Below are 101,395 nucleotides of genomic sequence, written 5' to 3'. Positions count from 1 at the left end.
ACCACCGACCGCCAGATTTACGAGGGATGTTTTTTTTCTATATTGGAGAAGGAGGCGCTTTTCAGTCTGAATGTAGCATTAAGTCATGTTTTTGGAACTGTGGGAGGGAGCTGGACCTGGACAAAACTGACACGGCAATGGAGGAATTTGGCAAGAATGAGGTATAAAATAGGAAAAAATAAGTCTTTTTTGGAAGAAAAAAAAAGGTTAGTCATGGATAAAGTTGAGATATAAAGATAACATAAGAAAAAATAAGGAAGTAAAAATAGTGGCAGCATGAAAACTGCACCTAAGATTCAAACCTCAAATCTTAGAATGGCAACGCAAGCATATTAACCACTACGCCACCGGGCTTTCCTGATTCTGCGTCAGTGTGTCAAAAATGCTGCGGTGCATGCATCATAACACTTGAAAAAAAAAAAAAAAAAACATTTAGAAAATATTTTCAGACACAATTTACTGTACAAAATGTTTTTTTATAGTTTTCACAAAATACATTTAGAAAGCTCCATTTTAAATAAAATTAAATTGAAATATTTAAAGAGACAGTGTGTCGACATTTTTATCTCCATTTGCCCAGACGTAAACCCCGTATGTGTCCATGTTCTACATACACACCGACATAAAAATAAAATAGAACAAAAGTAAAAGAGCATGACAGATGATGTGAGAAAAAAAAAAAAACCCTCCCATGGTCTTCAATTATAAATAAGGACCGCGGGGCTCCCGCGCAGTCGTACAAACTCGAAGCCGATGTCGTCGATCCCGTGACGTGTTTACAAAATGTTGCAACACAAGACTAATATCTTGAAAAAAAAAAAACATTGTGTACTAGATGAAATACAAAGGCTTTGGTCTGTTTTACAATCAACAATGATTAAATCTGATATGTACTTGTAAACAACTGCCAAACACTTAAGTTTAAAACTTTGTCAAGCAATGTTTAATCATAATTATAGGAATTAAATATTTCTAGTTGCACACATTTTTTTTGACCATAGGACACTATATTACAACTATAGCTAAGAGACAAATTGTACCTGACCCTAAAGAAATGTACTTTATGATGCATGGAACATTTATAGAATATTCTTGGTGGGGGAGGGAGGAGGGGGGGGTTATAAATGAAATCAACTTTTATTGGAGATTTTTTTTTTCTCTCTCTCGCTTGAAGGAAGACAAGTACTTTACATTTGGACAAGAAACAAAAAGAAATGAGAGCAAAGACGCAGTCTACCATTTACAGACTACAGGCTTCCACATCGGTCCTCGCGGGATGCGGCGGAGGTCCCAGTTGGATTGTTTTAGATAGCCATCTGTGTGTGCGTGCGTGTTTGCGCGTGTGTGCGTGTTTGCGTGTGTGTGTGTGTGCGTGTGTATTTGACTGCAGCCTCTTCCTCGTGGGGACAATAAATAGTTTTTCAAAGAGTCTTCCCTCCATTCATGATATGCAACAGCGTCCATGCACAGAGCGTCTGGATATAAGCACATTAAAAGATAGTCATGGCAGAGTGTCGACAACATGGTTTCCTAGTAGTCCATCTATCAGCACTTGATCGTTCATATTCACATACAAATGGCCATTTACTAACACACCAGAAAGAAAAACAATGACTGGAAATTGTAAAAAAAAAAAAAAAAAAAAAAATTGAAGGTTTTTTTTTTTTGTTCCATAAAAATGTAACACCGGGCACTTTTACAGAGGTCCATTTGTCTTTTTTAATCCTGTCCCCGTTTGAATGTGCCCGGAGCTACTAAGCAAGTCCTCGTCCTCCTCCTTTGCTGTGTATACTGAATGTGAGTGTGTGGAGTGGGTGTATGAGGAGGTCCGCGTTGGAGCTCACAAGGTGAAGTAGCTCTTCTCTCTACTGTAGTCTAGACCAGTACTGAGACATGTCAGGCTCGCTCCCTGGGACTTGCACTGGGACAGACACTCCAGGAGAGATGAGTCCTACACACAAAGACACATGTGAGTCAGTTAAAATAAAATTTAAAAAAAGGATACAAACTTCATGCAATGTATTGTATGTATAAATGTGAAGAAGAAGTGAATTATTTTCTTTTTTCTCTACAATAATATGTTCTATGTGCTCCCACGAACCAAAATCCTGTATTTTGATTCATTCCTGGAAACTGAATTGAGCAGAAAAATCCCCCGCTTTTTTATCCATCTAAGGGGGCGGCCATTTTGGCCACTTGCTGTCAACTGAAAATGACATCAGAACTTGCGAACATCACATGACCAAACCCAGCAAACGGGTAAGCCGTGAAGGTTGCAACTTGAACCCTTTGGCACTATGATGTCATTTCCACTCATCGTCTGAGATGGATAAAAACCCGTCAATTTTTCCGCTTAATCTATATTCCACAAATGCAATATTGATCAGAATACCGTGTTCACATTACTCAGGGCGTATAAAACATATTATTACCAACAACATTTTGGACTTGACTCCCCCTTTAATAAAATTCATTAAAATCCCACCAAGAAGTGACACATGACTGATTTTGGATGCTATGCTCCGGATGAGGTGAACTATTGTACAGACTCGTACGCGTTGGCTGAAATATTAACTAAAAGTCATCTAACCCAATTCTCTCCGTTTGCCAATTCATTTCAATAGATTGATTTGAAAACCGGAAGAATTTAAAAACTGTTCTGAATGATCTTAACATGTTGACTCAGAAAGTAGTCGGTTGTTTAAAAAGTGAGGCAGAACAATAAAAAGAAAAATCAAAACATTTGGAACCGACAAATCACGTTTGTTATCATTCCACTGCACAAACAGCACTCGACATCCTGGAGGCCACACCCCCGCATGGTCTGCATTCCTTCACGTGCTCTACCACCAAAGTGACAAGTGTCTATTTTCGATTATGATCCAACTCACAGGTGACCCTAATGAGGATAAGCGCTACAGAAAATGGCTGGATGGATCTTCAAAATTCCGCGGCCTAACTTTCCCATGAAAAATGTGCATGTGGTGGTTTACATGCATGTTAGGGTTAGTCAATATTCAACATAGGTGTGAATGTCTGTTTGGCAATTGCCTGGCAAGCAGTCCAGGTTGTGCTCTACCTCTTGCCCAAAGTCAGCTGGCGTTATCCTTGCGGCGCCAAGCAAACAGGTGAGCGAGCAGGCGCCGTAAAAGTGGAAGCCGCAACGCGCTGGCATTTAAACAACGAGTACAAGCGCCGATGAATCACGTTAATTAGCAATTTAGCACAGAGGAAATGTGCTTCTGCGCCATTAAGTGCTCACGTCTATAAGTAGTATATATATGACTGCGTGTGGCGGCACCCCCTTAATGGACCGGAACTAAACTATGGGCTCAATCCAAAGGCAAATGAAATACACATGATGTAGTAGCGCCTAATTAGGGACGGTGGCAGATGACTGGCGCGCCGCCACGACGACTGCTTCATTCCCCCCGCCCCGCCCCCGAGCATGCTGGGTAAACAATGAACTGTCTGCCTACCTGTTGAGGTGGTACCAGAAGCGGTCATTGATTGGCTGTTCATATGTGCCTGCATATGCGGGGGCGTGTATGTTTCGTAGCTGCGCCCGTTCACAGGCGGACTGGTAGGCAGCATGCAGGAATAGGAGGAGGTCTGGCTGGGCTATAAGTGGACGGAAGGGGGGAGAATGTGGACATTAGCTCAGAAGTCGGGTCCGATTGCACTCGATTGGCGGACCCGTGAGCACGCACTTGCGCCAGCGAGGTTTATTTCCACTTACTTGCATAGGTAGATTGTTGGCCATGGTGAAGCTGGGCATTGGGGGCAGGGCGCTGTAGGTGTTGGTGAGGGCTGAGTCGGCTCGGCCCAACATGGACCCCGAGGTGAACGACACTGGAGATGACACGAGAGAGTAAAAACACTTTAGAACAGGGATGGCCAGTTGGCGGCATGCGGCCCGTGACGTGCACTCATTTTGGAAAATCAAAAGGTTTAATGTAGTGGAGACATTCTAAGTTGTAATAACAGTGTTCACCACTAGATGGCAGACATCATTCAAGAATGCTACAAAATCAAGACAGGTATGACAAAATCTGGGGCAAAACTACGGGTTTGTTTTTACAAGAACCACTTGAGTCCTCCGTGAAACAGACTGATAATCTTTGTGTGTGCTTTTTTTTTTTTTTTTTTTTTTCAAAAACAAGATGTCTGCTTTTACTTTGCAAAACAGTGATCAACATTTTTGCCGATTTTCTGACAAATGTTACAGACCAAACCAGAAACTCAATCATCAATATCTGGTTGTTCATTTTCTGCACTTTTAATATGAAACAATGTCCTGTTTTTGCATAAAGGAATGGATATTAAGACATATTTTAAATATGATTAATTGACACATCAATCGATTATTAAAAGAATTGTTACTTGCAGTCCTAAATATTATACAAGTTAGGATTACAAGGTGCATTTGTGCCTTAAAGTTATGACGAGTGTTTTCTCGCTTTTACGTTGTAATATCAAACAGCGGTGGGCTTATTTGTACACGTGTATGAAAATAATATGAAACTACTTGATTCCATTTTCGAGACCTTGAAGTTACATCCGGGGGGCACTTTTGGGCGTAACTCATGTAGGATGCAACTCATTACACTGACATCTTTAAAGTGAAGACTCAAGTGTTTTATTTCTTTTACGCTTTCATATTAACGGTGGCTGTTTACTCTTGAATGACACTCAAGAATGTTTAAGTCAGATTTGTGCAAGGCGCATCTGCGACACAACGCATTACTCCGTCGTAATTAAAGTGGAACCGAGTGTTTTATTGCGTTGTATGAAGCCATATTACCAGTGGTTAACTTTTTTTTTTTTTTTTTTTTAAACCAAAGTGAAGCAGGCGGTGGTGCACATACCAGGTGTAGTGGGCTGCGGGATGGCCTGATACACGCTGGTGCTGAAGCTGCTGCTGATGGGAATGTGACTGGAGGAGTTGCTGGCCTGTCGACGCTGGTTGCGAAGCTTCTCCTCCCGCCTCCACTTTGCTCTCCTGTTGGAGAACCACACCTGCGAGGGCAATGTGGACTCTTAGTTAGCGTGCCATGTTCCAGCAGCAAGGAAAAAAAAAAACTCTGGATGCTCACTTGTATTCTCGCTTCCGGGAGGTCGATTTTGGCCGCTAGTCTCTCTCGTGCGAAAACGTCTGGATAATGAGTTCTTTCAAATTCTGCAATATAGACGTCGCGTATGAGCACAAACATGGTTCATATTGTAATATTACACAAAGAGCTGAAGAGACCGCTGCAAAATTATTAGTGTCTTGGATTCTGCTATATAGGTTCATATTTGAAAACAATATTTTGTTTTGTTTTCTTCTACAAGGTACAGACAATATAACTACCAAGTTGTATATAGAAATATTGTTATTTAGACAGATACTAGCACACCAAGTCGTACACAAAATAATCGCTGCATAAGTACAGTTCAGTTGTATTTAACTTTTTAGTGCAATAGATTTGCATTTGATCTTGTTTCTCAACTTTTATTCTGGTGTGGTTATTACTTAACATTTATGTGAAATGCATTGAATTTAAATAATTATTTAAGTTATTTGCAGTGTCAATGTTCAAATTATGAATAATGTTAGAGTCGCTTGAATATTTTTAAATGCACTTTTTCCACTATTATTTTTTTTATGAACACTTAGGCCTACTGCACTACTGTATTTTAAAGTTGGTCCTGATGGTGGCTCTAGGACATTTTTTGTTATTTGGTGTAATTTTATTTTAGAATATCTGATCCAAGAACATTTATTTTCAGAAAATTAACAAGTTGAAATAACAAAAAATGTTTTTTTTGTCTATATAAATGTAAATTTATTGTGTTGTATTTTTCTTTCTTTTTTTTTTTTTTTTATAAAAAAATCTAAATCCAACCTTCCAAAGATAGCAATGCTAAATTTGTCTTGACTTTGTCTTAGATTTCATTTCGTGTTCACTGTATTGTGGTTGCACTGCATCCAACTGGGGTCCGTGTCTAAGATTTGCTAACCACCAAAATAAGTCAAATATCTTTTGTCAGCGCATGCACGTTGTAATGATTGCAGCGTGTTGAGTGTGTGACGCTGCAGGCACCTTTCTCCAGCGCCTCGATCTGCTCCTGCGTGAAGGAGGTGCGGTTTCTCTGCAGCTTCCTCTTGAGCTGCAGGCGCATCTGAGTCTCCTCCGAGTCCTCGCCGTTGGAGCTGATGGAGTTTGTGTTTTCTCCGACGCCGTCTTGCGGCTGGCAGCCGTCTGCGATTAGGACGGAGAGAAGCACATCGTTAGACTTAAAGCACAATATCAATCTTTTTGTTTTGAAATACAAATGTGCTTGTCAAAAATTGTGTGTGTGTTTTTGGTGTCTTCATATCTAAAGATTCTCAGTCGTCCAGGTTGTGGTTAAATAGCAGCAACTGGACTCTTGTTAGTTGAATTTGTTGTTTTGGGTTTTTTTTTTTGCTTTTCTAGTTTTTCCAAAACATTCAAAAAGGAATTTGATAATGAAACAGATTGAAGTAACTGGATTTTTTTAAATATCACATCAGACTGGTTTAGTTTAAAAAGTCACTTAAATATTTATTAAAATTACAGTGGAATATTTGAGGTTGATAACGCCTAAGGTCTTTTTTTTTCCAAACCACACAAAAAAATCTGCGTTTGAACAGACATGCAAATTTTGCAAAAACTGAAAGAAAAAAAATCAATATTTGAAGGCAACAAACTTTGATACATTATTAAATTGGGCAGTTCAACAAAATATTTCCAGCTTTGCTGTTGTGAAAATTGGCTTCCCCGCATTTCACAACAAAGACGTTTGCTGAACTAATTGTTCCGAGTATTGTCCCCGAATTTAAAGATGTAACTAAAACCAACTCAGGAAATTGTTTTGGAGCAAAGTGCTTCCTTGCTTTGCGGTGCCAACTAACATTTTATTCCATAAATCTCACTAATGTATAGTTTAAAGTAGTTTAATCTCCTTTTTAGGCCTCCAAAATATATGTTGCTTTGCCGTTATGGCTCTCACTAAAATGTGGTTCAGCGAGCATAAAAAATTCCTCTGTCTGTGTTTTCCTTTTGCTTTGGCTATTTTGGGGGCGATACCACATGACTGAAAATAAGCACAAGAAGAATATATTGCAAGTTGCTTTATAAGTTAAATTAGATTTTTTTACATTTGTTAACTTATATTTACACTTGCAAAAGGAGGACTGTAGATATAATGTGATGTACAAAGATGAGTTCTTCCACATTGGTCATTTGGTCATTAACGTTATGACTTGTGGCCTTTAATATAATCAAGTCAACTGGTGACAATTTGGACTCGAGCAAAACCACCTTGGCAGGCAGCGCATCAACGTCATAGTGGATCTTGTCAGATCTTTCACTGTAATGTTTATTAAATATTGTGGGAACACGAACAGGCTTGGGAAGTTCAACTTATCTCTGACACAATGCTGCGTGTTGTCAAAAGCGTGAAGAGAAATGTGTCAAGACGAGGCCGGCCTCTTTTCAAAGACATGTTTAAAAAAAAAAACACTCATACACGCACACGCACACACACGTACACACCCTTCACCCGCACCCACACGCTCAATGGTGGTTCCCATATGGGCGTCGGTATATCCATTGAGGTGACCACCAACTTTATTTTGAATAGCAGAGGAGGCTTTTCAGGCCGATACAATAGCTTGAGGAGTAAAGGGAAACCATTAAACTGTGGACACAGGCAGGGACGAGCAGCCAGTCCGCGGTGGGTGTAATATATGTGCGCTTCGAGGGGGCGGATGACAAAAGGATCCTCTCCCACTGGAGCTGCGCAGGCCGCAGTCTTTTTGCCATTGTGTCCGAGGGGAGAGCTTTGAGTCCAGTGTGTTAACCCTTAGCCACTAGCATCATTAATCACGTCCACGCCACTCAGGATTTCTGTCCTCAATTGGAAACAAATGAGTGAGGCGAGAGCATGCAAGCCCTCCCTTGCACTCACCCCTCCAAACAACCCCAAAATAAGGCCAATCTATTCACCACCACGAGGAGGGCAAGGCGACCCCCCCCCCCCCCACACACACACACACACATCCGCGACCCACCCGAAAAAAAAGCCTTATCGACTCATGTCTGTCCACTTGTTGGACATCATTATCACGTCGAGAAAGTGAGTGGACAAACGTTCCTGCACATCAAATCAAATGAGAGACACAAGTAGCTTACATTCGCCAACTCGTCAATACTGTGTATGGGGATAAAGGGGGGAGTGTGCAGCTATTATCCGTGGGCCAGACCCAGTGACAATGTTAGATGGGATTTGTTTTCTTTGCTTAAAAAAAGCGTCGGGAAATAAACGCATTCTTTAATATCGCGACGTCCCAGTCAGTGAGGCGGAAAAGCAGCAGCGCAAAAAAAGAAGGCGGGAAAAAAGAGGGAATAAAGATATAGCGAAGCAATTGCGGAACCTTTCAGCCGCTGGGGCCAGATCAAAACACGCTTGAGAGACAGCTTAAAAGTGAAACGGAAAGTGACAGACGAAATCCTATAGACGAGATTTAAAGCCGTGCAAAAGGCAACACGTGACGATTGTCCTATTTGGACTGAAATGTCCTATGGATACTTGTAGCCCTTGTATTATTATTATTATTATTATTATTATTATTATTATTATTATTATTATTATTATTATTATTATTATTATTATTATTATTATTATTATTATTATTATTATTATTATTATTGTGTTGTCGTTGTAGTTATTGTTTTTGTTATTGTTTTGTTTGTAGTTTATCAAATGTATTAATATTATTGTAGGCCTACGTAATACTAGCAGTGGGATTTACTGATTTTTTTGTGGGTATGTGTGCTTATTGTTCTTTTTTAACGACAGCAATAATACTTTTTTAGTGGAAGGCCTCCAGGTCTTAAAACTGTTGGTTCAAATTGGGCCAAAACAATTGGAGTGTATGCAGTGTTATTTTATTTGAAATATTGTTGTTATTATTATTATTATTATTATTATTATTATTATTATTATTATTGACAGGAGTTATGTGTTTTAATATTGCTACATTTTATAATTACTTTACGAATTTTCCTCTGCATTAGACACATTGATTCCAATTAAAGTGGGACTGCCGTGCTCGAAGGCACTTCGGGTATAGGAGGGGGGAACAACTCATTCATGACGTCATCCTTTTTGTCGGAACGAGGACTCAACAGGAGACGCTTTGGTCACAGGTCGTATTTTAGTAGTATTTTGTAGAGGAGCTTTTCAAAAGACCACTACTCTTATTATTATTATTATTGTTATTGAAATGAGTTTTCAATAACAAATACAAGAATTGGATTAAAATGTTGAAATTGTGGTAAACTGTTATATTAACGTCAAGCGTTTATAAACATCATCATCATATATATGCAATTTAAAATAGTAATAATAATGATAATGATGATAATGAATGGTGCTTAATATGATCGTTTCCGCTTTAATGCTTGTTAATGGCCCGCACCACGTGTCCGAATGACGCTCAAACAATTAGGCAAATGAATATTTACTGCGCCTCACTTGCGCCACTTCCGCTTTTGGGCGAGCTAAATCTTTAGAAGCAATTTATTTGCTTTGCAATTGAAGGCCCTGCCGTCGGCCTTGGCTTCTTTCGCGCCTCCGCGCTCGTCACAAAAAGAGAGCGAGGTAGACAGATAGAGAGAAAGTAGACAAAGGCCCCCGCTAATGAGCAATTACACGTTGCGTGGAGGAGTTTTTCCCATCAGCCGTCATTGCGTGTGGACGGAAACATTCCTTTGTGCACGCACACCTCGCCTCTGTCACGCACGTCCACGCCGGGGACAGTGGAGGCATTGAGGCCGCGTACGCACGCTCGGGCCTAATTGTTTGGAACCGGAAGCAGAGAAATATAATTCACCGATTTGGGAGGGGGGTGCTCACCTTGATTGGGCTGGCCCGGCACCGATGTTCCGGGGTACCAGCCGGGCCGGGTCCCCCAACTTCCTGTCTGACCGTTGAGCATCCTCAGCTTGTCATACATGCCATCTGCGCCCATCTGTTGCTTCTCACTCGCCAGGTTGCGTAGGACTCGGTTTATCGATGACACCTGAGGGGGGGGGGGCAACAAGGTGCGGATGAGAAGAGAACGTGCGCGTAAAGTGTGCCCAAAGATGCGCGCGCCGTAGAGGCGAAGACTAATTATTGGCTGACGCGTGCGCAATTTGCATTGAGCCTTAATACGAGTGAATGGTTGGATGCTCATTGCGCGCACAAACACAACAAAAGTCATCAGATGGAGCTAATGAAATCATGCAAGCAATTTATGCTTGTGTGCGTGACCGTGTGTGTGCGTGTGTGAGAGTGTGTGCGTGGTGTGTGGGTGTGGGGTACGCGTGAGTGTGTGAGTGTGCGTGTGTCAGTGTGCGTGGGGGTGCGTGTGTGCGTGTGTGTGTGTATGTGTGTGTGTGCTTACACTGGGTATGTTGTCGTTGGTACAGATGCCCTCCGATAAAAGCCGGTCGCGGATCTCCCACGCGAAGATGGACGGACACTCCCGCTTGTACTGCGCGATCTTGGCGACCACTTCCGGCGTGGCGACCCGGGGCTTGCTGCCGCCGATGGCCCGCGGTCTTATGGAGCCCGTCTCATAGTAGCGGCCCAGGATTTTGCTCACGCAGCCGTTGGACACCTGGATGGAGATCAAAAGACACAATTCACATCCATTATTTAGGACTATCCGGGGAATGTCTTGTGATGGCGTTCAAGTCATTATCACCTTTTCACTGTCCACCACTTGGACTTCATCATGGGTCTATAAACACAGAAAATATGCCTTGAATGGTACATTAGGCATTTTCTACAATAAATCTTTTTTTTTAGCAGGCATTTCTTTTTTGCTTAATCTTCTTCTCCTTTCTCCAGTGTCCAAAGAATAGCATAAGGCTCGCGTGTACGCACTGCCTGCGTACAAGCTGCTTTGAGGCTAAAACAAAAATTTTTTCAAAATGAAATCAAATAAAACGAATTAAATAGGAGCGAGTTGCCCACCTGTAGTATCCGGGAGATGTCGCAGGGTCGAGCTCCGCTGTGGGCGAGTTCTACGATTTTCTGCCTGGTGGAATCCGGCAGCGGTCTGCCGTTGACGAACACGCCACCAAGCTGGTTGACGCCGCTGTGACCTGCGTGAGCACACCAGAGGCCAATCACATTTTTTATAAACACCGAGCGTGGAGAACGACAAACACAAATCGGGTTATTTTTGCACACAAAAGCTTGAAAATTATGATGCACTAACAGTGTATATAGTGCGCGATTCTGCCCTAAAAACATGCACATGTTGCCTTTCAAACAGCACAGCAGCCGCTCAGCATTATAACATCGGCACCGTTATCCACCCCTGACACCAAAATGGAAATATCGGCTGTCGTGTAAAAGGCACGAGTCCAAAACCATGCAAAAGTATTTAAAAAAAAAAAAAGTCGTATTGCGGATGAAATGTCTCTTTGTAAAGGATGTGGAAATAGTTGGGAGCCCCGCAAACCTGAAGCCGAAAGGGAGCGTGGACTCCCGCGAGTGGCCGCCCCACGCTCCGTGTCCGCGCCTGCTGCCTTCTTTCCCCTGCGCTGCCTGCCGCTACATTGACTCGTGGAGCCAGGGCTCCTTAGCAATAAATAAGCTCCAAATATAGACGAGGGGGGGAAGCAAATATGATGAGCCTGGCTGACATTTGTCTTGAAAATAAAGCTCGCCGCACGTCAAGTTTGAGCTTAATTTCTGGGAATGGGCGGAAGTCGCCTCGGATCATGCACGGGAGGCTAATTGAAAAGATCAGTTGGAGCACTTTGTGGCAGCCACGTCACTTTGTGACACGACTCCCGCGCTGCGAAATCGCATCGTCACGACAAATAGTAGCATGATAAAAACGACCCTTTCTGTCTGCATTTGGATATCGCTCAGACCCAATTGGACGCTACTCGTTTACCCTCCGAGGGGAGACTTTGCTTTTAAGGTGGCCTGAGGGTGGGGGGCTGCGCGCGGTCACACAAACGAGGGCGCGCCTGGATTCTTAACATATTAAAAGTGACATGTAGTGTTTTTTTTCTCCCCCCCCCCTCTCTCTCCCTCATCTCCTCCTCCCTCTGCTCTTCGCATCCCTGTTTGTATTTGACAACAAATGCACACTGCAGCCATGTTTGTGCGCTTCTTGATAGGATCAAAAGAGGGCCTACATCCCCTTTTGGCCGCTTCGTGTAATAATCTCCCATCATGCGTGGATGTGATTGATGCTAAATCCACTATCATCCCTCTTGCTCATTGCTAATTCCAGGATTAAGCGGAATTAATAGACTTGTTAGGGGCCGCGTTACGGCGCCTTCAAAAAATGTCATATTTCACATAAATCACCCCAAGAAAAACACTCCGGATCGATAAAAGCTGTCACGTACACGTCTTAATCAGGGCTCAATTCCCTCAAGTGCCCGCTGGCGCTGATTACGCGCCTTGTAGTCTATTGCGGCAAAGCATATGGTGTCATTTTGGACGCTCCCCGCCATGTTCACCCAGGAGTTATTAGGCACAAAAGACGAGCGAGGCCCTCCGCGACCTCTGGACAACCCGTGGGCCCGTGGAAGACCCCCCTCGCGGCAGACATCACGCGCCAAAGCCATTTAGGTCCGTGCGTAAAAGAGCGGATCATTACGCATATAGGCTCCACTTCTTTTTCTGCCCCCGCCGCCCGTCACATCCAAACCATTTTGCGCACACATTACAGCACAGACACGAGTGCATATGGAGGATGTAATGTAATAAAGTTATTGCACACACCTTCATCACAGATGTCATACACCTCTTGTCCAGCAGCAAGAGAGAAAACGTTCATGTTTAACCTTTTTTGCTTGTTGTTTGTCACCAGGAATTAGACAGCATTCAACGCACAAGAGCCCGACTTCAATAAAGCGCAACTTCCGGTCTAGCCACGTGTGTGTGTGTGTGTGTTGTGCGTGTGTGTTGGAAATGATGCGCTCATTTGCATAAAGACATGAACTCAGAACTCATGTTTCATGCAAGCATAGCCGCAGACAACTTTAACGCTAATGCAGGCGCCTGTGCAATTATTTCATAGCAACTCAAGCAGAAGGAAAATAGCCCACCCCCACTTTCTCCATCTTGTTCAATAACTTTTATTGCAAAAAAAGAGAGACGATAATAATAACAAGCATGGCTGTCAAATAAGTGACAATACAACACCCTAATGTCAGTCATGCAAATGGAGACCTGCAATACACTTTCTCCTCCTCCTTTTTATTTATTTATTTATTTTTTTCTTTACTTATGCACAATAATAGGGCGTAATGTCAGGGTGGGTTACTTCCGTCATGCAAATACTCGCAATTAAAACAGCAAATAAAGAATTCCAAAACAACACTTACTGTTTTGCATCATTGAAGCTACGCCAGACTCCCACGTGGCTTGATTGTGGTACTCTAAGCGTCACGGGGAAGATCATAAAAACGGGTTAGTATCACATTTAACAAAAAGCAAATAAAAAAAACAATATTTTTAAATACATTTTTTTCATCTCCTTCCTTGTTTTTTTTTTATTGTTTCTAGAAATTATTTAGTGCAATTTAGCAGCCTCGTTTGTGTTGCATGTTTGTATTTTTGTATATTAAACTTGCCTGGAAACAGAGTTGACTGTCCACTGTATTACAATTTAGTCAATCATCTGCCGTTTTCACTACTTAATGCCTCCCTATAGGACAGAGCAAAACAAGACATTAGCACAGCCAACGCTATACTGATGTACTAAGTTCTCCCTCATTTCATTCAAAGTGTCAAACTCCCTTTTCACCCCCGGCCACACCTTCACTTGCGAACGCTCGCATTTCCCCTGAATTGAATTCCGTGTCAAAATGTTCACCAACTCGTCGTTTTTAAAGCAGACGTCAATGATATTCAAATATAAAAATGTCGTATACAAATGATTTGGAAAATGTTTTGACACCATTTGATTCTAATAGTTTTTCTCACTAAATAATGCACATTATTCTCAGGCTGTGACGGGCCGGATTTGGCCCAAAGGCCTTAAGTTTGACACCCCTTGGGCTTGTATTTATGTATGTGTTTTATTTGCTTTCTAACTGCATTCCACCCTTTAAGTGTGCAGTGACAGTGCTAGAAAATAAAGCGCCCAGGCTCGGGTTGGGGGGGGTATCCAGTCATCAACAATGCAGCCCCTCACAGGCTCCCTCAAACCGGGGGCGACAGCTCGGCCTGGGCCGCTACAAACACGCACAGCTTCCCAACTAAACACACCAACAAGTTCACATTAATACAAAGAGCCGGAGGCACGCATCCCACCCCCTTCGGGACCATTCACACACGCACATTCTCTCACACACATGCGCCCGTGACCCCGGTGCAACCGCAGTGTGAATGCTGTTTTTGTTTAGTGCTTTTTTTAAAATTGAAAATAGTAGAAACTGAATTATTTCTCGCGGTTCAATATTTGGTGGTGCTTGTTTGGTGGCGGTTGTAAAGCGCGTCCAGAGACACAAGAGCGCAGTGGGGCGCTCAATTGGGAAAAGACAAATGCATTAGAAAAAAAGCTTTTCATTTTGGGAGGGGGCAGATAAGGAAAAAAAGTGGGGGGGCAGTGGGAGAAGTTTTTTTCTTCATACAGAGTAGTGTTGTGGTCGCGAATAAAATGGCCTCATAGCAGGCCGGGTGCACTTGCTCGGTCATTAATCACATCGGAAATTCCATCACATACTAGCACGCTGAAAACAACGCGAAATACGACCAAAGTAGGTCAGAATTAATCTAAAATGTTTTCAAATTATATCGAAGTAAAAAGCTCAATTTAGGTGACCGTGCAATATAAGGAGCTTTGAAGCTTGCATGGCGCATGTGGTTAATCATTTATTTAAGGTCGAAAGCTCAAACGTTGGTGTTGCCGAGGTTAACTATACCATCTAATCTGCATTTCTTTTGCAGCGATAATCCGGAAAAACAATGTCTTAATTCAATATGCTTATATTCACAAACACCCGTACACGCACACACACGGAAAGTGCATGTTTGCAGGCCTCATTTATTTTTATTTAGTTTTTTTTCTCCTGCAAGTGCCTTCAAGTTGTAAAGTGTGATAGATTTTACACGCAGGTGCCTTCTTTTTATTGTAAAAAAAAAAAACAATTAATTGAATTTTACTACCCTTTTGATATTGTTTTATTTGTTATTGTAAATTACAGTGGTTATTCGTCTTTTTTATTTAGGAGAAACGCAGAATAAAGGAAAGCGAATTAGTCTTAAAGAAATTACTTTTGTTTTTTGGGGACGACAGTGATTTAACTACTATTTTAAAATTGCTGTAGACAGACGTGGTTGCTCTGCCGAAGTGACGATTTTTGTTGTAAGTGTTCATTAAAATCGTCATAAAATTTGAATTTATAATTTAATCGGAAATGAAGTTATCAAATAAGACATTTTGAGAGAATTTAGTTGTTGTTGTTGTTGTTGTTGTTTTTAATTAGTCTAAAAGGGGGCCGCTGCTGACCATTTTTTTTCTGCAAGAAGCCTCTTGGCTGAGTGGTCGGCATGAATCAATCTGACGCCTTTTCTCAACGGGTCATTGCGCCCAATTCTCCACGATGATCACTGGCCTGGCCCAACGTGGCTTTTTTACTCCCTTCTAAATACGGCAAAATGGAGCATGTCGAATAGGTTAAAAAAAAAAGTTAGAGGCGTATCGGCTGCGCCAGAAAACACTCGAAAAGTTAATCTAGAAACTAAATTACGATTCAATTTTAATAAAAAGAAATACAAACATCCATTTAGGATTGAGTATAGAGGAAAAAAATATTTTTTTTAACTCACCTTTTTGGGGCATCCTGTCGCTGTCAAATCCAAACTATGCAGCCTGTTTGTCCACGGCCCACACAGAGAAAGAAAAAAATAAGGGGGGGGGAAACACCCACGATGATGACCGGGCTTCTCTCGTGGAAGTGAAGGAGAGAGGGGTCGGGTGAAAAAAAAAATTAGTTTCCAAAAGGGTGCTGGAGAGGAGAAGGAGACGGAGGGGATATCCCTGCGAAGGAGACAGAGATTGACAGTGAACTCAGATGTCAGAACGCAGCGAGTTTGGCGTGGATGTGCGCTGGCGTGGGAGAGAGCGAATGAGAGAGTGGGCAAGAGAGAGAGTGGGGAAGCGAGGGAGAGAGAGAGAGAGAGAGAGACAAGGGAGGGGAGGGGGGAATCGTGGAGGAAGCAGGAGGAGGAGGTGCGGCGTACGAGAAAGAATGAACACACCTATGCTGATTGGAGAAGGGAGAACAAGTGTATTAATGTATGTGCTCCTTTCCTCCTGCTCCGCCGCTCTTCACTGGCCCATTAGCGCGACCCGACCTCTGTCATCATCAACCCCCCCCGCGCACCTTCACCCCCACCACCCCTCACACATAAACATCAACCCTCCCCACCACTACCCCCACGCCCGCGCCACGGCCAAAAGCGGGAAACTGGGCCGAGTCACAGCGAGAGAAAGGGGGTGGGTGGGGCGGTGTTCTGCCCCCCTTCCCTTACCCCCTCCCCAAAACCCTTCTAATCAGGCCCGTGCATGCAAATGGGACGATGCGTTCACTTGCTGAATATTGGAAAGGGGAAAAAAAGGAAGTGGGACACTGCTCAAGCATTACTACAGAGTCAGTTGGGTCCACGTCGTGTGTGCACGTGTATGGAAGGGGGGTGAGGGGTCTCGGCCACAGAAGTGCACTCCACAAGTCTACAATACAAATTGAAAGATCAAGGAATTACGTCGTCATTCTGTCCAGGAAAGTAAAACAATTGTGAATAATTATTCAATGAAGATTATGAGGAAGAGTATTGATCTGCTGAAATAGAATCAAGTTGGGATTAACCACGAACAATGTTGAACGAATTACTTCTATAAACACCAACGCAATTTTTTTTAAAGATTATTCGTCCCACAGTTCTTTTGTAAAATAAAAAAAAGTGTATTAAAATAATACACACACGCGCGCGCATTTCGCTTATTCTCTCTCTCTCTCTGTATGTTTATATATATATATATATATATATATATTTAAGATTTGTAACTGTATTGTATAAATATTCTACAGAACTCATCACTCTAAGTATACTAAAGTGACATATGGAGCAAGTGACAGCCAGTCAGGGGAATTTAATGCCTTGCTCAAGAGTTACACTCTGACTCTTCCTGGTGCATATACTCCATACCGCCTGTTGATATGAAGACTGAAAACTGAAACCTATTAAAGTGAAGGAAGGGTTATGCTATCTATTTATATTTTATTTATCATGCATTTAACCCAAATGGGTCTTGAGCATGTAATATAATGCTATGTAAATTATTATCCATCATTGAAGTGAGAAATGCTATCATTTTTGACGGTTGAGTTTTTTTACGTGCTCTATAAGGACACTTTCATGTCCACTCTAAAAAAATAAAGGTGCTTCAGAAATGATATGTGGTGTTCTTATGATGAGATTTTAGGATATTCAAGACCCATTTGGTCCTAATGGTTAGAGAACCACAAGGACTAGGTGCTATCGTACCCCAAATCGGTTGCCCTAATTGTAGAAGTCAACGAAACAAGCCATTTTTGTTGAAATTTTAACTCTATAATATATAATATATTGATTCCTTAACCGGCTACCAAAGAGTCACACTTACCACATGTAACGTCCAAAAGTTACCATTAAAAAAAACAAGCAAAAAAAGAAGAAAATGAAAAAAAAAAGGAATGTCGTTTGTCTGATCTGGCTTTAAAAGTCACATCTTGGAATGTGTTGCATTTTTAAGATTCCTTTCCAGCGCAAAAAAATGCATTCAATGCATGTATATCCACCACGTGCTTTTGTTGACTCTTTTGGGTATCACCCCCCACCCCAACCCCCGCCCCCTAAACACCCACCCACCCAGCCACCTCCTCCTCCTCCCCTCCTGTCAACAAGCGGACCCGTGCGTAAAGAGTGCAGCCTTTAGGCAAGCTCGGCTGCGTTTTATGGACACATTTGCGCGGCAAAGGCCGACGTCACTCCGGCGGCCTGACGGGCAGCAAATAGCACGCGTAAATAAAAGTGGAGCAAATGAGTGTGTAGCCATGGCCACACGCTCCCCGATAATAAAACGGCGCTGGTTGAATGGCAGTCTTATTAGGGCACACCTCATCGCACCCCAAAAGCAACCCCTCTGCGCCCAAAATGGCGGAGGGGGGAACCCTAAAAGGAAGAGTAGCATGCAGCAAAGAGGGGGTGCGCAAAAGGGCAAAGCATGCAGGAGGGGGAAGGAAGAAAATGTTCCTTTTGGGAAGGGGAGGGTGGGATGCCATGATGAAATGAAGTCATGGAGGCCTACACTTGACTTTCTTTGACATGTGAAAAAGTGGGAGAAGTCAGATCTCATCAATAAAACACTTTGGAAGTGAAAGAGGGCTCCCTAACAACCATCACATTCCGGACTGCAGGGCCTTCAATGAGGAGACAAACGACCATGAGAGGGAGAGGGAGAGAGAGAGAGAGGGAGAGAGAGAGAGATCGAGAGAGGGGGGGGAGGGAGAGGAGAGAGAGAGAGAGAGAGAGAGAGAGAGAGGGAGGGAGAGAGAGAGAGAGAGAGAGAGAGAGAGGGAGGGAGAGAGAGAGAGGGAGAGAGAGAGAGAGAGAGAGAGAGAGGGAGAGAGAGAGAGGGAGAGAGAGAGAGAGCGGGTTTTGCTTGAATGGGGGCCCTCAGTGGGCCGGCGAGATAATGAGCTGAGAGGAGCGGCTCCAAACTGTCACTGTGAGTGTCCCGCAGCGAGGAACAACACTTTGGCCAATTCCCCTTCATCAAACAAGCCGTAAACTAAACGAGCACATTCATGGTGCTTCTTTCCTTTTGCTGCCTTCTTTCGACTCACTCGGACTGGTGGCTCAAGACTAGGCCCATGCAGCACCTCCCTGCCGACCCCCGACTCCAACACACACACATTAATTCTGTAAATCTGTGCACACAATGATCTTCATCTCCACTGACTTCTTCCCATACTGTAATGTATTAAATCAGGATTGGGGACCTTCAAAAGAAAAAAAAGCAAAACAAAAAATAAAATTCCCTGAGGGCCTTGCTAAATATTGTAAACATAATGCAGTGACTGAACACACCCTGATGAGCATATTTACCCATGGGATTCTCACTCCTTGTTTAAAAAAAAATGTTCAATGCTATAGCCTTAAATGGCCAATGATTATTTTCTTTTTGGTGTAGAGATAAATAAAACCACCACATAATCCACATTTAGAACTAGAGCTGTGTTCAAAATTGTTTTTTCCTCCAACAACTTGAATGCTGGGAAATTGTAATAGCATTGTCACGAAAAGATTCGGTTAAAACAATGCAAGTTTTCTAGGCATTTGACTGGATTTGAAACGGATGGCTTGTTGGACTGCAGGTTTCATATCGAGCAGCCCTTTGGGAACGACGGCTCGCGGGCCATATCCTGGCCCGATGTGCAATTGTAAATACAATTGAAATTGCAAAGAAATTCCAATAATAATAATAATAATAATAATAATAATAACAATAACAATAATAATAATAATAATAATTATTATTATTATTATTATTATTATTATTATTATTATTGTTATTATCGTTATAATAATAATAATAATAATAATAATAATAACAATAATAATAATAATAATAATAAATTAATGGTTTATTGCTAAATAGGTTTTCAAAAATGTATTCTAACTCCTGAAGGAAATTTTAAAAATTAGGTGGTCTAAAGAGGAACATAGACTAAAACAGATCAATAAAAAAAAAATACCTGCTGATATAAGTAAATAAAAAAATCCGGAAAACATATTTGGTTAAAATGTTACTGTATTTTGTCAATAATAATACACGTAATGAGAGGTGATTCTAATAACTGGAATTTCATCATAATAATCTTAAAAGTAATACCGTGGCTCTGCATTCATATAATCGGTTTCAAGTATTTGTTATCATGTTTAGATGATCTGAATATTAGAAACGTCCCTTACTACTACAATAGAGCAAACCGTTACCAATCAAAAGTGAACATTAAAGATTATGCGAAAGAATCACACGAGCTGGTACGTGTGCACCTAATAAAGACGCTTCCATTGTATTTCATCTTCTGATGTCAAGACTCATCCACAAACAATAATAGTCTGCCTTCGCAGTGCGAAGTGTGATTGCGGCTCAGTGGTCACAAGGCTGCAGCTGTCAAAAACTCAGTCGTCTATTAACCTTCCTCCCTGACAAAGGCACACACAATCCCACATGAGTGTGTCAAGTAGTTTTCTTTGGAAACAATACCTCATGTTATTGATTTCTCCTGGTTAAGCTGTAAATCCTCCCCACTGGCTAATTCCTTGTCTCCTCTCTCTCTCTCTCCCTGCAGAGACCTTGCATGCCAATAGGGCCTCCGCCTGTTTAGCACAGTGTGAGCATAATATTTCCTACATGTACCGAGGTAAATTGGTGGGCAGTAAATGGAGAGGTGAGGGGAGTGGGGGGGGGGTCTTGTATGGTCTGATGTTGGGAAAGCAATTAGCCCAATTCGGATTAGCAGCAACTAATGTCAGGCCTTGAAAAGAAAAGCCTAATCTGGGCGCTATTTCCCCCCACGGGCAATGTGCTTTTTGTGACCCCATCTGGAAACTTTTTCAATTAAAAAAAAAAAAAAAAAAAAAAAAAAAAAACGAAAAAAAAAACATACGCAAAAAGAAAGAAGAAAAAAATGGTTGGGAGAGTCGTTTACATGATATTAACCAATCTCAACTGGGGTTGTTTGAACACTTTACAAGGTTGATTGAAACTTCAAAATGTAAAAATCGAATTTATTTAGAATATCATAATCGAAACTGAAGCGTGAAACGACAATTTTATTTTTTTAATTTAAATAAATCGTTTTTTAATTCAAGATCCACCGGAAAGTGCGAGAGGAGCCTTGAAGAGGAACTACAAACAACGTTTTACCAATATTTTATTTTCAACTTAATATATCAAAATAGATGTGTAATATATTATTACAATTGTACAGTTATTATGGCTATTAATAATATGACATTTGCTGATTCTGAGGCAGGTAATTGATAAGATGGACACGTTTCATTCAGTTAAGGTGTTTTATTTTTATGTATTCCTTTATATACATTATGATTATAGTATTATGAATATTATTATTAGTACTAATGAATTAATAAATACATGATTAAATTCAACACAGTCAACTTCGGAAATGTCTATTTAAATGTGTGTGTTTGCGCCAATGACCTGTCAATCATTGCATTGTTATTTGTGAATTCTATGGAGCTTTCATGAGGACATCTGCTCGTTAACAAAGACTAATTAGGTTGGAGCAACAATATTACAAACCAAATCACCTGCTATTTGTTGGACGATTTGAGGAAGATTTTCCGTTCGGGGAGTTAGTTTGTTGGCGAGGATGAATAACACCAGACATCAACTTTATTATTATTATCATTATTATTATTATTATTATTATTATTATTATTATTATTATTATTATTATTATTATTATTATTATAGAAAATAACATTGTGTGTCCACGTTTAGAAGCCCTCTCCTGGCAAAAGGCAGGCGGACAAATGTTGTCACAGCACCGGCCCGCCACGCGTGACAGGAGCAAACGTTGAAGTAACCTGACAAAGTCTCACCCTCTTACACACTACTGCAGGCTGGACATGCTTGCAGCCACTCGGAGACCAGGATGACTAATGAAGACCTACTGGAGTGCTGCTGAGTTTTGCTCTGGTGCATGTGTCTTTTGAGAAGCACAAGTTGAATGTATTTTATTGACGTTGCCAGGTTATAGCGACAAGTTGACGAGCGCATCATTGCAAGGAGCGATATGCGTCTAATTCCTATATTTTGTGACGCATAAACGACACCAAAACGGCAATCAGTAACTTTGTGTGAAGAGTATCACAAATTAGTGATGGAGAGAGAACTTTGAAAACAACAACAACAACCGCTTGAAGTTGAAGGGTGAAGGTAAGATTAAACTCACCGAATGACAAGCAGCAGATGTGTCTGGGCAGTATCCAGTCCGTGTAAAATCGCTTCTTCTTTTTTGCACTCTCCCGAGTTGTTTCACGCGTGGACCTCCGATAGACCAACGAGCTTAGGGTTTAGATCCGTGGCGAGTGGAAATGTCAATGAGAGAGTGGCGAGGTTGGAGGGGAAAAAGTGTGCTTGTGAGCAGCAACTTTCTCGTCAGCATCAGGCCGAGCTCTCCTGTGATTGGCTACGGTGGCAGCCATACGTCACAGCTCGTCCGGGACGCACAGCGCGTAGAATGGGGAAGTGCTCCACAGAAGTGCGAGGCCCGAGGGAGGAACCTGCACGAATCACTCTGCTGGAACAAGTTGGTGTCCGGTTTGTGACTTCAAATGTTTACGTCTCGAAATGGCAACGAAGACATGAATTTTAACATATATTTGAAAGACCGCATCATCAGATATCAGAGCAAATAGTGTAGACGCTATAAATAGGGGTGCATGTGCATATTTTAAAAGAAATCGGGTTAGGGATTGACAATTGATCATTTCGATAGATTTTGTCAGAAACTATCGGGACACGGATTCGAAAAGTCAAATTGCTAAGACATTTTTAATAATAATAATAATAATAATAATAATAATAATAATAATAATAATAATAATAATAATAATAAATAGGCCCTCCGCACGATTGCTGTTTTTATTCTTATTTCCATCTATCACATTGTAAAGCTAAAAATATATTTTAAAAAAACGAATCCGGTAAAGTAGACGGATGGATAGATAGATAGATAGATAGATAGATAGATAGATAGATAGATAGATAGATAGATAGATAGATAGCGAAAAAGACAAAATGTCTCCTTATTCTATCAATCAAACACATTGCGGCTGTCAAGTCATCATGAACGTGTATTACAGGAGAACGGGTGTGTTGTTTCTTCTTTTTGGTGTGCAGCTCCATAAAACGGTCCTGTAATAGGGCCCTGGCTTTTAGCGAGGAAGGCTAAAAGCCTGGCAAGCTTATTTCACAAGCTGACGTGTTTTGTGTCAATTTGAACAAGGTGGCGTGTAAATGGACAACCGTGACGACCGTCCGTCTCCCAGGAAGAGGGCACACACCGGGGGCGGCGTGCAGACAGGTACGGGCAGCTCAGGTCTGGTCTGGCTGCTCCATCATTATTTGCAGGCACGTCCATTAGGAGCGGCGGTACCGTGCAACGCAGCAGGGTGCTCGACATGCGCGCTGGAAACCGCACGGGTCGCTCCCCCCCGCCCTATGCTTATCAGGCTGTCAATAAACAGAGACTGGCTGCAGCGGTGGAAGCCAGGTGCTGCCTTTCCCTGCACCCCCATCCCACCCCCCTCGCCCGCTCTCCATGAGCTGATCAGGCGTGAACGCAAATCTGTCCTCTGCCATTCTCCCTCGGCCGTCACCACGCTGCACACCACCACCCCTCCCTAAAAGCACGCGTGTACTCATTGTTTTATGGGAAACGGGCCTTTAGGGTTACTATTTTACAGCTATAGCACATGTTCATCCACGTCTCCACGGTGACCAATAACACGCGCGTGTACGAGGGAGGCCTTTGGACTGTGCGTGTTGCCGTTATTGATCAGCGTACGTGGCAGATCAACTTTGAAACTAATGACGTCATGGTGGACGCTGCCAGGCTGCTTGTCTTAACCAGTGATACAGTGCACTCTAGTTACATTGTTGTTGATGTTGTTTTCAAAATGCTTACTGATGCCTTGTCGGACGAGTTTGATTACCGTAGAAAAAGCGTAAAAAAAAAACTCATATTGACGATGGCAGGTTTTGGCATTAGTGGCCCGGGACCACACTCTTGAGTGGCCGTGAAAATGTGTTGCAGTTTCACTCCAAGTCAGATAGTGTCGCTGTGGCTGGTATGACTCTGCAGGATGGAGTTTCCTTTGCATTTTCTGGCCAATCCCAGTCACTGTTTTAACTTTGCCGAACAACGAACGGAGTGATATCGATAACAATGGCGATCGTGCCTGCTAGAAGAAAGGAACCTAGCTGATTGGATAAGTAATTTAATTGTATTGTGATATCGATCAAGAAAGCTAGCTTGCTTTGCAGCACCAGCAACGAGCTGGGAATACTCTCTTCTGTGCTGACAAATAATTTTGTGTTGAGGGACCATGTGACTAAACAGACCAATCATGAGAGAGCAGCAACAATTTCTGACGTGTTGCCATTGTGCTGCAAACACGTGTCAGCACGTTGATGCAATACAGCCGTTGATGTTGTCTACTCGAGAGTATAAAGAAACCTTTATGCGCATTCGAGGAAGATCGGAACTCAAATTTATCGCACTCGGATTGTCCCATTTTCGACCTCAAAGCGTTTGAGGCTAATGTAAACAACAAAGATGGCTGGTTTTGATAAATTGTTTGTTGTTATGGTTCATCTCAAAAATATTTCGACCTCCAACAAACCTTTATGATTTCCTTAATTTATGTAAAAGAATATCTTGACTTCTTATAATTTCATTCATTTCACCAAATAACTTCGTGCAGGGAGATAATGGCAGAGCTCCAGTACAGATCACATTGTGTTAGTGAAGTTACTTCAAATAACCAAATGAATGCAAAAGTATATAAAGAACGCTTTGTTAATGTTTTAAATTTTATCCTAAAATTATCTTACTTTAAATAGAATTCTAGAATGTGCAATTCTAGTTAAGGTGATCTGTTTTCAGACAAACTTTAACATTTTATTTGCTGATGTTTCGTCGTACTTGTCGAGCTGTGTTTATCCGGTGGCTGAGCTGGCTTCGCTCACAGCTTCTGACCGCAGATGTTTACGATCCGTTTATCCAGCTCGACTCTCAATACCTGAACGGCAAATTTGAATAACGTTATGAGTTTCTGAACCGAATGTTGTTGAAAATGCCATTTGTTTATTAACGTCTCTTCGAAACGTGTTTTTCCGCAATATGGATGCTGATATGACTGTGTTATTTATTTATTTTTATTTTTTTTTATGATTATTTTAGAAAAACGTGCGAAGCACTGAAGCTGCAAAATGTGCCACCCCCCCCCCCCCCCCCCCCCCGTGTCCATGACCTTACCCAGGGGAAAATTTGACATCGGTGACTTATCTGCCATACTCAAGTTATGTTTCGATGTTTGTTTCAATGTTATGTCACCCTGACCACCTCACGCAAAACGTTTTGGCTATGCCCTTGATCTCACTGGTTACCACCAGGAGTGTTTTGCTTGTTTTTTGGCATTTTTTGTGATGCTGACAAATAAGCGCCAGTGATGATAAGTAGACGTGAAACTTTTCCTGGCCACAATGGGAAAAAATAAATGTCAAGTGTCATAAGCCTATTTAACCAGATGCACTAATTAGACACACATCACTTATTAATTCTAGCGATAAGCAATTGACTGTTCTTCCTCCATTACTTTCTGTCAGTTGATTCAAAAGTTGAACATCTTGAAAAAATATTTAGTTTCATTTGCAGTGGTGACAAATCTGCTCTCTTATAGTTAAGAATGTCAAAATCCCACTTGCCTGTAAAGTTCAAGTTTTTGCCAATTCCACCATGAAAAAAAAATCTTAAATCTCAGGGAAATTGTATTTAAATTAGAACAACTCAGAAGTCATTGCGTTGTGTTGAACTTTAGCGGTTCAACTGAACACTGCCAACTATAGCAAGATATGAACATAATTAACGGGTCATACATTTAATTGCATTTAATTGCTGTTTTTACATCAGACTATAACATGTATTATCTTTTATTTTGAAGGCCCGTAGCTGTTGCTTACTCCTAAAAAAATAACAGGCATAGAGTGTAATACGCTCCACTAATATATTCAATTTAAGACAGTGTCCAGGGTGTGTATAGCCTAATTACCTCTTGCACACGCAAATTCACACACGCGCGCGCGCACACACACACACACGCACACACACACGCACGCACGCGCACACACACACACACACACACCCACACACACACCCACACACACCCACACACACAAGTACACAATGTCTCCCCCCGTGTGTGAAATGTTTTAATAAGCCCCTCCACGCTCTGCAGTGTGCGGTTTGATTTGTTTTCCCTCCCCGCTCCCGCGGCCCTGGATGGAGACATTAGCCGAATTCCCCCGGGGTGATTGGATGCAATTTGTCCGGAGTAGACAGCCACGTCCTGGATGTTAGGAATTCACTTTGGCTCAACGTGACAAGGCTGACTTCGATCTACGATTGCATCTGAAAGTGCAGCGAGCGGAAAGATGCCATGCCATTAAGTGTCGCCCCCACCTCCTCGTTTCTTTTCCAAAATAACAAGATCGCCTCATTTTATTCACAATATATGCATGACTATTCCAATAGGCGACACCTCTGATGCGCACGAGCTCAAACCGCAAATCCATGACCCTTTAAATTAGATTAATTAAAGAATGGCTGATCTGGGTTTAAAAAAAAAACATGATTGACACCTGCCACGTATGCTTGCATTTGATTGTGATTCCCCTCCCCTCTTTCTCGTTTTTCCCCTGTGCGCATTTGCCACTCTCGGTGGCCACGAGTGGCTGAAGAAGTCAGTGTCCGTGTCGCGCCGGGAGTTGACAGGGGAAAATGGGAGCTAACGAGCTTGTCAGATGTCCTGACAAGACAAATGGGAGCTCGTCACTCACCGCGCTTTAATAACGTTTAATGGAAGCGTATTGAGCCTTTCAAAAAATAAAAGTGTTACACACACCGCGGTCTGCTTAATTACGCACGGCGAGCTAAATTGTGCGTCAGCTAAAGGGCGTTGGCCTGTGCCCAGCATAGTCACACATGAGCCTATCAATACAAATGCACTTATTATACTCACATCCAACCTTCATTTGGACAGCAAATAAGATTAACACCTCGGTTTTTAATCAAATCCCTCGTACAGGCCTGTTGAAGACTCAAAATTTGTCAAAGAAAAATATAATTCGGTTAAAACTTTATTTTATCGCTCTCGTAATTATGACTTTACATTTTCACACATGCATCTTAAAGCAAACTTGGCAGTGAAGAAATGAACTCATTCAAGTAGATGGAATTAAACTGTGCAGTTATACTTTGTGCTATATTATTTCGAATTTGATGTGTTTTACTCCCTGTTAAATAATTTAAACACGTGGCACTCGAACTTTAATTAAACTAAACGACACTTCGTTAAAAACAGCAGCTGTACAATCAAATGACGCACATATACGGAAGAGGTGCAACAGAGCTATTTCTATAGTCGCAAGAAAAAAAACATTACAAATATAATTCAGTCGTTTTACAGATGGCCAACCGCAATCATAAAATATCGTGCATTTATTTCAAATTCCTCTGCCATTCCAAATTAAGCATCGTCTTTGAAAAGGCAAAATGTTAGATAGTTAATCTCATTAGGATTCTGCAGGTATACCTAATGTCTGACCCTTTCTCTCTTTTTTTGCCACGCGTAAGACACCTGTCAGAAGCTTGGAGCTCGGTCTGCACGCAGGGGCTTCCCCCTATTACTCGAGCTGGATGACTTTAGTGAATAAAGCTGAGGTTGTTCATTCTTGTGTGTAATTCATGGTGTGCGATATAGCCAACACACGGTATGGTAGTTGTGGTCCCGATGCGCTATCCCCCGGGCACACGTTACACGATGCTGGGTTGAAACCATACTTAAATCAAATTGCAAAAGGAAATATGAATATGGATGCTGCAGTGACTACCAACTAATAGATGTTGCACACTATGATGGACATTATGATTAAATAAAAGACATGTTGGTTCAATTCCACACGATTCAACAAGCACAGCGAGTGACAGGTGACCAGATGGCATTTGTAAAGATCTCAGTCTACAGCCACCCCCTCCACTTCTCCCTGATTGGAGGGGGCGTGAAAATAGACATCACCCCACTAATGTGTGTTACCTGCACACTCTTGCGCACTTTTCTATGACCGAAGCACCTGCTAAGGAGGATCACCTCTCGGGAAAGCGGACAGGTGATTGTACCATCCGCCGAGACAGACATTTTCGTGCGTAATGCTCGAAAAAAACCTCTACCGTCAGTGAGAAAATGTGAAGTGTTTATATGTCAGCTACGAGGCAAGTTATGTGTAAAAAAAAAAAGTTTTGGTGATTATAGAACGGACCCAGACAGACTTTCTTCAGCGCAAAACTATGGGTAAAGGCGATGAATACTGTCTGCGAGGACAGACATTTTGGGCATGGACCGTTTAAAAACCACAATGAGCATGTATACGCGTGTCCATGTCATGTAAAAGTTAAACAATTCTCGCAGCAAAAAAAAAAAGGCATTTGTGTGACGTTCCTTCAGACCAGTGCGGCAAGCTATATTATTTTCGTGCGTAAAACTACAAACAAGTGCAAATGATTAGGCGCAGGCGGTCTTTAAAAGAATGTGACAACGTGAGCGCACATCTGTGTGATACGTATAAATGGATGCAGCGCCGCTACACGCGCAGGAGAGAAAAAACGGGGCGGCGCAAAAGCAACACACTAAATCAGGCAATAACGACGACAAACCGTGTGGAAAATGGACGCACGGAGTGCAGCAAGAAATCACTCCTTGCTCCCGCCTTCTCTCGCTTCTTTCCCCTCTGCCTCCCGTTGGCTGACAAAGACAACGGTGAAGTAAATATCTTGAGGATAATTGAACTGATTGTTAGTTGCAAGTTTCTATGTCTTGAATATAAAAGGCGTGTGCGCAACCGCGCATTCACGGTGTCTCCCAGTCCTATTTGGCCACATTCGTATTCATAATGTGCCCGATCCAAACTCGCCAAGATGTATTTCTGCATGATATGCGTCACGATGCATTATTTCTTTGCGCGTCAGCTTGTTGTGTCTGGAAAATTAAAATGAAATCTGCAGACAGCGGTTCCGACACTATAGTCGTTAAACGTGACATAAGTTTGACCTCTTTAAAAAACAATGATCTCAAGGGAAATGGGTGGGTGGTGGTGGAGAGGGGGGCTGAAATCTCTCAAAAATATTTGTTTGACAACATCATGGAGCACCAATGTGCACCCCGAGCTTATTACGGAGGACTTCTCTTGAGAAACATTTCCGGGTCATTGCGTCACTATTGATCTGCACCCCCGCTGTGCACGCACCCAGCCTATACAGTGTAAAGCCTATAGTGAGTGCACACAGACTGTATATACTTCTAAATCTAATCACAAACGAACCTTAATTAGACAAGCAATTGCCGTCGTAATTAACAGCCTCCCTTTTACGCTGCGCTTTGATATGGCGCACACAGGCAGGCAGCATCAGCGGATAAAGTCTTTATTATGATTGCTGGAAACCCATCTGGTAATAGTCTTGCCCGGGACCTCCTCCCCCCTAATCAAGGTTTTAATTAAAGACGGTTGAGGGCCACGGAGAACATGGAGGCCAGTAATTAAGACTAACATTGGAGCCAACAGATGCAAAGCTTCTGTCCTGCATGTGCTGGAATAGAACAGAAAGCCCCTTATTGCACACACCGAGGCGTTTATTCATATGGGAATATTCAATCAGTACGCTGTGATTTTTTTGGCAATAATTATTACAAGGACATATCCAAAATAAGACAGCCATAATGGGGAGGCTAATTCTTATATTAGGGCAACCGTGAATTTTTCTTTTTTTTTTTGGGGGGGGGGGGGCAGAGGAGTCGTAAGAAAGTCAAAAAGTTGGAATTGTGTCATATATATATATATATATATATATATATATATATATATATATATATATATATATATATATATAGATAAAGTCATGATATACAAGAAAAAGTCATGCAATGTTACAAAAAATTTAGTTTTATTTTATCTCGTACAGAGTTCTAATGTTAAAGAATTATGTTTACGGTTGAAATCTAGCATCTTTGTGACTTTTTTCCCTTGGCAGAATTTGCGAAAGTTAAAATATTAACACTTTATTCTCATATTTCAAATAAACGAATAAAATGAAATTTTGTTGTAACATCATAATTCTAACTGTTTTGTATTGTTATTTTATTCACATATTTCAATTATCCTCGTTAATTTCGACTTTTGTCTTGTTAAAATTACAATTTAATCGATGTAACGCTGCGACTTCTAACTCATAAAATCTGAACAAAAAAGTCAGTGAGTTATAATTCATCAAAGTTGTTAAATCTGTATTATATGACAACTATATCCCCTTAGGACCCGTTTTTGTGAAATTGCAACTTTCATATTCACGTGCTATTTCCACTTTATTCTTGTTGTTGTAGGACTTCATTCTCTTGCAATTTCATACCAACTTTTACTTTTGAGTGTGACCCAAAATCCTCTTCAGTAAATTCCAGACATTGCCGAGGTGCCAGGTTCAAGTTCATGACTTAACCTTTCATTTCTAATCGCAAGCGAGTGTGAGGGAGTGGATCCATGTATTTTAGATGTTTGTTTTCATATTTCTCTGATGTGTATTGATCTGGGGACAGCTGTTGGGGGGGTTGTCGCATGAAAGGGTCCCGGTCATCCTGTATTAGTGTAATTCCTGCGCACTGGTCCGACATGAGGCCCCCATAAAGACATCGTCTGACTATTGTGGGAGAAAAGTTGCATGTATACCTTTATCTGGTGAAACGCTTGCTGGATGTTAGAATTGTGGCATAGTTGAGCATTACACAAATTGGAACAAACGCATAGTTTGCCCATAGTTGAGGACGTACAGATCAGGATGACATAAAACAGGATTTGAATGGGGTTTTTTTTTTCACAGATGCTGCAAAAATGAAAATGACATTGCAGCACAATGCAAGAAAACTATGCAGTGTAACGCCATGAAAAACATTGGCCACTACCAAATGCTTTGTAACATTTTGAAAGATTTTCTTCAGATGGTTGAGCAGATGGGGGGACGTTTAAGCCAGAAACCCCCGCAAAGTTCCCTTCCTGCCTCAGCCACCAAGGAGGTTGCACTTTGGCTTCTTAACCTCGGCACAACATCATAAAAAGATCCACCAAAAATATTCACGATATGTCACAGACAATCTTATTGTGTTTAAGATCATAGTTTGGAAGCTCGTGTGTAATTAATTAGTATGTTGTTAAAAGAAGAAAAATGAATTCATGTATAGTTCTTTACTTTTAGTTTGCTAAATCATCTCAGCCATCAGGGAGAGAAGCAATTGTTCACCCCAAAGACACTGCGCGCCACGGTTGCCACCTATGGAGCTTTTCTGCCCCCTAGCGGCCAATTGTATATCTCCAAAGTTATGGACGTGGAAAGAAAAATGGCTTTGCATTGTACATTATGACTAACGGAGAACCCGCTGCCTGGCGTTAAATTACGACATTGACTATATTGTTAGGATGAATGTTTTTATTGGGTCAGTTACACGTTTTTTCCTACATGGAACTACAATTCAAATTTGATAAGCGCACTGGAAACTAGGAAATGTAAAAAAAAAAAAACACTATATCAGAAACAGTCCCCTGAACAAAAAAAATATATTCCCCACACCAGGTATACAAGTGCATTGTCAGTTAAATGTTTTATAGATATAAAATAGATTAGATCGTGTTTAATTAACAACCAGCGCATTAGCTGCCCCAACACAAACTACATGCTTCAGAAATGTATCTTACACAACATTTACGTAACATGCTTATATTAATGGGAGGTGTGGTGTCAATGGTGAAAAGAATGACTGAGTTTATGTTGCAGGCAGAATTTATTCAAAGTTTTTATAGCGCTCTTTCAGCTGTACACTTAGAGCATAAACGTGAATGTGTGCTGTATATCATACATATTGTCTGAACAGCCTTCACCTTTCTGTACTTTGGGTGAATTCTAATCATTTTGAGGTAAACAAGAACCTCACAGAACTCTTGAAAGCTCCACTTGTGTCTGGTTTTTATCCACCGGCGAGCCACATGAATCACGACTCTCATCATCCATTGAATGATAAAATCATTTTGGAATACATTTATGCAAAATCACTATTAATAATACATGACTGCTGACTTTGTGTGTGGGGGTATGAAAAAAAAATCACTCTCAAAGTTGTCTGTTAATTACACAGACGTTTGGATTGGATTTAAACACTTACACACAGTATAATTTTTATAATTGAACTGATTCTGAGGTTGGCTCCAATTCTCTCAAAATTATTTTTCTCTTATTACTTGTATCCATTTGCTTAATAATAAGATGAGGCTGACTAGTTTCCCGCCTTACAGGGGGCACTGTCCTTCAAATGGTTCTGCTCGTGGTTCCGCTGGTACACTGGGGGAATCCGGCCATTAACTGTAATGTTAAAAGAATGAGTCTTAATTTTCCATCTGGTTGCATGGGGAGAAATGTCACACGGGCTGCACTGAAATTATTGTTTTAATTATTACGGGAGCAAAGTGACGGGTGATGAATATGGTATAATTTAGCAGCCTTAGCTCTGTGTGTAGATTTGAGGAATTACAATATAATAGGATAAAATGGTCAACTCAAAGTAAAATTAAATACATTCCTTCAAAATAGCCTTTAAATGTCCTGCAGATCACCCTTTGCAGTATTTTGTATCGTAATGTTACCCTTGCTCACCCCTTTGACTGACATTTACTTGTCAATTTCTGCCATTAAGTGCAGCCTTCAAGTGCAGTGTTTTTACCTACACCTAAGATAGCGACAGACCGAGACAATTTAACAGGCAATTTAACTGACCGTGTGTTAGTGAAGCTGTCTGAGTCCTGCTCTCTGCCAGTGCACCATGGCATGATGGATGTAGGCAGTCTGGGCTACGTGAAAAGACACACAAGAAACACTCACAAATGCTATTGAGCGTATGAGAGAGATACACAGCGATACACAGACACGCTGGCCTGCCATATTTCCCCAATACGAACGCATATGGGCCCATCAACAGCCAAACCCCTTTTCCATTAAGTCAACATCTTGCGCTGGCGGTTGGAACAGAGCGGGGCTGGAGTCAGGTCGTCCAAATCCGTCAGTAAGAGGAGGCAGAGGCGTTTGTCATCCTCCTCTCTGGGCACCATCCTCCTGGAAGAGGGAAGGGGCGACAGAGGGTGGTGCAGCCATGTAGCATCTGGCCCTGCTAGCTCCAGCTGCAGTGTGAGAGGGGGGACAGGAGCCGCGTGGCAGCCCATGGGAGACACTCACTCGGCAGCCAAAACCGCCTCTGCACCCTGTCTACGCGATGGAGGGCGGCAGAATCGCATCAGACGGTACACAGAACCAATGCGAGGGGCCTTGTGATCATTTAACTCTGACCTTAAGTTATTCTGAAGCAAGGCTCAAAATAAGAATTTTGGAACGTAGTTTGCAAGGCAAAATGATCATTTTGCGCTTCATCAAAACACACAGAATAGCAAAACTGAGATTCAACCACGGTGGCAAAAAGTTTTGCTTGGGTTGATGCACGCGCGGCTCTCACGACACCGACTGCGGGTAGTCGGAGGGGAAGACACGAGTAGCTACCGTACTTTTGTCGCAGTAGCGTTCCTAATTTTACTATGCCACATGCAGCAGCACAAGCAAAGACAGACACGCTGTGTGATGAAATTAATGTAAACGTGGCATTCTGATTAAAATTGCATTCGTCAAATATGAGTGAAGCAGCAAAATCCACCCGTTTTGAGCTATCTCAGGGGGGCGGCCATTTTGTCACCTAGCAACAAAAAGACATCAGAGTTGCTCAGTGTTCAGGTAATGACCAATCAGGGCTCATTTGTGTTCTGAAACGGAGTCATGATTGGTTGTTATCTGACCCTGAGCAACTTTGATGTCATTTTCAGTCGGATGGATTTAAACTGAACCGGAAACAAATCACTGTATGCTATGCCCTTCGTCAGTGGCCTGCAAGGTTAAAAATATATTAGTATAAAATATTTATAATTTCAGTATGATTATTTGTTTGTTTTCAAATTAGAGTCTTGATTTTCACTTTTGATGTATGCTCAATAAAAGTTCTCAGAGTTACATTACACGAGATCTTTATTTTTTAATCAATGTAACTTTGCTTGCGAACAAAAAAATACAATTTTCCACTATACACAATGTGAACTCAATCAACAAAAACTGTTGATTAAATTCGAACAAAAATCTTCACCATATTGTCATATTTTAATTACTTGCTAAAATTATTGCAAAAAAAAGCTAAATAAAATAAAAATTGCCCCACAAAATTAGAAAATTGCTCCTCAAATGAAGTCACTGATGCATAAAAATGCACTTCCATGAAAACAAATTATTTCAAGCCTTGTTGTGAAGTGTGTGCCACCTCATGCCTCACGTTGTGCCTCAAATTTGATTTACAAGAAATCACCACAGCTGAAGAAAAACAACCAATAGGAGACAGATGGTGTGATTGATGAGGCACCGATCACCGTTTTGAGCTGCATTCCTCAAGAAGAAATCCCACTCAATAGATAAACAACTGAGGCAATATGACAAATTATTTGCGACGTCTACAATAAGTGCAAATGGCTCCAAACCAAGAGTGAGATGCTCGACATGAACCGGAGCATAGAAAATGGTGTAAGCAAAGGATTGAAGTCCAGTGGGCTGCAGTGTTTGAAGCAGAAGGATGACCCACAGTGATGACACAACGAGGCCTGCAGACAGAATCTAGCATCAGAACACAAATGTTGAAAAGCCAGCAGCGGACGTTTAGCACCAGACTCCGTAGCCTCGGATGGCAGCTTGTCACAGAATCTAAGCCTGATTCAGAGCCTGGGGTTGGTACGGCGCTTAGTATTAGCACTTAATGTCCTAGCACGTCCGAGGGCTTGTTTTGAGGCAGTTCCACTGATTGAAAGAAGAGATCAAATTGGATGTTTTGAGGGGAGAGATGAGAAGTTCACAGAGGGCCAACACATGCGTTGTTCCTACTGTGAAGTGTGACCTTTATGGAGGGAAGATCTTAGGGGCTGAGGAGCCCCTTGCTCACTCATTTGTCCTCTGGGATTAATTAACCTCATTCTCCCAATCGGCCTCTGGGATTTGCATTTCAGATCGGATGCGGTCCTGCGGGGGGGGGGGCTTCATGCTCTTCCACTCTGATCACATCCAGGTGTAAGCTTTTAAACGCATATTTGCCATTACGTTTTGCAGAATGCTGACCAGGACATCTTGATCGAGAGGAGGGTGCTATTATGTAATGTGCCATTCTTTAAAAAAAAATAAAAAAAATAATTGATGAAAAATTACAAGAGTGGTCCTTACCTTTTCTCCGGGTGGAATTCTGTGACACGGACCTTTGTGAGGACATTATTATGGTTAGTCGGACAAGCAGGTGAAATTAACGACACGGACCACAAGCATCTGTTTGATGTCAGTAATAATGTGTCAAGGGGGACTGCCGTGCACCATTGTCAGGTTCGGCTATAGATGCACGTGCTTACAATGTGCTAAATGTCATATTCCCAAAAGATACCGCGCAAATTCACCGTTCTTTCCGAAAAGCGGAACATTAATGTCAATCACGGCGGCGGAACGCCGGAGGCTGCCAGCTCACACGACAGGCGCCGGTCCCTGAAGTCTCGTCACGGTCGTCCCCAGACGGGCCACGGCGACAGCTCCAGCTAATCTTCTTTTCATAGTCTTCATTACGACCTGCCAGGACATAAATTGACAGTAAATGGCCACGTTTATTAACACGGCACTAAAACAGCATCCTTAACTGCTCGGGCCCCTCGTGCAAATGTTAGCGTAATACACTGACCAGGGGAATCAATTAAGAGGACGCATAAAACGATGCCCACACACACAAACACGGACCACTTGACAAACGGGGGCCTCACAATGACAATTCCACCTTAATACACCTCCTCAAACATTATGTCTGCTGTTGATGAGCTCTTTTGAAGACCCATTCAGACAGACACTCGCTCGCCACATATTTGCAGCGTGAGTAACGACGGCGAGGGCCACGCTTCACGGAGCACTGCGTCGACACACACGTCTCCAGTCTGAGGCTTGGCGCGGACTTTGCCATATAACACAGTAATTACTAGATCAAATCTTCTCAAATTGAGCCAACGCTGTTCTGTGATCCCTCCTATACTAATCAGCACGCCGAGGTATGGCCACGCGACTATAAATTGCTGACTTAATTAAAACCAGGACCCCTCTGTCATCTAATTACAGGGAGAAAAGGTTATTGCTTCAATGCAATTTTCCAAATATGATTCCCTCACAGTTATTAAAGGCCTGGGTGTCATTTATTGTTTTAGATTTTTCAATATGGAAATGGCCCCAGTGACAGACGTAATGACTCGGGGAAAACGCTTCATCTCGATAGCGGCCTGGCACGGCCATTTGTCTGAGATAAGTGGAGCGAACAGGAACCGGGGGAAATGTCACAGGAGGCATCCCATGATTGCCTCCACTTTACAGTTGTCATTAAACAGAGCAAAGGTTTCCTTTCTCCTCCGTGGCAGCACTGAGAAGTTTATTAATCTATCCAGAATAGTGTGGGTGGTGAGTTATTAGATCTATGAAAAGTCAGAATGGTGGGGAGGGGGGCAAATGGTGGCGGGGTCATTGTGTGATGAGAGACATATATTTGCTGTTATGGTTCAGTCAAATAAACATTCTTTGGCTGACCCCCAAACCTGCAAAAACAGAATGCATCCAAAGAACACACTGCCAATTTGTAGAGGAAAAAGAATGTTGTAAAGAATATACAAATGATCAGTACAGTGGCTAAACAAAATAGAGTTGTTGCCAATAAGATGTTCACAAATAAAGGCTCAGAAAGCGCAGTGAAATGTCTGATTTGGATGCCGTGGCGTGATTTTTTACAGTTTGGAATCAGATCAAAAGTTGTGACTCAAAACTCACAAATTGTTTGCATTAGCATACTTTCACAAATTACAAATTTTAAAAAAGGGTCCAATCAACAACGGCCGCAGGTCGATTTTAGTCCAGCTCACAAATTGGCCACGTGCTTGTGATGAACCTACTTGCGAAATGGTCAAATGACAAAAATCGGAACAGGGTCGAGGGACGACATTTTTTATGAAGAAGGCCGGAGGGACGGGGACTGAGCAGCAAAAAAGGGTCACGTGCCCAGCTCTGCTACTTTAGCATAATTGGCACTCGCTTGATGTAAAAATAATTTGGACTGTCTAAGATTTAAACAAATGAAGCTTATAATTCAAATTTGAAGGCAGCAATCGTGACAAATGTGGCTTTATGACATACTAAAAACTAAATACAGAATTGAAGTGGTTTTAAAAAATTAACACAAAGTGTGTTAATGTAGAAATGTCACATAAATAGCTAATTAAAACATTTGCATCTATCTACGATATAGTCTTCAATCAAATCCGCAGCCTTAAATCTCAGTTATTTATGCAGCTAGAATAATCGCATATTCGGATAAAATACCCAGTGTTTACACAAACCCGGACGCTTGTGAAGCGGAAACAATGATTAGTTAATTAAATTAATAGAATCTCCAATGTGCGCTTGTGAACGTGGGCCAGGAGAAGGCCAAAACAGAAGTCTATGTCCTAGACACTAATGCTGTGTGTCTCCCACCATAGGGTTTTCTTAATTACATTAACCAAATGCCTTCTGCAGAGTGTGTGTGTAATCTCATGGTTAACTGAACATCCCTGTAGCTGCGCACCCCCCCACCTCCCGACCGTGCTTTCCTACAGTGAAATATTCATGTTGAAAGCCACTCTTCTACTTCCTCCCTGCAACATTTTAAAGTTGTTTTGGGCAATGTTACTGTTGTTTGACATCGATGCTAACTTAGCAACATGCTTTAAACTCCATGAAAGGTAGCGCCACGGCTCAAGTTTTAACAGCTGGGTTTTCTCATGGTGTGGGACGAGAATGAATTGACACATTGAATATCAATAAATCATTGATATTGATAGAGTATTAGCTGAATGAACTGTATTTGTATTAGTCGTATGAAAGAATCATTAACCTGAAACGTTCAAATTCTGCATGAGGCATCAGATTTTTTTTAAATGCAGGAGGTTACGATTCTTTTGTTAAGCACAGTTCAAGTGAATTTAACTTTAAATTTCAACATATTTGCAATTCATCTTTTGCAACAATTTTTTTTACAAAAAGAAGCACACTCTTTAAGAATATAGGTGCAATACATATTAATTTAATGTTTCGCCAAGTTTTCATGGAGCCTTGATTACAATGAAACCGGATGACCAAACGGAAAAAGAAAATGCTCCATGTAAGCACCTCAATCGGAATAAAAGGGCAGGATCTGAAAAAAAATTCATTCGGGTTGAAACATTTCAGCCTCATTTTGAGCAATACTTAGGCCTAGTATGTTACTTTATTTAAAAATTGGTTATAGTGGTGGTACTCGACCCAACTATTCTTTTTAGGGTGGTTCATGGTGGAAAATGTTGGAGAACCGCAGACATAACACATTATTTTCATACTTAGATGCTCACTGATCTTAAGTCTCACAAGATTTACTAGCTACGGTGTTTAGAATTAAATTTCGTTTGTCTAACAAGGTCTTTAGTTCCCCCCAGAATTGTTTTTATGAAACACCAATTGTACAACTTCGGGGATATTTACCTACCACCACTGTAAATTTAAAGGATGCATCTCACGACATGGGTTAAAAAAACCCACACACACACACACTTTTGTATTTGTTCATGTCTGATGACACACTAATTTGAATTGACCAGGCAGGACTAATTTAAATACATGAAGTATTCATTAATTGAATAAAGAGCCTAGTTAGCCTCAGGGCCCTTTTATAAACTAGGGTGTACTATTTATGCAAAACAGCAATGTGCCATGTGCTGGCTTATTATGCTAATGTCGAATGGCAAAATACATGTTTCTCCTGCCCACTACTGAGGATTAGGCATGGCAGTGTCAGCAAGTTGTTTGGAGGCTACAGAGTCTGCTCTTCCACATTACAGCATGCTGAGATGTCGATGAGTAATGTGATTCTTCTGCGAGTAGAGATGATCACACCCACTGTCCAAGCAAACTTGTTTGGAGACTTACTGAAAACATATTGCAAAATGAGATGTAACAAATAATGGACCACCTAGGCTCTTTAATTATTGTATTTTCAAGTGTATCAATAAGTGCTTGGGGATCAATACAATTATTATTGATGGTTATGCAGTCAAACTTTTCATTTTCATTAAAGACAACCTGAACCACGATAAAATATGAGGTGGGGAGCTATTTGGTGCTCACAATTTTGGTAAACAAGTTAAGTGAAGCAGCCCAGGACACAGCAAGAAAATAATAGCAACTTTTAAACCATGTTTAAATCACATAAGCATATCCCTTATCTTTGATACATTAAACACAGATGGGTTTAGCGTTTTGCAGCCTGATGCAGGCGACAGATTTTTTAATTTGGAAACAAAAAACACTCCACGTATCCATCAACAAGCAGGCACATCCGTTTGCGGTAGCTAGCTTGCAACGTGGCGCCGAAATTGTTCTCGCGACCCTCTGACCAATGGCGTCTGTGATTACAGTGAAGTGTCGGTGAGCCATCTTAAAGCTACTATCCGATTGGCTAGTTGGGCGCATACCGGAAGTTGCCGCCTGATTCTGTCCCCTGCAATGGCAAACTGGGTTGCGTCAAATCGTTAAAACACGTAGCCACGGGGGTTTTGCGAACCGGTCTCAGTGTGAAATATTTTTGACTTTATTGCATATGTGTGATTAGCATAGAAAGAAAAAAGAAAGACCATTAAGGAGTACTGCGGAGGTGCTAAGTTCGAGTCGCTTGCTTATAAACAAAAGGCCGTGCTTGTACGTGTCTGATAGAGATGTTCAGCTTGGTGTGCGCGCTGCTGCTGTGGACTGCCGCGGCCCACGGGAAGCCCACCGCGAGGAAAGAGCGAGTCATTCACGAAACCAACCTAAACGAGAGGACCCAAGAAGATAACAACAGCTTCCAGTACGATCACGAGGCCTTTCTGGGCAAGGAGGAGGCCAGAACGTTCGACCAGCTCACCCCGGAGGAGAGCAAGGACAGGCTCGGGTAAGTCAGAATGCCGGAGCCGTTTCACACCCTCCGCCAATGTGGAACCGCCGAGTGTGAGCGTGAGTGTTGCTTGTAAATCACGCACACTCACTCTACACCACTCCAGCTAAACAAGTGCCTTGCGTGTAACGCTTCATTAATATTTACCAACAAAGCGCGAGCGCACGACAAATATGTGCAATGCTAGGCAGCGAATGCGAAAACTTTTATTATTGTGCCGCCGGCGTATTCCCACACACCTAATGACTTGATTTTAATTATGGATCATCATTAAAGAAGCATTATTGTAGCTGCAACATACATGCCGTGCTTTCTTCATTCCAACGCATGAAATTGTTTCATTTGATGCATTGTCGGCTCCTACGTGGCTGAAGGGGCTCACTGTGAGAGTGGGAGGATCCCCTGGCACATCACAACGTGGCAACTGGAGTCTAAGAATACTTTGCTTAAATTGGGCTGCTGCTCCTCCCACTCCAGCTCTCCTAATGATGCTCTTTCTCCACTTATGGCATGAAATCCAGATAACTTCACAGATTTAACAACTTTGAAATGTTTGTCAATGTTGAGAATATACCGGCTTTATGGACATTTTAGTGCCGTTGAATAATACTAATTACCAATATGTGCACTCGTGATGGAACCAGTATGAAGTGGTCCAATTTAGAATCCAACCAACCAACATTAGGTGAAAAAAAACCACCTCTAAATCTGCACAACTGCTGCCAGCATGACATGAGCAGATCTTACGAGACCTCAGTATAGCGAGCATCAAAAGGCAAGCTATGTAGAAATCATAGAGATTTTTTTTTAGTTATACTCTCCCATATGCTGTCATCACATTCAAACTCTTTAAAACACCCTTGTTAAAATATTATTTAGCACATGTGCTCTCTGTCAATCAATGGGACAACATCACTTTGAAGACATGAAAAGCTTCGTTAACTGTTTTCCAAATAAAATCCTTAGCATGCATTCAGGCAAGCTGTTTATTTTTCACTCCCACTGGAAGTTTCCTGTAAAATAACACGGAAAACTAACTAAATATAAACATTATATATTTAAACACTAAAATGCTCAACCAAAGCATTTGATCATTTTCATTTTAGTCAATTTGTATATGGCTAACATATAATGCGAAATGCCATTATCGGGCTAGCGGAAGATAGCATCAATGTCGCTGTGATTATATGACTTAAAATAACTGCTACTTCAACATTCATTGTGCAGCAATACATAACACAGCACGTAACAATACTCTCAGGCATATATGTTCTCTGCTCTGTGAGTACAGCTGCAGTTTAGTAGGGGATCTTCCCTACCTATTTCATCGTCACTCTGGATGAATTCAATTTCCATTATATTCAATGGGAAAATGTTTGCAAATTGTGACGAGCAATCTTTACTAATGTATTTATTTTGGCATTCTCCTTCCAGGAAAATAGTAGGGCGGATCGACAGCGACGGCAACGGCCTGATCACCACAGATGAGCTCAAAGCATGGATCAAACGTGTCCAGAAGCGTTACGTTTACGAGAACGTGGCCAAGGTTTGGGCAGATTATGACCTCAACAAAGATGACAAGATCTCATGGGAAGAATACAAGCAAGCCACCTATGGATACTACCTCGGTAGGAAACACTCTCTTAGGGATCATCAATCAACATGTAATTGGGGCTTGGTTGTTTATTATTCAGAATCAGCCCAGCATGCCCAAAAAGTCACACATTTTTTGCAGTTGTGTGTATTTTATGGGTACCGAAGACAACTCCCAAAGGACTAATTTAGTCATTCACATGTGAAGGGCTACCAGTTTGTTACACGCTTCTAAAATGACAAATTTGCAAGTTATTTGAGTAAATCATCTCATTGTCTCCACAAACTCTGTGGTTCACCAACGTGCTGCAATACTGTAATTATGTTGTTTCTTTTTTAAAAAAAAAAATGTTTTCATTTCCAAATCTGCACCATTCAATTCTGATTTTAAAAAGATGCAGAAAAAATAATGTTACACACAGCTCACTGGTGCGTGGCACTATAAAAAGAAAAATCTAATCTTTTTTTTTTAGATGGGGAATTGACTTGCAAAGTAAATATTCACATTCCGCTCCATCTTTACAGTATTATTGATTAATATTGCAGAAACAAAATTTTCAATTCAAATGTTATGTTATTGTGCAAGCTTTGAAACGACATGACCCCAAAGTACGAGTTATACGAGTTAAATACTAAAAATGTGACGGTAATGTTTGGACCATCAGTGCAATTATTATCAGCAAATTTTGCATATATGAAAATATTTCATAAATTGCAAAATGCATTTGGGGGCATTCATTTAATCGAAACTGTCTTCATGTGCTCAGCCAATCCCGAAGAATTTGACGAGACGACAGACCAGTTCAGCTTCAAGAAGATGCTTCCCCGTGACGAGAGGAGGTTCAAAACAGCTGACCTGAACGGGGACCAAGCGGCTGACAAGGAAGAGTTCACAGCCTTCCTGCATCCTGAGGAGTTTGACCATATGAAGGAGATTGTGGTGCAGGTGAGCCTTCTTCTCTGAGCACACTACAGCAGGTCCCATTCGATGGGCTGCTTTGATAAATATGCAAAATTCTGACGCTTCCATATCAAATTTTAAGTCTGCCCTTCAAATGATAGTTTGTATATTTTTTTTTGGGAGCGGGTCCAGAGGGATGTACTGGCTGTCCCATTTAACACTATCTTTAAATATGAATTTGGCCTCACGGAGCCAGTTGCGTGGGAAATGTTTCGCAGTAAGGCACTATGCTGCTGTGTTCATAAAAGTTGTACTACCCATTTGACGGAGTTAATTATTAAAGGCTCATTTTTATGATGTCACCGAATGGTACTGAGCAACTGTTCCGCCTTCGACAGCTCTCCGATTGGGCCGGATGTAACATAATTTGTGATGCAACTCAAGACAATTGGGAGAAGGCTTGGTGGCAGGCTAGCCGTAGCCATTTTATGGACAATTTAGTTCCCCTATTTTTTACATTAATTTTAATTGTTATTACGATATGTTTTTTAATTATACAATATGTGCAATGTTTTCCTTTCTAAACACCACATTGCAAAAAAAAAAATCCCACGTTTTTTGGGAAAATGCTGGAACAGATTAATTGCATTTACATTTACTTCAATAGGGAAAGATGCTTTGAGATACAAGTGTATTTAGTTATGAACGTGGTTCTAGAATAAATTCATCTTGTATCTCAAGGCACCACTGTATAGTATTTAATTTTTTCCCTCTCGCATCAGACAAGCACTTTCCTGTTCTAAAAGAAAATTCCACTCACATCGTCCACCTCGTGTTTCTAATTCAAGACACCAACTCAAACCGAATGTGCTAAAAAAAGATGCATTTGTTTGTGCAGGGTGGATGTAGACGTTTCCGACTAAGTTTCTTACAAGTTTTTGTATTTGTAGCATGCATGAAAAAAAAAAAGCATATGCAAAACACTGCTCCACTATAGATTTGATTTTGTTTTACTGAGCATTTGTCCCACATGCAACTGTTCCAATTGAGTTTAGAATATTGATGGAGCTTGTTTATTATTTGTTCGCTGTATTCTACTCGTCTGGTAAATATTTATCAGGGTGCAGAAAGGGCATATCACCTACAGGAAAATTTGCAACTGTGAGTTCATCGCATGTGTAGATGAGTGCGTGCATTGCAACACGGATGTGTCTTTACAGACCACGTTGGCGTGCGGTTGTTAACTAATGACCTCAAGTCTCAGTGGACAAAGACATCAAGCAGGATTTTAAGTGTTTGGCTACATGCTTTAAATGTGGTAGGATTTTTATTCCACATCAGCAGAGCTCCTTGTAATTGTAGCGTCAGTGTGCTAGCCCAGCTGTAAAGTTACCCTCAAGTGGAGTCGCACTGCCCAGGGCAACTTGTTTCTGTCTTTATTAGTCAAAGTGCAACTTCCGGCTGCCGTTGACCCTCGTTAGTGACATCACCTCATTTTACTGAATGCAGGAAACCCTGGAGGACATTGACAAGAACGGCGACGGACACGTGGACGAAGACGAGTATGTTGGTGAGTTCGAGCCATCAATTTTAACCAAAGCAGATTTGTATAGAATCGACGCAAACAAAAGTGTGCCGCAGTGCCATTACTGAGTGATGGTAAACAAATGGAAATGTAATCAGAATTTTCCTGAATATTTAGTCCCAAATGCCAATTATTGATTATTGTACCACATTTGGAGGGTTTGACATGCAGGATCACAACAAACCACTTTCTCGCTTTCAGCCGACATGTTTTCTCATGAGGACGGCGGCCCGGAACCAGACTGGCTCAGGACAGAGCGGGATCAGTTCTCAGATTTCAGAGACTTGAATAAAGACGGTAAAATGGACCGCGAAGAAATCCGCCAGTGGATTATGCCACAAAACTATGACCATGCCCAGGCTGAAGCGCGACACCTGGTCTACGAGTCTGACCAGGACAAGGTACAACTTCTTGACCCACCGTTTAATTTTTTGAAGTTACGTCGACACAAATGTATTGTGTGTGTGTGTCTTTAATTTACAATTAAACTGGTGAGTGACATGGGTGTCAGCGACTGAGTGACTGTTACCTGACTAATTCGTTTTTTTTCCCGTGTTTTGAATGAAGCTGTCATTGTCACCACGGAGTAGTACACGTGACTCCAATAACACAAATGATCCCTGTAAAACTTTGAAGCAAGGATTTTGCCTCGACCTTTTTCGTAAAAAAAAAAAAAAATTGACTTGTTTGATTAGTCCTTGCTCCCCTAACAGTAATTTGGATTATTTTTCAGGACCAGGTGTTGACTAAAGAAGAAATCCTGGAGAATTGGAACATGTTTGTTGGAAGTCAAGCCACCAACTACGGAGAGGACCTCACCCGGAACCATGATGAGCTCTGAGCCTCACTTCAACCTGTAATGTGTGCGTGTTCGTGTAATAGGTTGCATTGATGTTTTGTATGACAGAATTTCAGATTGTGGTTTGAACAGCTCTTTGTGTCGGAATGTTGGTTTAACTCATTTACTGCCATTGACGGCTAAAGACGTCAAAGATCCTTTTTTTTTTTTTTTCAACTTGGCTGGTAGTGAATGAGTAGAGGACCATCACTGCAGATAATCAACAAGTTGGAAGACTTGTTGATCAAAGTCACTCCTACCACTAAGCACTAAAAGGTCAAAGCGTTCCAACAAATTGCTCTGTTTCTGACATTCAGGAGCAGAAAGACGACATTCTTTCAATCGATGTTGCCTTCCGCCGACCTGTCGGCTTTGCTGCCTTACAAGTGTTCAAAGCTGAATGCAGCGCTTTATGGGTCACTTTTTGGTAACAATGTTAATGTGAAGCTGCAGTTCAAAGAATAGAACTTTATTTATTTGTTTGTTTGTTTTAACTTGTTTTTCTTTTATGAACTTAATACATTATATGTTTTAACCGAAGTCTCTCGTAATATTTTTTTACATAGTTTAGCCAGTGAAAGATTTTCATAGCTTTTAAATATATTTATTTATCTGTTTTAAAGGGCCAAAAATGTCTCTCTTCCCCATGGCCTTATTGTTTTTTGTTTTATTGTTTCAAAACACTACATTTACTTTAATGCTCACATTGTTTAGGAGTGGCACGCAGTAACATGTCTTGGATTGCCACATTGAAAAAAAATGCCCAGTTGTGTACAAATAAACTAACAAAAGTGTATCTTTAAGGTCTGTTGAATGTCTTGCAGGGGGTGACTACCAAGTTTTTATCATACCGTATAATTTCTTTTCCCTCTAATTTACCTTGGAAAATACTGAGCTGAATTCTCAAAAGAGGCATTCAACTTTGGCGGTTACTCAACAACCATCCATCTGTTTTCTGAAGCTGCTCTCTGCTCATCTGGGTCACGGATGATCTTCAATAATCTAATAAGCATGTTTTAGAACAAGCATGGGACAAAAACCTCCGGAAGCAATTGCCATTGTGGAGTAAAAGTTTTAACTGGCAATTTTGTTTAAACGTATTTGCAAGTACTTTGAAATGTATTTAAATACATCTGACCAAATTTGCAAATACGTTCGAACGCATTTGCCAAGGTGTTCAAATGTACTTGGGGGGCTAAATGATAAAAAACTTTTTCTTAATGCCACGAGGTATTAATTTGTCCATGCAGAAATAAAATGTTTTTTCGTATTTTACCTTCATTATACCAATGCGATCGAAACTTGCGTAAACATTGTTCATTCGTAATTCTTTATGATTTATTATGTCTGCAATGTTTGATTTCCGTTCAATATTTTTCAGATGTCATGGGGCATGCGCAAATCAATGCCATGGGGGATGCTAAGATTTTAACATTTCAACGTTCTTGCAAAAATGTTTAATGGTATTTTTATCACACAAAGAGGATTAGGTCGTTCAACTCACCTCTCGTATTTAAACACAATGTAACAATTGTAACACCAAAGTAGACTACGCAAGATAGTTTTACTAGCCGCATCCGGCGGGAAGCAGAAATAATTAAACCTAATAACACCAAGTTTCCACTAGATGGCGGCAAAGTAATTTCATTGCTTTGAGTTGAGCTCAAAAACAGCCAATTCCTGAAATTTTCAGGGAATTACGGAGGACAGGTTCCGAAACTATATTTAAATGTTGAACTGTGAATCCCTGTACTTTATCATACTGTGCTGTTTGTCAGTAACTGGAATTAGAAATGTCTCTTGATATCTCCACAAAAGAGAACCATCTTGGCAGCCTTCTAGAGCCAACATGAGGCACCGTCCTACTTCACAATTTTCCGTCGTCACCATTGTGACTTCTTAACTCCTTTAACATCAAGAACAAATGGACTCTGTCGTCAGCGCTCACGACCGATTGGCGTCTACACACTTATCGCCGCACGTTACCACAGCAGAGACGCAGAGTGGAGCTGACTGGCTCTCGCTGCTGGCTGTTGCCGTTCAAAACAGTGCGATGTAACTGAGAAAGCGTCTCTGCCACCCAGCGTGTCCCCTCTGCCTGCTCATGTGGAACATATGGATATATGTGTGCCACTTAACAGGACAAGTCAAGCGGGACCAATGCGATAAAGCTCATTAGGAACAAGGGGACAGCACGATGCATGTGTTGTTCTGCCACAATGTACGACCCTGTGCCAACACACTATGAGCAATGTCTGGAAAGCTTGTTTTTCTTGGGTCCCCATTGAATTAATAAGACATTTTGCTGCATTGAATATGGGGGGCTGTGTGTAAACAACACTGATTGTTTTGTAAAAAATTCACACAAACTTACACTTGCCTAACATCCAAGAAAAGATATCAAATGTGAGCTAGTTCAGTGTTTTCTGTGGCTTTGCACCCTTTTCCTTTTCCTGTTATAGAAAAAAAACCCTGCAAACCCATCAAGGTTTGTGACCTCAGGGGACAATGTCATCTGTGGCTGTGAGAGTTTAACGGTAAAAGAAAAGAAGACTTGCGTAACATCGTAACGTAAAGGGAACTATTAGCTATATTGCAAACTCTGGACGGAATCACATTTAAGAATGTTTGTTCTTCAAAAAGGAGTTTTCAAGCTGCTTTAAATCACTTTACTGTCAAACTAAACCTAAAATAAAGATAATTACATATTGTGTTGTATGCCTTAAAGTACACTAGCTTGATGCTAACACAAGCTAACAATGAGAAACATAGAAGGGCTAACGAATGGAAGCGTTGTCGCAACGTGAACATACATAGACAGATAATACTAAAATACTGCGTCTTACTGATATTGTATGGTCGTATGTCGGTATACTTCCTCCAGTAGGGACACACGCCAGAAGGAGAAGCACAACCTGCGTTGTTTTGAAGCAAAAGCGGTTCCAGTGTGTTTTCATTAAGTACAACATTATCAAGTGCTTTTTTTTTCTTTTCTTTTCTTTTAAGGCAGTGGCTGGAATTGTATAGAGCGCAGGTGTCAAACTCGAGGCCCGCAACCTGGCCTGTAAAGGGTTTGACACATCTGGTTTAGAGGAACCAACGTGCTACCAAGCAGGATAGAGAGGAGAAAGGAGAAGCTTCATTAAGTCAGGCCATGGCCATGTCTAATTGAAAAGTAGGCTATTGCTTTGCCGTCATCACCTTTTGCCACACATGCACACACATCTCACTGATGTAGTGCCTCCAAAACTACAGCTCTATGTCCATTCTTGCATCCTTCATTTAAGTAATTAGTCAAACCAAAACACTAATAGACTTCCTGTGAATAGCATATGAGATTTGTCATGTGTCTGGGTGCATCTGTGTGTGTTTATAGGTGGGTGTGTGTATGTAAATTGTGACTCTGAGGAACATGACGGTGTACTCAGGCCTGCCTCGTGGCCATGTTTAACTCAGACCTCCTCTTTATCATGGTAACCCCCTAATCATTCACTGTGTGCGCGCGTGTGCATGTGTGTGTGCGTGAGGTAATGTCCTCGGACGGCTCTCATATGAGCGTCTGCCTACATCAAGCCCTCTATGCTGATAATAATGAGCCCTCTGGGTGAGGATGGACTCATGAGACCATTGGCCACATCCGCTGAAATTTTCACTTCATCTATTCAAACAGCGGAGTGTCTTTTTGTCATATTATGTAGCTATTTCTGCTAATTAAAAGCACAAGACAACATACTGTTAGTACATCCCCACTGCATCATCACAACCTGCTCCAGTTTCTAATGAATATCTTAGTACTTCCTCGTGTCTTTATCATTTGAGCTCATAACTCTTTCCACCCTCAGGACTTGTTGGACCGAAGCCACAGATGGGCTGAATTTCTGCCCTGTATATGATAATAGTCTGTGTGTACAATAATATGAATAGAATGTGACAATATCATATTGCTGTAGGTTTTTGCAAAAACACACTTTGCTACAGAATGTTCCGCGTTGCCCTGCTTTTTTTTTTTATACTCCACCATATACTACATACAGGCCTGCTTTGCAGGTAAAACGGGGTAGTATCAACCGACAAGCAATTCTATTAGACTGGAGGAAATAATCCAGTTTTATTTCCCCCTCATGTAAAACATGTAACTTTGCTCAATAACAAGTCTGTCCTTAGCAACTATACTTGAATCATATCCATATGTTGTACAAGGAAGCTCAACATAGCATTGCGCCGGCAACTGTGGAGAAGAAAATGTGCCGAGGATATTGTCGAGTGTCGTGGCAACGTGGGCTAATTCAGCAGCGTTCATGTTTTTACTGAATTGACAATGAAGCTTGAAGGAGTCCATCAATGTTTGATGGCCATCACTGAGGTTCGTGCTCGTCCCACCTCGCTCCCATCACAGCACTCTACTCCCTCTATTGGACTTGTAACCAATTGCAACTCAGTAGATTGGAGCAATTTGGTGCTATTAGTACAATCCAGGAGGTTCGATTTCCGGCAGGTTTTAGAGGTTTCTCACATGCAACATACTTGATTCAAATCATCTGCTCGTTAGCAAGTTCCGATCCCAATCATTTGAACCAAGTGTGCAATAGGAAACCTCTAAAACAGGGGGGAGGAGGGGGGTGCAAACTACGGCCCCGGGTCCACAAGCGGTCCGTTAAATGTTTTAATCTGCCCCGCGAAACTTGGAAAAATTTAAATGAATAAACCTTGTTTCTGTTTTATTTTCCAAATACTATTGTATTGTTTTTTTCTCCGATGGGGTGAGGTTACCAAAACACTCCATCCACCTGCTCCTGGTCCGGCCCCTCTGTCAAATTTTAGAACCCATTGTGGCCCGCCAATCAAAATGTTTGCCCACCCCTGCTCTAAAACATGCAAGAAAGAGAACTTTGTGAACGAAAGTTTGAATCCAAAGCATGATGAAAATGTCCAATGTTGTATTAAACATCAGACACACTGTAGCTGTTTTCCTTTTCCACTTCCAAGTGGAGTCTATGTTATCCCAATGAGACTGATATCTTTGGACAAAATGCTTCTTTCGCTCCATTTGTCCACATTTGGCACCCTCCTTCCTCTGCTCCTCTCTTCCCAGCATCTGGAATCCTGTGGGATGGAGAGAGGAAGAGGAGTAGGAGGCTGTGGTTCATCCCGCTCTTCCCCAGGGGGTCTTGGTTTGCTTTGTGATCTTGTATCACACATGATGGAGATGTATCTAATCCTGTTAGAGGTGAACATCTTCCATCGGAATACACGAGGAGATGAAAGGCGGCGAAGAGAAGGGAATTTCAAAAATCTTCATTATATTGCTGTGTACATATTGTGTGTATCTATCCTCATGGGAGCCTCCTCTCAAGGTGTTTCCCCCTCGCTGTCTTCCTCTATCTGCTCCCTGAGTGAGAAAGATGACCCTCTAGGCTCCATCTGAGCTCCAGGCCCCTCTAGGCCAAAGCATTCCCCGCGCTCCGACACACCGCAGCCCCTCAGGCTCTATGCTACACCACAGGGAATACCCCCCCCCTTTCCCCAAGACCCCCTCGGCCCCTCAGACTGTACAGAGCTCTGCACAAGAGCCTGAGGGAAGCGGGACAGGACGAGGCTGTCTGGGAAAACAACATGCCCGACTTGGCATGCCATAAACCCTAACAGCGCCTCCTGTTGTTGCATTGTGGTCCTTGCACGCAGGCCTCCAAGTAAGTATCCTCTCTCCGGGGCCTGGTCCCTTGTGGTTCACCGAGGCCCCCTCCGCCGGCTCCCCTGAGCTATATGTGCACTGACCTTTCCAACACATGGAGGATAACTAATGACTTTTTGGCATAAGGAATCACATTGGAAGCACCTGGGACTTCACTGAATGACATATGGAAAAGAATATTTCCATAATACCAAAAGAGTGAACGTTAAATAGAAAAGAGAATTGTTTAAACCGTTTACTGCTGATGTCAAATTAAACATAGACAAAAGTATCAAAATACATTATATGCATCCAGGCTCCCAAAAGGCATGGTTGGATGAACTTAACATAGCACAGCATGACCTTTAACCCTCTGATTAACCCACGCAGGCACAGGGAGAACATGCAAACTCCACATAGGAAGGCCGGAGTTGGAATTGAACTCACGACCTCTACGCTGTAAGATGGACGTGCTAACCAGTTAAACTGTCTTCGTGCCAGAGACTCCCCTCTGGGTTTGGCTGCAAAGTAAGCAGCGGTCAACTGCCACAAGAATTTAATAAGTTACCATATTTGAATGCTTTATAAAATTCACATTAATCTCCGTAGTTACATGCACTGTCACCATATCCAATCAACAGAATTCGCCACAGGTGGACAACACTTAAGATGTAGGAACCTCTCAAGGATGATTAGAGGAAATATGATGCACCTAAGCTGAATTTTGATATTCATGGCAAAAGCTGCAAATACAGTACTGAGAGACATGTGATTTCTTATTTTACAATACATGTTGTTATTATTGGGTTTAAAATACAATAAACAAATCTACTAAAACAAATCTGATTCTTACATGTAGGTATTTTTTTATTTAACTATTATTTTTTTCTGCATTTTTTTTTTTAAATATCAGATTTGTCCTTGAGGGACTATCACAATGAAAAATACACAGGAAATTAAACATGTAAATGCTTGGTAGGACGGATTAAAGAACATTTTGGGCCATAAGTAGCCTGCTGGCCATATTTTACCCACTCCTGTTATAGAGTGGTTGAACCTGATATTACAAAAAAAAGAGTTTTTCGCCAGCTACCACATGACGCAAGCAGACATACTGTTTTACAGACAAGTGTAGCAGATCCTTACCGGGTGTGTACGTCACCTGAGATTACCCACGCCGACACCCCTCGAAGGCAAACAGCAAGCCTTACATCTGAGAGGGCATCTGGTGGTGGTGTGTATGTGTGTGTACACGCGTTCAAGTGCGTTCATGCATTTAGATTGCCGCTAAAATTTGGCAGAATGATATAGCTGCCTTATACAGACGTCCTCCTGACTCTTAAAGGATGTTTACGCACAAACAACTTTGGAACCGGAAATGGCAACATTTGAAAATGTGATAACGGTCTACAGAGAAAGACGGGATGGATGGCTGACTTTTTTCAAAGTGACAACGCCAACTATTAGCTTAGCATGCAAATCCCAGTGTTTTCTGCGCTTTTTGCAACTCATTTTGTCTGACTGCAAAGCTTCCCAGTTTATATTTGGTTCACTCACTTGTACTCAAACTTTTTCAATCAAGCAGATCCGAAGTGGGCTGTGGGATCAATGCAGAGGTTAGCATCCCTTTGAATGTGTGCAATAATGACAGCGGTAATGAGTGAGCATATTTAAAGGCACGAGGTCCTTGCGCTCTACACAGCTTTGGCAGTCTGCAGTTAGGAGTGAAGCGGAGTGGGTAAAATGTTCAAGCCGGCCGTCCCTGTGATCTTCCTTCGCTTGCCGGCAGCCCCCCGCGGAGGGAGAACAAAGGCAAAGGCACGTCTTAATCAAAGTGCACTGGATTAAGAAGCAGAGGGAAAAAAAACATGAAGGACATCGTACCTCACACCCATTACGTGGATGGGAAAACAAGCAGGATCACCACCTTCAAATGAAGAACTTGTGACCCTGAAGTCATTTTAATCTACTCGCTTGTGTCCAGGCTTGCGAGAAAAAGTTTAATTCACTTAAGTGTGTGCAGTTGCAATTGCCAGCTAAATACTCCACGCTTCTAGCCTTCTAGCACTAGCACGAAAGTCTCAGTCTTTTTGTCAAAGAAGAGTGACTCGGGCACACCTCCATTGATGTCGCAGCTGTTGATCCAGTCCTCAGGCATTCGCTTCTCCTGTGGGTCTTCTCATCAATATGGTCCAAACATAGGTCACACTTTGGAACAATTCCTTTGCAATACAAACAGAGTAAAATTTAGGATAACTTATATACATTCACCCTAACAATAAACAACACACAAGCTGTTGTTTGGACTTTTGCTTGTCCCAATGTATAGTACTAAATTAGAGACGTGCAAGTTGTATTGTCACAAAGCTATAACAGCATTTATTCCTTATGAAGGCTATCACAGCTGTTTTACCACCTTATTGAAAAGCAAAGATGTTGATTAAATGCTCCAACATGTCAATGGAAAGCTGTTTGAGCATCCAGCCAGGATGGTCCATTTTTCAACAAGGTGAATTTTGTTGTTGTTGTTGTTGTTTTTAATCAGAAAAAAATATGCTAGCTTGCATTCTCAATATTATCAATTTGTTTTGGACAAACAAAACAAAAGTAAAGATTTTAAAAATGCCTCCTGCTAATGAACATTATGGCCACGCCACACTTTCCTCCCGCCAAGTCTCGGTGGGAGTCACGTGAGGGGGACCGTTCACACTTCGTCCATTCAAAGTCATTAAAAATATGTCGCTAATAATGTCAAAATAACGTGACCAACAAGCCCCAATATGTCTACTTAAGTCCACTTCAACCTCTGAAAACATCTCAAAACGATTCGCCTTTTCGTGTCTCACTTCAAAGCGAATGAGGAAATGGGCAGCTGAGATGAAGTTTCTGTCATATCTGTTTCTTTAAAAAGTCACCAGCATACGCAAACAATGCGTTCCGAGAAGCTTTTTTTACATACATACCTAGTATATTTAAGTGCCAACGTTCAGCCGGCTCAAGTGTCTCATTATAGTTGTACTAGTACGGTGGGCCCAAAGTGGTACTGGTAGTGGGAAAAAAACAAAACAAGGAAGACCCACTCGCTTAACTAATGGGCTGAACTGTATTACTAGTGAAAACAAAGAGCGCACTGCTACAAGGGCTTCAAGATGGACATGAAGGCTATCGAATGAATTCACAAACTGCTTTCAATTTTCACTGGCGAAATACGCCATGCTCGTATGCTCGCGTGTTTACATGTGGCTGCTTCCGGGAACATGACATCATTAGCCCGCCGAGCGCCCACATTGGCTCATATATTATTAACGTACCTGCTGCAGCTGAGTCACCTGATCTCCAAAAGGCCGCGCACGAGCTGTCCCACAAGTCTCTCCTAGAAGATGCATATTTGATGAGGAGGATGATGATGATGATGATGATGATGGTGAAGATGATGATGATGCACACTCTGACAGCCTCCTTCCTAGTTCTCACTCCCGTCAGTATTAGCATATTTATTGTGACCACTTTGTTGCATAAAAGGGGGCAGTGAAGGGGAGGACAGGTTGAGCGGAGGAAATTCCAGATTCATTCACACGCACAGGCGTTTTTAGGAGAACATGGTGCGCAGAGCTACGAAGGCTGACACTGCCATCATGTGGTTCCGTGTGTAAAATGCCTTTTATTGATTTAGTAATATGGATAAAACGACATTGCTTTCTACAGCATGTCCTCCTTGGTGTCGTGGGAGGGAGAAAATACAACATGGGGAGAACATGAAAAGTCCACTCAGGGAACCATGCTATCACATTATTTATTATTGCCCAGGAGAGGGGAAACTCTCTTATCTCGCTGTACACTGAGGAGGATGACAATAAAGGGCATTCTGATTCAGATTTTCTGTTCAGGACGAATTATTAACCCACAAGTAGAATATATGAGACAGCACAGAAATGAGTTGAATTGGCATTAATCCATAAAAAACACCCCTTTATGTTACATGTTTTTAATAACGAAAAACAGCACTAGTATACGTATTTAAAATAGATTCTAAAGAAGTTAATGAACGTTGGGTGACATGCTAAATATAAACTGTTGTGTATGTTCCTTTAAGGGGCGTGGCCTAGTGAGTTAAGTCAAGTACATGGCCACTGGTCAGTGTTTGACTGTTTTTCACTTTCATTAAAGAGGTCAAAGTGCATCATTAATGTCGCCTATAAAATGTAAAATGTAATGTTTTCTGGCAAATTACTTTCCCACAAATCTTCATTCCCTTGCTTATTTCCAAAAATAATAATAATATTTTCTTCCATTTTTGCTTTCAGTAGATAGAATACCCCCAATACTTTTTATACATATAAGGACTTAAATAATGCGTGTTGGGGCCCTCAGTAAGGTAGTGACACTTTGGTATGTGTCTTTTTGAATGAGATCTATTGAGTTCCAGATGGTTCCAGTTATGAAGATGTGCTGCAGAGATTTAGGAGGGTGAGACCTGCGCCCTGTCAGTGCGTTGGTGGGGTTCTGTTTTACAACCCGTCACTCCCCAAACACCTCGATCATAGGTGGCCTCTTAACCTGACAGCGCGCACACACACCCACACACGCACCCACACACACACACTGGAGAATGACGTAGATCAGCATTTATAGACTTACACAAAAAATACACCATACAAAATGTCTATAAAAGTAAGCATATACATCACATATGTACAAAGTTATTAGGTGTGCATCGTGTGTATTTATATCCTCCAAAGCAAGAAATCACTGCTGTCCATTTCCTAAATCCAGTTTACACATTTCTTTACACGAGAAAACAGAATAACAGTGCAAGTGTGCTATGATATCAAAAATAGAGTATCAACTGTTTCCTTGTGTCTGTTTTTTTTTTTATTCTGGGCTCAGTTATAAGGTGGTCATAACCTCCCAGTGGAAATGACCCAATAAGAATGCTGGCTCAGATGCATCTTGTGGACCATGTGGATGCATCGTGGTCAAGGTGGGTTGGCATCAGCTGTGACCTCCACTTATGCACATTTGGCAAGCCACCATGACCTCTGACCTGGCTCTCTCGCTTTCTCCTGGCTGGCACACTGGATCGCCACCTTCCCGGCTCAGATGGCAGGCTGAAGCTTGGTCAGGTTCCTCTGGTGCATGGTGTGATGGCGCACCAGCTCGTCGGAGCGGGCAAACTTCTTTTGACAGTTGGACCAGCGGCATGTGAACGGCTTCTCGCCTAAATAAGAAATGGTGGGGGGGCATTGAATGAGAACGCGCTTTCAAACGATCAGCACAATGATCAAGCGACCAAGCAACCAAGCGACCATCTCCAGAGTCATAAGTCCGACCAGGAGAGGAATGCAGTGGAGGAAGATAAAAAGGTATACGCACTTGTTTTACCTGTATGAGTCCGAGTGTGAGTCTTAAGGTGGTCTGACCGTGAAAATTTTCGCTGACACGTCTCGCACTCAAAGGGCTTCACTCCTGCACAAACATGGTTTTAAAATTATTTTAATTCAGAATTATTACATGATGACTGTCTGGTGAAGTCATATTCAGTAATAGGAAAGATTACTCAGTTTAGACTAAGATTAAGTAAGACGACCTACTGTACTATAACATAATGTGAAGTTGCCAGTTTTATGTTTTTTTTTGTTTTGTTTTATGTTTTGTATTTTTTTCCGTTTATTTTTTGTTGTTGTCAGATATATAATATATGAAAAAGCAATAAAATCACTGTTAAAAAAAGATTAAGTAAGACAATAAACTAATAACGCTGGGGAACAGATTTAATTTTTTTTTTTTTTTAGTTAGGTCTGACAGCTGTTTTTTATTAAATTTTGCATGCTCAATTTAAAATCACGTCAAGTTTTTGAGCTATAAGATCCCTGTTTTCTCAACAAATATGTCTGTCTCAATTGTGATAGTACAAATAAGTAGCGGTGGATGAGTCCAATCGTAATAAACTGGCGAGTCTTACTACTTCTAAATCAGTGGGATTTTGCTTTTCTGATAAGCTGTTGAGCAAAAATTAACTGCAAATTTTGGAATCAGCACACCAATTTTAGGTTAGTGAAGCAATGTTTGGTAACTCAAGCAAGATAAAAAAAAATTTTTCTTCATAGTACCTGTGTGTCTGCGCTGGTGTCGTTTCAGCTGGTCTGAGCGAGAGAATCGGCGGCCGCATTCGGTGACATCACACTGGAACGGCTTTTCTCCTGCAACATAAACCAAATTATTGATGGATGATTTGATTGCCATGTCCTTAACCTGTAAGTGAAGAAGTGAAAGTTGAACAGAGAGGGGAAGTAAAAATAAACAGCTGCTGCGGTCGTAAAAAGGGGGCAGTCCCTCAAATTAACGCTAAATGAAGTTCAGTTGTTCTAGTGGGCTTTTCCTGACATTTTTGTAGCCACATCTATAGAGCACAAGCCATGATCCGCAGAGGAAATCGTGAAGACAGTCATCATCCAAGGTAATTATAGTTAACGAATACTAATGAAATAACACAAACACAAAAATGCTTTAAAAAAAAAAAAATTACAGAAACTATGTTATGTTCCTTAGTTTTCCTTTTTGTTAGTCATGCATGAGTTTTTAGGATTCATTTTAAATCAATTTATTTCAGGATTACTGCACGTCCAGACAGAAGAAGGAAGGTCAAAGAGTCATTTGAGAATGGTAGTTTACTTTTCTTTAATACACAATACTGCGAGGAAGGGGGGCAAGACTAAAATTTGTTACGGGCCGAAGAAACCAAGGTTGAACCTTGTGGCCATTAATCAAAACGGTATCTTAGGCGCAAACACAACTAAAAAAAAAACCAAACAAAAAAAAAAAAAAACACGAGCGAAGCGTGCTAGCGCATTGGAGCTTTTTTTTTTTTCTTCAGCTGGAACTTGGGGTATTTTTAGTAAATGAACAGTTATAAAAACCAGTTAGGTTTCATACAAAACCCTCAAGCTTCTGTCTAAAAAAAACAAATAAACATGTTAGGGAAAGCCTACAAAAGCAGCTGAAATGTATTTGAGGTGAATCATGACCACACCCACAACACACGCCTCACATTTGTGCTTTTTTTTTTTTATTACTGTAGTAATTTGTTTTTTCAGTTATCATCTCAAAAATATTTTTTTCAATAGAGTTGTACAGGTTAAAGGTCACATCAATGGTGGGAACCGGTTTTATATCTTTTTTTGGCGATCACAAAAAAACTGGCATCTGTACAGAGTGTGTACACTTTTTAAAACAACTGTTTCAATTTTTTTTTAACCCCATCTGTTCATTAGAAAAAAATATTGGCTCTTGAGCTCAAAAGAATGTCCAATTATTTGTTCCATCATTCCCTTTCATCAGGGCATTTTCATTCACCAATGACATTTATGTAATCATTCATTTGGAGATAAACTCACCCGTGTGTTTCCTTCCATGCATCTGCAGGTGTGAAAGTTTGAAGTACCTCTTGTTGCAGCCGGGATGGGGGCAAACAAAAGGACGCTTCTCGGCAGACTCGGATAACTTTACAATAGGGGGAGCGAGACTTGGAACCCGTCTTACATCCTTTTGGAAAGAGAAGAACACACATTGTTCATTCAAGTGCTGTTTTTAAACCCCCTTTGTGCATGCATGTGCACTTGACTGACCTGAAGCCCCCTAAAGACGCCATGTGTGTGAATGTGATACTGGGCGCTCACCAGCACGGGCGGGGGCGGGGCAATGGGATCACTGTCATAGCTGGTTGTGTGGCCGCTAAAAAACAAAATACGCAAATGAAATGAAGCCTGCAAAGCAAATATTTGGATGTATTTGTTAGGGTTGGGCAGTGGAACTTCCAGTCAAATAACCCAAACGTCTCACAATTGGAAGTTCAAACAAAAAGAGGGGGGGCATCAAAATTCAAATAAAACTTGGATTTCAAACAATTCCCATAAAGATACTGTTTGACTTTTTTTAGGTACACCTACAACTAATTTCTCTACTTTAATTTAGACAAGAGAATATGTTAATTAGTCCCACTCACTTGTATCTAAATAAGTGAACCACAACCACTGTAATGTCCAAAGTCAACCAAAACTGAGAATTACTATCTGTAAAGAAAACATTTTGGATAAAGTTATTGTATTCAATGTTATGAGACTGTGCAGATGTACGAATATCTAACATAAACATGCTGACCAATACGTGACGTCCAAATAAGTCCTTGAAGAAGTGTGTATCATCCTTTATTTTTTTAAAGACAAGTACAAGCCTGCGCAGTGGAACATTCAAACATTATTATCCTTATCTCCGCTTTGTGATTTCCCCCGGCAGTCGGCCAGCAGCCATCTGGCTTGCTCTCCTTCAGTATTTTCCCTTCATTAAGACTATAGGAAAACAGCAATAAGTCTTTACCTCTTCATGGAAGATGCTAGCGTGTTCATCTGGTTCCACGTGACGCATTCCAGCTGAGATGCCATTTGGTACAGGTTATCACTGATGAGAAGCAACAACGCAGTGATTAACACTTGAGTCATGTGGTGAAATATTCGACAATTGCGCAATATCAAAGTTGAACGCCAACAAGATCGGTCATACATTTCAAGTCGGGGGTTGCCGGTACAGCATACAAACCACTTTCCAAAATTATTTCATCGCTTCCGTCATAAGACTGCACAAAATGCTCGATAAACCGAGTATTATCACACATCCTGTTGTGCTGTACGGTCCCTTGTTGTGATTATTGTTGATGTCAGGATGCATTATTTATTTCCTGTACTTTGCTTAATTGCCTTGAGATATGAGTTTTCTTTTGTCTTTGTTTTTTTTTTTTTTGCTTAACAAGCAAGATACACTTTATAACGGGATGGGATATTTGCAAAGAAAGAGGTCACACAGATGGATATTTAAAAACCTTTATCTTAAATACCAGTAAATGCTTTTTTTCCCCAAACAATGCCAATCACAAATTACATTGTAGCGTCCCATAAACCCGTTCAATCTCTCGTTGTCACCTGAGGCAAATTCGCCGGCAAGATTCAGCCGGAGTCGCACAGCAGAGGCTGTATTTATGGCAGTCATTCCCTATATTCATTAAACTCAATTCAAGATGTTTATTTTCGCTCTCAATTGCTCCTTATACATCTGCGTGCACAACAACGCACACTTCCACATCTGATGGATATTCAGTATGAGGGTGTACTCAGACAGTTTCATCGGTTCACTGTGACGTGTTCAGTAATTTAATATAAACCTATATAAACGGTGTCACATTCAAATTCGCAAGGTTCAAAGTGTGTGAAAACAGTAGCGACTTCTAGTCTGGAAAATATGGTCATAATATTGTAGGTAAGTCTCAGTAGTTAGGAAGCGCTTCTACATTTGGGTTGAGCGACTGCGTTATACTGCCCCCATGTGGCCAAGTCATGCATAATAGAAGGTTTTAGATCAATTAATTAACCATGATACGCAAACTGTACTATTCTTTACATTCTATTTAATTATTTTATCCCTTAATGTTTTTTAGAAAGCACAATATTACAGAGCACTTTCAAATATTTTATGTTATATGTATATTTTTTGCAAAACAGTATGTCTGGTCGACTGTAAAACGGAATTGCCCTTCTGGGACTAATAAAGTATTCTGCAACTGAATCTGAATCACAAGACCTCAGGTCAGGGTGCATAATAGAACGTTTTCTTTGGCACACAGTGTACATCACAAACACAACAGTCTAAAACCTGGAACGCCATTGTGCAACGTATCTTGCTATAGCTCAGTTCAACATCAAGTCAGTGTGTGCATTTTGCTTATTCAATGGCACTTTTGCCAACACAACAATCCGAGGCAGGAGACGAAGAATATAACCCGGAGAATGTTTTTCATGAGCGTCACTTCTCATCAAAGTCAAGGAAGAGTGTTTTTGTTCGTGGTATCCCACTAATAACAATCATTGAACATTAACCAACATTAGAAAAAAAATGACATTCACTGGACAGTGACGATAAGCGCGTTTCATCTTTATTTGTTTTTAAAAAAAATTGAGGGGTGGCTCCTTAAATAGGAGCATGCTGGCAATATTTATGATACTGAGGGTTCTTCATGTCCCTCCTCTCCCTTTGTGCAGATAATGAAGGGGGGATTCCACAGGGTTTGCTTATTAACACATCTTGTACGCCCACCGTGCTCCTCATTAAAAAACATGGGCTACGAGACATTCTTTACCTTGCCATATCACACAAGTGCGCGCGCACACACACACACACACACACACACACACACACTTGGAGATGGGCTTGTGTTTGTCTGCAGGGGAAGGGGGTGCAACTCGGTGCCTTGTACGCCACGAACCACCGCATGACATCACTCTATCCTCGGTATCATTAAAGGCGGGAATGTTTCGTGGGGGAGAATTCTGGCTTTCATTCCTTGAGAAGTCCTTGAGGGAAGTAGAATAATCAGCTCTGAACTACGGTCGACTGTGGAAAGGCTCTCCGCTATCTGACATGCATATACACTCTGTGTGCATGGGCAGGCGCACGTTTGCTTGACTTTTTCCAGCTCATGCCATAAGTTGTTACAAAAAAACAGCAAAGTCTCTCGTCTCCTCTTATCATCTTCTCTTCCAGTATTTGGGTTGCACATGCTTCTCTTTTTTTCCCCAAAACATCCCGAGTCGGCATTTAAAGAATTCCAACACAATTCACCCGAAGAAATGTTTTCCATCAAGATGAAAACAAAACAAGTTGGGAACACAATCAGGTATTTTCATCCTTAAATTACACCCCCCCCCACACACACACACTTAATATCATTAACGTCTCATTTTGTCACACTGCAGAAGCAAATACATTAACAGCAGATCACCGAATATTTGTTGCGCCAATTGGCAGCACTTAATGACAGAAGAACTGGCTCCCCAAATCTATAACTTTAATAAATGTAATTTTGGGGGTGGGGCAGGGATTAAGGGAAGTGTGCATGCTCAGGGAGGATGAAAACAAATTACCTGTTGTAGTTTCTCAACAGTAGTGCTTGGTTACTGGGGCAGGATTCTGCAGGATTGTGGCACCCGAATACAGGAGGGGCAGGAGGCGGAGGGTATTGCTGCTCAACTGCAAAAAAAAAAAAACTTTTAATACAATGCATTGGAGTGAAAGAATAACTGCTTCTCTTAATTAAGTAATTAAAAAAATACTTTAATGAATGGAACACTGCTTGCCTGAGTCACAATGCATTCTATATGGACAAAAGCAATAGGATGTACTCAATACAAGAATTGAAAAAAAAATTGAAAAATTAGGGATCTTGCAAAAAGACATTTCAATTCGATCAGAGTTTGTCTGTAGTGTTGAGAAGTATTGAGAGGTCAGAGTTCACTGTCATTGGCTTTTTTCCACATTAATGCATTAATGCACATGCAGGAATAAAGTCATATTATAACATTAATTAGTTCATCTGGATTGCAGTTATTATTATTCTGACTTGATCTGGTTTTACGTTGAGCTGTTACCGTATTAACCCAGAAAAGCAGTTGGTGCTATAGTAACTTGAAATTATTGGTTTGAAGTTATTTTGTTTTTCGAGGGAGCGGGGGTTGTGCTTGTGATGAGTTTGTCTGAAAGTGCAGGACAAGGGATTGACACCTCACACCTGTTATCTCTGACTGAAGGTTTTTTCCTGATGAATCATGCCACTGCCAAATATGTTTCGCTGACCATTACAGAAGCACACACTGCCTATTTTTTCAGCATCTTGAATAAAAAAAAAAAAATCATAAGTGAGGAAGAAGCCCCCCCCCCAATATGTCGCCTTCTGTGATCCAATAAGTGAGCAAGTGCATGGCCTGTGAGGGACATTCATCTGAAGATGAACACCTAACACACTCCCGCCCTGTTGTTTAGAATCCAACTTATAGTTATACATCACACGCGAGACACGGGTGCTGACCTTGTCACACATGAAATTATCTGAAGGTGGGATGTTGTGTCACGGCATGACTACGCTGGGCTCAGTGTAAAATGCAAAGTTGTGAGAAAAAGACTTGACGTACATGAGATCTACGACTCAGTTAGAGACACAGAGACAGAAAGCGAGAGATAGAGACAGGAAAAACAAAAGAAAGAATTATAGGCTACGTCTATGACCTTGCTGTGAACGCAGCCGTGTTCCAGTAATTGAGTGAGTTTAGCGAGAACGTGCCAGGAAGTAGACTGTTACCAATGTTGTTTGGCGGCGACAATGTGTCCTCGTGCTTGAAGGACAGGCTGGAGAGTTGAGGGGTGTGGTGAGACGTCGTGTGAGGGTAACTGGGGTTCCCGTCTAAACCCATTGCACCATAACCTAAAGAAAAACAAAGTTAGAGACGTCTTAAAAGGATAATTGGATCACAAAATGTAAAAAATATGTTATTGTTCTTCGTTTTTCCCCATCCTCTCATGGTGAAAGCTTGCTTGTGGTAATAATATTTGAAACAAATTGAGATAGGAGTATCCCCAGAAAACTGAGTTCAAGGATGACGAATCACATCGATGCTATACTGAAATTGAAGTAACTAAAATGGGAATGTAGCGCTTCTCAAAGAGGAAAGTTCAAGTAGAAGTTAGGAATTTTCAAAAGTCAGTCCTCGGAGGGCCGTTGAGAGGTTTCTCCAGAAAAAAAAAATGACTCACAATCTCTTACTTAAATCCCCGCAGCTTGCCGAGCAGTTTATCACTTCATCAAAAAGTACTTTACAAGCGGGCGAACAAGAGTGCGTGCACAGGGTATGTGGAAGTCACATCAGCGCACACGTCCGCAGTTCAACCTCTGACCTCCGAGTAACGAGTCCCAGCAGACTGGACGGAGTTTTGTTTGCAAGGAGATTCATATTTATGTCGCATACAAAAGTCTCAAATTCAGATTGCAAATCCAGATTGCAGAGTCTACCATGGCTTAAAAAAAAAAAAAACTCATAAATTATTGATGAAATAAATGAGGAAAACATGAAAATGTCACAATTGTTAACCCTTTTGGAACAGACAGAAATTTGGGGAAACAAAAAAGTGAAATCCAACAAAATTATTGTATTATTATAATATATTTTAACTTAATTATTCATATTTGACAATAAGAGACCCAATAACCAGCATAACTTTTTTTTTTCATGCATGTAATATATCTGGCAGTCAAGCATAACATTTTCATTTTTATCATAATCACCTTTCTTATTGATTATATGCGGGTTCTGCTGTTTTGGGGTATTTGGCCCCCACCTCAATTTAAGACGAAATTAGTTCCTTACCTTATGAAGCGCAAAAAAGCACGAGTGTAATTTTAGGCGAAAACTAATATTTTTTTGGGCTAATCAGTCTATGTTTTTTTTGAACAACTATTTTGATTCCTGATTGACTGTATGTATTGTTAAAAGAGGATAACAAGAGCAACACTAAATGATCAGTAACGGCCTGTGAGCCATAATATTTGGTACAGTTGCACTGTCTGTCAATAAAAAAGTAGACCGTTTAATGTATCTATTATAAATGCATATATATATATATATATATATATATATATATATATATATATATATATATTCCCAGTCGGGAAAATAATATTCAGTCTTGCCAGAGAAGTATAAAAAAGGCTAGAAACAATTGTTGAATAAATTAGTATTGTATCATAAAATGTATAACTCCAGATTAACGTTTCACAAATTGTCATACTCTTTGTCTGTTCATAACATACGCTGTTAAATTTTCGTGTTTAATCTGCATCTGAGCTGAAGAATTTGGGGTAACTGTTTTCTGGAGGAGCAATTTAAAATGTGCCTGTGATTATTTCATGTCAAGAAGCAGTTTACGCTGCAGCAGGACTATGGCGGATGTCTGCATCTGTCAGAGTGCTTCCAGAAAAGTGTCAAGATAGTTCCTGACACAGGGCATGTTGTCCCAGTAAAGCACATAACATCCTGCCTAGACACAACACTGCTGACAAATCCAACAAATATACAGTAGAGGATGTCACATTTGCAAGAAAATATTTATCCCTTGAATTGTTGAGCTCGGCATAATGTTGGGCTGGTAATATTTACCTTGATTCCTGGATGCAGGAGGACTGTCCACACAGCCGGGAAGGTAGGTTCCACTGGGAAAAACCCTGGGCTGGCCCGCCGTCGGCTCTCCAAAGGCCCCCATCCGGCAAGGGCCCGAGCCTGTGAACTGGCCCGAGAAGTGTAACGTGAAGGCCCCGAGTCCACAGTGGGGATCCTCGATAGGGTCGGCCGTCCCCCAGCTCGGCTCCTGCTTGATGAGGGAGTGGTGGGAGGGCAGGGAGTTGTAGGGAGAGCCAGGATGGAGGTCCAACAGTTGAGTCCACTGGCCACAGCCACCTCCTGCCCCACCTAAGGAGGATACCTGGGGGCTTGGAGACAAGAGTGTCAGATCCCGGACATCCGAGCCCATAGACATGGCGCCGCACGGTTCGGTCAGCATTGGGTACGAGAGTTGAGAGTCCGAAAAGAAAGATGGACTTCCAGTGAAGGAGATGACAAAGTCAAACTCTTAAACAAAACAGAAGTCACAGCTCACAAACTATACCAAGCCATCATTCGCGCCCGAAGGCAAACATCAAAAACGGATGATGACGAAAGTGGAGGTGTCCCTGCCTCCCTTTGTATGTGCAGTGAGTGGGAGTGTGTGTGAGGGTATCACAGCCTCGTTCCTACGCCTCAACAACTGGCTTGCATTCAGCCCCCCCGAAGACTCAAATACTGGCTATAGTCACACAGGCCAGGGGGGGCGGAGTCAGAAAGGTTTTCGCCTTGCTCTGACCCTCACTGACTTCTCAGCAGGCTCTGACTAACCACGTACTTGTATTCGTTTGGCCAAGTTCAAGTGTGGCTCAATTTGAGCATTTGTGTAAATGAACATGAAGATGCGGATTGTCTCAAAAGAATTAGAAAAAGTTTAAAGCAGCTAGAAGTAAAAAAAAAAAAAATTAGCATTTGAAATAATTGTTTTCACGGTTCATTTATTTGGAACTTGCTTATGATCATGTGGATGCGAACAAAAATACAGTTCAATTGAGACGCCAACAGAAATAAAAAAAAACAACTTTACTTGAATTGATTATTTAGACTCTTAATTAAAGCAATTTTCAAAATGCTCTAACACGTCCGGACCTTAAGCCTGTGATGCTTCTTATTCATTCCTTCAGTTTGAAACATACCAAACTTTCATAACACTTTCATAACAGGATGAAGTAAGATGTGCATCATGTCAGTAACAGTAAGTCTAACACAGTGTTATTAGAATTTAGGTTTAATGTAGCAGAAATAAGAAAAAAAATGTAAAAAAATCAGCCCGATGAATTAAAGCAATAAATGTGTAACGGGAAGGCATGCAAACTGCACTGTTTTGGCGCGCAATCAAAAATGCTTACACATGAGGATAATTAATAATGTTTTGACCTTGGCTCAATGTGCAGCGCCACAGGAATGCAACTAAGCTGTCATCGATTATTTTTAACGTGAATATTTTAATTACATAACCATGCAATTCATATATATGAAAAGAGTAGATAAGTAGAACAGAGTTCAAAGTTAATTTACTCAAATTAATTCTCCAGAAATGAATTATTCTCAATTTCCTTCTTAAGGCTATAGACAGTAATAATTTGTACTATAATAAGTTTATTAATTAGTTGTAATTAATGATTCATTTGTTTATTAATTATATATACACACAAAACACACTTGCTTAAATTGCAGAAAAAAAAAATGAGTCCGAGATAAATCAGTTTCAAACCTTTTCCCACCAGTAACGTGACCCTTTACGAATCAATTGAAAAAAATGTGAGAGAGAAATTTAAAAAAAATAATAATTACATCAAATAAGAGAATGTGGTTGCACAAGTGTGCACACCCTCTTACTATTGGGGGTTTGAATATGTTCAGAATTAACCAATCACATTCAAACTCATGTTAAATGGTTCAACTGTTCTAGTAGGCTTTTCCTGACACTTTAGGAGACACGTCTGATGGCACAAGCTGTGGTCCTATCATCAGAGTGACCTCATTGTAGGACTGGAGAAGTGGACCTGAGTGGTAGCGTTTTGGGAGAGTTGCGCTCAGGAAAAGCGTCCGGTGTAAAAACTGAGACAAATCATGTGTGTGACTTACTGCGGTAACATCTGAGAGGAAAAAAATATCCTAGTCCAGTTACATTTTGCAAATAAATAAATACATAAATAAATTAAAAATTAAATTAAAAAAATTAATAAAAAAATTAAAACTCCCAGACGCATGCCGGAAAATGTGTTGCGGTCTACTAAAACCAAGGTCTTCACACTGTTCCCACAAAGTTGAACACAGAACTGTCCAAAATGTCTTCGATGGTGACATGAAGGTCGAACGAACATTTAGTGGGAAATAGCTGAGAAATCAATTCATCAATCGAGATCAATTCATTGATTATTATTCCCCAAACTTTGATTGATTCATACATCGATTAAAACGATGTGGCTCAATTATTTTCTGTTCACAAATCACTGTCTACATTTCTTCAGCCTCAGATTGATGTCCATTTTTCCTTGGGGAACCTCAAATTTTGCTTTCGTCCTTGTCTTATTCCTTTTTCTCTTACGGATGCTCCTATTTTATTTTTTGGGGATGTAATTGTGAATTTTGAAGCAGTGACAATCTAATTTTCCTCACAGGCTCAATAAATCTATCTATCCCTCTATCTATAAAGTAGGTGCAGGTGATAAATTTCGGAGCTGAGCATTTAAGGGTCCTAATCCACCTCTTTATATGATGCGACAAAATAATGTACAAAAAAATAAAACAAAACACTGTATAATTATGCGTGGCAAATGATGTTTGAGGATGAATACAATAATTACTTAATCAAGAGTTACATTTATCTTCCAATACATTATCTCCAAACAACTTCAAACCCTTACGCTACAAGATAGAACTTCACTATCAATATTTATCCTTATATCATGTATTATTACATATTAATTATTTAAATAAATCACATCGTACTCACCAGAGATGCCAATGCAGAGCCTCCTGTCTGTCTGTGCAAGCTAACTGCTCCACTCCGATATACTGCTCTTGAAAGGGCCTAAAAAAAAAGACAAATAAATAAATAAATAAATGAATATCCAGGTTGAAACAAGAAAGCCAGCAACACGGGGCTCGTAAAATAACATTTTGTTTTTGAAAAGTGCACCTTGAAAGTGAATTTTTAATCATGTCCGACATCATCCACCCTTGTAAATCAATCTATGATGCACATTTTCAGCTTAACCAATCAGAGGGATGAGCGTAGCTGAACCAATTAGAGGATGGAAAAACTGAATTGTCCTGCAGAGGACTTGTGAGAGCACAGAGTGGGAAATCCAAAATCTTATCAGTTAAAAGAAGGTGTGTGTGTGTGTGTGTGTGGTCAATGACAGCATTTGGAATTCCGAAGGCGTTGAGCAAATATGATGTTCATGGCAACACACTGAAGATGGAATCTGATTGGACAAAAAAAAAAAAAGAAATCAATAAAAATGGCTGGAAGACACACACTATGAAATGAAGACGAAAGACAGTTGGAAATAAATTATTACCGTTTCATGTAAGCTGTAAATGTAGGCCTTTGCTTCTGATTGTGTTTGGGCCAGCAGAGTATATTTCCACTCCATTTCCACAAAATCTAATTGCGCATTTTACGATTCTAGCGAAGATAAAATCCTCTCTGACTTATTCTGGGAATCAGTACAGAGGCTAAGTCATATCCCAGAAGAACACCCAAACATTCGGAGGATGTCCACATAGCTGCCTTAAATATGGAAGTGGAGAAAAATTATTTCTCCCTCAACAATTGCCAAAACTTCCGGGGTCCACCCATGATAAGCAAACAAGGACCATAAATAATGAGCTCCGAGAGCAAAAGGTTGCGGAACAACTGAGGAAATCTGGCCGGAACATTTGCTGTTAAGCCAAGGCAAATGCTGGCCATACCTTCCCCAGTGGAGTATTTAGCGAGGATTCATCAGAGGTGACCGGTCAGAGAGAAAACAAGCCCTTCAGTCCACATGACGGATGGCGGTCCCCAAATACACCCATTCTTCTTCAGATCACTATGTGGTTAACTCTGGGTTTAAAACAACATCAGAACGGAGAGGAAGGCAAACGGTCACTACTAGCCGTGACCCTTAACAAGAAACACACAAGAGTCGAACTTTCTCCAGCACCAAGAGGGAATTGGAGAAGGCTTTGTCTCAAGCCAAAAAGCCACATGATAAACTATCCTGATATGTGAGATGGCGGGACACGTGAAAAAGACATTACGGTACTTTTCTGTATTTGAACACAAATCTGTTTGCATGCATGGAAAGACAGGCTGCTCTTGACAGTTTTTTTTTTTTAAGCATAATCACTTGTGGTTTAACATGTCATTTTAAAAGCACCCGTCATCAGTTTTCAAATATACGCAGTTTTCAGGCAAATTCCCAGGTGTTATTTTGGTCTTAAATTGGCGGATAATACCCAAAACAACAGTAAATTTGCCCAAATTATAAGTTTTTTTTTTTTTTTTTGCACGTTTGTCACACCATCATCAAATTTTTAAAGTTTTTTTATTATTACCGGAGAAAGAAAATCCAAACCTACATGGCCCTGCATGGAAATCTAATATCCCACTGCGGAAATATTTTGTCCCACTCTTCCTTGCAGAATTGTATTATTGCAGCAACACTGGAGGGTTTTTGAGCATTATTGGCCTTTAAAAAAATTTAATATAGCATTTCAATCAGATTCAAGTGTGTACTTTGAATAGTCAACTCCAAATACCTTCACTTTGTTTCTTAACTCATTTACGACCATTGACGGCTAAAGACGTCAACGATCCATTTTTTTTTTTTTTTTTTTACTCGGCTGGTAGGGAATGAGTTAATGAACAGGGTGTGATACGATTCAAGTACTGTCCATTTTAAAACGTAATGATTCAGTTTGGTTAAGTTAAATCCCAAACCGATTTTCCGATTCAAATCGATTTTCATTATACACCCCGGCTAGATCTCATTAAATTGTGCCAGTGAGTTTATGTCTGAATAAATCTGAGAAATTTTCATTCACATTAAGGAGAACTAATAGTCTTTCAAGTGCTTTTATCAAACAGAGCAGCCATTGTTCATTTTTTCCCTTAATTAAACTAGCAATGGCCATGCAATTTTTTTTTTTAATTTCCCCTTCTATCAAGAGTGAACACTCTTCAAAGACTCACATATCAGAAGCTGCGATAAGAAGCAGAGAAGAACAATCTGTAGGAGAGTGAGTATCTCCACACTATATGTGTCAGACACAACACCAGTCGACTGATGTTTAACACACGCTGTTTTGCGAACACGTTAAATTTAAACTAAACAAAACTGCGTAACCGGCCTCATGAAGACACTTGAAAGACAGGAAGAGTTTTTGTTGGAGTAAATATGTGCTGTTGTTTTTAAATATGTGCTTTTTAACAGTATGATTCATAAGTCAGCATTTTTAGACAGCTTTTGCATCAAATCCCTGCAAACAAAGTGGAGTAAAAGTGAGATGAATACAAAACTCAAAGGACAGTAATCTAAAAGTGTCACAGAGCAACAACAATAAGTTATTGCTGGCCTTATGTGAACTTTTTATGAAATGAAAAATGTTTTATCTTATTTAAAGCATTTTTTTTTTTTTTTGCTTATAGAGTTAGAAACATGCAAAAATGTGCTCGATAATCCATGTCTCATCCCAGCAGGTGCATGTGTGTCACGTTCAAGGCCGGCCCGTTATCAGTGCTTTACAGTAAACTGTGGCCGCTTCCATGTTGTCACGCCCAGCCGTAGCTGTGGCCAGCAGGGCGTCAGCAGGCAACAAAAAAAATCATTGCACATATCTACGGCGGTTACTGCGCTTATGCTGTCATTCGACCACAAGCCTCATTGTGAGGGATAAACAAAAAAAAAAAAAGAAGCGTGGACATGATGACTCACACGTGAGTACAATGATGAGTAGAAGCGTGCAAATAACAACCACTAGCAAGCTATGGAGAATTTCAAGGCGATTTTCACCCCTGAAATTGCCAATTGCAACACATGAATATTAGCTGAAAATGTGTTTAATGCTAAAAGACGCATCCTTTGACCCAGTTTTGATCCACTGCTTAGAAAACATTTATATAATAAATTAATATAATTTATGTTTTTCTACAATCTGAAGTAATATTAATAGATAAAACTCTTGAACCCCCTTTTCCACCTGTCTAAATTGTAGATTTGATTGGCTGAGTCGTGTCATGTGGGAGGAGCTCCGCTGCAGGTTATTGGTCCGTGCATTTCCTACATTTACTACTGTCGTGACATGAGAAGGCGAAACAAACCTGCAACGGTTAAAATAATACTACAGTATATCTCCTAAAAGTCGCACATTTTATCTGACAACAGTTGATTAAATTAATGTAATATTAGGTGTCGGTTCATACACAAAGGCAGCTGCTCCTGGAGTCGGACCGGAATCCACCTATTGAGGGATTCTGTTCTACATCATCAACTCGGATGAGATAGCCCGTATTGTTATCTGAAAAGTAAAAGGTCATGCAGTGTAACATGCCTCTAATTAGTAATACGCCGTCTTGGCATCTTTTGTTTCAAGCCAGATGAATTGGATGCTAACTGTTGTTTAGATTTGACATCTTAACACTTGTACAAGCCTGTGAGTGTGCGTAATATAAACACTGTTTGATGACAAGAGGTCACTCCGTCACGGAGAGAGCCACGGTCCTACTGCAATGACTCCTGTTTTTTTTTTTGTTTTTTTGTGCAGCTGCCATGAGTTTGAGCGAGAGCACGCATGACCGACATTCCGCGTCGGGGGATGAACGACCCCAAAGTTGCCATGATTGATCACTGTGGTGCTGTCAGTGATATGAAGCTAAGTGATATGGCACGAGTGGAACATTTTTTTTTTTTTTGGTACTAATTTTCATAGTGGAGTGATAAAAAATTCGGAATGCCTGACGTTAATGGACAATTGGAGTGCACCCGAGCTGATTCTGATCCGAATTCTGCTTGACTGAATATGTGGAGGTGGAGCAGATAATTAATCACACGGACTTAGAAGCTATCACAAGAGTAAATAATACAGATAGGTGTCAGACTATTAGAAGATCGCAGATTTAAGACTAGTCAGAGATAGAAAATAGGAACATTGTACCTGGTTTTAAAGAGGTGCAACAGTCAGAAAATGCTAACAGAATTTGCCTTCAAAATAATGGTGGATCCTCTAAAATTGAATATAATCAGAATCACAACTGCTGTCCAGTGCGCCAGAATTCTTTAGGGGGCTTTTTTTTTTGTGTGTGTGTTTATTGTTTCTCTGTGGGACTTTTCTTTTCAGGCAACAAGCTACATACATTCATAAAGACATTTCATTGTTGTTCAATTATTTTTTTCAACAAAGTTGTCATTTGAGGATGGCCCTGTAAGTCCCGAAATATATTTCCATTATTTCCTATAAGAGAAATCAGAATAAATTAAAGATGGGCCAGCATATCGGAACAGATTGTATTCATCCTTGGAGGTTGCTCCCCACTGGATGATAAATGTTTTCCTTTCATGAAAATCTGACATTTGGAATTTCTGGAGTTGCTTGTGTAAATCATGAGAGTGACCGTAGAGATATGCAATGACTTATTTGAGAAAAATAGACAAAGTGCTTGATAGTGGCGGGTGCTCCATTTCCAATTTGATACTTGTCAAGGACAAGACTGAGCAATCGAAACAATAAACACAAAGCGATGACTCATGCTTATTCAGAGTACTCATGACAGGCTGTTCCCAAACTGTCAATGGTCATAATAAAAAGTTTTAATGTATTTCTATTGATGAACAAACAAACAAAATGTGTGTATGTTGCAATCACTTCATATCTATTGTGGTCATTTGGGTCGTTGGTAATGATTTGTTTGAAATGGGTTTGATAGCGATGGTGATGATCAAATCATTATGAGAGAACAAAATTCACAAGAAGCCAACGAGAGTATTTTTTTGGGGGCTTAAATATGATGCTTGAAAAAAAAATTATGATCCTGCTTTGGGTTACCATAAATTAGCTCTAGGCAGTAAAGGCATCTTCGACAGTATTTGTTTGTTGGTTTTGTGCAATGGCTTGCATGCGTGCAAGGAGACGGATGGACTCAGCTTCTAAGTAATTAACAGGCAATCGGCCTCACCTTGGGAAGCACAAAGCAAGTCATGCAATGCATCCTGACAAGGTCATTGACTGATAGATGAGCCTGAGCGAGGGGGAATTTTCAGAGGCGGTGAAGGCAGGCAGAACTGTGGGAACCAGACAATTAGTGGGTGGAAGGTAGGCGGCCATGTTGGATGATGACCATGAGGCTGCTTTACATGGATACTCACTGCTTGGCCCGCAGACAGCGAGAGAAGCTGCACCTGGGCTCAACTGACTCTTAATACACGGTCATTTATCTTGTAGGAGGCCGAGTGGGCAATTTGCCATCAACATAAAAAGAATCACAGCTACAGAGGTGCGATTGGTATTCCAGGGGAGTTACAGCAGCCCCTAGCGTCCCCCTGTCACTGTCATGCTTTGGTGAGCTACACACCTGCCTGATATTTTTTGTTGTTTTAATTATGGTGACAATGTGCAATGTTATAAATCACAGACAACATAAACGATTTGTGAGTTATTATTATGATTATGATACAAGGGATGATCCAGTATCGTTTAGATGTGTCAGAAAAGTTCCAGGACTGCTGTCTCAAACGGTATTATTTCCAACCCAAACTATAAACAACACGTTTTCCACTTCATTGTGAGTGAGACCAACATTTCTACAAAGAGATCCTGCAGTGTCTCCTTTGTTCAATTTTTTCGAAAGAGGTAACAGCTGTGGCGGGACGACTGGCAACAGCTTCACCACCCCAACGCACCTGAGCATCTGACAGTTCCTCGCCCAGAATGTCATCACCCTGCTGGCTTTGTGTGATTTTTTTTGTTCCCTCTTTTTCAATCTCAAGGGGATAATCACCAAAATGTGGATGATGGCAAGATAATCATTATAACGGAGGTTTGGATGAAGAATTCTTCCAGTAGTACATGAAGGTTTGACATCAAAGTCTGAGAAAGTGAGTGGGAAGTAAGAATATGACTTTGAAGGGAGAAACTTGTAGTTTGTAGTTTGGATTTGAAATGCATCTTTTCTGACACCATCCCTCGAACCTTTCTGATACACCTCACCATTTCCTGAAAATTGGATTCCATTGAATATTATTAATTCCCTGCATAAAGATGTATGTTTGGCAACATTGTGTTTCACAATCACTATTTTACGATCAAATGGGAAATTGACCTCATCGAGCAGACTGGGTGACACAGGCCAAATGACAAATACTCTTCCACTGAATTGAACTTAAATATTTCACCAGACATAAATTACTGAAAACTTGGGACTGCTACAATTGTCGAATAGTCCTCTTAAGACTGCACTGGTCAGGTTTCATCACGGCAAAAGTTAAGTTATACATGAGCTACATGTAAGGAAAACTGCAGTAGCCTCTCTTTCTGTTGTGCTTTTTACGTATGGATTTAAATTTTGTTTCCAATGGGAGTGAGAGTCACGCAAACATGATTAACTATAAATGACAGGGGGAGAAACAGGAGTGTACTTCACAGAATACAATTTCTCTGCATACAGCATTCTTTAGTTATGTTAAATATTCTTTCATTCTGCTATTGAATCACTACTCTGTAATACCTCGAAATATATTGCGGTTGCTGGGCGCAAGTGAATTGCCAAACGGTTCCAGGGGTTCTGCAACTTGTTTTCATGAGTAGCCAACGGTGGGTTAGCACGATGGCCTTCTTTGATCCTTCTTTTAATTTGCGTCGCTTCTGTGACAATTGTTTGGGCAAGTAAGAGAAGAAGAATGAGAAGAAGACAAGAATCACCGGTACTCCAAAAGTTATGAGTAGCGGGTCTTTGCTTTTCGATTAGGAGTGTTAGAGAGTGAGAATTGTTTTTACCTTTTGGTAACAATGAACTTACTTGCATGTTAAGAATGTTAAAATATTACTTAAAAAATATTGAACGGTTAATAAAAGTTTTAGGATGGCGGCAGTGTAACTCTGGAACCATTTATTTCTAAATGTGATGCAAACAAATCAAACCATAAAAAGATCCACTGCACATACTGAAGACACTAAAGTATTTTTTTCCCAACATATTGATCTTATGAATATTACATATTGTATTCAAGGTAACACCGCAACAGCTTTTTAAAGAAGACAAAACAAGTCTCATATGTATCTGGATCTTCAAAGTTGGAAAAAAAACTTATTCAGGACTTGAAATATGCCAGAAACTTGACAACAGTTGTTAATCAGATAATGAAAGGCGCAGTTACACTAGCACACTTGTGGAGAAGTATCTATAAATTATTTGCTGTGACAGCGTACAAGGGCATTGGAGCGTAAGGGTGGGATTTGGTACCAGGCACTTGCCTTCCCAACAAGATGACGCATCGTGCGAGCATGATGGTGAAATCCTCCATCAGCCATTTCCCCTCTTTTTTTTTTTTTTTTTTTTTTTTTTTTTACAGACTAACTGCAGTGAGTTCAGTTCCTTAACTGTAAGCACAGCGAGAAATATGTGGCAAGAAGTCTTTCAGGGAATAATGACTTTGCGTGACGTACCTCAATAGCCAGTGAGTCCTAAAAATACCCTAATTTCTGTGACAAATGAACTGTGAGCAATGCAAGTGAAAACAATTCCTGTACCTTCACTCTGGGACTGAAGCCTGTGCAGCACCTTTCAGAAGTTTGTAACCCGACTCCATAGTTTTTAGGGTGAACTCTTGCTCTACTTACCCTTTTCACCCCACTCACTTCCATCACCCTTGTGACCTGCCATTGTAACAATACACAGGATCGGGCTTGGCACAGAGGCGGACCACGTGCGCCCACAGGTCAGTAAGGCTACGTTGCAGGGTGTTTGCCCTCTGACACTGATGGTGTTTCCGGGTTGAACCGGCCTGCGATGGTGGTCCATGCAGATGGGCCACAGCGCCATCAGATAACCTTTTTCAGGGATCAGTTTCACCTCAGTAACTCTCATCCAAGTCATCCAGGGTTAATCTCCGAGGGAGAGTAGATGAATATCTGGAGAGGAGAGAATGAAAGATAGGGATGCAGTGTGGAAGTCTGGGTGACATCAAATTTAAGAGGTTGGCTGACCTTTGAGGCTAAGGCTACATTAGCTGAAGCTATCCAGCAGGAATATGCGGGGATTTAGCCATAAATTTGGAAGGATGAAATTAAGTGGAAACAATTCGCTGTAATAAAAGCGGGACATAATTTAAAAGGCTCGTGAAACCACACGGCTGAAAGGGAAAGCTCGGGTATGGCTCCTAAAGAGCACTGTCGCTTTAAGAAAATGACCCGGAAGTGAAAATTCTTACCGGTATCGTTGTGTTTTTCCTTTCCGGTTAGGTCTGCCCTGGTGGGAGCGTGGATCTCGTTACCGAGACGCACAAAAACAACAAAAATGAGCGTCCCGGCATTCATCGATATAACGGAAGACGACCAGGTATGCCCTTATGCTCCAAGTTTTTGTTTTTATCTTATTATCCCTGCTGCTGGCCTCGTTAATTACTAATATTATGACGGAGTGGTTAGCAAGCAAGCTAAGCTAACATGGTAAAACTGAAAAAGTGGATAGGTAGCCCTAACCACAAGATTCACGTGAAACGTGTCCGGTCGCATTGACTTTAAATATGAGCTTTGTTACTTGTTGTTAAATCGTAGTTTTGCCAAGCACTCAAAAATGTTAACGATGTTCGATGAGATCATTGTTAGCTGCTACATTGACACATCATAAATACAAGAAGTGACAGATGTTTTTTCCAGTTAAAGCTCCCGCCGCTCATGAACAAACCATGTAATTTAAACCAACCAACAGTCTTTATTTTTTGCACACGTTTAAAGGCGTCCGAGTTGAGAGCCTACATCAAGTCCAAAGGAGCAGAAATCTCCGAGGAGAACTCTGAAGGCGGACTTCATGTAGACTTGGCTCAGATCATTGAGGCTTGTGATGTTTGTCTGAAAGATGATGATAAAGGTAAGCAGTAATCCAAGTCACCTTACTCACGTTAAACACGCTCAGCATTTTCTGTTCAGACAAAACTGATACAAATACACCTTACCGTACAGTAACACATATGACTGTCTAATCACATAATTTGTCTATATTTGTCCACAGAAGTGGAGAGCGTGATGAACAGCATCGTATCTCTGCTGTTGATTTTGGACGCAGAGAAGCAAGAAGCTCTCATCGAGAGTCTGTGTGAGAAACTGGTCAAGTTCCGTGAAGGAGAAAGACCTTCCCTCAGGATGCAGTTGTGAGTCTTTTTCTGAGCTTTTTGCTTTGGTATCGCACTCTAGCATTCTTAGCTGCTATCTGAAACTAAAACAACAATTTCTTGACGTGTACTGTAGAATATCAAAGGACATTACTGACACTACAGTACCTGTATAGTACACAACCATTAGATGATAACATGGTGGTCGAAAGCTGAAAAACAAAAAACACCACCTTGGCTTTGTGCAGTTTGTATTTTCTCTCTGGGCTTGAATGGATTTTCTCCGGCTACTCTGGCTTCCTCCCACATTGCAAACACATGCATGTAGCATCATGCATGTTAGTTGAAGACATTAAATTGCCCATAAGTGCAAATTTGTGTTTGGTTGTTTGTCTAAATGTGCCCTGCGATTGACACGCACACAGTCCAGGATGTACCCGCCCTCTTTCCATGACCCTGATAAAGAAGCGCTATAGGAAATGTATTGATGGATAATTATTATGGGGCAAATTATAGATGTGCATACTTAGTATTCATTGGATAGCAACAATCGTTGACAATATTTTATTTCTTCTTCACTGCATACCTCAGCACTTGATCTCCATTTTAAAATTCAACTTAGAGATACATTGTCTGCTTGGGGCGAATTGACTAAGATCCTAAATGGCAAGAGCTAAATTGCGTATTCACTCACTCTTAAGTTGTGCCTGTTGTTGGCAACTGGTGTAAATTGTGGAGTCCATCGTCCTACGCATGATAATGCAGCATTGTGTTGTCTAATGTGATGGAATACATAAAAATAATGTAAGGAAAGGAACCACCACTAGTACATTTAAAATGATTTTTGATTTTGTGTTCTAGGCTCAGTAATCTGTTCCATGGCATGGATGAAAATGCTCCAGTCAGGTACACAGTCCTTTGCAGCCTCATCAAGGTGGCAGCCGCCTGCAATGCCATTGCCTTCATCCCCACTGACCTCGATCAGGTATGTTGCTTGACTTGGCGATATCTCTGACATCTCGTTAAGAATCACATTTGGATTCTCTTCATCCTGTCGATTAGGTGGCAAAGTGGATTGTAGATTGGAACCTGAATACAGAGAAGAAGCACACTCTTTTGAGGCTGGTATATGAAGCGCTCGTGGACTGCAAAAAAAGGTAACTACATATTTGCCATAAAGATCAAAGCAAATCAGGCAGGTAAACATATTTGTCCACATTCAATGTGTATAGGCTTTTCATCAGGGACAACTCCTCAATCTAAAGCGATTCACACCATCCATTAAGCAAAAAGGGAAAATCTCCAAATATACTGTCAATATAAAATTAATCTTTGTATTTGATTCGGCAGTGAGGCTGCAGCCAAAGTGATGGTGGAGTTGCTGGGAAGTTACACAGAAGACAATGCGTCTCAAGCACGCGTTGACGCCCACAGGTAAACGTGCAGCATTTGCTGCTAGTGTGGTCCCATTCATCTGGTCAGCATGTCCTCTACGTTGATCACTGTCTGTGCTCTTCAGATGCATTGTCCGTGCTCTAAAGGACCCCAACACCTTCCTGTTTGACCACCTGCTCACGCTCAAACCAGTACGCTTCTTAGAGGGAGAGCTCATCCACGATGTGAGTGTTGAGCTGTGCATTACTTTGATAACGTGGACTTTCAAATGTGAACTTGTCTCACATGGTTGAGACAATAAAGAATACTTTTGACTTGAGTTTTGCTCCACTGAACTAATTTAATACTCTTCTTTGCTCCCTATTTTACAGCTATTAACTATATTTGTAAGTGCAAAGTTGGCTGCCTACGTCAAGTTTTACCAGAACAACAAAGACTTCATCGACTCTCTCGGTAAGTACATTCACCGCATCGTTACGCACAATACGAACAAACCAGTTTCCGAATAGTTTTTGGACAAATATTGCTTCAGGTGATGAACAGAAGAGTTGCGTAAGTGATAGTTTGTGAACTGAGTTTCTTTTTACTATCAAATTAAAGTAATAGAATTATTGAGAACAAAATCAAAATGTTATGAGACAAAATTGTCACGTCATAAGAATATAGTTCAATGTTAAAAGAAAGCACACATCGTCACTTTCATTACCCAGAAGTGTTTTTAACAAATCATTAAGTTCAAACAGTATATGGCAGCCCTCAAAAGCAATGATTCAAAATATGTGGTCCATGTACCAGAAGAGGCACATGGGCCCACTCTATTGGTATGCAAATGAATAATAAATAAGTGATTGTTTGAAACATTAATTTAGGTTCAATTGTTATGTGCAATAAATGGCAACTGTATCATTATGGCTTCACGAGAAAACACTTTTTTAATGGTTCTTTATTTCCCCAAGTACTCACAGACGAAACATTAAATTGGCTAATCCAGGTTGGAATTTTTTAGACTTTTTCTCAGTCCTATTTTAAATTCTCCATAGCAAGTAAAATTCCAATATACCATTACTGTTTATACAATTCACAGCCTTCTGCTTGACATCTTGTCATTGGCTGTTTGTTGACTATTGAGCCAGCATATTTCCCCCCAGTTGACACAGAAGAGGAATGTGCATGCGTCAGCAGTGTGCCCCCGTCCCTTACTACCAAGTGATCATTTATAAATACACGCATCGGACGGACTCCCCAAACACTGTCTAGTAGTGTTGATGAGTGAAATCCCTAACTGTGTTGCTCTTCAGTATGTAAGCAATCATCACTGGGAAAGTCCCTGAGGGAAAAGTAATGGCCTGCGACGGCTTAATGATTCTTCCGTGTCGCCTACTGCAGGCCTGTCCCACGAGCAAAACATGGCCAAGATGCGTCTGCTCACGTTCATGGGCATGGCGGTGGAATTCAAGGAGATCTCCTTTGACACCATGCAACAGGAGCTGCTGGTTGGAGCAGACGATGTTGAGGCGTTTGTCATTGATGGTAAAGGAACGTCACTTAGCACAGGCCACTTTTCATTCACTCTGATGCATCTCATAAAAGCAAGACATTGAATAGATTTTTTTTGTTTCACTTTTCTTCAAGTGCAGTTTCTCCTAAAATGCCATTCAAGTATGGAAGTATTGAATTGTTCTCACAATTAATTTTCTTTTTGCCTTTTAGCTGTTCGAACGAAGATGGTCTACTGCAAAATCGACCAGACACAGCAAAAAGTTGTTGTCAGGTAATTTGTGTGTTTATTTCTTTTAAGACTTTAATTTTATTGCTCATAAAAGGCCAACCGAGAAGACTCATCCATCCTAGTAGCTTCCTGTGAGTGTCTTTTAACCCATAGTCAGAAGTCCAAGGTATAAAAAAGTTAATCAGAAAAAAATTATTTATTTGTTTAGATTTAGTTGATCTCAAACCAAAACTGCCGCAGGCGGATTTATCGCAGGGTGCATTCCAGACCCACCTGCAATAAATGAACTTTTGAAACACAAAGAGCCCATATTCATAATAAAAACAAAAACAAAAAAATGCAGTTTTACTTGGCATGTTGCAATTCAACGTCACTCATTGGTAATGGCTTTGTAGTGAACATCTAGGTCTATGACAGCGTTGAATTTTTACGGTGGAAACGTAAGATGAATTTTATGCCAGTCAGGACGGGTCTATGCCAACGTAGTATACGAAAAATACTTGAATGGAAAATTCTTCAAAGCCATACATTTCAAATAATGGCATAAGTGTTGCAGCGCTACTGTGCTGCATGAAAATGGAAATTCCTTCGACATGTCGGGACCGTTAAAAGAAAACCCTCTGTAACGCTCTCTTAATTTCAAATCTGTGTCACTCATTTGTTTCGGCTATGACTTCAAATATTCTCTGTTGTCCTCCCCATCAGCCACAGCACACACCGCACGTTCGGCAAGCAGCAGTGGCAGCAGCTGTTCGACAGCCTCACCTCCTGGAAAGCCAACCTCGCCAGCGTCAAGTCCAGCCTGCAAACTCTGTCACCTTCCGCCTAGATTCCACCTTCACCCCATCCGTCAGCTGCCTGACCTTTGGATTCCTTCTTTTACAACTGCTCCCTTAGCTTTTATACACATCCAATAAAAGAACAGTGGAGATCAATGTGATTGATTCTTTTGTTTGATTGTTTTTCTTAACAGTTCATTTTTAATTGTTGCGGTTGCAATAATTTAGTTCTTCCAAATGGGCATCATAATAATCATCGTTTTAAGTGTGGCTCTGTTTTGGGGGGGCTCGCATCTCTCGACATCTGGTTTCAGTAAAAGGACAACATGACAGTATTAGATGAGCTGTGACTTGCGCTGAAAAATTGGCTGTAATGAAGAGGTCACTTGTCGGGGAACCACACGAGAGGTGTCGACGCTAATGCGAACTGCGATGAACCCGTCTTGCTGAGGTTGTGTATTACTGTGTTAGCAGAACTTGGAACTCGTGGGGATGATTCACAAGGTTGCTAGGTGATGTCCAACTGCGGCCAGCATGATTCACTGTGTTTGTTTGATTTTTATCTTGCAACAAATATGTTTTCACAGTAAACTCAGTGGAACACCAAAAGTCAAATGCCCCTCAACTAGTCTTTTGAGACATTAGTTGGATTGAGCCTTTATTGTAGCTGCAAACTCCTTTTCCTATACTGATGTCTGCAGAAGCTCACCACTCACCCCTGTCCAGTGGTCGACCGGGAGCAAGCATCTTCAGCCTATATCGCAGTCGCGGGCAGTGCATTTTACACTTTGGGCTTTCAGTGAAGTCCTACTTCGTCCTACTTGAATAAATCAGCCACATAATACCACCATTTATGACACCACGGCTGGACAAATAATATATAGAAACACACTTACACAGTACTGAGTGAGTGTCAAGACGACTCGCAAGTGTATCTTCTGTTAATCCACACATTTCCCTCTTTTGGTCATTGTGGTTTAAAAAAAAAAGAATGAATTTTGGAAATTTTAAGTCGCCCCCAGGTAGGACTTTCGGGTGTGTTGATTCAGCATAGCGCTGCCCCCTCACGAGTGAGTATCCAATCACACGACACGTTCATCACCTTCATGGTAAGACCAGTGAGAAGGCTCACTGTAACCAACTCGTGATCTGATTGGCTATCGCAACTCTGTCTATCAAATCTGAAAGTCCATTGACGATGACAGAAGAGATGCCGCACAATTGCATTTGAAGGCCTCGGAAAGAATCGTGCGAGCAACCGGTATTATGAAACCTGCCTAGCAACACGAGCGAGCGGAATTCTGATTGGATAAAATCCCTCACCTAAAAATACAACGCTCGGATATAATATGACATTCATGTAAAGAATATAATAATTTCTTGATTATGTTAGGCCCGCCACTGGTGGACGGTATACAACACATTCTCAGGGGCACTCCGTCGGACAAAAGCTGGAGCAGTGCAGAGAAAGAGTCATGTGACCGAGTTAATGGAATGTTTGTAAAGCCTTGTAGCTTGGCTGGAACATGCTCTTTTTTAGTCTGGCTACTGCTCCCTCTCCCTTGCCTCTAATTTGTCTCATTCAGTGTTTCTACATGTGAGAAGTGCCAGATGTAAATACTGGTGTCATTTTATCTGCTGTAAGCACTATGACCTTATTGTTATCTACGTCAGATAGAGGTGCTTCTGCATTGTTAAATCATGAAACGCGACAAGAGTGATGAACAGGCGCAACAAGCTGCGCCATTGTGTGTGAACTATTGGAGAACTCTTTTTTTTTTCATTTAGGTTACGATATTGTAGTAAGTGACAGATATGGTTTGACATCACAGAGCTGATAAACTCTGGAATTCATCATTTTCTTGTGCCCTTTTCTCCGTGTCAACATTCCTCTGGATAAATCCCGAAGCTCGACAGAATCCAGATACCTCGCCAAGTACAAGAGACGTGTTCTCATTGTCCCTTCAATTAGCACCGTGCAGTAGTCAGCAAGATAAAGTCCAATTACATCATATCTACTTTACATAAACACTGGACGCAAGGCCTAGCCTCTCAGGGATAGATATTTGCTTGTACAGAGAGGTCCAGCCAATAAAACATTAGACTCAACTGAAGATTTTCTGAAAGATTTGTCTGTCATTTCCTATTAACACCGAACTTACTGAATCAGAATGTTGACACTACTTTGTGAACTTTTATGCAACAATGCAGAGAAGAGGCAGTAAAACAGGCCAAAATCCAGGTGTCAGGGAGTAAACAGGGCCATATACTACTAATTGTGTACAAGTTGTAGTTTAATCAAATTTAAGAGTATTTTTTAAGTATAGTTACGGTGTTTCCCAACTTTTACTGAGCCACAGCACATGCAGTATTCTACATTTGAAAAATCTCACAGTGCAGCATCAAATAAAAGGTTTGTGTACTGAAATTATCATCTCGCCTCAATATACTCTAAAATCTGGGTCTGTTTAGGTGAATACAATGCTATTCTGTTATGAGTCGCAAAAAAATACATATTTTACACGGATTAGTTGTACCTTAATTCTGAGATTGAGTCGAAGCGTATTTAATGAAACGGCCTGTCACTATACGCTGATGGCATGGATATGACAACAAAAGTCCATTGTGGGCAGTAAATACATAATTTTTTAACCAATTAAGTGTTTTTTTTTTTTGCCTTCTTAGGTAATAGCCGCTGAGCACAGTATTGGTTTAGAAATAGCATCCTATTCCCTGGTTGAGTTTGTTTATTTTATTTCCATTTTAATACACAGAGGTAAACTTGACTTTACAACTTATATGACTATTAGGATTGTTTAAATGTTACTTAAAACATCCAACTATTAAAATGATATTATGGTTAAGCAAATTAAACAAATACACTATTTTGAAAGTAGAATAACCCAAACAGCAACACTTGGTTTGAAATTCAACTTGTTTCCCCCTGTATAATTATTTAACCTTTGTGTTTATTTTACCTGCAACTTTGATGACCACTTTTCTCCATCAAGGAAAAGTAATCGCAGATGTCTCATCTTTAGTCAATAACGCAGGCCATTCCAGATAACTTTCCCCATACATGGTTTGCACACAGCACTACGGTCCCTAGCCAGTCCCTGCGAGAGTTTGAGTGCCTTTTTAAAGAAGCATATAGATCTCAAAGATAGCATTGTGTTACAGATTTTATTTGTGCCTACCCATTAGAGGTGATGGCATAGCTCCTACGTTGTAAACGTGTCAATTAGATTGATGCTGTTCAAATGTTTAGGCAAAACTTGGTGTTTAAAGGGCCATTTAAAAGAGACAAATCTTTACATTCCACTGACAGGGTAGTGATTCTCAAAAGTGTGGTGTGAGAACCATGAGTGGTAAAAGGGCACCCTCTAATGGTATGTGAAAGAATGACTGAATACATAGACTGTTGAAACCATTCTTCTTGCCCCTACAGTAGCATTAAGTTTTTGTGTGTGTTGAAACGTCACGATGCTATTAGCGTGAATGACCTGTGGCTTTCCTCCATGTATTTAATAATTATGCGCTTAAAAACTCACTCCTGTTGCAATCAGTGACCAAAAATGACAAAAATAAAAAAAATGAAGTTGCCTCTGATGGGAGTTGTTCAATCAAAGTAAGTTAAAAAAAAAAACGAGACATGTATCTTTATTTTTTAGAGGTCGATGGAATGGTCCATATATTAATTAATTCTTTTTGGATTCCTCCCGGAATTCTACCGAGAATAATCAAGTCCTACTGATCAAGTTATGATGGTGAACTCTATTGCATTGTGTCTTGCCTCTGCCGCCATCTAGCGTCCGTTTGCGTGCATACCACTCATCATGTCATCCAGGTAAAGTGATCGATTGGTCGAGCCTGCGCAGGTAGTTCAAGGAAGAGTGGAGCAGTTTCGGTATGAGAGTAAACAAGGTCCGCTCTTTTAAACAAACTGGAAGGAAGGGTGTCTTCTCGGAAACACGTCGATAACAAATTGCCATCTTTTTTTTTTAATTGTATTTTTTTCTTTACACCTGCGTGGGGCGATCCACTAAAACTGTCAAGAATATAGTTGGTGACGTTCCGTGAGTCTTATCAGTGTCGACGTGGGAATACGTACCGCTCCCTTCTTTCGACATTATGCATCAACATTGGCCCCTGCTGTTATAAACGGCTGTTGTGGGCTTGTTTAGAAGAGGACGAAGTGGAAGTGGACTATTTATGTGGCGGAAAGTTCAATTCGCGGCCTATTAATGCGTCTGGACCCACGTGACCATGTTGCTTCGTCTTGACCTGCTCTTTCTCGTCCTTCTCTTCTTCACTTGTGTTGATCTGTCCTGCGTCAGGAGGTTCCACTCCATAGAGGATGGCTCACAAGAGGCAGGTAAGTCCTATTTTCTCCTTTATACAAACCCGAGTCTGACATTAACGATTAAAGGTGTAATTAATCTGGAACAGGATTTGATATGATGGAGGGGGGCACAATTCTTCATCAGTGTTACTGGGGGGACCACGCACTTCTTAACCAGATGTAGGACAAGCGTTTTAAATATGGACAAAATACATGCATTTAATATATTTCATTCTCATGCATTTGCATCTCTCTTTCTCTCCCTCTCTCTCTCTCCCTCTCTCTCTCAGTGAGTGCATGCATGTTTGTAAAAAAATGTTAAACGTCCAACATACATTTTCCAAGAAAAATGGCGGTTTGCAAACAATGACCACCCTGATTTTAAAGGAAAGCTGCATCAGCTGTGTTTGCTCCCACAATGGAGGAACCACCCTTTTCTCTCTGCTTTAAAATACAAATACACCAAAAGATAGAAAACTCCACCGTGTGCGCAGTAGAACTGTGCTTTGCACTAGACTTGAGCTGGTGAACAGGATCCGTGTTGTCAACCACAGGTGAGAGACCTTAAATCGATTTTGATCTTGGTCCTTATAAAGTGGAAAAAACAGGGACTTTGATTCTGAGAAGCAAGATATTCCCGATGCATAGCCATATTGTACTTAAGTTTTGGATGTTGTCAGCTACAAGAATGATTTGCAGCGAATGTTTTCGTGACGGGCAAAACTGCGAGGCGGATGTGCTCGTATTTTGTGTGCAATTTTTTCCCTATGTTGTGGCAATTTGTCAAATGAAAGGTTTACTGTAATTCCATAACTAACCGTACAACATTTTTACTTTCTTTTGTGCTTGAGTACAGTACATTTACAGGCTGTATTTTTTTACTTAGACTAAAGTGCCGGAGTTGAATAAGTGCTTCTACTACTACAAAAGACTTTTTTTGACACTAGTAGTCATACTTCTACTTTGAAGTTAAGTACAGTGTGAGTACTTTTGCCAGCTCTGTTTACACTTTTAAATGTGTTTCCAATCTGTTTGGGCTGTCAGTGTTTGTGGATGAAGGGGAGGCAAATTTGTTCCTGGGCCGTCATCTGCTGTTCAACCGGTTCGACTTTGAGATTTTCGTCCCTGGAAACTTGGAAAGGGAGTGTTATGAAGAGGACTGCAATTATGAAGAAGCAAGGGAGGTCTTTGAAGATGTCCCGGTTACAGTTAAGTCGCGCAATGTGTCAACTGATGAATGGGACACAGATTACAGATAAATTACCCAGATTTTTGTGTTTTACAGAATGATTTTTGGAAGAGATACACTGCAGGTAAGGATGATAATTTCAGGATTATTAAATCACGCTCAACAAATTCAAACACACCCAAAGGAATGATTAAAGATAATAACGCTCAGTTTTGAGTGACACTTTTCATGTTTTTTTTTAATTATTTAAATGTTTTTTTTGTTTTTTTTACAATTTGGTTACTTTAGTTTGATAACTTCAGTAGGATACAGTGCAAGTTACACCCACAATAATAAATACTTAACTGATAATTAGGATCTTCACAAAGCCAGATTTTAATTGTTTACAATAACACATATCACTCACGTTATATATAACAGTTGCCACTCTCTTAAAACCTGTCTATCCACCTGGGGATCTAACATTTAAATGGTACATGCTTGTCAGTCTGCTTATATTTGTCTTCTGGTGCTTTTGTTTTGCATGAATGACCATTTGATTTCACACTCGTATATTTTTTGGGGAATCCAGACAGCAAGTGTACATCATCAGAACAGTGTGATGGTGTATTGTTTTAAAGCGCCCCATTGTGATCTTCCACAGAGAAGGACAAGAGACCCTCGAGAGTCGACATTACTTCCCTTCTGGTGGCGCTGGTTGTTGTCGCTGTGATCTTTGTCCTCTTGGGCCTACTCGGCTGGTATTTTTGTCCTGGCAAATGTAAGGATGACTTCAGCCAAGGCAGGTGAGGGCTTAACACAAGCTTTTATACTGAGTTGAACAATTTTTTGTTCTCGTCCCCTCTGTGCAAGCAGAAAGTGTAAATGGATTGAAAACATTTATACTGGATATCAGATTTTCAAACATAACTGCACATGCTTAAATGGTCAAAGTGACTTTGAGAGCACCCAAGGAAGAAACCAAGGATCATGGTAACATGACAACTGCAAGTACATAAATGAATGTAGGAAGATTAAAAACATTTCAATTTTACAAAATACAGCCACAAAATTTTACTTCTTGACACCGATCCCTTCTTTTTAGGAAAGTCTTTCATCTACTGTTCCATGTGGGAATTGGAAAGATACAGAGGCATACTGAATACAAATACAATATATACACGCAAACAACCGAAATAATGTCGCACAAGTATGTACATATTCTTTTAACTGTGGCTCCCTGCGTTCGGAATGAACCAATCACATTCAAACTAATATTAAATAGAGCAAATTATTTCATTATCTTAATATTAATGCAATACAATTATCCAAGAATTAATACATAGAATTAAGAGGCTCCAACAATTATGTGACAGTTTTATGTGTAGTCTCAAAATCAGGCAATCCGTTTTACGAATAACTAAATGACATCTTTTTACACGATCATTAGTAATTATGTAATTCAAATAACTTCTCCACAGCTCAGTTCGGGTTCGTCCCAGGAGGAGCAATGCCTCCATCATCATACGTCGGCTAGAGGAAGTGTCGTTACAGCCAGTGCTCCCACCCGCTCCGCCTATGGATGAAGACGAGCCCCCAGGACTGCCCTCTTACGAGCAGGCCATTGCAAAAAGTGGACAACATGACGCCCCACCTCCTCCCTATCCAGGGTAACTGTAAACCACTTAGCACATTCATATGTGAACTGTATCATATATGGTATTTACACTTTCCATATTCTCTTATTTTGCTAGTTCACGACCTGGAAGTATTCGGCGCTAGAGTCTTCAGGAGCATTACGTCTATTATCCAATTATTGACAAAGTACACAAATGATCACAAGATGCCTGCACCTCCTGCTTATCATATGGATCGAGATGTTCTATCACATGCATTTGTTTTTATTTAATTCACTTTCAATCTTCAACTTCTAGAGTCTAGACCTTAAAAGTATTGACACAGGAACCTACATTATGCTTTTTGTGCACTAAAATGCAAACCTATACTGAATTACCTTGGATTTTAAAAGTAGTTCAAATGACAACTTAAAGTGGTACCTTGACTTAGGAGTGGTCCAATTTGGTACTTTTTATTAAGCTAAGAGCCACTGGACAACCGATATTGTCTTCTCTTACTTTTGAGCAAGAATGTTAAATACGGGCACTAGATTGTGGCAGTGATTTTAACTCACTTCACATCAAGCAGCAGTTTGGCGTATACAGTAAAATATTAATAATATACAATGAAGCTTCAAGTGGTTTTAGTGCCACACCCACTTGAAATTTACTGTCAAAGTAAACTAACAACAAAAGAATTGCATGTGTTTACAAGCTAATGTACAGTAATGCTAAGACACAACACAAAATGCCATAGATGGGCTAAGGAATACTGATGGTTCTGTAACCCGTTAGGCAACAGGTATTTGATTGCAAGTAGTGCAGCAACACATGTAGCCAGGAAATAAAGCAACACTCTCAGAGATATATTCTTTTTCTTAATATTACTGGAGTTTAATTGGTCACTTAATTGTGTAACTCCTTTTTTTGTTTGTTTGTGTCTGTTTGCATGACTCCATTACACTGGCCCCCAGTGGCCAAGGCACACACATCAGAAGGAGCAAAGGGGCTGGAACTAATGAATTGCATTTCCATTCATTTCAATGGGGAAAGATAATTTGGGATATGAGTGTATAAAATGTGTGCGCGGTCACTGAAACAATTCCACTCATAAGCCAAGGCACCACATTATTTTCACTTTTTACCTCTTTTATTGAAGGGAAAAGTAGGATCGAGCACTTCCTGTCTCTTACGGCAGTTGTTTCTTTAATTATTTTTTTTTTTTACGATTATTTCGTTGCAATTGTGGGTATGGTTTTGCTACTGTTATTGTTGCTTTAAATATCCGTCAAGGTGCAAGCAAGACTGAGAATGATTTTCTGCAATGTGAAATCACTTAAATTTATATCTACCTAGGCAATATATAAATTGGGCCTTAAAACAGTACAAAATATTTTGCAAATCAGCAAAAACTATTTTATGGCCGTGTCAAACTGCAAATTAAAATGACGATTCAAAATATATTCATCTGAAGGCACAGAGTTTGTTGAACCATATCAGGTAAACTGAAATCTTATCTAGAGACTATAAATAAATATATATTAATTATTGCTGTTGTTTCTTTTTCTTACACATTTCTTATGACATTACAACACTTAACAAAGACTCTAAAAGGAATCCATATAAAATTTACCACCTCTAGAAGACACATTGAATTTGAATTCAAACATTTTGAATAATAATGAATTATATCTGGACATATAGTGCTTTTACAAAAACTGATTTATTTTGTGGTCATTTCCTAGCCCTTGTAGCAACAAATTCAATTAAAAAATAGCCGCATAATTGCCTCTTAAATCATATGGCTTTTTGTTTTATCTTTGTGCACTTTGGCTAAAGCCTAAAGGAGACTTTGGTTGATGCAAATTTGTGAGATATATATATATATATATATATATATGTGTATATATATATATGTATATGTTTTTTTTTCAATTTAATTCTCAACGTTTTATACTAATTAACACATGACGCCACATAGATCACATGCATGCAGAATGAACAAAACTAAAAATAGTATTTATTTAATTACGCACTAAGTCATTAACTTCTTGGGAAGTTCGACAGTACTAACATGAGTACGAGAAAACGCGTTGTATTTACCCCGCGATGAATACACGCGAACGAGTCACCAAGGGGGTGTGGGGGGGACAGGCACACTTTTTCATCCGGGCAATAGCGCGACCTCACGGGGGGGAAGTTAGCGGGCCGTGCGCCGCTCTCACCGGACTGCCGTAGTCGGCCGCACCGCAGCTGCTACGATGTGTGTCCGCCGCTCCACGAAGCTCCGCCGGGGAAGTGAGCCGTTCACCGGATGATGGACAGGAACTACCCGAGCTCCAGCTTTGCGGACGCGCTGGCTCCGACAGCACAGCCCGCAGCTTCTTGGGCCTATGGCCGCGACTCGGCTCCCATCAAGCCGAGGTAACACTAGGGATGGAGGCAGCCGGGGAGGGTGGGTCCCCTTACCAAGGAAATATCGGTGATGGACGGCCTAGCTGTGGTCTCAATTGGGGACAGTGTGCATTGTTTGGCGTTTTAGCGAAAACAGGCGCGTTTAAACAAATTCAAACATTTTGGTCCAAGTTTTGGCTAACTTTTGAGCGGGTTTCTTATTGGTTATTAATGCGTTCTACCTTGCTAGTTTTAGCTAGCACCGCGTCTACTCTCCGTGCTTGCTGGTCAACTAAAATTGATTTCCGTGTATATATTTATATATGTACTGTGTATTGTACTAAGTTTAAAGTTTCTGTGGCTCTTGCATATGTTTTCCTTTTTTGACTCACAACACAACAACGTATCTGAAAAGTCACAACAAAAGCGCTTTAAATTAGTTTCAATCCCCAAAGTAGCGTGCGATGTGCTTTTAATTGACATTTTTTACTTATGCATATAAAAACGTCGTGTTAGTTGTGTGTTACTTACAACGTAGTTACTAAAGCACTGTGGAGGAACGAGCTGCCTAACATGCTAAAGTTAACCAACTTATTGTAACTTCGCCACCAGTAATAGGAACCATACTTGGTGACTTAAGTGTTGGTGGGTGTTGAAAATAACTCAATTCTCCAGTGACACATACGCAATTTGACTCTATGTACTTCAAAACGCGAACGTGGGTACAGTCGTAATAATTAATTAAATGAATCCAATAAAGCTGCAACAGAACTTGGCTAATATACTCGTTGTCATTTTTCTTAATGCTGCAGTTGATAAAGTGATTAAATCCTCAATAAGACAAAGTGACTCTCATCAGCAGGGCAAACACACATTGTTGGCTGTTGCATCTGATTAGATTATTTGCAAGTAAAGGTCAACTGAGATGGATGGTTTCAAGAATCTTAAAAGATGAACCATTCCAACCATTTTTGTACAGGATTCTGATATACTTGTGTTTTACTTTACAACACTGTACCGGAAATAATAACTCACACAGACATGAAATGGGTGTATAAATTATGTAATCAAACTAAATTGCCTATATGAAACTAGTTATTGGTTTCTGTACCACCACATCCCCTGATGACAATGTTTGCACTACACAAATAAAATTGACGACTTGACTTGAGACAATACTGCAATCGGAGTGATCATCTGCAGTATGTTTCATGATGCATTTTTGAATTCAACTTGATTTTCGTAAGAGATTTCAGTGCTGGACAGCAACAGGTGTCATTGTGTTTTTGTTCATACAGTTCGAGTTATGGTGCAGCACAGCTTGATGCAGGGCTCCTTCAGCGGCAGAGCTACACTTCAGTGCAGCAGCTCCCCACCTACACAACAGCACATCTTGCTGCTGCTACAGGTGCGTTGCAAAGCTTTTTGTTTTGATATTGAACCTTCTTCTATTGAACTGCTGGAAGACCATATTCTGTAATAATGATTACAAATACAACAGAACCACTGAGGTGTAACACAACATGCCTTCCAGGGCAATAGTAATTTGTTCAGATTTAGTCATTAATTTTTCCCATTAAAAATGATATTGACACAATGCATTTCAGGATCAAACTGTTGCCATAATTAATCCTTTATTAACTTTAGCAGGTAATATTTGAAGTAACATTTCACGCATTTACAAGTGTTAGGTAAAGTTAATCACTGTATAATACAAAACTAAAAATACTCACACTTTGATAACCAGAGTGTAATTTGCTGTGATGAACATGCAGAGGGAAGATTACTATGTCAAGTCTTGCACGATGACATCATTCAAGATTACAGTTTGACCTTTGAATGTTTGTGCACATTTTTTTTTTTTTTTAATTCTAAATGAATTTGGAGGTTCCATTGTTGACGTTTGAGCTTTTGGACTAGTGGGTAGAATTTGGTTTGAGTTGTTATTTTCTTCTTCTTATTATTCTTATTCTTATTATTATTCTGTTGGCCTGCAGGAGCACTTGACACAAACGTTAATACTTCAGAGACATCAATCATGAGCTTCCTTTCAGCTATGGAGTCAAGAAGTCCTGGAAGTGCGTCGGTAGTTCCTCCTTTTAGAACACCATCGTGGACTGCAGGTGAAAACACATTGCCCCTCCTTAGAACAATTTTGTCATCCTTAATAAACTACAAGAGCAGCAAATATTATATTTTACCTCAAATGTAAATGATTGCCTTCACACTGCTGATATTATCAATGTGTGTAATGCAGGTACCAACCCCTCCACCACAGAGCTATACCTGACTGGTGCATTGCCTTCTGCCACTACATTTCCTTCTCCAGCTGCTTTGTCAAGCTATCAACACACCAGTCCATATACTTCCAAGAGTTATTCCACCAACTCTTCCCTGGTTCTGCATGATCCAGCCCTCAGCACTTCCACCAATGGTCTATTGTCTCATCACGACTCCCTCCTACAACTCAAACCGAGCCAAACGGTGCTTCCAGCTGCCCTGGCTTTCAACCTTTCTGGACCCGTTTTGGGCTCAACTCTCCCAGTCCAGTCCTCAACATACCGCTCAGCACAGGAGTCAGCCCCCCACCTCCTACAACCACAGTTTAGCCTTCTGCCATCAACCCTTCCTGCCCCTCATAGTGCCTCACAATCCTATGGGGCCACTGTTTTCTCAGGCTCTGTCGAGAGAGCACTTCAACGAGAATGTAGCGTGATCAAACACCACCAAAGGCCTTCTATTAGCCACACAGCCTCAGAGCAAATACCCAATTCTGAAGACTCTTTACAGGGGTACTATGGGCCTGGTAGTGAAGGGGGCATGTCCTACCGGCACGACCAATCCCGTGAGGCCCCGGAATCTTGCAGCCCTTCCGCAGAAAAAGACTCATCTTGTAGGGTCAATGGTGCCCTACAACTCAAAGCGGACTCTGTCACTCAAAGCTACTCATGCACCACAGTGTCAACAACGAAAGAGTATTCCTCAAAATTAGCTTCTGCAGGTCATGAAGAGAATCACAGACTTTCTCAGAACCTAACCTCTCAGTCCGCTGAGAGTTATTCTAACCCTGGGCAAAAACAGAACTCTGTAATTGCCAACCAACTATCCAGCCTTATGTCCAGCACTCTGTCGCAAACTTATATCGCAACGCATACCCAGTCACATCCCTCTCATTCTTCGTCAGCCAATTTGTCCTCCCTTTACAAGACACTTCCTTCGCTGTCTAGTCTGTCCAACATTGGGCCATCTGCGAGTCAGGCTCTTGTGTGCTCCTCTAGTCCCGGGCTGAATCAAGAACAGTATAGTGTACAGGTTCAGGGTTTGTGTCAGGGGACTCTCTCAGAGAGCTATCCCTCGCCTCACTCTCAGACTGACCTAAATGTGACTTATACGTCAGAGTCACAGGAACGGGCTTCAGTGACTCAGTCGCAGCGCTATGCCACAGGACAACCCATTAACTCATCTTACCAACCCACTAACTTGTCCACCTCTGCACAAGACTATACCCTGATGCAAGGTTCTGTGGGGAATAAAACTCTTCCCGTCACCATTTCCCAGCAGGCAACAGCGGAGACGAAGCGAATGTATGAGACTGTGTCTGCTACCTACCCGCCGACGACCGAAGCTTTGAATAATAATAATATCAGCTCATCATTAAAGGATATCAAGCCTCCATATGGCAAACCGACATTTGAAGAACTTCCTATCCAGGAGCTACAGGCTCTCCAACAGGCATCCATGGAGGGCTCGGTTGCAAACGGCACCACGGCTGCTAACAACGTCATCTATATTGTTTCAAAAATGGATGACCGACACAAAACGCAAAGTGTCATTCGAGACACTTCGCATTCTGATGACCATCTTGCACAGCTGAGCGCAGCACAAATTAGGGATGAAAGAATGAGCTCCCTAAATCAACAGCACAGTCACCTCAGTGTTATCAATGGACAGGAAAATGCCAATCCCAAAACAGCCGAGTCCAGTATTATATCTTCACATGTACTTCTGGGCCCGGAACCACTTGAGCAGCATCCTGTTGTCCCCAAATCATCCGAGGCACCACAAAATCACCAGGACCACACCCACTTTATCACTGTCCCAAGTGCTCAGGTTCTCTTGGAGCCTAACCAGATGATTTTTCTTCAACAGCCCCTTGTGAACAATGCTCAGATGCCTTCAAAGGTTGTGTCAGTGCAGGGTCTTCAATCAGCCCAGGGTTTGGGCCCTCTTAATATCCAATATCTTCAGATGGATCGGGAACTCCTGTGTCCCAATGTCACTGAAAGCCAAAGTCAGCAGGCCACAGTGGTGTCTGAGCAGAGCTCAGGATGCTCTGACTCTTCTTCTAAAGACCACTACAGCCAGTCAGCTATTCACCAGTCAAATGATGCTAAGAACCACTTTGCTCTTAACTCTCTTTGCTTCTCGGATTCCATGTTACTTGCCGATGAGAGAAATATTTTATCAAACGTTGACGATATCCTGGCTGCTACTGTGGCTGCTTGTGGCGTGACGCCGCAAGACTTTGTCAAAGTTGCGTCCTCCACAGAAGATCGAATGGCAGTGATGGCGAGTCCTGTCAATGCCAAGAATCCCTTTCAGACGGTGGATATAACACAAATGTCACCTGGTTTCTCAACAGCTCAACAGACGATCCTCACAGACACTAACTCTCACTCCATGGCTATGACACTAAACCATGCACAGATCTCGACAGACCGCCAAGGGCAGTCCATTCACCACAGCAACAGTTCTGATCGCAACACAAATGGGGATGGGGACAGCTCGGAAAAGGACTATCACTCTTCAGGGCAGGTTTTTGACCCCTCAGGTTTCCACAACAGTGTCGAAATTAAAAATGCAAAGTGCATTAAAACTGAGAACGACCCCATAGAATGCCAAAGCTTACAGGACTTCCCCAAAAAGGAAATCAACTCAAAGGTTTTGACAGGACCAGATGCTTCTGGAGAGGACAACGGAACACCTAAACCAGCCAAGCGTACTGGCCAGGCAAAGCGACCGAACTCCAAGGGAGGTGAAGCCAGCCCATCTGCTTCACAAAGTGTGTATGACGGTTGTCCACAGCACGAAAGGATCAGACAGAAGATTCTGGAAGTGGAAGCCAAGCAACCAGAGGTGAAAACTGGTTTCATTGGCTCTTTCCTGGACTTCATCAAATCTGGCCCCAAGCAGCAATACTCCCCAAGTCCTTCCAGAACTGTTAGCCGCTCCAAAAAGCCTGGTACCTTGGCCAAACCGCCGCCACCACCACTGTGTGTTCTTCCTCCCAAAATTCAGACTCTCTCAGGTTCTCTGATTTCCCAGCAAAGTCAGGTAGCGAGCTCTCAGCGGAAATGTCTAGATGACGAGCTGCAAAAGAACTTGGAGACACTGCCATCGTTTAGCTCCGATGAAGAAGAGCACACGGGAAGAAACCAGGCGCTGAGGAACAGCATCAGCTCAGTGCTCTCTGCTCTCGATGAGCCTACAGAACAGAAAGCCAGGCCAGGTATGTAGTATTATAATATTGGAAGTGTCAGTATTAGTTAAAGCTGGACTCTAATAGGGAGGCCATTTTAATTTCTATAAAGTCCTCTGTGGGTTGGATTCCTATAACCGCTCCCCTTAGGTGTTATTTATTTGTAGCAAATCTTCCTGCAGGTCTTCGGTCTTCACCTAGACTAAAATTGGGCATTTGAAGACATTTATTTCGATGATGAAAGGAAATATTTATTATCGGCATGTTTAATCTTCCTGCAGATAACAACGCCCTCAGTATGGTGCCAAAACCAGTCCCAGGTCCCACAGTGCCACTCAGCATCACAGACACCCGCTTGCCTTTAATACCTACTGCTGCTCAACCTCCGACCACAGTTGCCACAGTAACCACATCTGCGATCAAGCAGGAGCCCAAGGCAACGGCGCCTGGCCAGCTCGCTTTTCAGTTAGTAAGTGTGGCAATTGAGGGACTGACTGACGAGGAGCTGTCGGACAGTGGAGGGGAAGGAATGTACCGGGAGAGAGACGAGTTTGTTGTGAGGAATGAGGATATTGAGACCTTGAAGGTATACAAATAATTGCAAATATATATAAGTAAATGCTCCACTTGACAGAAATACAATATTTGACTTCTCTCTCTCTTTTCTCTACTTTATGTATTGTGTGATGTTACCAGGGGACAATGCGTGCTGGGAGTGAGCCTCCCGCAATCTGGAAAGTCCAGAAGGCTTTGCTGCAGAAATTTGTGCCAGAGTTAAGAGACGGCAGGCGCGTGTTCTCTGCTACTAACAGCGTGAGTAAGCATGAATTACTCAAATAAGTCACAAAGTAAATACCATCTGTCATTGCATTGTCATACATCTTGACCCAACTCCATATTAATGGCTGAAATGCAAAATCAGATTTTTTTTGGGGGGGGAGGGGTAAATACAATTGTACGTCCTCAAATATTGTTTGTTTTCTTGCTTTTTTTTTTTATTTTATTTTTTTTTTAAATCATCATTTGGCTTTTGTCCACTTGTGTATTACAATATATGTCAATTGGTTATTATTGTGGTCATCTACGACTGCCCCTTTGTAGTTGATTGTAATTCAACATGTTTTGTTTTCTGTGTGTAGTATCTTGGATACTTTGGTGATGCTAAAACTATGTACCAAAGGGTCTATGTGAAGTTTCTGGACACCGTTAACAAAAGGGAATATGTCCGAGTGTGCAGTCGGAAGCCACGCTGCAAGCCCATGAACTCACTAAGGTGTGTTATCGCAGCAGACTTAGGAGGGTTGAGCACAGTTTCTGGCATGTTGGAGGCACTTGAGTGATGCCATTCTTTGATCTGTGTCACAGGGGTATTCAAGTAAAGACTTTGCTGGGCTTGACAGCCGGCCCCTTCCCGCCATCTCAAAGCCAAAAGCCTCGTTCCAAACCACTCAAGCCAAGAGCAGAGCCCCCACCCAAGAAGAGGAGAAAATGGAAGGAGGCATTGTCAACCGCTGTCTCCGGATCATCCGCAGAAGAAGACGGTAAAGAAACATTTTAATTGTTGTCAGATAGGGAGGTTGAATCAGGACATATTGGTGGTCTAAATTTGTTCCTTGCTTCTTTGTCTTACTCTGGTAGAGTCAAACCTCCATGTCCCTTTCGCGTCACGACTCCTCAACACACGAACTATGAAGGAGACTTTCAGGAGCTTTGTGGAGTTGCTCGTCAGCATTGCCATCGATGGAGATGTGATGACAGAACTTGAACGAGCCAATGGTAAATTGCCAATAGTCTCTTCTCAGCTAAACATATGGAAAAGATGTTTTACCCTGTGGGGATCTGATTTTTGCCTTTCTTGTCACGGCCACAGATGCGATGCTGCTGCCGCACATGAGAAGGATGGAGGGCTTAATTAGCGATAACCGAAAACGCTTACTTCACAAATTGCACATTGAGCAATTCCTCAAGGTGGGTTTTTGTTGATACAGTGAGGCCGCAACTCATACAAACAGACCATATAACTCGCTAGGACTCACTGATTTATCATTTTGGGACCAAACTCCCATTCTCAGACAATGCCATTTCGAGATCGTTAAAGACCCTTATCCACTACATTCACCACTCACGCACTTTGTTTGAGTGACCTCAAGGTCAACTCACCTCTTTGAAACAACACTTAAACCCGAGCCGCAAAACGTGAAGCGTGAAGTGGTCAGGGAACACTGTATTGTAAAAATCCAATAAAAATCCCCCAAAACAACAACAAAAAACAGTATCTTAAAGCTCTTGGGTATAGTGGGGGCCAGAACAAAGAACTTCAATATAGCAGAACACTGTAATGTGATCACATCTTCCACCTACAGACGGCCATGGACAGCTTCCCAGAGATTTCGGTGGTCACAGAGCTGACAAACGATGGGGAAACACCCGCCTTCAAAGTGCGTCTTGGTGGGATGGCCTACAACAAGAAGACCATGAAGCCTGACAAGATGCCTAATGAATTGCCACAAGTAGGACATATTAATTTTCTTAATTGTTATTGCTCTTTTTTTTTTACAAAACAAAGGAAGGATGGAGAGAGAGTGAAGTATAGTTGTTCTTTTGGTTATTTTTTCCCCCAAAATTACCACAAAACAATACTGAACCAAGTACAATCTGATTTGTTGCATCTGGTGAAATTGTGCTTTGACCAGCTTCCAAAGACAGTTATAAGAACAATGGGGCGTCATCTTCCTGGCAAACATTGAATTTGGACAGATGGCTTCAGAAGAATTTGCTGCACTAGTAGTGAAGTTCAATAAAGTTTTGGGGAAAATTGCTGGATACAGTATCCCCCATCATTTGCGACCATGCCCTGCTGCAAACTGAAAATGAGCCTATAGATTCTACAGAATGGTGCTCAACCATTACTTCTGTCTAAATAAAACTCCTCAATTCACTTGATCAGAGTTCATTGCCACCAAGATGCCACAAATTGGCGGAAAATCTCTACATTTGTCTAAATTAAGCTCAGTTCAATTCAATTTACCAGTTCCACTTCCTGAGCACCATGATGGCGCCAAAGTAACTCTGTATTTGTGAGACTAGAAGTTTTCTTCTGCCTTCTTTTGGCGGTAGGCAAATACTTGGTGGATGACTTTCTTTCCACCGGTGGTAATGCACCAAAATTATTCAACTGCCACCAACAGCACGTTAAAATTAGAGCACAACAAATATTGAGTGCATTGCATCGTCAAAGAGAGGAACACAAAAATGTTTTTTAGCGAATAACAGAGGATAAGTTCCACAAAAAATATTCAACTGTGATATAGGCGAAGAGGATTTACTGTTAGTCTCAAAGAATGTCATTTAAACTCCTTTTGGCACTCTCATTTATGGCTGCGTTCTCAAAGTCTGTCCAGCAGAGGGTGTATTCACACATCATTTACAATGTGTCTTTTTGCTTGTGTAGGAGTACACAGTGGACCAACAGAAAACCCAATGGTTCTCTCTGTATCACTCTCTACAGCACTACAAGTACCACACATACCTCATGTGTAAGGATGAGGTGAGACGCTTGTTACTGTCGTAGATCTTTGCTTTATGGCGGCCCATCATTATCATCATGGTATCTGTTCTCCAGGTTGCCACCCAGCGAGTGCAAGCGGGTGAGCTGGGTCAGGAGGAAACCGTACAGATGTGCCTGCAGAATGGAGCTTGGCTGGAAGGGCTCTTTGACCGTTTTGGGGAGCTGATAAATCAAGTGCAGCAGGCCTGCCGATGAACAGCCTCAGAAAAAAAAAACACTTAATACACCATGTTAAACTACACAAGGATTCCGGCAATATGGTGCCAATGAGGCAAAGATGTCAGACTCTCCTTTATAACTGAGTTTATTATGAAGTCTAATAGAAACTAGTCTTCTCGTTGGTCTCAGCAGAATGCATCGAGTTGGCAAGGGCTTTGTATTAGAAATGTTTTCCTCCATAAGCTCCTCCCAGTCTGTGTTTGTTGCCACAGATCCTCTTATATTGGTCGCAATTATAGATTTATAGTTTCTATTTTTTCAGACAGTTTATTGTTGATGCTAGATTGCGGTAGAAATTAGATGGCTGACAGAGCTAACAAGCCTTTATCAATTGTTTGGATAAGTCGGGTCAAATACAGACAAGCCGATTGATTGTAATACAAAAAATAAAATATATATATATATGTATATATATATATATATATATATATAGATATATATATATATATATAACCTTAGTTACATAATGTTTGTAAAACATCCCCTTTATAATAGTGTTCCAACTCATGGTTATTCATGATATATAGTGTACATTTTGTATAAAAATAAATAATAAAGCCGGTGGGAGTATTGCTAACAAAATACGGTATCTACTATTCACTTGAACATTTTGCTTATAAGAGTCATTTTTATGAATATTGTTTTTCTGAGGGTAAAATACAGCTGTCTTTATACTCCTTTTCATAGCTCACATTTTAAAGATGAATAGATTTATATTTTTCACTGACGTAAATATTATTCACTACTTTTCATTGTTTACCGAAAATGGGCAATTTTTAAGGTCACTTTTATGCTATCAAATATTTTTGGTCTTCTCAAGATGCAGATTGTAAATAAAGTGCCACATGTATTACTTTGCCTTTCATTTTCTGTGTGGAAGTAGTCGCCATCCAGTAAGCTAAACCACCATTTGTGGTAAACAAGCATTTGAGCTGATTCTTCGGATATAAATATGCAGAGAGGTGAAGGAACATTCTGTGAAAATGCATAGAGAACATCTCAACATAATCATAATTTACATGCCCAAATTTGTTTCCTCATTCACTGTAATAAAGAGACCGAGCAGATTCCTATTAGAGCAAGCGCTTGGGCAACAGTGGCAAATATATAACAACCAAAACTCTGGGTTTGAGAGAACCATGCATACAGCAAAACAAAAATACCATCTCGTACAGTAATAGAAATACGTAAGATAATATTTCCAATTGAATACATGTAGGGTTAAAAAGAGACACTGCTCCATGCACATTACATATATTTATCTTTTAATTGTGGTTGTTATTGAGGAACAACACTGTCCAACATGATGCTGTCCGTCAGTGTTCTCACGATGAAACTATTCACTGTCCGTTGAATAAAACATGACCATCATATTGCAGCCATAACGCGAAATGACTGTCAGCCCTTTGAGAAACAAACGTGTGCCTGTGCTTGATGTGAGGAGAGCCTCTGTCTTCTGCTGGGGGGCGGACAGCAGCCAACGAGTCCGCCAATTCGCTACTGGTCCAACTGGTTGAGACAGATGCTGGACTTCTGTCTACACAAATTGTAATGAGCTGTATTAAGGCGGCATGGGGGATCCCTATAGAGATTATGTGAAAAGGGCCGTGTGGGAAAAGACGTCACGAGCCTAGTTATGTTCCAGTGACAGGTTGATTACATTTTAAAGGTCACATTCAGGAGTTCTAACATGCATT

The 101,395-nt window shown here is 41.0% G+C and overlaps 7 protein-coding genes and 1 long non-coding RNA gene across 22 annotated transcripts; 5 read left to right on the top strand and 3 right to left on the bottom strand.

Annotated features, from left to right (window-relative positions):
• Positions 1-455: 455 nt before the first annotated feature.
• Positions 456-22,230, bottom strand: pax6b (paired box 6b). 8 transcript variants are annotated; one of them, XM_088295915.1, is made up of 15 exons: positions 22,068-22,230; positions 15,865-16,075; positions 13,665-13,738; positions 13,416-13,469; positions 12,811-12,834; positions 11,035-11,165; positions 10,763-10,798; positions 10,460-10,675; positions 9,928-10,093; positions 6,087-6,245; positions 5,097-5,179; positions 4,869-5,019; positions 3,740-3,852; positions 3,480-3,621; positions 456-1,951 (listed from the first exon to the last, which is right to left on the bottom strand). In XM_088295915.1, exons 4-15 carry the CDS (start codon positions 13,426-13,428, stop codon positions 1,866-1,868), a joined length of 1,320 nt encoding a protein of 439 aa, XP_088152041.1. In that variant the 5' UTR covers positions 13,429-13,469; positions 13,665-13,738; positions 15,865-16,075; positions 22,068-22,230; the 3' UTR covers positions 456-1,865. The 8 variants fall into 8 exon arrangements, with proteins under 8 accessions (XP_088152041.1, XP_088152043.1, XP_088152036.1 ...); XM_088295917.1 differs by lacking the exon at positions 12,811-12,834; XM_088295910.1 differs by lacking the exon at positions 13,665-13,738.
• Positions 22,231-31,491: 9,261 nt separating this feature from the next.
• On the bottom strand, positions 31,492-55,237 carry LOC148337326 (uncharacterized). Of its 4 annotated transcripts, none has more exons than XM_088295363.1 (6): positions 53,974-55,237; positions 52,781-52,884; positions 35,575-35,672; positions 35,283-35,314; positions 32,763-32,831; positions 31,492-32,351 (listed from the first exon to the last, which is right to left on the bottom strand). In XM_088295363.1, exons 1-6 carry the CDS (start codon positions 54,152-54,154, stop codon positions 32,266-32,268), a joined length of 570 nt encoding a protein of 189 aa, XP_088151489.1. In that variant the 5' UTR covers positions 54,155-55,237; the 3' UTR covers positions 31,492-32,265. The 4 variants fall into 4 exon arrangements, 2 of the variants coding, with proteins under 2 accessions (XP_088151489.1, XP_088151490.1); XM_088295364.1 differs by lacking the exon at positions 53,974-55,237 and adding an exon at positions 53,626-53,918; XR_015843100.1 differs by lacking the exons at positions 31,492-32,351; positions 32,763-32,831 and adding an exon at positions 34,657-35,188 and having other exon boundaries at positions 35,507-35,672.
• Positions 39,611-45,730, top strand: rcn1 (reticulocalbin 1, EF-hand calcium binding domain). Its single transcript, XM_088297279.1, has 6 exons — positions 39,611-40,071; positions 41,509-41,702; positions 42,435-42,613; positions 44,078-44,138; positions 44,355-44,554; positions 44,887-45,730. Exons 1-6 carry the CDS (start codon positions 39,857-39,859, stop codon positions 44,992-44,994), a joined length of 957 nt encoding a protein of 318 aa, XP_088153405.1. The 5' UTR covers positions 39,611-39,856; the 3' UTR covers positions 44,995-45,730.
• Positions 55,238-55,270: 33 nt separating the features above from the next.
• On the bottom strand, positions 55,271-69,494 carry wt1b (WT1 transcription factor b). Of its 5 annotated transcripts, XM_088295360.1 has the most exons (11): positions 67,838-69,483; positions 67,652-67,729; positions 64,693-65,021; positions 62,841-62,963; positions 61,630-61,735; positions 59,036-59,116; positions 58,288-58,393; positions 58,057-58,204; positions 56,773-56,862; positions 56,036-56,128; positions 55,271-55,880 (listed from the first exon to the last, which is right to left on the bottom strand). In XM_088295360.1, the coding sequence occupies exons 1-11, from the start codon at positions 67,870-67,872 to the stop codon at positions 55,759-55,761; spliced, it is 1,311 nt and encodes a 436-aa protein (XP_088151486.1). In that variant the 5' UTR covers positions 67,873-69,483; the 3' UTR covers positions 55,271-55,758. The 5 variants fall into 5 exon arrangements, with proteins under 5 accessions (XP_088151486.1, XP_088151485.1, XP_088151484.1 ...); XM_088295359.1 differs by having other exon boundaries at positions 58,339-58,393; positions 67,652-69,494; XM_088295358.1 differs by having other exon boundaries at positions 56,045-56,128; positions 67,652-69,493.
• Positions 69,495-70,466: 972 nt separating this feature from the next.
• Positions 70,467-74,147, top strand: LOC148337324 (uncharacterized). Its single transcript, XR_015843101.1, has 3 exons — positions 70,467-70,624; positions 71,452-73,242; positions 73,671-74,147. It is a non-coding gene; the product is annotated as an uncharacterized LOC148337324 (long non-coding RNA).
• Positions 74,148-76,070: 1,923 nt separating this feature from the next.
• eif3m (eukaryotic translation initiation factor 3, subunit M) lies at positions 76,071-81,068 on the top strand. The gene is made up of 11 exons (XM_088295362.1): positions 76,071-76,237; positions 76,636-76,768; positions 76,910-77,048; positions 77,871-77,994; positions 78,072-78,166; positions 78,360-78,443; positions 78,529-78,628; positions 78,776-78,857; positions 79,791-79,934; positions 80,115-80,175; positions 80,839-81,068. Exons 1-11 carry the CDS (start codon positions 76,196-76,198, stop codon positions 80,960-80,962), a joined length of 1,128 nt encoding a protein of 375 aa, XP_088151488.1. The 5' UTR covers positions 76,071-76,195; the 3' UTR covers positions 80,963-81,068.
• A 3,712-nt stretch (positions 81,069-84,780) lies between these two features.
• On the top strand, positions 84,781-89,588 carry prrg4 (proline rich Gla (G-carboxyglutamic acid) 4 (transmembrane)). The gene is made up of 6 exons (XM_088297312.1): positions 84,781-85,287; positions 86,299-86,462; positions 86,540-86,567; positions 87,087-87,228; positions 87,904-88,092; positions 88,177-89,588. The coding sequence occupies exons 1-6, from the start codon at positions 85,179-85,181 to the stop codon at positions 88,202-88,204; spliced, it is 660 nt and encodes a 219-aa protein (XP_088153438.1). The 5' UTR covers positions 84,781-85,178; the 3' UTR covers positions 88,205-89,588.
• Positions 89,589-90,214: 626 nt separating this feature from the next.
• On the top strand, positions 90,215-100,551 carry qser1 (glutamine and serine rich 1). The gene is made up of 13 exons (XM_088296931.1): positions 90,215-90,462; positions 91,731-91,840; positions 92,430-92,555; positions 92,690-95,941; positions 96,193-96,497; positions 96,608-96,724; positions 97,051-97,184; positions 97,277-97,452; positions 97,550-97,687; positions 97,782-97,879; positions 98,275-98,421; positions 99,363-99,458; positions 99,534-100,551. Exons 1-13 carry the CDS (start codon positions 90,353-90,355, stop codon positions 99,672-99,674), a joined length of 4,950 nt encoding a protein of 1,649 aa, XP_088153057.1. The 5' UTR covers positions 90,215-90,352; the 3' UTR covers positions 99,675-100,551.
• Positions 100,552-101,395: the final 844 nt, after the last annotated feature.

The sequence above is a fragment of the Idiotropiscis lumnitzeri genome, chromosome 5 (genome assembly GCF_059441095.1).
Source record: "Idiotropiscis lumnitzeri isolate Australia: NSW breed Sydney's pygmy pipehorse chromosome 5, RoL_Ilum_1.0, whole genome shotgun sequence".
In the NCBI taxonomy this organism is placed as follows: Eukaryota; Metazoa; Chordata; class Actinopteri; order Syngnathiformes; family Syngnathidae; genus Idiotropiscis; species Idiotropiscis lumnitzeri.
Note: the sequence above shows the minus strand (reverse complement) of the source record. Positions and strands in the feature narration are given on the sequence as shown.

Bases quoted from the DNA above. Each gene is read 5' to 3' on its own strand.
- eif3m (XM_088295362.1), top strand. From the start codon at position 76,196: ATGAGCGTCCCGGCATTCATCGATATAACGGAAGACGACCAG. The intron at 78,444-78,528 runs GTAAACGTGCAG...TGTGCTCTTCAG, and splicing joins GCACGCGTTGACGCCCACAG to ATGCATTGTCCGTGCTCTAA. The intron at 80,176-80,838 runs GTAATTTGTGTG...CCTCCCCATCAG, and splicing joins CAGCAAAAAGTTGTTGTCAG to CCACAGCACACACCGCACGT.
- prrg4 (XM_088297312.1), top strand. From the start codon at position 85,179: ATGTTGCTTCGTCTTGACCTGCTCTTTCTCGTCCTTCTCTTCTTCACT. The intron at 86,463-86,539 runs GTTAAGTCGCGC...TGTGTTTTACAG, and splicing joins TTGAAGATGTCCCGGTTACA to AATGATTTTTGGAAGAGATA. The intron at 87,229-87,903 runs GTGAGGGCTTAA...ACTTCTCCACAG, and splicing joins GATGACTTCAGCCAAGGCAG to CTCAGTTCGGGTTCGTCCCA.
- wt1b (XM_088295356.1), bottom strand. From the start codon at position 67,872: ATGATGTCGGACATGATTAAAAATTCACTTTCAAGGTGCACTTTTCAA. The intron at 58,205-58,287 runs GTCAGTCAAGTG...TCTTTCCAAAAG, and splicing joins GCGTCTTTAGGGGGCTTCAG to GATGTAAGACGGGTTCCAAG. The intron at 56,863-58,056 runs GTGAGTTTATCT...TTTATGTTGCAG, and splicing joins GCATGGAAGGAAACACACGG to GAGAAAAGCCGTTCCAGTGT.
- LOC148337326 (XM_088295363.1), bottom strand. From the start codon at position 54,154: ATGCTAATACTGACGGGAGTGAGAACTAGGAAGGAGGCTGTCAGAGTG. The intron at 35,315-35,574 runs GTGAGCTGGCAG...GTCCTCACAAAG, and splicing joins CAGGGACCGGCGCCTGTCGT to GTCCGTGTCACAGAATTCCA. The intron at 32,832-35,282 runs GTAAGGACCACT...CACGTAGCCCAG, and splicing joins GAATTCCACCCGGAGAAAAG to ACTGCCTACATCCATCATGC.
- rcn1 (XM_088297279.1), top strand. From the start codon at position 39,857: ATGTTCAGCTTGGTGTGCGCGCTGCTGCTGTGGACTGCCGCGGCCCAC. The intron at 42,614-44,077 runs GTGAGCCTTCTT...TACTGAATGCAG, and splicing joins TGAAGGAGATTGTGGTGCAG to GAAACCCTGGAGGACATTGA. The intron at 44,555-44,886 runs GTACAACTTCTT...ATTATTTTTCAG, and splicing joins ACGAGTCTGACCAGGACAAG to GACCAGGTGTTGACTAAAGA.
- qser1 (XM_088296931.1), top strand. From the start codon at position 90,353: ATGATGGACAGGAACTACCCGAGCTCCAGCTTTGCGGACGCGCTGGCT. The intron at 90,463-91,730 runs GTAACACTAGGG...TTGTTCATACAG, and splicing joins TCGGCTCCCATCAAGCCGAG to TTCGAGTTATGGTGCAGCAC. The intron at 98,422-99,362 runs GTAGGACATATT...TTGCTTGTGTAG, and splicing joins TGCCTAATGAATTGCCACAA to GAGTACACAGTGGACCAACA.
- pax6b (XM_088295910.1), bottom strand. The intron at 10,799-11,034 runs GTGGGCAACTCG...CTGTGTTTATAG, and splicing joins ACATCTCCCGGATACTACAG to ACCCATGATGAAGTCCAAGT. The intron at 5,020-5,096 runs GTGAGCATCCAG...TTGCCCTCGCAG, and splicing joins TCCCGGAAGCGAGAATACAA to GTGTGGTTCTCCAACAGGAG.